General features: G+C 36.4%; 1 protein-coding gene across 1 annotated transcript; it reads left to right on the top strand.

The window, feature by feature from the left end:
- The first annotated feature begins 51410 nt into the window (after positions 1 to 51410).
- Positions 51411 to 143870, top strand: LOC122400511. Its single transcript, XM_043402033.1, has 3 exons — positions 51411 to 51510; positions 61312 to 61415; positions 142467 to 143870. The coding sequence occupies exons 1-3, from the start codon at positions 51411 to 51413 to the stop codon at positions 143868 to 143870; spliced, it is 1608 nt and encodes a 535-aa protein (XP_043257968.1).
- The last annotated feature ends 309 nt before the right edge of the window (positions 143871 to 144179 follow it).

The following is a 144179-nucleotide window of genomic DNA, read 5'->3' as shown; positions in this document are numbered from 1 at the left end:
TCTTTATATTTTTATTACACGTTTCGTTGCATTTTTGTGAAAAAATTATGACTCGTATTTAATTTTATTCAAAATTATACGATTCTAATAGTGTTTTTCAATTTCTTTGCAGGTACGTATACGCCAATTTTTTAAGTATCGATAATTCTCTGCTGGGCAACAATGGGTAAGTGTTTTTGCCATTATTATAGGGGAAAAGAATTAGCAACGAATGAAGGTGGAGGTAAATAATTGATAGTGACGACCATAGGTAATTTTGCTACGTAAGTGGAGCTCCTTGTTGTTAAATCGGCTACTTTAAAACTGTGTGAATTTTTAAACACAAAATCAAGAGGACGTGGTAGTCTGGAGATTGATATTTCTTTGAACTTGTTAACATATTCTGTTTTGGATATTTTCTCGGTCAGAGTTACCATGAAAAGAGATTGTCATCGATAACCTTAACGCCCGGTCCGAACGACCCTAACGGTCGAACATAAATTATGCTAGACATTGAATGTCGAAGGATTTTTTTACTGCCTATCGAATGAGACAACCCCTCTAGCAAAAAAGATAGATAATTACGGATAGTAATTGAATAATTATTTACGCAATATAACTTGGGGCTGATAAAATATCAATAAACGTCGCATAATAAAAACATTTATGTGTGCATTTAAAAGTAGGGGTTCGATGGTTAAAAATACAAACTATTCTCGTCATCGATATCGAACATGACGTCTGAACATTGTAGGAATAATTTCTATACCAACAAATATGCATTGAAAATTTGTACGTTTCGATTGCGTACAATTTCACGAAATAAAAATTCTATCTATATGTTTATTCGAAATACACATGAAATCTAACCCGGACCAGACATCTCGCCATTTGTCTTCGAGATTACGTCAAATGACATGATATGTCGTCATTGGGTCCAATCAGATCATTAGGCTGCTACTTTTAAAATTTTACTTGCAAGTTTTTTTATTATTTATTATTATTAATGACCATTTTTACATACTTATATAAGTATAACAAACACGCGAATGCAAATGGTAAGTATATATATATATATGTAATAGTAAAAGTGTCGGTAATGCAGTAAGTACACTTACCTTTTAACAAAGTCTAAAATAAACTCTAAATAATTAATATTCACGGTAGACGATTTACATTGAGAGTCAGTCAAGTAAATTGCCAATATAAGATTGCACGTAATAATTATCGACCACTTATCGTCTTTCTCCTGAATTGTACCAATTGGCAAACGCGTGCGTTCGACATCGCGTGCAATTAAGAATGTAGGAGAAGATGCGCTCGGTAAAAGGAAAAAATAAACTGGTTTTCGTTACAAACACACAAATTGATCCCTCTTTGTCAACCGTTGGGATTTAATTAAGACGTTTGACGTAAAAGTAAGTAATTAGGCTCGCTAATAAGTTCCAGCATCTTATCAAGCCGATAAGGTAGCTCGTCGGTCGAAAATGATCGCAACCGCCGTTAAGGAGTCAGGTAGATTTGTTCGTTCGTCGGAGATACGCGGGCAACCGACGTGTGTTCACAAGCTTCGCAGCCAATTAGGACAAAAACGTCTAACGCGGAACACGGTTAGAAAGGAGCGTTCATTGACATCGAATTTTATCTGTGTCGGAGTTAGTTCAGTGATAACGGCTCATCTACATTACAAACGGTGAAATTCCGCGGTGATAATGACGCGATACCCGAGTGAAAAAATTAAATAATTCATTCGGGATTATTGCCGGTATACAACCTTATTAGGACCCGTTTTCTTTGTCCAATCAAAGTTTCGACGCGTCACGGGACGCCATGAATATTCCTTTGTAGACGCCACCGTCTCCATTTGCATCGTTAACGATTAACATACTCCCTTATTTCGATCATTGATTCTGGAATGGGACCTTATCAAACCCTTCCAACGGCGAGGAAGCTATAAATTCCAGTTTCTTCGTTTCCGTTTACCTGTAACACCAGAAAAGATTCAGTATTTTTCCACTAATTTACTTCGGTTTTAATAGTTTGTATTTTTATAATTCTTTCTGATGTATAGAGTTATCATTTTTGATATAATAATTCTTTTTTGTTATATTTTAGACATTTAATCATTAGGCATTAAAAATTTATATAGTCTGTGTAATTCAATTATGTTAGACGACTCTTTTATTTTTAAATAATTTATAATTCCAGTTTAGAGTTTCTAAACAAATCGACTAGAATCTTATTTATGATCCATAAACTGTGGCAATTTTATTATAATTTTAACTCAAGTTTTTCACGTTCGATTTAAATAATACTACTTAAAAAATTACAAATTTGATTTACTATCGTATTTATTTTCGTTCAATAAATAATTTTTTCACACGATTTATAATATTTCAATCCGACATTCTGGGATTTCCTAATCTAATTTAAGTCTATTAATATAATCTTATTATCTGTGTTATCTGTATAAATTACAAAAACCAAACTTGCACATAAAATTGCACATTCTTAAATAGATATCAATATTTCCATTATACAAAATGAACAATGTTGAGCCGTTCATAATCTCGCGGCAATAAGCACGCGGCCAAATGGCGACACCTATAATAAGGTTGAAGATCGTGCGGGGATTTCTGTAGCTTTTGCAAGTCGAGTCGTTTGTTCGAGCCGCATGGTCGGCATTACTGCAATTTATTTTATGTTAAACTATGTAGTATTTAAAGAATAATTAAAGTGGTTGTGTTTAATAAATAAATATTGTCTATATATATTTATTTAATCAGTTTCTATGCAAGGGGACCTGATATTTTTCAACAAACAAAACTACAGAAATTAATTTTACCGAAGCTTAAAAAAAGTAAACAAAATAAATCAGTCGTACAAAATGGTAGCACAAGTAGAATATATTTACTCCTCTTTTTTTTTTAATTAATTATTTTTGTACCCTAGAATGGTCCTAGAAAAGACCTATCAAAATTCAATACGAATTGTATGAAACCTTCACGAATTGTTCGAAGAAATGAAATTAAAAATAAAGTAAATTTGTAGTATCTTTTCGTCGTGGACTGTAGGCTAATAATATTTCGAGACTCTTAAAACGAACGGTACCGTTACACGCGCTTAATTCCTCGATCGTAGCAGAGAACTTGCGCTCTGTCGCAAGGCGGTCAAGGTCACGAAGGTCTCTGACGTAAGGGCAAATTTCATGGACATACGGCTGATTAAAAGATTCCTTCGCCCACGCGTTTCTCCTGTCGGCACGATGCAGTGTATCATAAGTATTCTGCTCGTAATTTTATAGAATTATACAGCGTAATGTCCCGTCGTTGTAAAACTATTAAATTTGAGCGACTATCGAGTCAAATTTACTGGAATCGCATCGCACCTATTAAGATAATCGTTTACGTGGTGGAGGTTTGAACATTAAGGGAACGTTAAACGTGGTTCGTGAATCGGTAACATCTCTCGGTACATTATCGTAGATAAGTGTGCTAAAATTCATAATAAATTCTCAATTCCTTCGGTTTTACTTTTCGAACGACCAGATAAAAGAAAACGTGTAACATGATTCATAGATTTACTAAAATTTAATTACGGTAATAGATAGGCAGAAACGGATCGATCAGGGGAGCGTCAATTGGCTGTAAAACGATTATCACTCTCGTGACGAAATTATACTGACTTTTATCGGTGGAAGTATTTTAATATACAGAGTGTTCGGCCACCTCTAGCAAAAATTTTAATGAGCGATAGTAGAGGCCAAAATAAGACAAAAATCAAGAATACTAATTTGTTGGTGGAAGCTTCGTTAAAAAGTTATTAACGTTTAACGTGCCGCTCTTACTGAATTTTTTTCTCGAAAATGCGCAAGATTTCGGGGGTATGTCTATTCACCAAAAATGACTGTAATTGAACCCTACAATCGAAAATAATTTTTCCACAACGATTTGCAATTTTTTAATTTTCTCGAATAATTTCACACCTTCTCTATTTTTTTTCTCGAAAGTGGGTAGGATTTCGTGGGTATGTCTAATGACAAAAACTGATTGTAATAGACCCCCGCAACCGAAAATAATTTTTCCACAACGATTTGCAATTTTTTTTCTCCGTTGAAAAATTTAGGCACCTAATTGGATTTTCAGTAAGGAATTTTTTTCTCGAAAGTGCGTACGATTTCGGAGGTATGTGTAATGATAAAAAATGATTGTAATTGATCCCCGCAACCGAAAATAATTTTTTTAAAATGATTTGAAAAATTTTTTTTCGCCGAAAAATTTCAGCACCTACTTGATTTTTTTTCTCGAAAGTAGATAGGATTTCGGAGGTATGTGTACTCACCAAAAATGATTGTAGTTGACCCCCGCAACCGAAAATAATTTTTCCACAACGATTTGAAATTTTTGAATTTAATTGTTAATAACTATTTAACGAAGCTTCCATCAACAAATTAGTATTCTTGATTTTCGTCTTATTTTGGCCTCTACTATCGCTCATTCAAATTTTTGCTAGAGGTGGCCGAACACCCTGTATATGCCGCGTGTGTGAAAATTAACATTTACATTTTAGTCGTATTATTCTAATACGAAAGTCTAAAATAACTCTGGGCAAAACAAATATTATCCGACTAGTGATATTACGTAATTTATATTGCATCGATCAACGTTTTTGCAGTTGCAACGACGAACCGCTACGAGACACCCTATCTCAACAATTTCTTGTAATCCGCGTCGCAAGCAGGAAGCCAATGAAGTTGTTTGACTGAGCTTAACTGGTAGCCTCGTTGAAAAATATTTCTAATTAATACCGGATGCCCCTCGTAACAGAACCTCTTATTTACTCTAGTAATTCCACGCAATAGACGTACTCGTCAAATCAGATTTCTAAACGGTGATAGCCTGTGACGGCCATTATAATCAGAATTTAATCACCTGTACGCCACACTTTAATTGCATACCCACGGAACTTGAACTTACAATTCGTGCTCACATTCCAACTTATTTGCACTCGTGTCTTCGAATGCATTCCGGTGAAAGCTGCCGCGGAACGATATATATCGATAACTCGAATCGATCGATCCTAGCAGTAGTAAACAAATATCGTCGATACATTACACGGTACGGATAAGTTTAAACAAAATTAAATAATACAAGTTTGAAAAATTACTTGTGATTAAAAACATTACCAGGGGTTCTCAACCATCACTGACAGGACTTTCTTAGACTATTGAATCGTATTATTGGCCATATTGCAATCGAGCGAAAACTGTTGGTTGTTCGGTTACCGGCTCTTATCTGGTTCTTTGTACTTTACTTTGGGTTCTTTTAAGATTTATCTCGCGCAAACACCACTACAGAGAATTGAGACAAAGTGGGCGTAGAATAAAAATCGACGTAAGTAAAACTACTCGTTAAAACGAAAAGTTGAAGATAATTCTGTATTATCTGATGTTTCGAATGCTCGAAAAATAGATTCGCACAATTTCTTCTTTAACAAACCTTACAGATACTGTACAAAACGTGTTGAGAATGATTGCAGCATTATTCTTCTCAAGTATTCACGTCAAGTTCGTTACCGCGAATCATAAAACGCGGCACGAAGTGAACGTTATGTCTCGTAAACCCTAAATTGCACCAACTTACGTCATCAGAAAGAGCATCGAACAAAGTACAATTGAGATATCGTTTCGTAAAAACCCTTTCGACGTGCAATTTTTTCCACGTCGATTAGTGAGGATAGTTTGCGGTCGGTGAAAATAAATCACGTCCACCGAAGAAAACGTCTGAAATCAGTGATTTTTTACTATTCTCTAACCCATACGCGTCCAAATCATCTTTAATCGTTCAAAAATTATACGTTTGTTTTGATTTTCGTTATGAAGTAAATTCACTGGGGTGAATTTCTGTCTATGTCCCGCAGTATAAATATATGTATCGTGGACGAGTTCCGAGCTTATATAGAGAAAATACTGTAGATATTTTTGTAATTCAGTCACGCGACTCAGTGATATCTCTCGACTTTCGACTCGCTCGTCAAATCGTATTTATAAATGCTCGCGGGGTATAGCTGTCCACCGTAATGACTATTATAATTGGAGGACTTAATCATGCGCGGCGCGTACACGCGCACGTCCATCGTGCACGTCGACCGCGCACGCGTACACGTGGAACGACAACGACGATATGGCACGTAAGAATAACCTGTTGCTTGTCCGTAACTGACAAGAGATACTTCTACGGTGGTTTCGTGGTCGTGGAGGAAACGCTTTCCGTGAAACGCCTTTGCGAGGGCAAACTACGTGATTCCGATCGCCACGCGATCCCCCCGGCTTTATAATCATCGCGGGAACTGTATGTTCGCCGCCGCGTGGTGGATTGGCATGGGGCAGGGCGAGGGCGTTCGTTTCTTCGTGGCTTTTCGAACTTAATTCAACACGATCCAGAAGATCTCAATTTAGTCACGGTACACAGTGTACGACTCTACGTTTTTTCTGCATCTATTAGCGACGAAATACTATTTATTGCTAAATAATAACCGGGTACTTCTTAACACGTTTCACTCCCAGATCAAAACCGTATAATATTTTGTAAAAGTAAAATTTCGATTTTAGATCATTGTAAACTAGATAACCTAAAATTTGTTTCGGTACTTATTTTCGTAACCTTGTTAAAATTCTCAAATTCTATCCAAATTTATTTCCCTCGACGTCTTAACTTGAGAATTAATTTTTCTAGCATCATAATGGTAAATCCTGTCACCCATATATGGGTAACGTGGCAGTCAAAGTATTACGGGGAGGTTCCGATCTAGAATGCTTGAAAAAGGTCATTTTTTAAGATTATTTTTTGTAACAAACTAAACAAAACAGCAATCTGTGGTTTTGTCATTTTATTATGTATCCTTTTTACATATAAAAAGTTATAAAATTTGTTATTTTATATAAACATTCAAACTAAACAAACCGCGTTTCATCGTAGTCCTTGATAAATTCTTGTTGACTTGCGGGCGTTCTAGCTCCTAGACTGTAAATCTAAAACAAAAAAGTCGAACATATTCTTAAACTGCATGAAATTTCCGAAACAGTGAACCTTTAAAAGTGGAAAAAATAATTGTTTTTTATTGTTTTCTGCCACCTTAAAGTTAGAAATCATTCTTATACCATTTTTTTCACAATGCTGCATTTTGTAAAAGTTAGTAAGTTTAAAAAAACTCAAGATATTAGAGGTTCACTACCTGCGGAAAAGTATACTCTATAATATAAAAAAAGATTCATTCAAAATGATCAATTAGTTTTTGAGATATTTATAACGCGTTTAAAGTTTTACATGGTGAAAAATCTAATTAAAAAAGTATTTACCTTTAATTGGTAATTCCAGGTCTATAGATTGAGATTAGTCCTTCAGTTTCTTGATAAAACTCATTAAGAGTGCTTGAGTCTTCTTTTTTGGTCAATTTTCGCTGTTGGAATACCGTAGAAGCCTGTTCTTCAGCGGTGATAATTCGCTATCTGTCCATACGCTCAACAAACAATTTCCTGTGCGGGCCAACAATAATTCCTAATATATTCATCATTTTTGGTAGTGGCATATATCCATTGTTAAAGATGCAAGCAGCCAGGAATGCAGCAATCTCAATAGTTTTTGCGCCATAGTGCAAATGTTTTGGTGCCAAAGTCCATACACAAGAGTTAAAACTTTCATTATTATTTTGCGTGTGTCCTACATCCTTCCAGCAGATCATGAGATGTTAACTGTTCATGTACCGGACGAATTGCTTTCATAACGTTGTCGTTTAACGGAGGAGGACGACTAAATGATTCAAGTTTATCCTTTGCTTCCGCACATCACCATTTGCAGGAACTCTCTTCTCCCTCAGGATAGTTGTGATGAAATGGATTATTATCAGTAGAAGACATATGATAAAATGCTGCCCACGCTGCTTTTTTCATGTCCTCTATTGAATTAGGGTTTCTTCTAATGGCTAAACCATAATAACTGGTCAATGTGGCAATGACTCGATCAGTCAATTTATCAGATCCTTTTCCTCCGATGCCATTATGAGCTTTCTTTGTAGCTTGCAGATGAGTGCCCATTCTTCTTTGGACATGGCCTACACATTCTTAAACAAAACTGACGCTTGTTCGGATATTACAAAATCCGATAATTAACAATCGTAGTACGGTCAGACTACACTCCGCGAGAGTAAAATCCATGCGATGGACGCCACATAGAAGCCTCTAATTTCATTAATTTTTAGAATTTTGAAATTTCCTTTTAACTACACATTCTTCAACCATTAAAGAAGTAAAAAATGTAAAGAAAAAGGATTTTATGAAAGTCCTAGACCGGAACCTCTCCTTAATCTATTCAAAGAACGAACGTATAGTACTTAACCTGGTTTTTTCACTAGTAGAGGAGTCCCAATTGGGAGAAAAGTCGATTCACGTCTTTTAGCGGTACGAAATCGAAGGTAATATTAAATGAAAAACATATTGTTTTTAGAAATAAATTTTGTTTATGTTCAATTTTGTACTAGTGATCTGCACTTCAAACTTACAACATGGTGGAAAATCACTTTCAATAGGAGATAATATAACGATACTACCATTGAGTAGTAAAATAAGAAGTATGCCATTGAACTATCGAATATTTTTATTTTTCCCATTATTATTTAAACAAATGTTGTTGCATCTTACTTTAACCTAAAATAACCATCGAAAAGATTGCGGACAAAAATCACCATTTTGTGAAATGGAGAGTATTTAATACGCCATAAAAGGAATCTCTGATCTTTAATCGTGCTAACCGATCAAAAAGCGGGAGAGACTCCCATGAGATCTAACATCGTACTTGGAGAGATCTCGACGTGATTAATGGCATCAAAGCGCGGCAGATTTATCGCGATTAATTACCGTTGACACGGTCGGCGTTTCACGAAATCGTGGGCAATTCGTCAAGCTTAGATACTCTTTATTCGATGCCTTAATTAAAAGTGTGCATCATATTCCGTAAGATTATGTCACTGGTACCGAAAGATTAATGAACCGGTGAATTGATAAACGGTACACGTTGCTAACACGGGTAGAAATTTCTCGAAAACTACGAAAAAGAATTCGTGTACTAACCTCTGTCCGAACACCGTGAGAAAATGTCGGAGAAATTGTAAATCTCGGTTTATCCATGTTCGTAGACGCCATTTGTAATATACTCGGTAAAGATCGATTAACATGTTCGAGTGTCGAGATAAAATCGTTCGAAAGTATTGTTTGGAAAGTGGTGGGCAGTAGTAATTGAGAAACGATTTATCACTTTTTGTGTTGATTTTGGTAAAAAAAATCCTCTTGCTCTTGTGAGATGAATTAATGTATTAAGTTACAAAATGCAGTAATTTATAAAATGAAAATATTAACGAAAATTTAGATTTCAATTTTTATATTGAAATATTCAATTTCATTTTTTTTATAAAATTGAAATACCCTATCCAAAACATTTAATTATTCATCCTGTTATATAATATATTGTATCATTTCTATATTACCTATGTACAAAATATATTACAAAAAATTTTTTAAATTTCAAGTTTGCATATATAGAGTGCTCGGCCACTCCTGGGAAAAATTTTAATGGGAGATTCTAGAGGCCTAAATAAGACGAAAATCAAGAATATCAATTTCTTGATTGAGGCTTCGTTAAAAAGTTATTCGAAAATTATATTCAAAAATTTTAAATCGTTTTACAAAAATTATTTTCGGTTGCGAGGGTCAATTACAATAATTTTTGGTCAATAGATATATCCTCAAAATCCTAACCATTTTCGAGAAAAAAATTCATTACCGAAAATATAATTTCAGGTCAGAAATGTCTCTCCAAAATTTCATGCGATTTTTTAAAATGTCATAACTTCTGAACGGATTGGACGATTTTAATGTTTCAAAATTCAAACCACGCATATTTTGATGCAGAATATGTAGACATTCCAAGAATATTCGAAAAGTTGTTCTTTAACCTCGTAAAGTGACAAAAAACCCATAAAAATGGTCAAATTTGTAAACGGCCATAACTTCTAGAATAATCAATATATTGCATTGAAATTTCGGGAGGAAGTAGAGTTCATGGATACCTTCAAAGAAGTATTGAACAACTTTTCTGTAGAGCGTCAAACAAAATTACTAAAAATCAAAAACGAAAGAAAAATCGACAAGTGCCTAAGTTTTTCGACGAAAAAAAAGAATTTTAAATCGTTCTGGAAAAATTATTTTCGGTTGCGGGGGTCAATTACAATCATTTTTGGTAAATACACATACCCCCGAAATTCTACGTACTTTCGAGAAAAAAATTCTTTACCGAAAATATACTGTGTGGCCGGAAATATTTCTATAACTTTTTAACGAAGCCTCAATCAACAAATTAGTATGTTTCATTTTCGTCGTATTCTTTCTATTTTTCCTTAATCTGTGACATATTAACTTTAATCTAAATAAAAAATTTCGATTAAAACCAACTTGGTCTATGCGATGTGATCATTTTGTTTCTCTATCGAATACCTTTAGAAGTTCAAAGAGTAGAAACCCACATCTGTCGTAGACAGTCGAAAAATTGCTCGACAAAGAGCGTGCAACAATTGGCCATTTTTCGTCGATAGGAAAACTGATATCCGTGAAACGAGAATAATATGAGGGACGGATGGTTTTTCGGACCATTTGTGAATTAATTCGCCGTGTTTTTCGGCAGTTTGTCGGCTCCGTTTCGCCCATTGTCTCTCCGGTTAACGATCGTTTATACAATCGACGATTCGACGGATTGGTCGTCCATTGTTTGCGGTTTTTCTGGCGGTTCTGCCTTCGTATTATTGTTGGTGCCACATCTGCTGCCGCGAAATCGTTCACTGTACAGCTGGGGCCATTCTCGAGCTTCCCATTTTGCGCGTTTACGCAGTGATGCGAAACAGCCACGGCCGCGGAAAACAGACCGCGAATCGAGAAAACGTCAACGATGACGTAGATAAAATTATTTTACGGTTTAAGGTTTCGTATTTCCACTTTGAACCTTCGAACAGTCGCGTAGAATTCTGGCGGTTAATAGTTAGACTATAGACAAAAGAATAATATTTTATATTATGTTCTTACACGCGAATTAAAATTTTTATTTATTATTTGTGAAGTTATTTATTTTATTTGGGAGACTCGAACGCGAAACTTTGTCATTATCGTGTATCTGAATAAATCTCTTTGTGTTTAATAATACTGTAGAAAAAGAACCTTGGTTTGCGTTCCTTTTTTCGACGATTCCAATGTCAGGATTTTCGGCGCAGGTGATGCAAAGGGAGCGCCACAAACGCATTCTCCGATCACGTATCTCGTTAAGAAGCGTACTTTTTTTCTCAGAGCGTGGAATCACTTTCGACTTGTTATAAAGTAACAATTCTTAATTCTTTTGTTGCGGTTCTTGACAACAGCCAGCGAATCCCCTATTCGCCGGGAACCGCGAGAGACCGGTTTTGTTTTTGATTACGTGGACACCGGAGGGTGAAATTGCAATAATCGGTTTCGTTTGAGAAACGACGGTGCCCTAATTGATTCCTAATGACCAGATAAATACGAAATAATATGTTAATTTAGAATTCAGCTTGGTCCACCGCGATCGTCGAACATGGAAACACGCATCGAAATTGAAACGTCATCCCATTCGTTGGATGGTAAATTGCAGATTAATTCGTAAATTTATTTCTACGTTCATTCATAAATTTTTTTATAAATTAGAAAGCCCCGAACGAACAAATTTTATTTTCTGCTTTTCATTCGTATCACCAATACTGGATCACCCTGTACGGGACGTGTAAAATGTAGATTTTTTCATTTTAATTACACGAAATATTTAAACATATCAAATTCGAAGAATATACCAAATGGATTTTCTCAAAAATGAAGTCCCGAACGAAGAAGTTTAATTTTCTATTTCCCATTCGTATCGTCAATATTGGATCACACTATACGGGACGTGTGAAACATACATTTTTTAATTTTAATTGTAAGAAATATTTAAACATATCGAACTCGAAGAATATAAAAAAAAAAGCCCCAAACGAACAATTTTCTATTTTCCATTCGTATCACTGATACTGGATCACCTTGTACGGGACGTGTGAACCGTAGATTTTTTAATTTTGATTATTGAAACATATTTTGTAGAATCGGAGACTGATAGACTTATGGTAGAAGTTAATGTTAGGTTGCGCGACATGTTCTATCGGCGGCGGTCGCCGAAAAAACAAAAGAGCTTCGTTTCAAACCTAATAAATCAGTCCCACGGCGGAGCTGGTTTCCGTAATCGCGTGTAACTTCGTTAACGCTACGATCCACGAAACGAGAGGGAACTAATCAGCAGTTTGCTCGGATCAAAAACGATTACCGGCGTCCATTGATCACCCGGTCGCGACAGAGGGACAAATCCGTGGCAATTAACGGTCGATTAACGGGGCATCGCGACGATTAATAAATATTCGAGCGTCGAGTTAACCGTCCGACAAATTACAACACGGCGATCATTTCGACGTACGAACATCAAAGTGGGCCGACGGTCGCGTACGTTTGCATCTTTTCCCGCTAAAAACGTGCGCGACGCTCGACGATTCTAGCATAAATCAACCGTCTACCCTTGGCGGTTAACTAATCGCGACCCTACTGGCCGTCGGTTTAATTTAATTGGCTATACGCGGCCTGATTAACCATTCGCAAAAAATCCAACCGCGCAAATTGTGATTAAACGAACGTTGTCACCCAGCCCTCCCAACCCTCTTGCCTTTGTCGCGTGTTCCACTCGGCAATGCGCGATTGTTAATTGCCGCGTGGAAGTTCATTATCGATCGCGATTTGCATCCGACTGATTTATCGAGAGACGAGTTACATACCGATGGTCGCTCTCGGTTTGCGCACGGCTGACGTTGGTAAGCCTGTACCGGTGTAGGTCCAAACTGTACGCCAGTGGTTCTTAATTTAACCTTTTCGCTTCACCGACACGCAAGTAATACATAACCTGTCATTCTTTCAGTCTCAACTAGCACGCATAACCTCACTCGTTCGACAAAAACAATCTCACATTCTCAGTATAGAAACACACGTAGTTCTAATTTGAAGCATATTGGCGTGACACTACAATTTGAATGCTTGTATTGTAGTAAATACTTAATGAATTCACTGAAGGAATACAAAACAAGAATTTTGCAATCAGAACTCTAAGCATGGAATATCGTCACGTGTTTCCTCCTTTTTTCTGCACATGTGCAATACATCCTCTTTCGTTTTCTTCTGCGCATACGCAAAATAATACCCTCACAAGGTGGCAACAGTGACTCTATAAGATGGGAATAAGAGTTTTTGAAATTTTCATGAGTTTTCCAATCGAATAATAATAAAAATGTTCCTCGAATAGTTGTATTTAGATACGTGAATTCAGAAAGTTCGTCGAATAGTGTCCCAGGAAAGGTGTAAACTCGAAGCGAACGAAGCAGATGCTTAATTGTGTACCTAGTCGGCTTTCCGTGAACGAAAGACAAAAGGAAGATAAAGAAATGTCTCTATCGAGGCAGTTGCCTTTTGTATGCATCGCTATTTCAATGTCATTATTGCTTCGAACTTGTTCCTCCGTTTTTATACCCGAAGACCACCTTACCTAAGCAATAGCTCGTTCCTTCTGGTTTTATGAGACGAAGGATGACTATCGACCTTTTCCCTATATGGGGTGCGCCGCCAGAAACAGGACACCTAATTGTCTCCTTTATTTTTCTCGACACGGTTAAATGTTTCAGGCCTAATTTGAATGGTTCCAACGAATTCCAGACAAATACGACGCAAGACAAATTCTTACAGAGTTTTCAAGGTCACATGTACTATTTATCCACGCTAAAGCAAATACTTGTTTTTCTGGTGCATACACCGTGACCTTCGATTAACCTTGACCTTCTAAGCCTGAATCGAGACAACAAACTTGGCCCCTTCGTAGGTTTAGGATTTTAATTATTCAAAATTTCTAGTTAAAAATTTATACAACAGTTTTAGTTATGGTAACGCAAACGATACAAACCTGTAGTTTGGAAAGCAGTACCGCTAAATTTGTGTGAAGGGTTATTATTTTATTAATCTATGAAATATTTGTTTACCATATACGGTAGAAATGAAGATGATTGGTGTTCTATGAGACACCCTGTATACCTGAACCTGTCCACGAATATATGCCTCGGAACAAGCACGCTCAATACCTCGCGGTCGACCGATTATCGTCACTTTATCTTCGTGCGCCATTGTTCCGGCATTCTTGCATCACTAAATCGCTTGAAATCCTCCCAATCGGCTGACAATTGTCAAAGCTTCGTATTTTATAGGTTTCGTATATCACGTCACATAGTTGTCTTCGTTAGTTCTGTTTAACGAGGGTTCGATCGATTAGGTGGGGGAAAAAGCGCAGGAAGATGGTAACAATTCCTGATTTTATCGCTAGCAATTAAAGTCTTCGTTACCGATGGTTACAAATGGATGTTCATTTCTAAAAATCTTGAAGTCTCTTATCATTTTGTCTACTAGTATACAGGGCGTTCGGCCACCTCTGGGAAAAATTTGAATGGGAGATTCTAGAGGCCAAAATATGATGAAGATCAAGAATACCAATTTGTTGATGGAGTCAGGAAAATATTTCGGGAAAAAAAAATTTCAAATCGTTCTGGAAAAAATATTTTTGACTGTTCCATTCAGTTTTGAGAAAAAAATTCAGGAAGGTAGATATATAACTTTTTAACAAAGCTTCAATCGACAAATTGGTATTTTTGATTTTCGTTTTATTTTGGCCTCTAGAATCTCTCATTAAAATTTTACCCAAGTGTGACTGCACACCCCATATATTGGATTACAGACCTGGGCACTTCTAAAATAACATTATTTCAAATAAATAAGTTCGAATGAATAAATTAGAAATATTATTGAAGACAACTATATTAAAATAAACAAATTTGAATTATTATTTAAGACAACTGAATTCAAATAAGGCAATTTGTAATATTATTTAAAACAACTTAGTTCGAATAAATAAATTTGAAATATTATTTGAAATCACATTGTCGCGCAGTGTGTTGTTTTTTGAACGTTATGTGGCGCTAACCAGGCAACGTGCAAAACTCGCGCCTATCAGTTTCACAATTTTCTCGATCGATTGTATGCCGATGGGAGCAAAAAGACCCGAGACAAGCGCGTTCGTTGTCGGGCCTTTATTGTTCCCGCGCTTGAAAGGCGCGCGCAGAATATAATATAATAGTCTTCATTGCCCGTGGGAGAAGCGTTTCGTCGCACAACACGGGGATATTTATTGTTATCGTCGAAGTTCAAAACGCTTGTTACTGTGACGCATCGTAAACCACGTGCCCACGTGTATGACTTGCTGACAGTTTACAATAGCAGCTGAATTGCTCGACGGCGCCCCAACACGGAGGAGAACAGTTAGGGCGTGTTGAGTACGCCTCCCGCGTTCCTCTGGTTGATGTCTTTGTTAGATCGCACCGATCGTCGTGGTTAACGGTTTCTATCCGCCCCGGAGAAAGATCTACGTAAATCTGCATCCTGCTAACTGATAGATAAACTTGCTCGCTGATCGTCTATGAAACGCTGCAGCTGAATGCATTTGATTATGCTCCGAGCGACCTAACCGTACGCAAATGCGTTGGACGGTACGCTTAGAAACCATATAAATAATCATCAATAGTCGTTTGTTGTTGGAACCTAACCTAGACCTCGACAAATTTCGTTTGAAATAAAAATAAAACATCACTATCAAATGATAGCTAAAATAATAGTGATTTTAAATAATGAAATACTTCATTCAATACTTGTCAACGGTCGTGGTACGTTGGGGACACTGGTTTTCGTGTTTCCAAAAACAGGTTTTCAATGCATTTTTCCTGTAAGCAAAGATACTCCTTCAATAGAAAATATATATTTTTAGATATCACACTGTGATAACATTAAAAGAAAAAGAGATACTATAGCTACACTGTTCCAAAATGAAAGGTAGAGCTACAAAGAGAGGTACAGACTTTTAAACATCAGATATGTGAAAAGACTGTATAAGGTTGACTTAGGTTAAGTCTATACATGTACAACTGGAAATTTGTATTGGAATATTGTTAATAAATCGTTGTCGAAAAATCGTTGTCCGGTACTTTGGGATAGGTGACCGCTTGGAGGAAATATTGTCCATTATTAACATTATTATTGTATTATATTGTTTATAATTATGCCTCTTTATCGGTTTTATAATTGGGCATTACTATAGCCCGTTAATATTAAAAAAAACTACTTCGTAAATAAAAGTAACACATGAATTAAACAAATGAGGGAGAAAATTCACAAAAAAACAAGTTTCTTTGCATTATACCATTGTAGTGTACGAATACGAGTGAGGGGAATAAGTGTAGATAAAATATTTATAATTACATTATATATGTATACTATAATTTAAAAGTAAAGTATATTCTGTATCTTAATAACATTGGGAAGAAAATACAACGTATTGTTCATTTTTATTTTGTTTATATTATTATACCTCTCTAGCAGTTGTAATTGGGTGTTATTTGTCCGTTAATATTGAAAAAGAACTATTTTGTATATAGGAGTAAGACAGTGTAATGGACACCAGAAATTCTCTTGCGATCACCAAAGTGCAGCTACATACTGCGAGGTCGAATCCAGTTCTTTGGGATGGGGGTGACCGCTCGAGAAAAATCATCGTGTATTGTCGATTTCTATGCTGTTTATATATTATATCTCTCCATCGGTTTTGTAATTATGTATTATTTACCGGTGTTAATATTACAAAATAAACAAACAAAAAAATACTTTGATAAATAGAAATAACACACAGTTGTAATAAACAAATTTACTAAAAATAAATAGGAGAAAGAATTCATAAGAAACAAGGTTCTACGTAAACAAATAGAAAATATAAATATATTATCTTTCCATCAGTTTTATAATTGGGCATCACTTAACCGTCAATATTAAAAAAAATATAATAAAATGACTGTGATGAAATTTAATGAAACTTTTTCAGAGCATATAAGAAATTGTGCTGTTAAGATTGTAGAGTTTCAGGAACTCTCTAACGTTGATGAACAGTATGAAGTACTCTAATATTTAGTCTAACAATGTATGAATAGGTACTAACATAATTGGTTACCATTCGTTAGAAAAATCTTCGAGTTTCCTCCGTGTAATGAATCGAAAGAAACAACAAAGATTGCGTATCAAATTTCGTGTTTAAAATGAAGAAATCGGTGCTGTATTTCCAGATGCTGAGAACTGCTTTCGAGTAATAATGCGCCTTTCTGAGGCATCATGTGGTTTACCAATTGGGTTTGAGCGAGATTTAAAGAGGGTCGAGAATCCTTCAAAGATCATTCACGCCCAGGTCGACCTTCGGTGGTTCGTAAAGAAGAAACAGTTACTCAAGTTCGTGTAAAAATCCTCGCTGATCGTAGTGTAATCAGTCGAGATGATCGCCGTTGAAACGAACATCTTCTTCCATTCGTGCTGAGAAATTGTAACCGTGTTGCTCTTTCGATCGAGGGATTACCGACACTATTGTAAGATAAGATCTTCTTTGTTCCTTCGGGGATCTTGCTTCCTCGCTACTTTCCTATTTTCAAGATTTAAAACGTACGCAATGTTGACTCAAAGACACTATATATTCCGTTAGTACGGTGACGTCGAGAATGTTCATTCTGAAATTAAACCATCATTGGACCTTTGCTAACTTTGAATAGAAACGCAATCCCAATATTCAAGTGGAACGCATAACTTTGCACGAAGTAACTTGTACGGTAGTCAAGATGATATAAATTTGTACCTTCGAATACCTAATAACTTTTGTTACTTGCTTGTACGGCCATCATCAGTTTCACGAATAATTTGGAGATGAAATTTCCATCCGTCATATTGGTTATGAAAAATTTCTTCTTAAAGTAAAATCTAAAAAATTGATGAAAAGAATACATACGGTATATCTCACAAGCTCTGTCCATTCAAATATTTCATTCATTCAATTCACACATACAAATTTGAAAAATTTGGATTATATGTTAGTTTTTTCTAACCCAAATTTATAAGTTTTCTATAAGCTTTAATTTTTGTTTACTGTGAAATAGAAAAAAGGGCAAAGTTGCAATTATTTTTAGAGAAAATACGTATTAATTTAAATAAATATCTAGAAAAATACTCTTTTAAAGTGTTATTGCATTCCACTGACTTGTCCAGGTTCGACTGTTCCAATTAGTCTGCTAAATGGAGGTTTCGTCGCACTCTCTAATTTCGCGGGCCACGCAATCCGAGATACTGTGTCACGAAAAATGGTCCCGGGAGAAATTTGTCGAAACGAGTTCCGCCCACGCGTGTAATTAGGCACGCGCGAATTAAACCCGAACTCGAGTCCCGGACGACGAAAAATAATGTATCGAGTGGTAAGTGGGAAACGCGTGTGGTCGTGCATAAAATAAAGAAGAAATCCCGGGAACGGGCGCACGGTGAGGGCCCAGCTTGTCTCGTTGGGCCCACGAACGGCCCCCATACATCATTTTTCAAAATCTCTGCGCGAAACGTGGCTGGTAGAGACTCGCGTACGAGCCGGATAAAAGCGTACGTGTGCGTTTTATTCATAAATTAAGGGGGCCCCCACAAAAGATCGCCCGCCGTCGGCGTAACCACGGCAAATCGTGACCATCGATTATCCCGATAATGTCATAATCCAAGCGAGATCAAAGTATTTCGTACGGTGAGAATATTTCGGGCCAGTATCGTCTTGGAATTCATTATTCTTCGTCTCGTTTGAAGAGAACTTGACCCTTCACCACTGTCTAATGACTTTCATATGCTGCAATCGTATGGTGAATCCTCTGTAAGTGTCGCTGGCTGGCGTAGACTGCGACACTTGCACAGTGATTCAATCTATTGCTTGATTAATGTGTTTTTGTACAATGATAGTAGATTGATCTATGTAAAGTATTATATTAGGCATAGATATACGACAGTTTATAAAATATGAATAATTAAACTGGGGCAATTATAAGTTCTGTATAAACTCGTCGACTATATGCAGGATGTCTTGTGAAATTTAATACTTATTCTGTTCATAAGTTTTTGTGTATATTGTGCTACAGATTGAATTGTTTCGTATGTGTCGCGTAGTCTACATCAGATTGCGTCACTTACAGAGGATTCAGTATGTGATCGTAGTATGTGAGTATCATTAGACTCTGGTGAAAGACCATATTTACTTCCGACATAAAAATATACTGAAACTCATGAACCGAATTAGAATAATAATCGGTTCAAGATAACTTATAATTGCCTCACTTTAATTATTTATATCTTGAAATCTATAGAATATCTATACCTAATATTTTGCATACGCCAAAAGAATTCATTCTGCTGTCATTTGTCCAAAAGCACATTAAAATCCAAGTTGAACAGTTCGTGAGCTCAATTGTCCCACTTTAATTATTTATATCTCAAAAAGTATGGAGTATCTACACCTATTATTTTACACACGTCAAAAGGGACCGCTCTACTGTCATCCTGCAAGAGCACATTAAAATCCAAGTTGAACAGTTCGTAAGCTTCCCTTGCCAGGGCGTGAAAATGCTTGTTAGACACGGTTCTGCGAACGTAACGTGTAACCGAAAGTCGTGGCTAGTTGCGCGTCGATCGACGAAATCGATACGATTTTGCAAATTGCAGGCCATTTCGCGGTTTTTGATCGTTTTTCAAGGTGATGCTCGTCAGACGATCTAGAAAAACGTGGCCAAAGGAGTCACGCAAACATTGCCGGTGTTGATTATATTCTCCGAGAGCAGGTCCGTCTAAAAATAATATGCGAGCCAATAGTCGATCGACTCGGTTACCATCTCGACGTCGTTTACGATCCAGTTTTTCCGCGATCGCGATTTATACGATCGGGCGTCTGTCAAGTTGCACTTCTGCCAGCGTCGGTGAAACATTCCTGTCTAATGTGAACCACGAATACAGTTAATCGTAAATGACTTCTCGGTAGAGCCGATAAACAGCTAGCGAGCGTACCGTGCACGCTTATTAAACGTTTTTAATAAACACGACCGTTAAGTAAATTGTAAATAATTGCATCGACGCGGTCGGCAATGTCTTATTTTGACGGGCATTAATCTACGATCGTGTCTTGACGCGTTTACTGTCGCTACGGAGACGTTGGGCCTTTAAAAACCTGGGTTTACGATACGGTCACCTGGTACGCGCTATTTTCACGAACCAGCTGCCGGAAATATTGATGTTATGATCGCCCAAGGGCCCATGCATGTTGTTCAATAGAGAATTTTGCTATGAAATGTTAGAGAATCTCTAGTGGACGCAGCACCGAGAATTTCTGATAGAATTAATGTCGTAGAGTCTAATCTATGGTTGATATTATGCCCTGGAATGCTGACTTTGAGGAGTTGCACCACTTTTACGGGCTCAAAATGACTGGTATTTTTTCGGTGCGATACTGGCACTATCGACTTCGTAGTAAATTCTCTATTTTCTTTTTCTACTCGTCTTCTACCTGTTTCCTGTTCCTTACTCCAGTTATTCCCCTCCTTTCTACTCTTTTAACTTCTTCTCCTCCCCCTCATCATCTCCTTTTCCCCTTCTTAACCCTCCCGCAACCCTAACCTCGCCTTCAGCCGACTCTTACAACTAAAATTAAAGTTAACCTTAACCTATTACAAAAGACAATAAAACTAAAATAACACTACTTAATTACTAAATATCACTACCCCATTAGGAACATGCTCCTCTCCCTCCTCTTCCTCCTAACTTTCACCGCCTATCGCGACCCGTCTCCTCCATCCATCTTCTTCTCTTTTTTCACAAATCCTTCTCTATCTTATCAAAAAAACCCTTCATTATCCTATATACCCTAGTCCTATTCATCGCCAATAATCCTACCACGTCTTCCCCTGCCTTCGCTATTTCCTTCCTCAACCTCCCTCGCATCTCCTCTCTTTCCAGGTTATACAATCCACACTGAAACATTACATATTCCACATTCTCCTCCCCCTGCCCACACTCACACATTCCGTCTCTAATTATCCCTTTCCTTTCCAATGACCCTCTTAAATTATAATGAACGAATTTTTTATAGAAACTGTGTGCGTTGTATCGAAATGATTTTTTTGGTATGTGTGAAACATTTCTTGAAATTCCGAAAACAATTTTTTTTTTAATTTCTATGTTTGTTTATAACAGAGAAAATGGCGTCATTCCAAACCACGTATGAAGATTCATTCTACATTTTCTTATTACTCAAATTTTTTTTTTCCATTTAACATTATTAGTAAAGTTAAGTAGTGCCCAAGTTCTTATATTTGCAAGTATTTACTTTAATTTTTGACTCGTCTATTATTATGATGAATATTGAATAGTACTCAAATTAGTATTTACCTTTCTTATTTATTTATTTCAATTTCTCACCATAGTTGTATTTTAAATATATGTTATAATTATTCTTTTTTATTATCAGTTCTTCGTCCACAATATTTCTAACGAATTCTAGAGATTTTTAACTGGAAGTTTAAGAAACTATTTTATAATACTCCTGAAAAATATTTATTTGCCTATTAGAAATATAAAAAAAAAAGAAAGCCACTATAAGAAGCACCACGCGTTTCTGAGAAAGTAAAAATTAGTTAAAATTACTATCTTCGAGAACATCTCCAGACTGCCCTAACTTCCTCGCGTGGCAATTTGGCATGAATCAGTGCGAGAAGTGGCTCGAGTGGTCCGCGATCGCGGAGGTAAATTGAGAGATCCCAGGACCTCGCGTATAGTTCTTCCCGAAACGCCCACGCAGTTCGTGCGAATGTGCCATAAGTGTTAACGACATGATAACGCCATACGATCGAAACAAATTAGAGTCGTAGTTTGTCCTAATAATGGATCGAGACTGAATTTGATCACGAGTAAAAACGATTATGCTATTTGCAAAACGAAAATTGGAAATATTATAAAATGCAAAATTGAAAATAGTTTTTTTTAACCCTCACACTTAGACTCATCGATCCTTCTACTTTATATGAAGATCTTGCAACCTCCTTATAAAAGTTAATTATATCTAGTCCAAGTCAATTAACTTGTTCGACTTGGTTAGTCAAATACGATTGACACTGATCAATCCAGTTAATCTGAAATTTAGAAATCTCTAAATGGACCGAGTATTTATATTTCCTGCGTTTAACGTGCTTGTTCTTGGCTCGGTGGATCCGTAGATAGAATCTCCGTGGACTCAGGATTAGGATACGACCAATCAAAGCGCTCGTGTTCAATTATCAGTGCGATACCGGGTTGTAAGCTTCACAGTAATTGGTGCTGGGTAGATTTTCTAAATCTTTACTGTCTTTTGCACGAGTTTATTAATCGCGACTGGCGCTAGAAGTTGAAACTCTACTCCGCGACGTAGGACAACCGCTGCCAACTACTATAGGCGTTATCAGATAGATCATGGAACTAGGTACTAATAACCGAGCCAAAGTCTCGAAAGGTACTACTATTCAACAATCTATTCATTCGACTCCCACGATAGCGTTTGAATTACGACGAAACATCCGCGACACCAGTGAATTTATGCCATCTTTAAAATTGATAAATTATCGTGAGTAATCGAGGTATGAGGTCTTAGAAATCTATATTAGCTTATATTCTAGTGAGAAGACGCACGATCAAATGTGTAGGGTCACTTTTTACCTTTTAAGGATTGCTGTGCAGACACATTTTTTCGGTTCATTTTATGATTTTTTTTCTAATGATATGTATGCTATTTGCATCGAGACTTTCCAGACATGTTTACTTATCTTAAAAGTACGTACAGTATTTTTTGCATCCAAAAATATTAAAAATTGTGATTCCTATAGTGAGTCAAACCGCTGATGTGAAAGCATTCCGTTTTCGATTGCACACTTTAAGAAAATAAAAATCGTTCTTTTAAACTGTGCAAAAATGCATAACTCGGAAACTAGAATATGTAGACCATTTCATAGGTTTCTTTATTTATTTTACTATATAAATTTACTTATTTCCTAAAGTATATGCATGCATATTGGCTTATCCTGTAAATTCTGACTTACACGTCTCTTTGTGGTAGGACTTTCCAGTTTGATTCGTTCGTACGATAGAATAGCAGTGATTTCTGGTACCAGACTGAATTAAATCAGCGTGGCGAGCTCGTCGAAAATGGACCAAGTCGCGTAATAAATACAGATTTGTATAGGGGACGTGCGAGAAATTACCAAAGCACAGCTGACAAGAAACGACGTCGTTTACACAGAGTCCTGTTCCTGAAGGTAAACGAGTTGCGTTATCACGGGTGCCCGGCCGTGAAACTGAAGACAAGCAATTACTCCGGCCAAGGCTTGTCTCGCTAATTAATGAAGAAGCGTAAGGGACGCGGCTAATCGCTGTAGTCAATTCATCAAATCGTTTTGCACGTAAGATTACCATCGGTTGGAATCGATCCTTTCTTTCTTTCTATGCACGAAGGCAACGGAATATTTATTATCTGCATCAGTTAGACCACAGTTGGATAGTTTATGTGTATAGTTAATATAAATTTTTAAATAATGACAGTGTGCTTAGAAATCTTGCTATCGAATATTTCTATTTTCCACGCTAAAATTTGAACGAACGTCTTCCATTTAATTTTAGGATATATAGTTTGCAATGGTCTAGAATCATGATTTTAGTCTTGCAGAATATTATATACAGTTTTCATCTGGCAGTGATTGTGCTTTGTGACGTCATTTGAAATACGCCAACGTCATCGTGCGAGTGCAACGATTATACTTTTGACAAATCGATACGCCGACCATTAAAATCAATACATCAAATCCGTTCGAAAGTACAAGTGACGAAGCCTATAATCGAACGATTACTATCGTCTCGAATCTCTCGAGACTCCGATCGCGTCCCATCGCCCGGGAAATATAAACTACAATCTTTATTTTCTGTTTTGTTTTGTTCCCGTGGATCGGTTAACAGGAGTAAGATTTATCACAGAAGCGAAACGAGTTATTCCTGGGCACGAACGAGGGAAATGGGGGTGAAGATTCCGAAGACGAATGGGCGTTCAACGATCTTTAGCAAACTCCCAAGGCTCCTCGGAATGATTTCTGCCCCTAGTTTTTCAGTAGTAGACGCGAAACTTAATTAACACTTTGGCTGCTTGCGGATGAAGTTATAACACTAAACGCACATAGTATGTACTTATTATACATGCTTCGGTTCGTACGTGATTCTCGAGCAGCATCGACAACGTATACGTTATCGGTGCCCCATATTTCAAGTACTGCGTTCTTTCGTTTTACGCAAAATACGCTTTGCAAGCGACTTGGGGCACGAATGGTTTTCGTAAATCATCGTTCAAACATTGGCCACTTTGATTCTTGCTTTTGTTTTCTGATTAAATTTTAATCGAATCAGGGAGATCGAGAAGCGTGGTTCGTCTTTAATAAATGACATTTATTAAATTGGCAGACTTTTTTTTTACTAAATCGAGTGGAAATTTATTGTTGGTAATATTCTATCGGACGTTAAAATATTACGCTCGAAGATGGAGGCGATCAATTTCCTGGGAGATGTTTACCATTTAACCATTGCCGATCGAAGGTGTAACAACTTGTATTGTAAAAATATTTTACGCGTGATTAACGGTCGTGCTTTCGAAGATATTTATTTGACGCGAAGGACAATGTACTAAAATCTCAAAATAGTTAGACTTGAACGAACTATCGAGCATTGAAGATGGAAACTAATTTGTTTTGATTAATTTAGTAACATCTTGATCTAATATACCGACTTTACCCATACAGGGTATTCAGCCATCCCTACGAAAAATTTTAATGGGATATTCTAGAGGCCAAAATAGGACGAAAATCAAGAATACGAATTTGTTGATGGAGGCTTCGTTAAAAAGTTATTAACGTTTAAAGTTCCGTCCGTATTGAATTTTCTTTTCGAAAATACGCAGGATTTCGGGGATATCTCTATTGACCAAAAATGATTGTAATTGAGCCCCACAACCGAAAATAATTTCCCAGAACGATTTGAAACTTTTTTTTTCGTCGAATTTAAGCAACTGTCGATTTTTCTTAAAAATTCGTTTTTGATTTTTAGTAATTTTGTTTGACACTCTACAGAAAAGTTGTCTAATACTTTTTTGGAGATACCCATGAGCACTACTTCAGAACAAAATTTTAATGGGATGCCTTTACTATTGTAGGAGTTATGGCCGTTTGAAAACTGGACCAGTTTTAGGGGGTTTTTCTCACTTTACGGTGTCAAGGAACAACTTTTTCAATATTGTTAGAATTCCTACATATTCTTCACCAAAATACACGTTGTTTGCCGTTTGAGACATTAAAATCCCACAATCCGATCAGAAGTTACGACATTTTAAAGATACGCATGAAATTTTAAGGTAGCATTTCTGTCCTCAGATTAGATTTTCGGTAAGGAATTTTTTTTTTCGAAAATGCGTAGAATTTTGAGAGTATGTGTAATGACCAAAAGTGACTGTAATCGACCCCTGCAACCGAAAATAATTTTTTTGGAACGATTTGAAATTTTTTAATTTAATTTTTGAATAATGAAGCCTTAGTCAAGATATTGGTCTTCTTGATTTTCGTCTTATTTTGGCTTCTAGAATTTCCCATTAAAATTTTTCCCAAGGGCGGCCGAACACCCCGTATGTAGGCATATATGCGCGTGGACTAGAAAAGAATTTAATTTCTTCGCAAAAATACCCAAAAAAAATGATTTTTATTTTGCACCGAATTAAGAAAATCGGCCATCACCGTTGGTGCTACTTTAATGGACTAATCGGTGTTGATGAACGACGATCTTTTAGCAGGCGCTATGTAGCAGATGCAAGTAAAACATGGAGGGAGGCAGTTTATGTAAATTGGAGATTGGAGGTTCGAAAGGGGTCGTAGGACTCACGGGGGAAATATTGTACTGTAGGGAGCACCTTGGACGAGAGAATCTATAAAAATTCCAAACATCTTATTCCTTTCCTTGAAACGTGAATTTACGGTCCCGAAAGCCTGCAGGCGGTCTTGACGCCCGGTTAAAATTAATACACCGAAAAGACAAAAAGATCGATCGCGCCGTTGCTCGTTGTCGAGGGAAGACCAGCAGGGGAAATAAAGATACCGAAATTAGAATTCGAAGTCTTCGTTGAAACAACCGGGCGAGGATTAATCGGTGGGCCCTTTCACGCGAATGCTGCTGGGTAACCTGTTGAGAAACGTCCCGTGAATTAAATTTCGTCTTGTAATCTTTCTCCTTTCTCCTAACTTTCCAAAACGTTGTCCTTTTTGCAAGGTATTAGTTTATTTCACGATCCACGGTCACAGATACTATTGTTGGACATATTTCTTCTCCAATGTTTGCTTCAAAACGAAAAGTGATTGTGAAATAAGTTTTTTAATCAAACTGTGTCGTTGATGGTGTTTCCAAGGGGTTTGGAACCACCCCTTCATTTCTGAATTCTTATCAAACAACTTGTTGAAATAGCTCTGACGTTAGGCCACTTTTGACCCATAAAGTATCTCTCGTATTAGTTACAATATTTTATATTAAAGTGATTGTGAAATAATTTTTTTAATCAACCTGTGTCGTTGGAGGTGTTTCTAAGGGTTAAAATCACCCTTTTAAATTGATTTCTGAATTCTTATCAAACAATTTGTTGAAATAGCTCTGACATTGGGTCACTTTTGACCGGTAAACTTTCTCTCGTAACAGTTTCAAAACTTTTACATTACGTTGAAAACATATTTGACACTGAGATTAATACTATATGATTTTATTTTGCATCGCTTTATAGCAAGCTTGTGTGGGAACATTTATTTTATAATTTTACTGTTAAAACACCTTGTATAACAATCTTCAGTTTTTCTAATGGATCCTCAGGATCTGAAGCCATCTCCTGCACTTAGATACTTTGGATACAATTTTGGTACGATATTTTCGAAATTCCATGCCTTTGAAATATCCGTTTAACGAAATAAAATTTTAGAAGAATCGGCAAAGTCTCCATTTAATGGGAAGTTTGGTTCTCGAGGTGGTTTCCGTCGGGCTTCGGGTGCTTCCGGATATATTATACGACTGCCGAACTCCTCGGAGCATCGAATTTACATAAAAAGGTACCCGTGTTCCACGGTGTCGTTGTTCCTACAGGCGCCTTCCCAAAGAGTTATGCTAGCCGGTGGCCACTTAGCGGCACAAATTACTCGAGCAAAACGAACAAGGACGGCGATTTATCACCGAGCGGGTCTCTATCGTGTACCGCGTACCGTATCTCTTTCGGCTTTGAATTTTGAATAGTTACGATCGCGCCACCCTTTGACTTTGCGTTAGGTATCGTTCGCGAATCGAACTCGTGCGTGTCGCAAAGCGCTAAAAACCTGGCAAATATTCAATTTTTTCGAAGCAACCGATAGGGTTAGAATTAGCGATTGTATCGACGTTTTTATTTACCGGTAAGTCGGTAAACTTGTCGATAAAAAACGGTTTACCGATAATTTATCGACATTATTTAAGGTATTAAATATATGTGCAAGAGTAAATATCGTGAAAAGAACACTTTATTACATCATAATAAAGAATTATAAGACATGCGTACAAACAAAACGTTACGAGGAGGATATAAAATGCATGTACCCGCTCTATTATTATATTTAATTGCCAGTAAAAAAAAAGAGTCGAATTACCGGTATATTTTTGAAGCTAGTTTTTTTAGATTTAAAACATGAATTTATTTTAATTTTTATCGACTTAAGTGGCTTCGCGAGTACGTAATGTCATTCTTTCGATATTACATTTATTCTTTATACTTAATAAATGTCTTTTTATCAGCAACAGATCGTTGAAGTATCTTTTCTGATATTACGTCTATATGCAGAGTTTGAATCGTTGCTGGTTGTCCTCGTAAAAATTATATGCCCCTATAACGTCATATAATCCAACTTTACGCGCTGTATATTCTACTGCTATTACAAACATAATTTAGTAGCAACTTTGTATCTTATACCTCTGTTTCAAGTTTCACGCTCGTCGGTCGACAGTTTTAGGAAGATCGTTCGAACTTCCAGCACGAAGATTCCAATTAGTTCCGGCGAATTGATCGCTGGCGTCGTTCCAACTTTCGTTTAGTTCCGTCTTCCGAAATCTCGACGAAAGGGGTCTTTATCCAATTTGGAAGCTCAGGCATGCACCTGGAAGCCCGATATTCTGGTAACGCGGTTTATTTTTATTCTTTTCGCATCACCGCGATTTAACTTCGTGATAAATGTTTCGTCAGAAAGCGTACCCAAAGTATTCGGTACTCGCGTCTACCTTTTTCTTTCGCACCTTCCTTTAAATAATTTTATATATTTAAACGCGCCCGGAGAATAAATATAGGGCGTTGCAATTTTTTCTGTTCCCTGTTCGATTGGTCGTATGTTCAATTTTCAATATTTTTTCAACGGTTTTTACTTTATTTTATTTTAATTATTTTATAATTCCCTGTTAGTCGTTGCATTAATCATTTCCATCTTTACGAATATTAATTCGAATAAAATATTAACGCTTTTTCTTATACGTATAGGTATGTTAAATCAAACTTTGTAAAAGTGCTTACTATACTGTTTGTTTTCTGTTACTATAGGGTAATTAAATCTAACAACATTTTTTGTTTTCATGACAATCGATTACTAGACTACCGGTCGGTAATTATTGGCGATAAAAAGTTGATTAACAGGTTACCGGTCGGTAAAGTAAAAAAAAAATGGCTACCATTTCTACCAGAATAACACATAAAAATATAATTCTGAAAGTCAGAATATTTCCAGAATCTTCTAAAAGAAATAAACGTATTGATAGTGAACGAATAAAAAGTTAACTGAATAACACGAGTCCGTATAATTTAGCCAAAGTAACCGACGTAGAATACAAATTGAGCCAATGTAAGTGCTGTAAAGACGATCGAAGCCGTGAACCGGAAATAAGAATGTGCTTCTGGCGAGTTTGGGGGCGGAGGGAGCACGTTAAAGGGGTTAAACGGCGACACGTAAAGAGGGATGGTTTATTGTAGTACTCGACAGCGTCAACAGGCTTCTATTAATATTTTCGGACGCCGACCAACGTACAACGAGACTCCTCCTCGTGACATAACCTCGGGTTAGTGGCCTCCTCGTGACACTCGTAACTCATTCGCCCGCATCGCGAAACGTATCCAGAGAATTTATTTCGATGCAGCAAGTGCACTCGCCTCTTACAACCGATTTTCTCCGTTTCTGAAACTCCCGTTGTTCGATTTATGCTCGCGGGAGTCCAACAAGTGGAATTTTGAGGCCCAAATAGTCTCCATTTCTAAATTGACATAAGTTTTCTGGCATTCGAACAATTGATCCAATTGCAAATTTAGTTTATATTAAATTTTTCAAATTACTCCCAATTGTGGAATCTGAATATTTCTAATTTGAAACTCTCGAAACCTAGGTAATTTTTTATAAATAATTTACAAAAATTTATTCTCTATAATTTTAGTTCTAGTTGTCACGGTTTCACAAATCCATAAAAACTTAATTTTTTGTAAATTAAAAATATACATCCGTATCTAATCTAGTAATTAAATTTTCTGAGAAAAGATTTTGGTAATATTCCTGATAAAATATTTTTGAAAATAGAATTCTGTTTGGAGAATTTCCATTATGGATATTCTGGACCACCGTGGTTAAGTTTGCATAGATAAAGGATTAACAATTTTGATAATTTATCTCTCCGTATTGACTCGTCCATGTTTGACTGTGGATGAAGTTCATAGCGCTTTGGAACACGGTATGCGAGGGCGTTTAAATATTTGTGGTTTTAATATGTCCGACCAGATGCAAATGATATCTCGTATTCTTCCTCGGTGCATTCCGTCAATAAACTGCGCTGCATCGAAAATAAACGAGCGTCGTCAGCAGCGCGGATATTTCGGATGATTTTGCACCTGTTCCGACTTCCTTCTTCATCGCTTGTACTTCCTTCTGTATATTATTTCACGGCGATGCTCTATCAGCCTTTGTCGACTTCGTACTCCAAACTGTGTTTTCTTTACAAACAGAAATGCACGAATAATTTATGAAATTACTGGTTTACCGGAATATCGTAAAACGCGGAGTAACAAACAAAAATGTTTGAGTTCCAAGAAGATTAAGGTTTCTATGAAAATAGATCTTAAAGGAAAATGATCAAAGAAAGTTTGTTTACAAATCTATGAAATACGCCATCTTCATTTTGCGTTTAGGAAACATTTAACATTTCCTGTAAATTCAACAACAAAGGATTAGTACTTTTATAGAATCTTTTTATAATTCCATTTGCTAAGTTTAAAATATCAAAGTAATTTGTAATTCTAAATTAACGCGAAAGTAACTTATTCTTCGAGTTTTGATAAATAAAATAAGTTTGGTCGATTAGAAGTATCAATTTATTCTCAGAAATCGAAAATAAAAATTCGAAGATTCGACTGTTTTAAATGAACATTTAATTTTTAAGATAACAAATGAACAATGAACATAAATTGCTTAAATACGCGTGAGAATATAATTGGAATTATTTTGTTCCTCTTTACTCAATACCCTTGTAATTTTTAATAATTTTCGTTGTCGTTAATGCGACTAGTCTTATCATGTTTTAGTCGTTCACAATCATTAAAATATCTACCGCGTTGAACGTTGAACAAAATTGCGAATATTCCCTTCGTTTTCACATATTCTTTAGGAAATACAAGATTGTAAAATACTAAACATAATAGAACGTTAATTATCTGAACTAGTTAGAGAACAGGATGTTTGTATAATCGATTACTTCCGATAGTCGAACGACCACGTCCTACGGCAAAGAAAGGCTATTTATTATAGAATATGGACGTCTTCATTTTCCATTCTATTTGCATTTAGCAAAATGCCCGGCCATCTGTACTGCTACATCGCACATTTTTCAACGAAGTTGTTTTCTTTCGGTATATCAGATTATCCAATTAAACCACCGATTACCTCGAGACCGACATGGAAATATTATTTAGCTTTTAATCCATTTTTTCGCCTTAGTTATAGCTTTCCTTGCTCGTTTCAATTTTGTTGTTAGCAACAAAAACACAATGGCAAATGTAGTTACTATTCTTATCAAACAGATGAATTAACGTATTCTCTAGAAATGTTTAAAATCGATATCCCAGATCTTGTTTTTCTAGAATAAAAACTTATTTCAGCAGAAGTATATTTTATTCTAAAACGAACGTTTCAGAATAATCGAATAAGAATCTATTGTATTTTATGAATTGTGTTTGAATAATACCGTACCAATCGATCCAATCAGTTTATCCAATATGGCGTCGTATTCCTATAAACTAGTCTATTGAAACAATTTGTTGAATTAGAATATAAGATAGATACTAATAGGATCTCACTTACCATTATTATACATATGATGTTAGGTTAAAAGATTCTTTTCTTTTCGACTTTTCGTACCAACATTACATTCCAAATTACTTTCATACAATTTTTACAAACTTATTCCATTCTTACCAACCTGTATGCTCGCGCAACTAATACACAACCTATACCTAAAACTGGCACGCATAACCTCACTAATTCAGTTAAACCAATCTCAGACAATTTCCTTTAATTAGAAAGAAAGCGACATTCGAGTAATTCTGTATTTCCGACCGATTTATAATGGCGTCATTTAATCCGTTTGGATAGCAGGAATGCTCGATCGGTAAAGTCCGAGGATTTAACGCGACGAGATGAGTAACGCGACTAGCCGCTATGCATCAACCTTCCAGTTATTTGTCCTCGTTAAAGTTTTTAGTTTCCGTTTAACTTGGGCCAAGATCGGCGCTAATTTGCCCGGAGATATTCCTCACGATTTAAGCACGCGCGACGTTTGGAATTTAATCAGATGGACATAAATTTCATGGGGCAACGCTATAAATCCCACGATTCGTTCTTTCATCGGTACCGATCTCTGGGGCTCCCCGAGCCACTAAGAAGAGGCGCGAGCTGCACGCTGGAGTCCGAAACATGAGCAACCTGAACTCCTGTTTCCATTTCCTCGGCCTAATCGGATACGGTAACCCCGATCGTTGTGTATTTCTTTTTCTCTTTGACCCCAATCGAGAAACATTTTTTCCCTGAAATGCGATTTTTACCCCCAGAAATCTCAGACTGAAATTAATATTTTTTCTTTGTGTGGAAATGTTTAAAAAAATCATAACTCTTAAACAAAGAGGAGGATTTGAATGTTTCAAAATGTAAACAACGTGTATTTTCTTGAAGAAAGTTTAGAAATTTTAAGAACGCGTGGGAAAGAATCGAAATCAAAGATTTAAAATAATTTCTTGGAACCACTGATTTTAGTGTTCCAATTAAGATCAGTATTCTGAAATAGTTTATTTGAATGAATTGTAAATTCTTAATGAAAATTTCTTTCTTACAAACGAGTTCAAATAGATGCAATTATGTAAAACGTATGTATGTGTAACGTAGGATAATTGCTTAACATTTTACCAACCGGTTGACCCTAGATTATCGCGTGAGAATACATGCGCTTTTTTTATACCTATAGAAATGTTAAATGAAACTTAGTAAAAGTGCTTCTTACTATATTGTCGCATTCTGTTATTGTAAAGTAATTAAATCTAATAAAATTTTTTTATTTTCATGGCAATCGATTGATAGGTTACCAGTCCGTAAAAAATCTATTAATAGGTCGGTAAAGTATTGAGTAAAAAAAAATTATACGTCGGTAAAGATGCTCGGTAGAATCAGGATGAGAATAAGAATAATCGGAATAAGGAAACGATCGTACGTGCAACGCGACGTTCGACGAGTCATCGTAATGAAATTAATTCGGCCATGACGCACGCGTCACGGATTAAAATTCACGGCAACGACCGCGATAATTTCACATCAAGCGGGAATCTTCTCTCGTCCTTCGCTCGAACGTCCGTAGAGCAGTCGCTCGGTGTGAATTGGTCGATCGAAAGTCCCCGGCAAGGTCGTTTCGCCGCACAATGTCACGTAACGTTCCTCTATCTGTCTCGAATGGTACGTGAATCGAGTCACGCATCGCCTCGCCTCTAAACGAATAACAAATAGAACGACAGGTCAAGATTTGAACCACGTTTCTCGCGTATCGTTTGAACTTAACCTTCGCCGCGACGTTCGTTAAATATTGATTACAATAAACGATAGTTCGATGGAGAATTTTTCGGCAGAATTATTCTAACAATGGCGGATGGAATCGACGCAGCTTTCGAACGATATCGAGATTCTATCATTTCGTATCGATACGAAACAGACAATGTAGTCAATACAAAATTTTATTAACGAGTATATTTTATATATTATCGGCTTATAATATTCTGTTTATCAATATGTGATTATAATCTGGTTTATTGTAATTCTCGTGTACGAGAATAAATATATGTGTACACGCACACAAGATACTTTTTTTTAAATTTTTCTGTTATCCAAATTAGTAAGCCGACACTTTATTTTATCGACACAACTATGGTTTTTTTTTTTTTAATTTTTTGACACTAATGGCACGTAATTATTGTTTTTTTTTATTATCGAACATTACGAAATTAGTTCTTCGTGGTACGTATAATAACAGTAAACCAGATAATGTACTTAATGAGAGCAGAATATAATTCAACTCGTGTTTCTGAGTCCTCATGAATACTAAGTATTCATTACTGGATTTAATCTCTGAAATAAAGTATGCAAAATATCACGAAATAAGAGAAAAAAAATAAGTCAGAAATGTATTCTGAATAAACATTGTGAAATCGAACTTACGCACGAAGGACACAAAATAATTTATAAATCGAGATTTAATTTAATTATAATCCTTCGTTAACGTTAATTTAGAGCAATTAGAACTTATTGGTGAATAAAGAAAGGATGATTTGAATTGTTTACAAGTTTTGTAATATTTTCTTACTTTTTTTCATACGATCAACTTGTTTAATAAGTAATAATTAATACTAACAAACGTTTAATGAATCAATTTAGTGTAAACATATATATTTGTGACTATAGAGTATAACATTTTTCTGTTTTTTCTTTCTTATTTCATTTTTTGCCTGTTCACCGCTAATTGAGCAATCGAATTACATTTTCGCGACAAAATACACGAAATATTATCGTGACTGGAGAGTAACAATTTTGCTAAGTCATATCTTTTTTGCACGCAAATTTAAAAAATGAAGTTTCCTGAATCGTCATATCTCGTGCACAATATCGTGTAAATATGTGTTCGTGCAAAAGTAGATAACGCTTCCGTAAATACAGGAAAAATGTGCGAACATACTTTACTTTATCGTAAAGTTTGTATGCCCGGAGCAAACGAACTACCACCACTATAATAATAATAATAATAATAATAATAATAATAATAATAATAATAATAATAATAACAACAACAACGGTAATATTAATTTCTATAAAATATTTATACATTTAATTCACTTATTCGTGAAATCAAAATTTACATTTATTTAAAATTAATTTCTCGATACATATTTGCTTTTCTGTAAAATAAAATATTATACATTTAGAAAAAAGCCTGATTTTAACAAACGAGATACTTTTACGATGTTGGTTTTATCGCGGGTCACGCTTAAAATTCTAAAATGTGAGACTGTTTCGATAGTCATTAATAATTTATAGTTCAAAGAACTTATACTGTTTAACCTTTTTAATTCTAGAATAAATCATTACTGAATTATTCAAATAGGAAATATAGTACTATTTTTTAATTAAAAATTATTCTTTATTATTTTTTATTTATTAATTTCTGGATTGAACTTAAAAAATAATTGCAACGATATCGGAAATGAAACTGATAAATAAATCGTAATAGTTATTATAAAAATAATTCGTTTAAATGCTTGTTCGATACAAGGTAATGTAAATGCCAGCCATGACACTGTTGTGATTTTTTAATTATTTAGTTTGTAAGGTGGTTTCCCTGTAGAGCGGCAAAACGTTTACTACAAGTGGTCTGGGTTACATTGTAATCTTCTGTAATATTATCGACATTGAACGATAACTAATAAACATTTATAGCCAGAGAATTAAAAATTATACCGTGTAGCGAACGAAACGGGTATCGTGTATGCAAATATTTCAGCAAGAACACTTGTGAGGCGAAAAGTTACTTCAATTAACGTTTCTTGTAAAATGTAGAGAAAACATAAACAAACAAAGAAACGAAATCGCTCGATTTAGCCATTTCTGCGTAATAAGTCAGCGTAATAGCCGAGGCGAAAGTAATTCAACCTTGATTTGTATATAATTTTTCTTTTGCGTTCATCTTGATTACCATTATCTTAAACTCCATGCTCGATGTTCGAATATTTCCTTTACGCATTAACATTACGATAAATTATTTGTACGTCCAGGATTCTGTATTTTTTATTGTACCTATATTCCTTGTCATATTTTCTTGATTACCTTTATCTTAAATTCCATGCCTGATGCACATTTCACTCTACTAACGCGATAAATTACTCGATTATCTCTGGACTTCTTATTTTACAATATATATTGATGTACGTAATTATTTGACCGTGACATATTACATACTGTTTCGTATTTTAACGTGTGCAATTTACTGCAAATATATCGCTTGTTAATATTCAATGTTACAAAATTTCTACTTTTTAACATTATGAGATGTTTAGAACTTGAATATGTAATGTTATATACAGTCAAATTAGGAATATAGAAAGTTATTTTAAAATTTATTTGTAAACTTTTATTAGAAATAATTTAACTAGAATAATTTAGTTAGTATAATATTTATATTTTTATCACATTTGATATAAGGTTTAATAAAATTTACCTCAGCGAGAATTCAATTCAGAGGTTTCGGAATTGGGAAATTTTTTATTTGTATATATAAACCAGTATAAACCAGTGATTTGTGTCGTAATTTATTTTAATACGTAAATTATCTTGATTATCATAAAACGTAAATATTTTAAATCTGTTCCTGATTAACTTAATGAAAAAACTTCGAAAGGAGTTATTTTTCAAAACTGTCCGGAAGCGTTCTCCAATTATCTTTGCATTTTCTGTTTTTATTTTTGTCTTGCCCCCAAAGGCTACATTGCGCATTAACGCCAATTTATCAAGAAAGCACGCAATATTCTCGATTGAATGCAACGTGGAGACGAAATGCGATATCACGCATCTGCAAAAAAATATGGAGCAAAATCTGCATCTCGTAAAAGTTCCACGTTTCCAATTAACGCTATTATATTCTGTTACACGATTAAAATCTAGATATCATTCGCGTGTGGGAGGTGGTCAAAACATTTAGCTGGATAGAGATTTCCAATAACGAATAAGAAACAAATCGTTGATCCGTTATTCGTTAAATGAAAAATAAAAATTTCAATTGAAACGTTAAATTTTTTAAATTGCTAGATTTTATTGGTTGTCTATTATTCTTTTATTGTACACACAAGGGAAATTATTTTCATACTTATTCTGTTTATATACTAGAATAAATATCTAAAAATCTAGCATCAGATATAGAGAACGGTATTAAAAATGATATCTAAGAACATTGGGCCAAAGAATAGTTCTACTACTAGCACCACCAGCGGAAAAGCAGTAATGTTGCAATGTTTTCCCGCTGGTAGCGCTAGTAGTGCAACATTTTGGCACAGTGGATCGAAACACTTTGAAGAAAAATTATTAACTCTCATAATAACTATCTCCTATAAACCTGGAATTTCTATTCTGTCATTGTGTCTAAATAATTTACCGAACTTACTGCTTTATCGCAGTTATTGCGGACCAAGTATCTATCTAAAAAGGCTCGGAAATACTCGATGCAACGTGGAATCGAAACGCGATATTATTAAGAAGCCAAGCGCAGCAAAAAATTTTTGAAGAAAAAAAAATGGAAGAAGCCGCGTGTCGTAAAAGTCCAACGAATGCTACCGGGATAGAGAAAAAAGTCTCGAAGGAGAAGCCCCCGAGAGTATGGGAGAAGCGGCGTTGCGTAAAGTGCGCACGAGGTTTCAGAGAAAAGGAAAAGAAGAGACGTCTATCGAGTAACGATCGATTCGTCGTGCGTTGATACAGTTACGGTCGCGCCACGCGGTGTTCGTAATTTACCGATACGCCATCAACGGGAGGTTTATGTTCCAAGCTTCATTAGTAATTACCAGCGGCTCTCGGTACCTCCTATGATCGTCGATGAATATTGCATGAAAGGAATTTCGCGCGCGTTTTGTCGCCGCGGACGTGGACGGCGCTTAAGTTACGTTACGACGCATAACCGTTTCACCGAGATTGCTTCGTACATAAGAGAAATCGACCTATCAGTTAACGATTAGGACGTTTCTGTAGCTTGTTGCGCGAGCCGCTGTATCGAACGGGTATCGCTTGACGAGAACCAACAGCGAACCAAGAACAGCAAAACGACCTTGCTGGCACAAACTACGACTCTAAGCCGGATGTTAGGAATCCGAAATCTCTGAAAACTCATTCTTTTAAATTATTTTATTACCACGGCCTACCTTCACCAGCGACATTTTCACGAATCTTTTATTGGAAATTTTTGTATTATATGTTTATTTATAACGAAGAAAATGTACTTAATTTTTGAACACTCGAAGGTCCTTTCAAGGTTATGTAATACGTACATATTCGAGCGTATTTTTATATCAGCATAAATAATCTTGTAAACTCGAAGAAAAAATATTGTTTGCAATACAATAGTTTTTTCAAACCCCTCACAATTAGAGGAGTTGTTTAGGTGGACCCTGTATGATGATTCTATCTATCTACATATTACTGTTTCTGGCGACAGTTCCTATGCTAGCCACCAGAGGGCTACGCTCTTGTCTCTCTCACAAGCACTCGATCTACTATCTATCCTTATACATAGCGACCTAAAAATTCAGAGGTGACTTTTAGCGTTCTCTTCTCATGGAAGGCGATTAGTTAAAAAACTATTCACTGAATTAGTATTGATGGGCAGATAGCTGTAGTGTGTGTAAATACGTGTGAGTTGACTATAGGAGGGATTGAAAAAGGCAATCCAGGATTATCAAACGGCAGACTGATGCCTGAAAGAAACTGCCCCTCCACTTGCACACACTAATGCATAGTCACACTGTATATGTGTTCTGACACTTCGCACAGCTTTGGGGATCCCAGAAAGATTCTTGATGATTATCTACAGTCATGAATGTATTTCATTAAAATTTATTTATGAAGTAGAACTCATGCATGCCTACGAAAAAGTATTAAGTAACATTTCTGTAGCGCGTCAAACAAATGTATTAAAAATTAAAATTAAAATTTTAAGAAAAATCGACAGGGTAGGTGGAGAAATTATTCGGAAAAATTAAAAAATTTCAAATCATTTTGAAAAAATTACTTTTGATTGCGGGAGTCAATTACAATCATTTTTTATGAATACACATACACCCGAAATTCTACCCACTTTCTAGAAAAAAATTCGAGGTGTGAAATTTTTCGACGGAAAAAAAAATTTCAAATCGTTTTGGAAAAATTATTTCCGGTTGCGGGTGTCAATTACAATCAATTTTGGTGTATAGATATACCCCCGAAATCTTGCGCATTTTCGGGGGAAAAATTCAGTACAGGCGGAACTTTAAACGTTAATAACTTTTTAACGAAGCCTCCATCAACAAATTGGTATTCTTGATTTTCGTCTTATTTTGGCCTCTAGAATCCCCCATTAAAATTTTTCCCAGGGGTGGCCGAACACCCTGTATACGCTCTTCGACTGATTTCTTTACCGACGAGTTCCACTAGTAGGCTCACAAATGGCGTATAAAATATGACCCAAGGTTTTGGTACTAAAAAGTGTTTGAACAAGAATTTAATGATACTATCATGCCCCATATTGGGAGTCAGACAGTTTTTCCATGTTGTCGGACTCGATGTAGCGAGTACGAAACGAGGAAGAGCGTCTCGCCTGCCTTCGTTTCGCGATGTCGTGTCTCCGATAATCGTCACGAAGTCGAGGCTGGCGTCAGTTGCTTGCGAATCGTCTCACCGAAGTGCGAGTGAATCGATGCAGGGAATCAATTAGAGCGTTGTCGTTCATTAACGCTGCAGGTCATTAACTGGTTGTTTGCCGAGCAACGGGACGCGTGACTAATCCCTTTGCACGGCAAAGAAACGTCGTTGTCCACAGGTGAGACTTTGTATTTCGTTCGGTTAGCTCGTCCTGAAGGAATTGAGCAATTAAAAATAGATTTTCTGCTCGACACGTTCCCAGTGCCCAGTGAATTTTTCTCGTATTTTTATTCATTCAATATTTATTCGAATTATTATCTCAATGTTGTAAACATTCGATATAATGGGCTTTAACTTCTACTCCCTTTCATTTAATATCCTATTTAATGTTACATTCTTAATAATTTAATAATTTATCTTGATTTTGTTATAATATTGTTTTTCGAAAAATCCATTTCTTTTATATCCATACAATTGACATCAACGTGTATGATAAAACTGTTTTCTTGTAAAACCATCAGTAACAATTTTGAGGAAATTGAACGACCAAGTAGGAAATGGGAAAGCTTCCAGAAAACGGGTGGATCTTGTATCAAATCGACTTCCTATAAACTTTCGTTTGTAAAGCAGTGTTTAGCCAATGGAAATCTCGAAGATCAATATCCGAGCTCTTCCCAAAGATCATATACGAGCACAAAGGATGCCAAGTTTGTTACGATAGAAAAGATGAAAGCAAATACGACGGGGCTTGTAAACACTCTGACGGAACACGATATGCATTGGTTCGAACGTGCAGCTGTGCGACGATCGAGGAAGCTAATTGGAGTTTGTAAAACTGAGCATACAGATATCTTTTCGACGTTAAAAAATTAATTTCTTTCGTTATCCCGACATATTCTATTATCTATCGCGTGACACTTCCCGCGCTCGCCACCAGAGGGCTGCGTTCTTAACTCTCTCGCAAGTGCTGGATCGATCGCCTATTCGTCCTCGACTAATCATTGAATGTTCTTGCGTTTCTCCCTTTTAGTTTCCTTTTCTTTCCTCCTGCTATCTCGCTTATATTTCTTCTTACGATTCTACGAATCTACGATTACGTAAAATCGTTGAAAATAAACGTATGAGAAAGTCGAAGAAAAAAGATAGCTTGAACTGGAGATATAAAAGATCAAGATCAATCGATTTATGATGGCCAGATACGACACGTGATTATCACCTTTTAATTGAGCGGCGTGAGACGCTTGTAATTACGCCGGAATCTCACGCTCTCCGGTCCTTCAGAAATCGAAGTCTTTAATCTATGATACTTTGTCCGCGCCGCGAGAGAGAAACTTTAGAAAAAAATCCCTTACGATTTCCATACGAGAATTTACTTACTTAATCCGTGGAATTTCATTTACTTTGCTACCTTCCTCGTAATCCCCTGGTTTCGCCTAATTAAGCGATTCCTGCACAGAAGGGGATAATTAGAATTTATAGGTTTTTAGAGAGCTTGGCCTATAATCGATTCCGAGAAAAATATTATTTCGTAGTTAGCCGGATATTGCTATCGGCGACATTTCAAATCTATATAAAATAGAATTAAATAAATTTGTATAATATTGTTAGAATTTTTCAATTTTTCACCGTCGAAGATTTGCAGATCAAAGTACATTTATTTTATAACTTTATGGTCTTAATTAGGTACCAGCTAGATAAGAAACTTCGATTAAAGCTTATGTGGAAGTTACTTATATACATTGTTGCTTAAAATATACTAAGTGCACTAAATCAATCAGACTCGATGGTAGCAAATTAAAAGATGTGACAACTTCAACGACTCCGAACGTAGCCAAACAAAAAGATGCAATACTACATGATACAGTGGCTTCCGACTGAAACGATCTAGAAATAATATACTAAGTCGATAATTTCCAACGATAGGAAATTAAAAGACGACACGACTCCAACGACTCTCAACTTGACCAAATAAAATGATTTAATGTGTCAGGGATTTCTACGCACTAAGCCAACCACACCTTACGATAGGAAATTAAAAGAGGAGACACAACGTCAAACAACATGTTCGACTATTACAAACTACAAGACTCAATGACATGTGAAAAATGTCGAATCGCAATAAACTGAAAAAGGCATTGGCTCGTTAACGTTTCAAGTATTTAAAAGACCCGCGAGACGGCGTAGAACATCGATTTCTATCGTTAATAAATCAAACAGAGGGTTATTTTATCCATCGCGGAACTGTTAAACCATGTTAAAAGAAGGAAAAATACGCCGTTCGACGATTTTTAATAATTCACCGTTCCCGTGTGCTCCACCCTCTCTTATCTCCCGCATCAAATTACATTTCGTATAATTATCGAAGGCGCGAGTAAAATGTTGTTCCTCGAGAATGAATGGCGGCAGAGCAGTTTCCGGCAGCGGCGGCATGTAGGTCGCTGTCGTGAAAAACGACCGTCTCACGATAAAGGTGTACTGTTAACCCGCGACGCCCGTCGGAGAAAGCGCCCCGATGCGAGAAAAACGCTAATCGTTGACGTATGGCATTGCTATGCCGCTGTCCTAAGCCAAAAAGGCGTATCTCGATTACTCGTTTCTTTAGATGCTGCGTTTAAATCGTCCAGGTTCTCTCTTCAATTTTTTATACACGCCATGAATTCACGAGCAAAGTACTTCGTAATTAAAATCAGAGATGCAATCTAACGATTAATAATTATAAATGCGATTGGACAACTGTAATACAAATGTAATTGAAAGGGATTATAATTATAATTATGATTATTAAAAATTGGGAAATTGAATTTCGAAAGTAAATTGTAAATTTAGAATTTCTTGTAAATTTTTGATAACTTTTCAAAACGATTAATAATTTTAAATGTGACTGCACAACTGCAATGCAAATATAATTGGAATTGACTATAATTATAATTACTATTATAAAATGTTGAAAATTTCTAGTCTATAGGTGAAGTTTATGAATTTGGGATTCGGTGCAAATTTTGGATAACTTTATAAAACGATTAATAATTTTAAATGTGACTGGACAATTATAATCATGATTATAAAATGTTTAAAATTTGAAGTTTAAAAGTGAAATTTGTGAATTTGGAATTTATAAAACCACATTTGTATCGCTTTTCCATGCAATTGTTATAGAGCTTCTAAAATGTATTAAAAGGTTTTCTAATTTTTGTTTACAATTTGTTTGTGTATGTTTAAAAACCTGTTTTTGTAATAAATTTGATATAAATTTGTAAATTTATTGAATTCATAACAAGTGTTTAAAATATATATAAATACATGTGTATTTTAAAAGTTTATGATATATAAAATGCTATAAATGTACTCCATAAATTTTTAGAATATTTATAATAAATGATGAACTTCATTTGATCAAATCACATCAAATGATGAAAAATTTTCCAAAAATTGATATTATGTAAAATGTATTATCTTATTTATAAAGTTTTTGTTCGTTAGAAGAAATTCATAATGAATTGAAAGAGCAAACGTGAAATTTGGTATGGTGAATTCTGTATATGTGACATTGGTGCTACGAAATTTTTGGAAAGAAAATATCTCTTCCAAAATTCTGTATGCACGAGTATGACTATATTAACTTCTGTTTTACTTAGTATCTTAAGAGTGGTTTATCAAAAAATCATTTTACTATGGTAACTCTCATATATAAATCATTGACAGCATTAAATTTTTGAGAAGAATAGAGAATTACATTAAGGGGAAAATAAATGTAGTAACAAGACATGAACTTTCTTCTGTGGTCTTTCTATCCATTCTGACTAAACATTTTTTATAACACTGATTTTTAACACACTTTGAAAGAAGAGTTACTTAAATCACTAGAAAGTAACAGGAACTCACAATTATGAGGGAGTTACATTCAAGACAATGACACTCGTTTAATTTTCAGAATAAACCCGTTTACTGAATCATCGATGAAGCTTTATCGTTTCATTTGATATATCGATATATCAGATCGAAAGGGATATCGAACGAAAAGGTAAATAAAAGCGTACTCCATCGCGATGTACCGTGCGAGCAGCCGCAGCGATGACAGTCGCGCGTCTCGAAAAAAGCACGCACAGTTTCTCTCATGCAATATTCATTAATGCTATTATTGGCACGAGAAGTGCCGATGATTACTAACGAACCGCAGGAACGTAACGTTAATCGTTAACTATCGTTGGAACGTTTTTCTCACAACACGTGCCAGCGAGTACTCGTTCGTTGGTGGCTGTTCCCCGACGCTTGTTCGAATTGAAATTGATGAACGGACTATTCCCTGTGTTTTATCTTCATTATTTATTGCCGTTTTGTAGCAACTTTGCCTACTGGCGTAATTAATCACGCGATCGTTTGCCGTGGTACGCGGATAAACGATAAGAGGACAAAGTTTAGAGAGATCGATCGGAGGTCGTAGGTGCGCTTCGGTCTAGACTTCGTGTTCTGACGTTGTTAGTATACTCTTCGACTCTTATGGGTTATCTACGTTGCGGAGAAATTCACCTGAAACACTTAGGTTACCATTAACGGTGTATTACTATTCCGTTTGCTGGTTATTAATGTTCGCAATCTGAGCCAGCTTCGGTCTAATGGAGTCTGACCTTTATGGAGGCTTCAAATCCGACGACTCTAACAGTTCTTGATACTTGCAGAAATTATTCTTGACAACATTATTGTTAACAGTATATTTAATTGTCGATCTTTGTCTTTCCAAACAATTTATTATATTTCGATTTGGTTCGGTTTGATCTGAGCTGTGTGTGGAAATAGAAGCTTCAAAGTGTCACTAACGAGTCTTACTGCCCCTTTTCTAGCAAAAATTCATCTCAAATACCATCGTTATCGTTTTGCATTTTTATTTCTTTTTCAACAATAGTATTGTCAACAGTATATTTAATAGTATATTTTTGCATCTCGAAACGATTTATAATATTTTTATTCTGGGTATGTTTCGACTTGATTGCGTTTGTTTCGATTTGATTTGAGCTATGTGTGGAAATGGAAGCTTCAAAGTGTTACTGACGAGTCTCGTTGCTCCTATTTCTAAAAAAAGTTCATTTTAAACGATTCTTAATACTAGAAATCGTTAGTTTTTAAAATCAGAAAACTTTCACAGAATAAAAAAATATTTACGAACCCGAAAAGGTTAATTAGCGATCCATTTACAGAGACCCATGACTTAATTATCTAATTTCTGCACGGTTGGCCACCGTTTCCCGTGCTGCTTTTATTTCACCCATCCAACTTTGCATCGCGTGAACTTGTTCGCGGTGCATGTAGTCCCGACAGTTGTTGATTTATTGGCTCTTAAAATTTGTTAACTGCGAACCCCGATCTGCGCGAAACGGTTGTTTGGGAATAAAACGATACCCAGCATAGAAGTTTAACCAAACAGAAAGTAATCTAGATCGTATTGCTGAACACCAAGTTTCGATCCAGAATTTTTATATAGGTTTGAATACCACTATTTTATTTTATTATTTTTTTTTATAACAATTTCAAGATAATCGACTCTGGGAATTACATTCTTCTGTAGTTGATTTTACTTAATTGAGAAAGTTCCTATGTTTATTCCTGGTTCGTTCTTCCTTATGCATGAAAAGTGCTCATAAATACAAAGTATTCATCCATTTCGTTGATCGCATGAGCAAACCAGTTGATCGAATCCCAAGTATTCTAATAATATTCTAAATGGGTGTTACTGCTTTCGAATTGAAACGAGAATTTAACTAATACTATTCAATAGTTTGCATCATACTAACGGTACTCGGTACTTTTTCGTTTTAGGCGAGTGGTCAGCCTGGGTAATTTTCATATCGATACGATGATAGTGAGCCTCATCCTTTGTGCGTGGGTCTGGCTACTTCTGAACTTTCCCATTTTGTTAATACGGATAGAGTATATACTATAAGTAGTAGTTTTAAACAGTAAAGTCGAGGGAATTATTTTTGTTTATAACATTAACGAACAAATATAAATTCGATAGAGAGCTATAATATGAACAGTATATAAATAATATCGACAGTATTACATTTGAAAATAATGCACTTGATATGAACAGTATATAAGTAATATCGGCAGTATTACATTTGAAAATAATGCAATTTTATAATTAACAAATTTCTTCTCGGAGCGGTCACCCCCATCCTGTAATGCACGCCACCCAATTATGCTTTACTTCACTGATCGCACAAGAACCTCTCTTTTCTCTCTTAAGTTTGTTTATTTACACAAATAACAGTTATTACAAAAATATATATAACTAGATAACAAGTTTGCAATAAATTCTCGTGTACAGTCTTTAGTAGTCCCTACTTACAAGAAGCTTAACCTACTCGATTGCATTCCTTACTCCTACTAATGCTACACTATACTATACATACAATAACTAGCATCACAATAGAGTGTTTACATATACGGTATTAATACATTTTTCTGTTGAGGGTATCAAAGATATCTGTTTTTCACTTGTAGGAAAAATATGTAATAAAAAACCTATTTTTAAATAATGCAGGTATAGCGCAGGAACCTGGATTTATGTCTATAACTCTTCTATTATTTTAATCTATATTAACATCTGCTATAATATCCTGAAACGGAAATTTGTACTTTACTCTCTTAGTTGCTACATAGTCTAAGTAATCTTTAATGATATTCTTGGTAATTTTGCTTATATTTAATTGTGTGTTATAAAATTTTATAGAGTTTTGCTTGATATGCTCATCTATGTACTCTATGTTTGCAAGATTATGCATCTCTACTATTCTAGCATATCTATCTAAGCTTAAGATTAATCTAAGGCACTTATTTTGGAATCTTTGGACTGGTATTAGATTACTAGCGGCTGCGATTCTCTATACTGGTGTCACGTATAACAATATGGGTCTGATTAACATTTTGTAGATCATCTTTTTGTTATGGCAGCTTAACTTTGAATTTTGTACCAGCATTGAATAAAGATTTTTACAGGCCGCGTACCCTTTTTTAATTATTGCCTTAATGTGTAGTCTAAATGTCAGCTTTAAGTCCAATGTTACACCTAGATACTTAACTGAGTGTTTTTCATCTATATTACTGCCGAATACCTTAATTGGCAGTATAATTTTTGTACCCACACATTTGCTTGTAGAAACTATTGCTTCGGTTTTGCCAGTGTTAATTGAAATCTTCCACTTCTTGTAGAATGATTCCATCATGCTTACGTGTATTTGTACCTGCTTTGCCGCTACTATTGCATTGAACGAATGTGCGTAGATAGCCGTGTATCTGCATACATTGCTAGCTGGGTTTTCTGGAACTTTAGAATGTCATTCAGATAGATATTGAATAATACCGGACCCAGGATTGATCCCTGCGGAACGCCTGCTGCTATCTGCTTTAGTGCTGATTTTTTATTATTAACTGTTACCCTAAAATTTCTGTTCTTCAGGTATGAGCAAATGAGTTTGATAATTGAACAAGGATACTGGTGCTGTATAAGTTTGTATATTAATCCATCAATCCAAACCTTATCAAAGGCCTTCTCTATGTCCAGCAAGAGCATTACCGTTACTTTGTCGTTGTTGTAATTTGTGATGATGTCGTTAGTGATTCTGAGAACCTGCTGCGTGGTGTTATGTTTTTAACTAAATCCAAATTGTTCGTCTATTGTTAACCTATTATTTCTTTCGTGTTTCTTCATTCTTATCAGTATTACTTTTTCTGTGAGTTTTGCTATTGATGGCAGCAGGCTTATGGGTCTGTAACTGCTTGGACTTGCTCCACTTTTACCAGGTTTTTGTATAGATATTATGTCTGCATTTATCCACATGGAGGGGAAATAACTGAGCTTAAACATTGCGTTCATAATATACATAAGTTGAACAATAGCCTTGGTGCTTAAGTTTCTCAGAACTATATTTTGAATGCCATCGTACCCCGGAACTTTTAGCGGCGGAAGTTGCTTGATTATTTTCCTGATTTCTTTTGGTGTGGTTATTACGCTTTTGTAGTCATCGCTTTCTACGTTGTTCTCTCAGCTGTAATCAATGACCTGTTCTATAATGTTCTCTTGTTCATATGCGTTAGTTGTGACATCTATTTTGTGTAACTCCTCGAACTGTGCAGCGAGCATTTCTGCTTTATCCTTATCAACGAACGCGACGCTACTGCCACATGTGAGCGTTGGTATTGGGTTGTACTTTTTCTTCAGTGTTTTTGTCATTTTCCACAACGTGTTATCCGTGACTTTCAAGCTATTAAGTTTATCATTCCATCTTTTGTTGACATGTTTATTTATCTCTGCGCGTATTAGCCTTGTTTTGGCTGTGAATTGTAGTTTGTATTCCCGTTGTCTTGTACGTTGCCAGATTCTGCGAATTCTATTTCTTTCCTTGATGAGGTTTAGGATTTCAGTGGGTAGTTCTTCTTTAATTGAGTTTAATTTATTCCTTTTTAGTACTTTGTCCGTGCATTTCTTAATATTATTAGTATAGGCTTCTACGTTTTCTTCTAGCTCTGCAGGGGTAGTTATTTTACTATTGATTTGGGTCGTGATATTCATTATCCTGCGAAATTCCTTCCAGTTGGCTTTTCTATATGCATATACTGATTTGCTTGCCTGTTCACGTGAGATGTCACCGACTCTTAGCTAAACTGGCCTGTGATCTGAATTCAGCTCATTGCTCACTCTTATCTGGGATATGTTCTGTATATTTTTGACTATTGCAATATCTATGGTTGTGGGCATCACATTATTTATTGGGTAATGTGTCGGCTCATCTGGATACAGAAGGATGCAATTATTATCCTGAATGTATTTATGGAGTGTCCTACCATTGGTGTTATTGACATGGCAGTTCCACGCGTTATGCCTAGCATTTAGATCTCCCATTAGTATTACTTTATTATTGCTTAATAACCTAGTGAGATCACTATCCTTAAAATTATATTTGGGGCTATTATACACCGCTAACACGTCAATGTTATTAGCCAATGAGATACGAATGTGCTGAATAAAGACCCCTGCTATCGAGTTTACTTTAAACGGCACGTTGTTCTTAATGAGCATAGCCACGCCCCGTGGCATTTTGCCTGCACTTCTTTAACACAGTATACTTCCTAACCTTCAGACTATCTGTTTCCTTAATCCTAATTTCACTAAGGAGCATTATATCTACCTTATATTTGTCTGGATAGTGAATCAGTTCTCCTGTTTTGCCTCTGATTCCATTGGCGTTCCAGCTGCAAATTTTTAACGACACCATTAGTTAATTTGTTGACAGAATAGGACAAACTGTTCAAATTTTTCCATGCCCGTATGACAGTTTGCTAATTTTATATTAAGCTGCTTGACTGCACTTAGCATTTCTATAATATTTATTGTTTCATTCAGTTTATTTATCTCTTCTGTTAGTTGTGGTATATGATCCTGGCTTCCAACTGACGTTTGATGTTTAACACTATGCGTCTCAATGGGTTTCCATGGGTTCTGCATGGCTACCTTGCCCTTGCTATCACTTTCCCTGTGCCCCCTCAGTTCTGGAAATTGTTCGTTACTCCTTATGTCTATTGTCTACGCGTTTCCTCTTGTGCATGCCTGCCTTATTTTTGTCAAGCCATGCTAGCCTGTTTTGGTATGCAACGCAAATGGTTGCATTCGCAGGATGGTCTCCATCGCAGTTGATGCACCTAGCTGGTTCGGTTTTTGGTTTAGCACAAGAACCAGTGTTGGTCCATTACACTGTGTTACTTCTATTTACAAATTAGATTTTTTTCAATATTAACGGACAAGTAATACCCAATTAGAAACCCATAGAGAGGTATAATAATATAAACAGTATAAAATTCAATAATACATGGCATTTTCAGTGTTTCCAACGTGGCTAACGGTACTACTTGCTAACAGTATGTAACAATTTAAAACAAAATACATTTTACATTTTTAAGTGACACACTTTATTTTATTCTGAATATTGAAATTTAATTTAAATATAGAATATTAGTCGAGATGGGGACGATTCTACGTGAAAAAGTAGTTAAAAAAGTAGAATAAATTTTTTCTATACGACACTTCGTTTCTGAGATAAATCAATTTCGTTGGCGCACCCGACCACCATTGACTCTTTGAGCACCATTTTGTCGAAAACGGAATTCTCGAACAAAAAAATGTCATTCTTCTTTTTCGACCCAATTTTATACCTACAATAGGGTGGCTGCAAGCAAGTTTTTATTTTTTTTTAATTTTTTGTTTCATTCTAAGAAATTTTTTCACTCGTTTAAAGAAATCGAAAGTTCATATAGAAATTCAGAACTGTGACGTCAGTTTTATCACTACATTTTCTGCGCAAACCACGTTCGGAGAGAAAGAATCTACACGAGTAAATGAACGTTTTTAAACGAATTGAGAAAAAAATGACATAGAAATTGGAACGACAAAGCCTCGAATAGGATCGTTTTCGGAAATATGAAAACGTGAGTTTGGAATTTTCCTCGACGGCTCGTAGCTCGGACTTTGTAGTGTTAATATCGCGGTAAATACAGAAACAGAATCAAAAGACCGTAATTCCATATTTTCCGACGTATAATGATCCCTCGCGTAAAAAGGGGAAGCCCGCTTCGGTGGTCGTCGTGTAACATTACGAATAAGATGTTAAGTGATAGGTTTTGTCGCATTCCGGCGGTGGGAATTAATCATCATCATGTCAGTTTTTACAATATATGTAGTGATAGAATCGGGACGAAATTGAATTAATCGAGGGAACACCGTGCACACTCCACGCCGATGTCGCGACTCGCTTAATTCTTATTGGTTTCGTTAAAACGTTTCTACGCAAAAAAGAAAAAAAAAAGAAATGGTTGTCACAAGTTTCCCGGATGCAAACACCGTACGAACGTTTTTCCGTCGCGGAATAAATAACTGTAGCGCGCATTATATACGTCGAAGGCTAGATACGATTATTTATACGACATCTTTGACACTTTAATATTACTCTCTATCGGGAACGGAAGCGAGCCGCCATCTCTCCGGTACGTTCAGGGTGAAAATTTCGTAAAAATCGCGAACGCTGGCCGCACTGTAATTTCAGTAATAACAGTACTTTAGTTCAATAGGAGGCATCACAATTTTCAACCGCCGTGCCGTGTAATATAAACAATATAGAAAAATCGATTTTGTTTGAAGATGTGTGCGACGGAACAAAGTTGGCCATTTTACGAACGATGGAAGAAAATAAAGTTGATCGTTACGTGTCGTTTAAAACTTTGATTTTTAATCTGCTTCGTCGTACAGGATGATTCCAGAATTATGGACACCTTGCATCAATTTTCTAAAATCACAATGTCTTTAAATTTAAAATATTTGTCCTGTCTTTGGTAAAAATAAAGAAATCTTTCGTTGCTTTGATGATAAATAAACAAGTCTTTCGAGCAAGTTCCAGACATTTCCTGTTGCATTTACAGTTGGAAAAATATTATGCATTTTTCTTTTACGTAAATCGATTCTTCTCGTCATTTTGCATATAAAAGGCTTCGGTCACGAACATTGAAAACGCAATAGTTTATGAGATCTTTCATATTTTATGTTAGGATATTAATTTATCCCAGCAGGTGTTCGAACGTTCCATTATGAACGATTAAACGTTTTATTGCTGGCTTCCTTTTATCTTCCATTACATTCTTAAGTTGAGTAGTAGATAGAATCGTGCAATTAATTTTAATTTTAACTTTCCTGTTATTGATTCGAACAAAAGACTGCAAATTGTTTTAAAAAGATTACCAAAAGAAAAAAACGAGTTGATTCAAAATTATATCTTGCAAATGTTTAATAATAGGTTACCAAGACCATGCGAGAATTGAGAATTATTATTACTTTCATATTGTATTATCTGTAAAATAAAAGTTTTTATTTTTAGTAATACTAATTTTTTAAGTCCCATAGATACGTTTCAAAGAAAACATTTCAAAAATTTAGTTTCAAATTAGAAAGCTACTATTTCAATACTAAAATCATTGTTATATTCGATTTTAATTGGAATGAAATTCCGGCATCGTTAACTTTTCTTTGCTCGACAAAAGTGTTAATTAGCTATTGGAATGTTGGTTTGACTAGTTCTTTGTATAATTCTTGAATAAACAGCTTTACAATTCTTAGTCGACGTTTGCAATTAAAAGATTTAATTATCCAATGTTCTAAATAAACCTATCGAATATTTACGTATAATAGATATTTTAAAAAAAACAGTCGATTTTCAGAATCATGTTAAATCAGAATATTGTATTGAATGGAAATTGAGTGTGACTACAAAGATATTCTTGATACAATTTCTGATGCAAATGATGCTCGAAATGTTGTCCATTACGCTCAGTGCGCGAGCATAATCGGTGAGTGAGAGTGATACACGTGGAAGTGCTTCTGTAGTTATAGTATTACATGCTATAATGATACGTTCTCGAATATCGTCTGCAGAAAGACTTGAACGCGTGTCACTCTCACTCATTAACCGATTATGCACTTAGGTAGGCTATAATGAACAACATTTCAAGCATCATTTGCATATTATATTAAGAATATCTTAATAGTTGTTCACTTTCGTTTAGTCACGAAGCATTCGATACTTTTCCGAATTTCAATATAAAAATGAAAGTAAAATTAACAGTCTACAATAACGTTTTTAAATATTGTTCGTATCAATCTTTTTTAACCAGTGTTGAAACTCCTTATATCTTTTTTCATAGAAATTTTTTAAACACATTTGTTAGATTCTTTTGATTAAAACAAAACCAAATATTATATCATTTTTATTATATTTACATACTTATTTAACAAGCACGCAGGTATATTATTAATAAGAAATTAAATATAATCACATTACTCATCTTTTATTTGTTACATATGTTCCAAATTGTGTCACGTTTGGTTTAATTTCGATCAGAAAAGCTTTTACCAACAAAAATTCGATAAGAGTTTTGTAACTGGAAAAATTTAATTTAATAGTTTGCGACTGGTTATCAAGGATTGTAGATAACGTCGAGTGTCTGGCTCGAACCATCGGTATTAGAGGGCTGGGTGAGGGGGATAGATCGTGGTCATACAAGCGGATAAATAAGATTGCCATATATCGAGACACCACTGTACTATCAGTGTGCAAAATCGCATTAAAATCCAAGCGATCGATCGCGGAGTCCTTCCCTCGTTAGAACAGAATTATAGCCCGATCCAGTTACGGGGACTCACCCTGTATAATCCACCACTGGCGGATATATCAATTATTGGCCGATATTGCCTCACAATTCACGGCATGCATCTACTTTGGCTCCTTCTTAAAACACTTTTGCTCGAGACAGGCACCTGCAGATAAGTCGCATTCCGGGGAAAAGACTCTCGTTTAGCTTATCCATCCGTCAGAATGCTAATAGATAATACTGGTTCGAAAACGAGTCGATTCCTCGAGGTGACGAGCAACGCAACTTTTACGTTAATTTATATCCCCGGCGGGATTGTATTTAATTGCCTGGCCAAGTAGTGCAGAATGTTGCAACAGTGTGCCCAGGAGTCTAACAACGGGCAGCTGTTTCAAATTGCAATGCGAAACGAGTTTGCAAATACACGGTATCGCATCGGTAGCTTGTAAGATGAAGGAAATATTCGTTGGATAAAGATGGAAGGAAAGGGGGCTTCCATGGTACACGGGTAAGAAAAAATGCATAACTGCAGATTAGTAATTTATAGGTGGCACGGAATTCATGATCCGCCGCTAGATCCGCGCGCTGAAGCAACGAGGGTTGTAATCTGCACAGTTTGAAGTCTTACGTGTGTGTAACGTATTGAAGTTTTTAGCCCCGCCGCTGGGGGAAATTACGGTTCTCTGGTTAATTAAGGATTAATTCGATCGGGTTCGGTCCAGTCGTCCCTCTATCGCGATTATGATTATTAAGACGAAAAAATCCATATAATAATCTCTTATATAAGAAAAGATATTGACTCTTTATGCTAATTAAATCTTACAAGGTAATCTGAACGGTGATTCATAACGTAACGACATGGAAAGATCAAATATGCACGAAATAGGAAGACAAGTATGTAATTTTATTAATTACTTTCATCACTTTTATAATAAGACGAGATGTGGCACCTTTACTGTTGAAGAATTTCTGCAACAACAGGCATTTTGTTTGTGTTGAAAAATATCAAGTCCTCTTGTATAGGAACTGATTGGATAAATATACATATATAGACAATATTAAAATGTTAAACACAACCACATTAATTATTCTTTACATATTACATAGGTTAATATAAATAAATTGCAGTAATGCCGACCATGCGGCTCGAACAAACGACTCGACTCGAACAAAAACCACGGGAATCCCGGCACGATCTTCAACCTTATTGCAAGTGTCGCCAGTTAGCCGCGTGCTTATTGCCTCGAGATTATGAACGGCTCAACAGATTGTTCCGTGTCCTTCCCGTAAATCAATGTTAACTTTCCGAACATTTCTTTTGATGATTAACAATTTAAAATGTACATCTGTGGTTTTCTATCGATCGACATGATTATTGTTTGCTGGGTCTTAGCATCGGTCAGTTCCCATTCTTGTTACTTTGCATCAGTCCAATCTTCTTTCAGTACATTCTTCCCGATTACTGTATCATACGCTTTCATTGCTTTAAACAATATCATAATTTGAAATCTCCAAATTTAGAAGTTAGTCTCGTCCTTTAATTTCTTATTTTCACAACCACGTGCTACTAACTCGACAAAGATACCTTTAATTTAATTTATATCTGTTTTAAGTGTTGGGATGTTAAATAATGTCACTTGCACACATAACTCAATACATGCATGCATACATACATACATACATAGTAGGTACATTTGTCTCAAGACAATAGATGTCACGCGTCTGTTTACCTGCGTACATTTATAATTTCATTAAAAAATATCAGTCGACAACTTTGGTATAAGATGATACAAGTGCATCCAAATCTAACGCAAAATCATGAAAATTTAAAAATTCTAATTTAAATGCGGCACGTGTTTCTGTTGTCTAATTTCGCTGAAATTTTTCACAGAACTTTCTCTGGGAGGGGGGAAAGGGGGAGGGGGGGTCGTCAAAAAGTAGACACGTTACGATGATAATTAACACTTTGACTGCTATGTCATCCATATATGGTTGACAGGATTTTTTACTATGGAACTAGAATAATTAATTCTCAGGATGAAATGTTAAAGTTGAAATTTGAATAGGATTCATGAATTTTAGTGAGGTTATAAAAATAAATGGTAAGGCAAATTTTAAGTTATGTAGCTTACAATTGTCTAAAATCAAAGTTTTGGTCCCGCAAAGAATTGTATAGTTGTGGTCTGGCAGTCAATGTGTTAAGAGAGTGTCAAGAGCACGTGTAACGAAGCTCCATAATCTCGAAAGAGCCTCTATCCACGAGGCATCGATTGGTCTAGAAGAAATCGATGCGCGCGCACGTCATCCATGCGCAGATGACAATAATTGGACCCAGGATACAATTCCGTTCGATGCACTCATAGGTTAATGTGAGTCATAGTTAGTCGCATCGGAACTGTTTGTGAGAGTGGTGCTGCCATTCTAAGTAATTATTTCTCCAACATTCTATTATCGCCTCTTTGTTTGGATCATCAATTTCAGCGTCTCCTGTAGATAAAGCAACGCCTATTAAAAATTGTGCAATTCTCTCGTAAGTGCATCTAATTGAAAAGAATTTTTGTTTATCGTTCAATAGCAGTAGAATATTGTGTGTAGTTGTTTTTACTGATTATAGTTGGTAGCGTTGGAACGAAGATATGAGGGGGAATCCCGTGGTAGAGTGCCCGGTAGTGTGTAATGGCGTTGTGAGGGAACATGTGTAGAAATACCTATGTACGTTCACTGTTAAAATAGAAATAAATATGTTGAAATAATAATGAGTTGTTTAGAATTGTCTAGAATGAACCAGACACAATGCCAACATATTGAAGAAACGTTGGATGTAAGATTGTTTCTCATTCATAGAAGAGTTTATATAACTATTTTTGTTTGAATATTACACTAATTTGAACCATCGTTGTCGTACAAAATCAAAAATGGAAGTATTCAAGATAAACGACTGTTAGATGTAATGAAGGACATAAATGTCCTGGGAGGTTAGAACAGTCTTAAACATCGTATCACTTGCAACACCGGGAAGTCGAACACGAACGTATATTTACGTAATTTTGCATCAGGAACCGCCACATAATTCTTCGCGAGTGACACATCCCCGAAGCAAAAGTATTGATATATTAGTGAAGATACGTCGACGAAACGAGAAAATTGTGGGTTTTATGTTCTGACACTTTTGCAGGGGGAGTGCAAAGTGTCGGTGTTATAGTGATAAATTGCTACCTGTGACGACATTTCCTTGCCTTTTAGTGGGTATCTGTTGCTCCAGGAATTTATTAAATTCATACCATATTCGCTGGCCAATCTATTGGTCATACTTTGTATTCGGTAATACTAGTTTTTAAGCACGTTTTGTACATCGAACTCGACTCTACCATTGATTATATTTATTCAGAACGATTAACAGGCTACAGAAATTTAATTTCATCCTCCAACGAAAATTAAAATTTATTAGTAATAATTCGGATTAATTTTTATTATATACGCGTGAAAGTTGTTCAATAATACTGTGCTGATTTAATTTTATTGAATTTTAAATGTAACTTGCGTCTGGCCATGCATGGTTTCATACCACTTAAAATTTAATTCAGGGTATAAGTGGCGTATTAAATTGTGATAATATTTTAATATAATGTAAAAAACTATTATTCGTTAACAGATGTTTGTTTATACATTTGTATGATTTTTAATAAGAAATAAAGATTTTAAAATAGGAGAATTTTAATTGTCTGGAATTTATGTTCTATCAAACTCGAGTTCGATTTGTCGATAGTATCTGTGGAATAAAAAAAATGTTATTTGTTTAAATACATAAACGATCGTATAATACATATAATTGTGGAAAAAAATTTAAGGACGCGCTAGAAACGATCAAATTAATTATAAATTTGTTTTCGAGCTGCTTCGGAGTAATAGTATATGTATATCGCAAAGGATTATTATCTGCTAACACTAATTGGTTATAAAACGTATTATAATCTTTAAATTTCTTGATTTTTAATTCGTAATATAACATGGTAGTTTACATACTAATAGTTCTTATTAAATGTAAAGTAAACCGGAAAACGCGTAGGATTAGTCGAGAAACCAGAAGTCGTACTTTTAGCTCCAATCAAATGTCATATCGAAGCAATTTTCACATTTTAATTTATCGTGTCTCAAATTCTATATTTTATGCTAGCCATTTGTTTGTATAATTAAATTATAAATAAATAGGAAGAAGCAATTCCAAGATGTAGAATAAAAATATGATATTTAATTTTAAATTAAACTATATTACGCTCAGAAATTTTTATTTGCACTAAATAAAATATAAATTTGTGAGGCGAGATAGTAGTAATCTTATAACAAAACTTGATAGTGGAAAATGTTGCTTCGATGCTTAAAATTGAAAAAAAAGAAAAAGAAAAGAAAATTAAATTTCTACTAAAATCGCCTTCCGGTGTTACTATAGAAAATCACCACGTATGCTTTAAATATTTTTATATTTAAACCTTGCAATATAATAAAAATTGAATTATTTTCATTTTATCGAGACTAGAAATAAAGTCATCGTTGCAAATGATAAATATAAAATTAACAAATCTATTATTTTCTCTCAAACATTTTTTGATAACTCTTTAGGATATCCCGAATTGCATGTAATTGGAATTATTTGTTGAACATTGTCCTATGTTTGTATAAATGAATGGCTGCCAGTAGGAAGATTACGATCGCCCATGATAGCTCGCATCGCGGTAACTGTGTTTACATGTTCAGCGAGATTTACATCAAACAGGTGTCACGATCTGGTTCACGCTTCACGGTTTCGATCGCGCCTCTAATCGCAACGACAGCAACGCGTCCAGCTTGGGCGAGAGTTAAGATAAGAGAGAACGCTTAGAAACGTTAGTGATAAAAGAGAATTCATGTACTCTCGATTCGTTAACGGCGAAGAAAAAGCATAGCCAGTATCCAGTCACGATATCGTTTGAGGAGATATGTTTATACCTAAACTGCTAGGCTATGTTCGCCAGAAGTCCTATCGAGGGAACAGTCGTGCGTAACGTGTAAATAAAGTATACGATCAGTCATACGAGACTGCTCTTACACCCCACGCGATACGAGAAACAAAAATAAATTAGAATGCACGACGTTGGACAGTTTATCTTTACAATGGTGGCAAGCGGTTTGTCCGGCCACGGTTCTGATTCGCTGGTTGACAAAATGAGTCGTTTTTACGAACGTGTGTTCTCGAAACAAATTATCACAAGAAAAAACATTCAAACTTGGCATCGTGATTTACAGCGACGCTTGGATTACTGCGAGTCGTTTTCGATTGGATAAGTGAACGGTAGTCATCCCTATCGCATCAATTTGATCTGAGCTCGAATGTCAGTGAAACAACACATAATGCAAAGATGAAACTTTTTTATTTTTTGTCTTTTTTTACATGAAACTTTTACCAATATATTGGTGAGAGTTTTTTGAGTAACATAAGACCAAACACGATATAATTTGTTTTTAACCTACTCCTGATAGAGTACAAAATGTTGTTAAATACGCAAATATCCAAATTATCGTGTATGGTCCTGTTTTAATCAGAAAAGCCTGACGAATATATTAGTAAAGGTTTAATAAACAAAAAATAAATGAATAAATTTCACATTATCGTTTCGTAAAAAGTTTTAAATTAAACCGGAACCATAACAGATTCTACTGGACGTTATCAGAAATTGTTAGTAACGCCATTTATAGTCAGGGAAGTGCGATGGTCGCTCGGTTATAGACGATACGACTCTTGGTGAAATACGTGACATTATAACGGAATATTTTTCGAACATCTGCTAGGAAAAAGTTTCCTTATATAGGTAGTCGTACAACAAATAGCGCAGCCACTATATTACCACCTGTAAAATACTCGAAGAATTTAATTTATGGCCCCGGTTGCTTCACAAGGATATGGATAAAACTCACGGGCTGGTCACTGCAACCGTGTTACGTGCTGGTAGAAGCTTTCAAAAAAGTGTCAAGTACTCTGAGGAATCGTAACATATTGCCGCGATTGTACGAAGTGTCTCATGTAGCAAAAAGTCAGACATTCCCACTCAAAATCGATCTGAATAATTTCCAAAAATTTGTTAACCTTTAGGCCAAGGAACAACAAGTTCATACGTACGTTCATGTACCTCTTCAAGCTAATTGGGAGCCATTAAGGAATTAAGTAGACTTTTGAATAGGTAAATATCAGATGACACTTACAGAGGAGAGCACACAGTGACCTATTTGGATTTTAATGTGCTTTTGCAGGAAATATTCAATGTAGATACTCGATTTTGGGTGTTTTTGTATTGGAAGAAAATATGTACCAAATAGGAGTAGGATTATACAGAACTTATAATTATTTATATTTTAAAAATTATTGAGTATCTATACCTAATATTTCACATGGACCAACAGAGACCACTCTGCTATTATTCTGCAAAAGCACATTAAAATCGATGTCAGTCAGTTCGTGCCCTCCTCTTATCAATGTCTTTTTTGAAACGTTGGCAATAATAAAAATTTCGAAACTAGCTTCATAGGTAAACGAAGGTCAGCTTGAGTTTTTTTTTTGGTTGGGATCACATTTTGAGAATTTTACTTTTAGACAGTGTAAATCTTTCAACAGGCAGATTGGTATTTTTAATTTTTAATATTATGTGTTTCTTTTTTCTTTTATTATTAGTTGATCTGTTGCAAAAAAGTCATTTGGAACTTCAGTTTGCACGAAGTAAAAAATCACATTTTTGTTAATAAAATATACAAGAAAAAGTGTTGCAAAAAGCTTATTGCAGCGCACCCTTCAATTACAGACATTTCTTAATACGTATACCTTCTTCGCATCTTCCGACTCGACGAACTTCGCAACACGCGATGAATTCGATTGTGAAAAATCGCGAGTCGAAGAACAAAAACTTATTTACGACACGTCTCGGTGATGTTATCGATAACTGTCGGATTTTATCGTGGTTTTTATGCAAGGCGTGCGTTCGATTGCTCGTCCTTTAGCGCAATTCGATTCCCATAATCGATACCTTGGAGTAGCGGCGCGCTGGAAAATTGTGAAGAACGTTCCCAATGTATACTTTGTATTTTCATGGGGCGAAAAATACGAATGATTACACCGCGATCGAGTCAGAACGAGTCGAAGCAAGCTACATCCGGCCCCTCGAGGATAAATGGGCTCCCTTGGTTATTAGCATCTGGAAAATTTCGAACAAAAACGATCGTTCTTGGTGGTCTTTTAATAAATACCTTAGACTAATTCGCGAATAGTCAGGAAGCTAACCCTAAACCATTTTGGTTTCCGTTTGCTCGAATAAATGATTTGTTGAGATACTTGCAATTTATAATAAATCTAATTCAAGGATAAATAAACGATCCACTGTGGGCGTTCTTAGCTAGCGATTTATAGGTTTCCAACGAAAGAAGCGAGGAATACTTTAGATAAAGTTTTAACCAACCTATCGGACCAGTTTTTTCCACTTCACTTAACTACACTTACGACTCTTAAAATCATCCAGTTCCAACATTTCTTGCATTTGATGGTTGGTTTAATACCGCGAAAAATAAATACATTGCGATATTTGAAGCAAATTTTTTGTTAGATATTCTATTATTATTAATAAAACTTAGCAAAACATTTTTTTTATACATCAGTTGATGTATATTTTTATACTCTATAAAAAAGTATTAGAGTTCTTGGGTCGAAAATTGATCAGTGTAGAAGTTATGGCTTTCATTCCAAATTCCCATATATGCGATACACTATGCCACGTGATGATTGTAATATCGGTAAAACAGTTTATTGATTTGTCGGTAAATGTAAACAATTAGACTCAAAGATTTGTCGGTAATTCACCTCTTTTTTACCGACAATATTATGTATTCCTATAGTTTGCTATGATGGTACTTGCAATATTTTTAAAAATATTCTCACTGCTATTATTGAAGTTTTCAAAACATAGAGTCCTTGTAGCGGAAATGACTCGATCGTATCATGAGCATTGTAATTAGCTTCATCAGCAGATCAAAGACTCACTGATTTTGATGAATCATGCTCCTACGGAACTCATCAACTGTTTACGTTTTATACAGTTAATTTCTCTGCTATAAAAGTAACTGGAATTCACATTCTTTATAAAAATGACCTTTGACGAAAATATCACGATTTAAAGATTTGAAAACAGCTAACTTAATTTCCAAACGCAAATCGTTAAAGTACAATTGCAAAATTTGTACCGAAATAAGTAACGAACTTTTGTAACATTCATAGGTGCACGCAAAAGTTCGAATCCCTCCAAAAATAATTTTTAGTAATATTGATAAATTAACACGCAAAATAACAATTTTATATCAGGAGTTAATTAAAACTAAGGAGTTAATGAAAAACTATGTCAACAATTTCATGTTACCAATTTGCATATTCTAGATAAATCTATAATGTTTTATAGTTTACAAAAATCGTGAAAAACCATGGAAACAGCTTTTCGTCCCTTGATCGTCGAATTAGTTTTATTTATCGTGAGATTTTATCGTATTATATTCTCCAAACACCAACAAACATTTCGAAACATTCTCTGTTGCATATATAAATAAATTCAATCGCCTCGATTAGATTTATGTTTTCTTTTTTTATTTTTATATATGTTACCAGCAGTGCTACACTATTACACGAGGAAATATTTCATTTAAAATTTATTCAACTGGATATCTTAATAAAATTCTAATATTTGGAGCAGGTGTCGTGTTTGTAATTATTCCTGTTAGAAATTTTAAATACTTGCTCAATTTTGGTTATGTGAAACGTGAATGATTAATAATTTTATTATAACTAATTGAGTGTGTATTTAACAGATTCTCATACTACTTCAAACGCACTCAAACGTATTCTAAAATCTTGAGTGTGTAATGTTTTATAGTTTACAAAAACCGTGAACGAGTCTGCGAATCATTGTTGTAATTTAGTATTATTTCTGTTTTTAGCGATATTTCAAAGAACATCGGTGTCCAGAGGTCAGTTGAGGATCCAAGGTGTCGCGACCTGCCTGTACCTGTGCATGGATTCCTGTGGTCTTCTTTACGGCTCGGTAAGTCAGGCTACTCATGGGAAAAAGTTGCTCTTCCTTTCGATAAAATGGCCTCGTAGCACGCCTCCGACATACGGCGCGCGCATTCCTGAAGAAGAAAATCGAGCGGCTGAGTGCCACGCGACTTCGACCACGTCTCCGCCTCTTTCTATTCCGTAATACGCTATCGCGGCATCTAAATTACAGAAACGCAACGGGGGAAAAAGGAAATGGCCACGCAAACGTTGCTCCGTGTACACCGGGGGATCGAATCTTCGATATTTTGTTTGAGGAACAATTTTATTTTCATCCCCCATTATCGTGCGCTTAGAATCGTCGTAATCGAATCAACATACACTACGAAACAAAAAGTTAGCACGCGTCTTAATATATCGACGCGTGTTAATTTCTCGGGTTAATTTATCGACGTTTCCGTTTATCGGTAAGTCGGTAAAACTATCGGTCGAAACCGGTTTGCCGATAATTTGCCGACATTTTTGAAAATATTGAAAATATAAAAATAAATATTGCATTTAAAAAACAGTTTATTTCATTCTAATCAAGAATTATAAAGTATGGACTTCAACTTTAACGTTGCCGTTAACTCGTCTTCGTCTGCATTTGAGTTTTTTAATTACATACATTGTTTAATAAATCTGGCAACTATTTCGTTTCTCCATCACGAACCTTGCAAGTCCAACTTTCATTGTATTCTTTTTATACGTGAGAAATATAAAATATTGCTATATTCGATTTATTTAATTGTCGGTAAAAAAGAGGCGAATTACCGGTAAATCTTTGTGACTCATTTTTTACATTTACCGACACATCAATAAACTGATTTATCGATATTACAATCATCGCGTCGCACAGTGTATCGCGTATATGGGAATTCGAAATAGTTCTTCTAGACTGATCAATTTTCGACCCAGGAATTCTAATACTTTTTTAAAGAGTATACAAAGATACATCAACTGGTGTATAGAAAAAATGTTCTCTTAAATTTTACAACTACAATTTTTGACAACTGATTATTAACTTTTGTTCGAAAAATTTTGGTAATGATTTAATTTGAGTATTAAATGACGTATTGAAACAAACAAAAATGCAGTTATTCAGTATTTCCAAGAAACACCTTAGCTCAGACACTTCGGACAACCGGTAGACAAAGTATTGTGATTCGATCTCTTCGACTGGAACAGTCGCCCGACATTAAGTTGTCTTACAACATTCGCATCGTTGTACTTTGCCATAAACGGGATTTACAACTTCGTGAAGTTCCAGTCGCGACATACACGTCCTGAATCACGAGCTGTTTTCAGGATTAGTAAAACATCGGGTTTACGATGCAGGATGATTCCTTTGATATTTTCTATAGTAAAGGTTTTTGTAACCATTTTGAAATTTAGAATATTAAATTAAATTGAACAATTTTGGCATATATATTTTATTATTTCGTTTCAATAAATTTTCATGAATATTCCCTACAACCACTTCTTTATTGTGTATTCTTTTTCTTTTATTTTTGTGTATACAGGGTGGGGCAATAACTATGCCCACCTTGAATATCTCCGTTATTTATAATAATATTAAAAAATTTTATATACAAAACTTGCACGGTACAGAGGGGGGCACATTGTGATATAAACATTTTTCGTGTGGGTGGATGCATAGAGGAGATTTCAAGGTCACCTCCATTTTTTAAATGAGATCATCCTTTTTGAAACACCTACAATGATAGTCCCTTTCATTAGGAAGTCAGTGACTATAATTATTCAAGGTCATTCAAGGTCATTCAAGGTCATTCAAGGTCACGGTCAGAGAAAATGTATAAAATTTAAAATATGAAAGCAGAATATCTGTGTTTCATAAATGTGCAAAATGATGGCCATTTTCGTTGATACATTGCTGTAAACGAGCTCTGAAGGAATGTTGAACTCTGACAAGTACATCCGAAGTGATAGTCGCACATGCTGTGATGATCTGCTGATGCATATCTTCAACTGCTGTTGAACTGCATTCGTGTATACGGTCTTTTTTAGCAGACCCCACAAAAAGAAATCCAGTGGATTTAAATCAGGCGAATGTGCTGGCCATGAGACAGTACCACCTCGTCCAATCTATCGTTTTGGAAACCTAGAGTTCAATGTTTATCTCACTACTCGTGCATAATGGGCCGGACAGCCATCGTGTTGGTACCACATATCATAACGGTTTTGTAGAGGGATATCTTTCAACAAAATTGGCAGATCTTCTTGCCAAAATTGAGAATATGTTTGCCCTGTTATCGTTCCGGTAACGAAGTATGGTGCGATTACTTTATCGTTCAAAATACCACATCACACATTTACGCTCCATTGTCGTTGGTGATCAACTCTTCGAAGCCACTGCGGATTATCAACAGACCAATGATGGACGTTCCGTAAACAAGACATTAGAAAAAAATGAATGATTTTGATGTAATCCCCATTGACAAAAATTAATTCGACATTGAAGGACCTTAGTATGTTTACTACAAGTCTCACTTGCGATAAACGTATTTTGCTTCCATAGTTTGCATCTTATACATTTTCTTCGACCGTGACTTTGAATGACCTTGAATAGTTATAGTCACTGAATTCCTAATGAAAGGGACTATCTTTGTAGGTGTTTCAAAAAGGGTGATCTCATTTAAAAAAAATGAAGGTGACCTTGAAATCTCCTCTATGCATCCACCCACACGAAAAATGTTTATATCACAATGTGTCCCCCTCAGTACCGTACAAGTTTTGTATATAAAATTTTTTAATATTATTACAAATAACGGAGATATTCAAGGTGGACATAGTTATTGCCCCACCCTGTACAGTATATGTATATAATACAAGATTATATATACAAAAATAAAAATAATAAAAATAAAAGAATATCCATAAAAACTTATTAGAATCAAAATATAAAGTATATATAACAGAAATTCTTAAATTTAATTTAATGACCAATGGATTGTAAATTTGCATTATTTGCGCAACGACCGGCGGGGTCATTTTAGACCCAGGTGTAAGTTATATTGGTTGTTTTGAGAAATTTGATTTCGCTGCGTTTTTGCGGAATTGTCGCGACTGGAAGTACCCACCGCGCCACCGACGTCGCAAGATCGCGCGTAGGAAATCCATCCACAGGATTTCGAGCGCGACAGAACAAATCGGTGGTGCACGTACGATCAATTTCATCGACGTTTTCGAGACTTAATTAAAACCGATGACGTTTGATCGAAACAGGATTCGATACAGGAGCAGCTGTGCGAGCCTGAGAAACTGGTTTAGCCCTTAACTACTATCGTTCTCTGTTTCGTTCCTCTTTTTTTAACCCCGCGTCGCTGTAACTAGTACCGAACAAAAGGAACGCGTTTCCTAGGGGTTGATACACTCTTGACTGTGTACCATTTCGCAGGAGGATGCGTTTAATGGCCGATTGATCTTGTGCGCTTTTGCGATTTTTCCGAAATTCCCGCGGTCGTGACGAGGAAATTGGAATTTGATTTGCAGCGAATTTTTGAAAAATAATAATATCTTGGATTTTGACGAAGATTTTTCGTGGCCGGTAATTACATGAACGTGAGCTGAAGAATGCAAATAAATTGCGATTTGAGAAGTACATACATTGAAGAAATATTGAATTATGCCTAACAAGTGTCATACTTCGATTTTGATGAAACTTGGTATACTGATAGAGTATTGAAAAATATTGGACACGTATTTTTCTCAGCCGCAGATATTCATATCTAGGGGGTGTTTTGCATCCCTTAAGTTGGGGGTGGAAAACACATTTTCTTAAATATCTTGGAAACTAACGAAGGTAGAAAAAAATGTTTAACATAAGAAATATATGATTTCTCATGAGCAATAAAATGGTATAAATATAAATGTCACTGACAAGGAACCATCGCGAACGGTCCGGCTTCGATTTTGATGAAACTTTGTACACTTATAAAGCAGCCAAAAATAATCGACACGTATTTTTTTTTAGCTGCAGTAACTCGAGTTTAAGGGGTGAAACCACCCCTTGAAGTTTTGGCTCGAAACGGCTATCTCGAAAACGGAAAGAGATACAAAAAAATTGTTAATGGGCGAGGTTAATGGTTTCCTATGTACAATAACATGGTGTTAAAAAATTTAAAAAAATACAATTTGTTTATAACAAAAAAAATTTATTAACTTAATTTTTCATTTTATTAAAATTTTCATAATGACAAAAAATGACGAGCATTTTATTCCAAATCCATTGGTATGCGATTTTTTAAAATTGCCTCTTACAGTTTTGCAGATTTTGATGATTTACATCTTGCGCGCACATTCATTATGGTAGTAGCCGTTCTAACTTTGATTTTAATGAAGCACTGTAGGCTTGCACTAAATTATACAGTAATAAGTAGCGAGTAATAATAACAGTAACAAGTTTCTTAACAGCAACGAAAGGATTAATTATTTTTATTGCCCACCTATGACATCGTGGCAAAGGTGGAGCGATTTATAAATTATAAATATATGCAGTGTGTATAACAATTATTCTATATAGTTCCGACAATAGTGGTACTCGTCGAGAAAATGTTTGAAACATAAAGATTTCTTACACCATGCGCATTTAATTATTGCCACGTCACCGCAAATATGACATGTTGGCTCATTTTCAACAGAGTAGCAGTACTCAACAGGATTCTGGAATGCATTTGGCTTTTCATCTATACATATATCCGGATTTATACCAGGAGTATTTAATAAAATTTTGGAACCTTGGCGATCAAAATTGATTGTGAACCAGAGATTGAAGTTTAATTATATTATTCCTAGCGTGGAGATTAATGTCGTGATTTAAAACGAGAACTATATCGGAAAATCGGCGGACGAAATTTTTCCAAGTGCGGAAACCGTAAACATCCAATGGTTGAACATACTTTGTTCCACCTTTTGGTATTATAAAAAGTTTTACATTTTTACCCTCGGGAGTAACTTCGTTCGCCGTCTTCTTACAGTGACCACTCCAGGAATCAAGAATTAGAACTGTTACGGCCCCAGTATTTGCAAAGTAAATCTCTCTTAACCAGGTCTTGAAATGGTCCGTAGTTAATTTGCCTGACTTTGAAGCTACAAGATATACATTGTCAGGGCGAAATAAATGTTGTTCCACAATCGGCCCGAAATGTCCTGTACTCTCTTTCAGTACAATAAATAATGGTGACAGTAATTGTCCATCAGCTGAAATGGTTGGCTGGATGGTGTAACTATGAGTGGTGGATGACACTGATTGAACACCTCCTTCTACGATTTTTATACCTTCTTCAGCCAGAGTGCGCCCTGAATGTAATTCCAAATTAAAACCACTTTAATCGGAATTGTAAACATTGTGTGGTTCATTTCGGGCTATATATGATTTTACTTCATTCACGAATGCGCTGCATTGCAAATGAATATCGTCTTCTCGATTTACCATATTTGTGGTTACAAATCTGGTAATTTTTCTGGACACTAATCTAAACATCTTTTTAAAAGTATATAGCCAAGTATATCCGGCTTTAAATGTTTGTAAATTTTCTATGTCCCTCGCTTGTAAAGCCCATCGCCGTAGATCTACTTCATGCACAATTACTCTTAACTGCCGAGCTTCCATAAATTTATTAAATGTATACTCTGCAATACGTTTTATCTTTTCCTTTTTTGTGCCACCCTGTTCAACTTGTAAAGCCCATTTACGAAGCATTCTTTCGGATTTCACGTGACGGAATTTGGAACGTACGGTGTCTAATTTTAATCGCTTCGACTTCCCGCTGTTCCAGTACGCCTGATTTTCTTGGTTGATAGGCGTCCCGTCCATTTCAACACACGTTTCATGTTCAACCAGGAATGCCGTGTCTTCGACACTTCTTACAATTAAATCGAATAATACATCCCTTAAATTTTCTTCTGCGCTATTAATTGGCGTGGGCCCCTGGTTCCACTCAACAAACGCAGCAGACAGTAAAGTTATTACATTAATAGGATTAATATTTACCATCTTTCCGAATACAGTAAAAGCTGGATATATGCAACAAAAGATTGGCTGGATAAGTGCAACGTTTAAATGCCCAGAATCGGCACCTCGGCTGTATGGATAACCAACAATGTTCTACACACTTATAAAGAGCTAATTGCAATATATATATATCGAAGTTCTCCCACTTATCTACCAACAAATATTATTTTCACATGACAAGGGCAATCAATTTAATTAACTTTACGATATGTCACGTTATCAAAAGGTATAATACAAACTCCATTTCAATATACCCATTTTATCATGTTTATTACAAAAACCGTCTCGATTTTAAAGAATGTTAATAACAACAGAGATACAGATGCACATACTAATCTCATTTGACACGTATTTTTATTATACAAATTACACAGAATGCTTTCACAACAGTGAAGATTTAGATAACGTGCGTAAACTGCATGATAGGCGAGCCGCAGAAATGACAATATTTATTTATTCAATTTGTATTTTAAAGCAAGTACATCATGAGAATAATAAGTGTATCTTTATCTCCTGGTATACACACTGTATGTATTTATAATTTATAAATCGCTCCCCCTTTGCCACAATGTCATAGGTGGGCATAAAAAAAAATCTTTTCATTGCTGTTAAGAAACTTGTTACTGTTATTGTTACTTGTTACTTGTTACTGTATAATTTAGTGCAAGCCTACAATGCTTCATTAAAATCAAAGTTAGAACGGCTACTACCATAATGGATGTGCGCGCAAGATGTAAATCATCAAAATCTGCAAAACTGTAGGAGGCAATTTTAAAAAATCGCATACCAATGGATTTGGAATAAAATGCTCGTCATTTTTTATCATTATGAAAATTTCAATAAAATGAAAAATTAAGTTAATAAATTTTTTTTTGTTATAAACAAATTGTATTTTTTTAAATTTTTTAACACCATGTTATTGTACATAAGAAACCATCAACCTCGCCCATTAACAATTTTTTTGTATGTCTTTCCGTTTTCGAGATAGCCGTTTCGAGCCAAAACTTCAAGGGGTGGTTTCACCCCTTAAACTCGAGTAACCGCAGCTAAAAAAAAATACGTGTCGATTATTTTTGGCTGCTTTATAAGTGTACAAAGTTTCATCAAAATCGAAGCCGGATCGTTCGCGATGGTTCCTTGTGAGTCATAAGTGGCGCCACTATTTACGAAAGGTCCGGTTATTGACACAAAAATAACCATAATTCGAAGAGTAGCAGGTAAATGCAACGGAAGATTATTTAATAAACTTGAAAATATTTTTTAAAACAAAAATTAATTGATCTCGATTAATAAACAATTATTTATGTCAACGTACCAGAATTTTTATTATTATTTTTGAAAACACCTTGTAGCTGTGTTTTAGTGACTTAATAAGTTAGAATTGTTACAATTTTTTATTGAAAAAAATGAGTTCTTTATAAAAAGAATGACTTAGAAAATCAGAAGAACCCTTTAATAAATTGCGAAAAGCAATTTTCATTAATTTTTTTTAAGTGAATGCTACGTACGTTACAATTCTTTTTTGTAGTTTATCTAACTACATTCATCCATTTACATTTTTTTTACAGTTTTAAGTAATTGTTTTTTCTCGTTATCTTACTCGCAATAAACGTATATTTAAATATCACTAGCGTAAATGATTGGATCTCTCAGGGTGAAGTAAAACCGACAAACTAGAAAGATTCGTGATTAGTATGTTTATCGTTATTGCCCGTGCCAAAATAAACAATATATATCGAAAATTGGCAAAATGGGGGATCCTGAAAGTGGAAATCCCAGAATTTCGTATCTTTTTCAACAATTTTTTAATAACAAAAACTATAATTCACCATCAAAATATAAGTCTGGTACGAGAACTAGCAATGCCTGGAATAACCTGTACTTAGAAAATATCGATTTATAATTATTTTGTATGTGATACACCTCCACAGAAAATCTCAAAAAATTATATATTTATAACAATAACAAGTTATTAAAATTGTAACAATACGAACATGGTCACATAAAAAATTAAGGTAAAAATACAAGCAAATGTCGGTTTTTGATTTTTCCAACATCGTTCCCCCACTTCTAAACATCTGAAAAAATTACAGAATTATAATCATAACAAGACACTAACACTGTAAAAATACAAATAATTTCTACTAAAAAAAAATATTTTTAAGCTTTTCGAATTTTTTAAAAATCCATTTTGCGGTGAAAAATTCTGAAAAAATTCACAAACACGTACGCCGTAGAGCCAAATAGCCCCAATTTTGTTAAAAAATCTTTGATATGATGCAACAAAAGATGTAAAGCTTAAACTGAAAATTCCGTTACGCTCTCTAACTACTCTCCCAGTACGGGTATCGGGTTGATACTTGACACAAATGGTTTTCTCTGAACGGTCTATTAACTGATATGCTCACTGATCAATTTGGCTCAAGGGCACTTTTGACCATCTTATCCGCCCATACTCTTTCAGAGCAATCGGCCATATAGGTTTCGAAATTTCGAAACTCGTTTTATACTAAAATTAAGTATAGTCCGGGCTATGATATAGTGAGGTCGTGAACTAAATTCTTGAGGGTTGGGATCGACTACCGCTGCGTCACTTAGGACCGTACATGACATCTTGCTTGAGGGTGCCTTTCTGAATCTCTTTCTGTACTCGAAACTGCACTATCTTTTTTCATTTTCTACATGCACATATTATAAGGAGGTAAATTAAGATATTAAAGACTTGAGTAAGACCTTCACCTGTTATGATACCTCTAAAAATGGCGACACTGGATAAAACATTTCTTCGTGCGGCCCTGACTATGGTCTAAGGCCCTTAGCTGCACGTATGTCTGCCAATTCACTTGTTTCAGGAGCTAAAACGTGTAAACTTTGACACCTATTTGAGTTTACGACCTCGCTATATCGTGGCCCGGACTATATTAAATTTTTGGGAACACAACTTAAGATTTTTCTTTAAAAATTTGACGGTGCATCCCAAAAAATGAAAAGAGGAATTACCCCTCGAATCAGTTTCGAATCGAAACTTAGCGGGCGAAACCGCAAACTCGAGCGTGGCGAGCATATCCGTATGCGTTTCTCGATTTGTCAAACGGTCCTCAACCGCACGAATAAACCAACAAATAAATTGATATTAACGTCAAGTGTTTCTCGAGTAATCTCCGAGCGTTCCGCGGGCAACCGTGCCGATAAAACAAGCAGATACGCGGTAAGAAACAGAGGCGAACACGATCAAAAATAGTCTCGCGTACCGCACCAACGAGACTCCGCAAACCAACGAAAGCCAACGAACGTCGCGGACTCCAAAGTGACTTCCAATGCTCTCCGATTAGACGGGCCGATAGAACAAGAAGAGATTGAAATGAAGACGTGGTAAACGTCCAGTTGGAAACTAGTCTTGTTAAGAGACGCGTGCATTTCATTAGAGTTGTCCGGTACGCTTCAAACCGCATCCAAGAGTAGAAACATCGCATCGACTCGTATCGTACATCTAACTTGGTCCGCTCAGAATCTGCTCGACGGATCTTCGAGTTAATAAAGATTGTCCTCGTATCTGCATGCCGTTCGTCTTCGGTCGTGTTCCCGCGGATTTGTTTCGTGAGTCCTTTTCCCATTTATCGTACGCCTCCCCATCGCTTCGAACCAGGCTACTCCATTATTCATACAATTAGGAGCCTCTTGACGCGAATACGACGTTTCTAATTAATTCTCGGTCGCTTGCGGCGAACTTTTAATCGCGTCGCAGATAGCATCGCGATTCTATTTTAGTTATCAATACAGTCGCGTCGGTATTTATGTTGACGCTGTTGTATTTCTGGTATTGACGATATTGTTCCATAATTTAAACACTTGTACACGTCCTTCCGTACATTCTGACATTGTTTACATTATGTACAAGAAATGCCTCAGTATACCAGTGAGTGTCAAAGCGAAAACACCGCGTACAATCAAATAACAGTCAATCTGTAAAAATACTTCCTAAATTTGGTTCGCCGGAAAGTAAGTTGACGTAATCAAGTTTTTATTTCATTAATAAAATTTTGCTATTAAACGCGCATTTAATAATTTGATAATGTATTTAGTCTCTTATATAATGTTTTTTTTTTGTTATGTATTGTTATTGTTAAGAATTGGTTACTTGTAGCATGCCGAAAATACGGGAATTACACGAGTCTGAAAGATTATTAATTTATAAAAGAAGGAGAGAAGGCCAATGTTTGCAACAGATTGCCACAGATTTTGGGATATCAAAGGAAGGGGTGCGAAAAATTTATAAAAAGATAGAGACTACTGGGAAACCTGAAAATTTAGTTAGAACGGGAAGAAAAAGAAAAACAACTCCCCGTCAGGATCGAGAAATTGTTAAAATAACAAAAAAGGAACCATTTATTACTGCCAAACAGATCAAAGAAGATTTAAATTTGCCAATAGGGACCACTCAAATAAAATCCCGTTTATACGAAGCTGGGTTGCATGGTCGAATATCTAGGAAGAAGCCACACATTTCCGAAACAAATGCTCGCAAACGTTTAAATTTTGCAAAAGAGCATTTTAATAAACCGACTGCATTCTGGGAATCCATAATTTGGAGTGATGAGTCAAAATTTGAATTACAATCAAACAAACGAAGGAAATATGTGTGGAGAAAAAAAGGAGAAGCTTTTAAACAAAATGTTATCACCTCCACCGTGAAACACGGTGGAGGGTCTATAATGTTATGGGGCTGCTTCAACAATGAAAATGTAGGAAAATTAACAGTTATTGATGGTATATTAACAGCAGCGAAATACATCGATATTCTAAAAGAAAATTGTTTCCATCAATTCAAAAATTTGGGCCAGATACAGGATACATATTCCAACACGACAACGATCCGAAACATACTGCAAAGATCGTTAAAAAATTTATCGACGAAAACAATATATTGCTGTTTTCTTGGCCACCGCAGAGCCCTGATTTAAATCCGATTGAGCACTTATGGGACGAACTCGATCGAAAAATACCAAAATCGGACCGCTATACAAAACCAAAATTGATAGCCGCACTAAAAAAGGCATGGGATGAAATACAGCCCAAAACGTTAAAAAAATTAATACACAGTATGCCAAATCGTTTACTGGAAGTAATTAAAGCCAAAAGGTATCAAACTGCTTATTAAATATTTTTTTTATTGTTATTTATAGAATTATAATTTACTTTATAACCATTGTCAACTTACTTTCCGATAGACGTTCATTAGAAAATATTTGTTAATGCTATTGTTACTCAAATGAACATAATTAATAAGGTGACATTATTTACTTAAGACACGAATAAATTTATTTTTGTAAACATTTCGTATTTTATTTATTTTTATTGTATCCTTTTACGGCTATTTTATAAAAATGATAAGTGTCAACTTAAATACCGACGCGACTGTATGTATACAGAACCGCCGGGACGCGAAATAGATGATGGATGCGCCTGGCGATGTGCCCTTTGCTCTGTGACAGTTTAATGGTCGGTGGTTGTATGTTTGAATGCAATGGCCGCGACAGGTAATTCTTATCTAGCTAACGAATTTCGAACAACGAATAGAAACAACTTTTCGTCCCTTGACCGTCGAATTAGTTTTATTTGTGATTTTATTGTATTACATTCTCCAAACACCAACAAACATTTCGAAACATTCTCTGTTGTGTATATAAATAAATTCAGTCTCCTCTGTGTCGATTAGGTTTATGGTTCTTTTTATTTTTTGTATGTTACTAGCAATACACACAAGTAAATGTTTCATTTAATGTTTGGAAACATCGTCAAGCATATATAGGGTTTTCCAATAAGGGCGGGTCGATGTTGAAATGGAGTAAAACAAGCTCTGTGTGTGAGATATTAAACTTTATTTTTTATTTGAAAGGCCCATGTATGCCATTATGTATGGAATATGATATCGTTCAAATGTCTGCCGCGGCTTCGCATGGTGGCACAGATCCGCGAGGTCCAATTTTTAGTGACTCTGCCACATAGATCCGGCTGTATTTGAGCGCCGGCTCAAAATCGGTACCAAACGGCAATTTTGCTTGTTAACGTAGCCATTCATCCAAGAACGCAGCTCGTCGCTAAAGACGATTTTTCGACTAAAATTGGGATCCTCTTCCAAACGCTGCGAAGCTCAGTCATCGAACAAACGGCGTTATCTATGGTCATTAATTTTGAGCTCCGCGGTCGATTGGATCTTGTACGGGCGCAGGCCCAAGTCCAGACGCAAAATTCGCCAAGTTGAAGTCTGCGAAAGGCCAACTTCTTGTGCACGCCGAGGAATTGATTGCATCGTGTTCTCCTGCACACTTTCACGGACAGCGGCGATGTTCTCGGCCGATCTGACATTCCTTTGACGTACGGCTGCCGTAAAATATGCGCAAGGCTTGTACTAACGAACACTTATTTCGATAATAAAATTTTATCATTTGGATGTGCTACTCAATCGTCAAACTTGCCATGGTGATTTGGCATTACTGATTGAATTACAAACAACAGATATGACAGACGCCACTAAAACAACATGGTCATCACAGACTACCAACATCGACCTGTCTCTATTGGAAAACCCTATATTTTCGAAACATTCTCTGATGCATATAAAGGGTATTCGGCCACCCCTGGGAAAAATTTGAATGGAAGATTCTAGAGGCCAAAATAAAACGAAAATAAAAAATACCAAATTGTTGATCGAGACTTCGTTAAAAAGTTATTAACGTTTAACGTTCCGCCTGTAGAACGGCAATCTGCGAAGAGCTGCGTACGCGTGATAGTGGTTCTCACTCAGAAAACTGTAAGGCTGTCGATACGTCACTAAGTAGAGTTTCTCATGCTGAGTGAGAACCACTATCGCCCGCACACAGCTGTATGCAGGTTGCCTATCTACAGGTGGAAATTTAAACGTTAATAACTTTTTAACGAAGCCTCGATCAACAAATTGGTATCCTTGATTTTCGCCTTATTTTGGCCTCTAGAATCTCCCATTAAAATTTTTCCCAGGATGGCCGTACACCCTGTGTAAATAAATTCAGTCTCCTCTACGTTGATTAGGTTTATGGATCTTTTTATTTTTTGTATGTTACTAGCAGTGCTTACGAGTAAATTATTCATTTAACGTTTACAAACATCGTCAAACATATATTTTCGAAACATTCTCTGTTGCGTGTGTAAATAAATTCAGTGTCCTCTGCATCGATTAGATTTATGTTTTTTTTTTTTATTTTTATGTTACCAGCAGTGCTACACTGTTACACGAGTAAATATTTCATTTAAAATTTATTTAACTGGATGTCTTAATAAAATTCTCATATTTGGAGTAGGTTTCGTATTTGCAATTATTCCCGTTAGACATTTTAAATTGCTGCTCAATTTTGGTTATGTGAATCGAAAATGATTAATAATTTTACTTTAACTAATTGAGTCTGTATTTGATAGTTCTGTTACTACTTCAAACGCATTCGTATTCGAATAAGGGTAGACTTATATCACAAAAGGATGTCAGAATTAAGCTGCAATTAAAACATATTTTGAAACGTCAAACATAAAATTTGAAAATTGTCTCAAGATTTTTTAACGCGAATTATTGATAAATTTTTTAGCGTTTTCAACGCTGATCAAAAGTTTTGAATTCCTTTAAGTTAGAGTCAAGATGAATCGAAAAGAAATGAAAAGTAATGAATACTGTAAGGAAACGGCGTTCTACAGGTGTCTACGCGTAGTCAACAAACGTGATTAATTACTCTGGACGCGCACAAAGTAAATCTTTGCGCTTCCTGTTACACGTAAGAAAACATGTTCCCAAGAAAACCAACAACAGGCAGCGAAGTCCTCCCCATTACACGTGACAAATTAAGTAAATTTACTATATCTTCGACTTAAACAGGTGGGCAATCACAACCATCATTTTCATCAGGACTATGTATAAATCTTCTGCTACTTTGTCCTCTATTATGCCCCGAAGCTAACAGGTACGAGAGTCACAGGTGTTCGAAGGAATAATCATGTTTGTATTGCATTCCTCGTGCATACAGGGTGTTCTGAAATTGTTTGTCGAATTTTACTAACGTATTCCACCAACGTACACTCGTTAAAACAATATGATGTACTCGGGATTGCATCGCTGAAATCACAAAATAATTTCTATTTTTTACAAGACAAATCTCTTGCACGTGAATCACGATTTTCTTCTTCTGTAAAATTTTCTCCTTCGATATTAATGTAGATATATTCAGAAATCATTTCCATGCAAAACCAGCATGCGTACCCGCGTTTGAAAATTAATGAACAACGCATGTTCTTAAAGAGGATCAGAAAAATAATATTAATGCTATTATCTTATTATGGAATTATAGAAGTATCATTTTCAAAAAAAAAAGTGTTTCAAAATGTACATATTAGAAGTAGACTCGATTCTCATTATGTCTGAAATTGTTTGAATGAATAAAAGTTGGACTAATGTTATTGTCTCATTATACAATTATAAAAATATCATTTTCAATAAAAAAATGTGTTCCAAAATGTACACATTAGAAGCAGACTCGATTCTCAGTATGTTTAAAATCGTTTGGATGAATAAAAATAATAGTAATACTATTGTCTGATCATGCAATTACACAAGTATCATTTTCAACAAGAAATGTGTTCTAAAGGGTACATATTAAAAACAGACTCAATTCTTATTATGTTTGAAACTGTTTGAATGAATAAAAATTGACGTAAAACTACGTTAATTTTTATGATTTCGTATATCATGAACTATTAACTAACGGTGTAGCAACTCGTATAAACAATATTCGTTTGAAAAATGCAATTTTGCACACTGTACGATTAGCCAGCGAGTTAATTGAATGTTGTTGTGTTCGGTTGGGTATCATAATGAAGAAATCATGTAGCCAGCGATAAATTCGCGGATGTCCAATCTACATTCTGAGCAAGACTGTTAGAAAGATCGAATAGAGCGCCGAAGTTCTTACAGGAACTCGAGACCAGTGTATCTGATAGCTAATCTACATAACACGAACAGCTAGGCAAACATTACGTTGCTGCTGTGATGCAGCGGACAACAGATTAATATTCTGTTGGGTTTCTTGTCGGGTAAATCAAGCACAGTGCTACGTAATTCCTACACTAGTTCGATTACGCTACTATTTTCAATCGTTCGAAAGCTACACGGAAACGAAGATTGAGTCCAATCAAGTATCGAGAACGAACTACCACTTTCGTACGCGACGACAAGCACGGAAGCGTTTATCAGGAAATTATTAATTGGGGTGCAGAAACGGGGAGATAAATGAACCGTATGGGCTTATCGTAATTAACAAACGGTAATTCGTACGCTAGACATTCCTCGGCTACAACGCCAAATCGAATATGATCGCAAGAGAAAACACGCTAATATATAACCCTTTCATTCCCTCTGAACATGCACCAGTTTCTTTTCTTTATCGTTGCATGCATAGGTCGTCCAATAAGCGGAGAATTTCTTTTGTATAAAATTTTCATGAAAAATCAGTAGAGCATCGACGAATAAAATGCTATTAAATATTCTCCATTATTAAAACATGGTACGAACTTACTAAATTAATTGGAACAAACAAATTATCAAGATTTAAATATTTTAATTTACTATGGAGGGAAACGTCGATAAAAAATTATATAAAATTTTAACAAAGATTGCAAGTACATTCACTAGGCACGGTATTAATTAAATGAGAAAAGAAAGACTAGAAATCCGTTCAAGGTAGAAGATTAAATTTTGTTACAACATCTATCTTTTTATGAAAACCATTGATTTCGTTTTGTTCGCCTCGTACATTAGAAATTACATTCTGTTTAAATATAATTTATTACTATCTTCCAACGAGGAAACTAAAATTGTAGAAAACGTGAAATACTTCAATGCCTAATTAAACGCTGTGAAAAAGTTCTTAATACACTGTCGGACATCTAAATCATAAATCGTGGTAAAAACCAAACCAATTTCCTTTACTGAACAAGTCGTACATTCGAGAATAATTATACATACAGCATGTACGTGCGTTAGCGTTTCGAAACGAGATATTCTAGGGCAATTTTTTCGCGAATGACGATACGCAACAAAATTCAGTGCGATAAGATCTGATAAATAAAAAATAAAGTAGAATCAATCTTGATCGAGATACCTGTAGCGACCGGTAAAAAAAAAAGCTGTAAACAAGACGGCGAAACAACATTCCTTCTTGTTGTGTACAAATGGCGGATAAAATTCTTGACAGAGAATGATTCACAAATAATATAATAATTAATTTCTCTTATCTCGTTTCAAGCTTATTGTTTCCGGATTCAGAAATTTCCTTTTTCGTTGGGGGCGGGGGGAGTTTTTCAAAAAATTTTTAAGCGATTTGTTTAGCAAGATATAATACTCGAAAGATCATCTTTTGTAATCTGCACTTGAACGTCGAATTATTCGCTTTTCCGAATCGGTGAGGGATCGCGTAATAATCACAGGTCTGATGCCTCATAATTTCATGATAATAAGCCCACGAAAGCTGGCCGCCATATTGGTCCGATCAACCGTGAAACTCTAACTTAATTACAAACATTGCGCGCTGTTGTACGCCCTAACCTCTGCTCGAGCAGAATCAATTGATGATAAAAGAAAAAACGATCGTGGCATCGGTAAAAATCGTGAATTATAGTTATTAAGAAATGTCGGGAGCCAAAAGCCGGTTAAAGGAAGCTCGCGTTAAATCGGCGGGATCGAGGAGCTCAATTATGAATATATAGACTTTACGGTGAATCGTCGGGCACATTGACTGCTGGAAGCGTTGATTTTGACGTTCGTTCCCCGTTTCATTAGTGAAAAATTACTTTCGCGAACGATGGATCCTCCTTTTTAACGCGTTCACCGTTTAATTGTTTTCTACGAAGATAATTTCCACTAGAGACGAGCTCAACATTGATTCAAAATATGTTTTGTAACACGTGAGTTCAAAATACTGGTCACCAGTAGTCGCCATGACAGTCAACGTTTTCGATACGAACAGAGTCGAGGAAGGAATTAAAGAGGAACGTCACTTTCTAGAAAGTGCAAGTTACATATGCAAGAATCAGCATACAGCGTGCCACTTGTACAGATATTGCTTTTTCTGAACTTTGTACCTTTTGTCACCGGTATCGTGGATCGTTTTTATCGAATAAGTGAGGTTATGTATTAGTTGCGAGAGTATGTAGGTTGGCAAGAATGTATGGAAGGTATGCAAAGTGGCAAGAGTGCGTTGAATAAGTTGGTAACAATGATATAGAAGTAATTTGGAATGTAATGTTGGTACTAAGAGGAGTGAGAGATTTATGAACCTAATATCATATGTTTTTCTAATTAAATACGTACATATAATAACAGCGAGTGAGACGATTTAAGTAAGGATTTTGACAACAATTTTTGCAATCAATCATTTGTTTACAACTTGTCTTTACACCTTAATTGCAATTTGGATAACCTGTGTTCGCGTCTTCTCGATCTGCTTGTTGTTGCATTCGATTTAATTTGACACTAAATCGACGTAGTAAATACTACATCGTACTCATTTTTATGCGAAATTATAAGACAGGGTAATTTGTCTTTGGAAATTAACAAAAAGAAGAGCTAAATAGTCCGTTTTTGTGTTTCGTTTTTATTGCATTCTTCTCAAACGGTAGGATATATGAAACAATTTATAGAGGAAAATTACTGTCTTTAAGCAGACATGTTTCACTAAAGGATGCCATTTATGTGGCTACAAAAAATTTATATATGTTCCAAGTTAGTAAAATATATTAGCTTGGTTTTGTGATACTATCTTCATAATTAATGTTCAGGAAACATCTTTCGATACATTAATCCGTATATTATTACTGTTGATGTTACTACCTATGCTCGTTAATTTCGTCTCAATGTCCAGAAACAACCCTGTACATAAAAGAATTAAACGTGAACTTGAAACATTCATGATATAAAAATTTTAATCGACCAACTACCAGAATTGGGTTGGACAAGTTATATCAATCGCTTCGTGCAACATATTTTATGGTCCCAAATATATTAACATTTTCAGAACTATCACTGAAACCGAAGCGGTTATAAATAGATGTTTTTGCAAATTCATATAACTATTTTAATATATACAATCGATCTTAAAATAATAATTGTTGGAGAAATAATTGTTTTCAAGTTCACTTACGATATTAACAAGAATTGCGCTTTGGATCTAATTATTGTCATCTGCGCATGGATGACATCCGCGCGCATCGATTTCCGCTAAAACAATCGATGCCTCGTGTTGGGCCAATTTTCACGGTCAGTGACTCTCGCGACGCCATGAAACTATAGTCGTTTCACGTGCTTATTTTTTAAGAATTAATCTCATTGTGTTTAATCAATGTGATATATTAATCTCAGTGACTCTCAATTGAAATTAATGCAAAATAATTATCATCATAACGTGTACAATCATAATTACTTTATAATTAATGTAATTGTAAAGGAATTATATGCCAGAGGCAGATCACCATGTGGCAATCGACCATATCTCGTCTTATTATAAAAGTGAAGAAGGTAATCAATAAAATTACTTATCTCCCTATTCCATATAATTATATAAAGTGACTCATTTTAATTAAGGTAGTTTTAATAAATTGATTAACATTTTACACGGTATTGTGCGTTCGTTTAACAATTTCATAGCCAATTCAATGAATTTTTATTTAATTCTCAAACAATAATTTATATGTACAAAGTGTATGATAAATATTGAAACTTGATGAGCTAGAAATCGATATTAAATGTGTTTCAAACCGCATTCTTAAGAACCCACTAAAACGATGCTTTCCCAACTTGCGGTCTTAAAATATGAAATTATAGTTCGGATCGCGTTGCTCGAAATCCTATAAATAATAATTATGCGTTCGTGCACGTAAATTGCTTAATTAAAGTGAAACCGAGGACAAGGACACGTACGACACAAATAATGATTACACAATCCCGGATAGAAATTGTTACGCGCTAATCCTCGAAGCAGTTTCGGAGAAACGGAACAAAAGTATGGGTTCGAGGGGGCTCGAGCGTGAAATTCTGCCGTAATTACAAACGGCTCTCCCACAGAAAACACGGAATTATACTTTGGAGATTTCGTGATGGCGATGAGGAGAACATCCTGACGCCGCCTCCAAATCACACGCTCGCAGACGCCTCGAACGCTCGTTGGGATTCAGCCTGGCGGCCGTATTAGCGTGGAAATTATTGTTTGCACTTCTACGACCGTATAACTATAATGTAACGTTTACACCAATGTTTTCGAAAGAGGTGTACGTGAGAGAAAATTTTTTTCGTATCATTTTTAACCATTTAGGGGTAAACGGTACAGCCGTTGACCACCTACTGATTGGCCCTATTTTATAACATCTTCTATAATTACATTCGAATTCGTTCTACTGTTTTAAGGTATTAAATTGTCATAATTCAGATTGCAAATAAATAAAATGACTTATTGCGACTCTTTCAATTTGAAGTTCGCTGGAAGATATTTTAGTGTATTTAATATGTGGTGTCACCTACTGCAGTCACCAACAGAGGGCTACGCTCTCTCACAAGTGCTCGAAAAACTGTCGGTTCTTACAATATAGGATCTTCGACCACCCCTGGGAAAAATTTTATTATTTATTTTTAAAGTTTCTTACCATTTTTTTATATTAAAAAACATTCTACAGCTGTAATATAAATATCTCTGATAGAAGCTGCATACAATACCTGTTTAATATTAAGCGAACGTTACAATTCTTAGTTTCCAATTCTTCTCTGAAGGACCAATCACTATGATAGAGTTTTATATAGAGGGTGTTCGACCATCCCAGGGAAAAATTTTAATGGGAGATTCTAGAGGCCAAAATAAGGCGAAAATCAAGAGTACCATTTTGTTAATTGAGGCTTCGTTAAAAAGTTATTAACATTTAAAGTTCCGCCTGTAGAACGTGCGCGTGATAGTGGTTCTCACTCAGCATGAGAGACTCTACTCACTGATGTATTGACAGCCTTACAGTTTTCTGAGTGAGAGCCACTATCGCGCGTATGCAGCTGTTCGCAGGTTGTCGTGCTACAGGCGGAACTTTAAACGTTAATAACTTGTTTACGAAGCCTCGATCAACAAATTGGTATTCTTGATTTTCGTCTTATTTTGGCCTCTAGAATCTTCCATTAAAATTTTTCCCATGGTAGTCGAACACCCTGTATATGCTCCTCGACTGGTCATTGACTGTCCCGATGTTTTAAGACAGGATTTGCTAGTACTGTTAAAAGTTCATTTGCAATAAAAATAAATGAATTTTGTTGGTATTCTTTGATCGTTTATTTCTAAAATTCATGTACAAATAGTGTCTACTCTGTAAATTTGATTAACAACAGATCAATAACGGGTATAGGATAGAAGAGAAAAAATATCAAAGAGGCACTAGTTGAAACTTGCTTATGCAACAAATTTGTTCCCCAGTACTCGTACAAATAATTGCACGAAAAATCGTCCTTACGACTGGTTACCACACACTGTACCAATTACCATAGAAACAGCCTCATCGACGATAGTTGTACAAATTATTATAGACAAAATAGTTAGACCCGTGGTCCCTATATGAGTTCAATTCGATGTCCATTGCGACCGATAAAGATTTTGCTATCGCGAGAACGTTTAACTAATCCCACGTAGAATGACGATCCATATAATATCATTAAGTACTGATGCCCTGAAGGAACTGTGGACATAAACACGCGTTAACCTGTTCCTACGAGCTATCGCTACCTTATAATTAGAGTACCTATATCTATCGTTCCATCCAAGCCAGCTGGCCGGTAATTAAAACAAACGAACAAATCGACCATCGCCGCCGCCGCCAGTCTACACAGTCTTATAATTATTACTTTGCACCTATCTTCTAATTTATATGTATTCCTGACACGAGCAGCGCTCATTAATCAAAGTCGGATGTGGCCAGGGCCACGCGTAAAAATCACTGACGTGAGCTGGACGCGAAAGTTGGCCATTCGATGCATACTGAGCATCGATCGAAACAAAATCGAATCGAATCCTTTCTCTCTCGAAACGCGTCGAGAATAATTAAGCTCGATCAGCTTCTTGGATTTCATATTTCGCGCGATTCGATCGCCATTTTGCGCAGAAAAATTTCTCGAACCACCACCGTCGACAAAACAGACGTCAAACTTGCCACGCTTCTTCGCACTGACATCATACTTGCAAGTAATACAAGACTCGTCAAATAAGAAGAACTCGACTTTCACTCTCGAGTGTTCCGTTCTATTAAGTATAATACATATATCTGTAGTTAAAAATCAGTTACAGGAAATATAATTAATCCTAAACTGGCAGGCGCAGTAAACAAACTGTCGTATCCGATTGGTTATGGCAATCACTTGCGCGAAATATTTATCATAAACTCTTCAGTTTGTCGTTAAGGGTTGATCGATCGAATTTCGACAGCATTTTACACTAGATGGTTTATGTATTTATTAGACTTAATCTTTTGTTGGATATTATGGAACTGTGTACCTCCTTGCATTTATATTTTTGTAATATCTATCAAAGGTTCTTTTAAATTAGGATAATAACATAAACCTTTTGTAAGGAATTTTATTAATTTGGAGTTAACAAAATCTTAAACGTTGCCTGGTTCACGCGGACTCGTAATGGTTTCAATTTATGGTAAGACTAAATAGTTAAAAAAATGCATTGTGTTTAATTGGTTGAGGCGATGTCATCCAGCAGATATCCCCAAGAATTTACACGGACCGCGGAAGTTGTTCGCGACACCTACAGATGGTCTCGCAAATTATAAACTCGTAAACGTAAAGCACATGAATCTGTGAGATCTGCAGGTTAAGATAGGCAGTCGCTGGTTAATTACACGTCCTTACAGCATGGAGCTATAAACGAAGTTTTTAATTTCCCGAAGCATGAATGGCTACATTCTCGACGTTATGAATTTTAGTATCGAGCTGCAACAGGTACTATTACCACGCATTGAAATCACCCGAGCAGCGTCTGGGAATAGCGTTACCACGTCCACAGTTTATGGTGATCTTTTATTATAGAATGCCAAAATTTCGAGTCCACTATTTTTCTTAAATTTAATCTTTTTTTTTGCATCCTTTCAAATCATCGAATTTAAATTGTTCATTAGGGGCAGAAATAATTTAATTTTAACTATACTATGACCAATAGTTTGTGCAATTTTGTTTCTATCGAATTTGACTAGTGTTTATATCTTAATTTTTTTAAAAATGCGTTTTAAATGTGAATAGAAATATGTGTAATAAACGTCAACAACGAGATTATTTATGAATACCGACAAAGTCAGAGATTAAACCCTTACAAAGTTAATAGAATGGAATAATTCAAGCTCGAAATGTGCAAGAACAGCGAATTCAATCACATAGGGTTACTCTTGCAGATAAAAGTTAAGGGGTGAATTAAGATCTCATTCGTATCTCACGTTTATAGCTTCTTTATCGCCATCATTCTACCGCGATCGTGCATTATTTTATTCTTTACTGCAACAACCTTTATCGCGAGGCGATTATCCTCTGAATTTAAAAGGACCCTGGTTAAAATTATCACGCGTAGTCATTTAATCCTGCAAGGCCGAGGCTGCGCCTTCCAACGCTATAAATCTTCGTATTTAATAGTGCGTCTCTCTGGAAAGACATGAAACGCAAACGACAGCTAGTCGCGTTATACCTTCTGCAGATTTTTCTACGGTTGGTCCTGTCGGCTTCCAATAAATCCAATTCCCGACACGTTTCCTCTGTCACTTTATTAGTAATTACGGAACAGTCGCGTATGCGTCGTATAGTTGAAACTATATTATTACGAAAGAGCGAGAAAAACGAACGGGATGCGTTTGACATATGGCAGTATGATATCCCCAGCGAGTGATATTCACCTGAGACTTTTCTTTCCTCTCTTTTGGCAGTGATTCGCGCGATCTGCATCGCCAGTGGGACGGATTACGGGGATCTGATCGATCGAACGGTCGCGAGCTCTCTAAAAATAAAACGGATTTAAGTTCTTAACATTGAACAACGTCGGTGCACGATTCCAGAGATAATATTTATTTACATATTTATTTCGTTTGTGAACGGCGTAAATCCTGTTGTACAACGTTTTAATGTATTTCTTTTTGTAGTTCAGAGATGCCCCAGAGAAGAGTGAAACGAGTCAGGGTGTTTCTATTCGTCTTACGAAATTATTCTTCGTAATTCGTGTGGTCCAAATAGAGTATTTTTCTTGAAAGCCAACGAATAAATAATATTTTATTTATTCATTTTGTTTTGTGATACTAACGTTAATTAGAAATCTCTGAAATATTCCTTCTTCGTATTTAAATGCAAATCAGTGTTGGGCAAAATGTAATCTAATTACATTTGCCATGATACTATTAGATGTAATCGGACTGTAATTGTACCGATATCGAGCAGCAATTACACAATTATCAAACAGTTATTACACGCTTTAAAGATTGTAGGGTTATGATTCCACCACAACTAGGTGGTAATTGGCGTGCAATTACAGCGTGATTACATGTAATCGAATACACGACTCCGGTGCGGATTTAGTCAAAACCTTTCAATTTCGACGTTTCTAACGACGTTAGAAGCGAAAAGTAATTGAAAATATGACGACGATAAACGATTTAAAATTAATAAAGAAATTTCAAGAAATAATTGTGTATCATTATAACTAATAACTTGAAGTATATTGTCATATACAATTATTAATTCAAATTTATGTACATCGTTAATATTTACCATCGTTGTATTTTCAATAAATACTAGGCGTATTCATTTATTCTTAATCACTCTTCATTTTGATAATCTCGTGAAAAATAACACTTGATATTGCAAAATTCATCGAACGTGTTTGCAATTTTGCTGGCACGCTGCTTCGAAGCGTGATCACTTTATGGAATCAGACTCGAAGATCAGATTTCGTAACGTACAATTTATATTCGTTGTGGCTATTAACCAAAAGTGAGTAAATTAAACTCGAACGGCGATAATTGCAAATAATTTCAAGCAGGTGCCGGATAAGATCCGCAAGTAGTCGTTAAATAGCAACAAAATGTGTTTACTATTGAGGGTCACGGTAATATTGGCACTTTAATCGCAGTTAAAATTACTGATAATATCACTTAATTTCACCTTCTCGTAGAAACGAAAGGGATCTCAGAAGCGAAATTAGCGATCGCGTTAGCGTGAGTCCGTTTAACTATTTTTAAAATGAAATTATTCCTTTTGTAATTCACGGTTTATGAAATTCTGATCTGTAGATATTGGAGCATTTCTTTAGATAGCTATCTAATAGGTTTTATAATCACTTTTAAAATTTTTATCTCTCTATACACGTGTTTCATAATCAGGCAGAAATTCAGATCATCTCTTGATCGAAAACATTATGCACTGGTTTCGACTTAAAATTATTAATACATTGGTATACGTAGCCATTCGTTGTCTTTTGCACCTTACGGAAATATTATTTTATTCTGGTTTAAATTTTCCCCGCCATATACGTGTAGCGCATGCGCAGAGCAAAGGAGAAAAAAAAGGAAGATGTGACGAGATTCTATGTCACGTGCAGAGTTCGTTTCTTATTACGAATTGTAACGCTACCAGTAATTATTGTTCATTGATCATTTCTGATTATTCTTTGCACCTTATAGAGACATTATTTTACTCTGGTTGTCATTTTTTCCGCCATATGCATGTAGAGCATGCGCAGAACAAAAGGAAGAGAATGTGTAGCAGATGCGCAGAAAGAAGAAAGAAGCGTGCGACGTGATTCTACGCCACGTATAGTTTTGAGTGCAAGATTGTTGTTCTGTTTTCTTTTACCGAATTCATTCAGTATTTACTATAATACAAGCTATAAAATTGTAGTGTCACGCCAGTATACATATATCAAATTAGAACTATATATGTTTCTATATTGAAAATGTGAGTGTTTTTGTTGAGTGAGTGAGGTTATGCGTGCTAGTTCGAGACCGAAAGAATGATAGATGTAGGTTATGTATCAATTGCGAGAATTGTAAGGTAAGAATTATATGGAAGATTTATTAATCTAATGTCATATGTTCTTTCTAATTAAATATGTACATATAATAACGGTGAGTGAAATGTTATTAATATCCATCTTCTATTCTATTCCAGTCTAAAATGTCTAAAAATATATATTATGTAACAAACATGACTTTCTACATTTATTTCACAAATAGTACCGAATCTCATTCAGATTGTACACGTCCAATAGAAGCTCTAAAATTGCAATGACTTCAAGTAATTAACTGTGCATGTTGCATTTATTACTATTCTTAGTGTATTATTTACTTGGGAATAGAAACCGTCCCCGAAGGGTCTGTAAAACAATTGGAATGGCCATGCTGTAAAGAGTTAAGAGACGATTAAGATGTTCGAAACGATTTGAGTAGGTCTGACGCATTAACGGTTCGGGTTTATTCGCATAAATTCAGCCCTGAAAATGAAATATCGTGACTGAGATTAAAACAAACGACACGCGGCACGTCCCGACCTTTCCCTCTCCGCGAGATACAATCAATTGGTTTGAAAACACGAGGCGGCCAGTGGACAGCTGCTTTCCTCGGATATTGCCGCATTAATCGGCCGTGCATGGGATGCAGCCAGCGTATCGATGCAACGAAGGAAAATGCTCCGGAATGCAATACGCTAGTCGGCTTAATCAGAAGAGCATGAGCGACGACGGGAGCAAGAAAGCGAACCGTCTGATTATCGGTCTGCCTAGTTTACCGCATGCAAATGGAACACTTAGATACGGGAGGAAGTCTTGGGAGCAGGTATTGCGTTACGTCGAGAATAGATCTGAAGGCCGTTTGAATGCCGGCTGCATCCTGTGCAACGCGGCGGTTCCCTCGAATGACTTTAGGCCGACAGTATTTCTTCTTGTTGCGTATTCGTATTCCATGCACCACCGACCACACCGCGACGTCCTTTAACCCTGGCTGATGTCTCACCAAAAGTGACCACGTGGGAAAACAACGTATTTATATTAATTATTTATACTTTTCTATCGGTTTTATAATTGTGCATTGATTGCTTGTTAATATTAAACAAACAATAATGATAATAATTTATCCGTCCTTTAACCCTTGGACGTTAACGAACCTTGGCTGATGGCTGTCAATTGTCAAAAGTCTTCCATTTTTGGGAAGGATCAGGAAATACTAATGGGTGACCACTTGGGAAAACACCAAATATTTATATTAATTATTTATTCCTCTCTATCGGTTTTATAATTGGGCATTACTTGCTCGTTAATATTAAACGAAAAATAATTATTTGATGAATTGATACTCTGTCCTTTGTTTACGTTTAAAAAGACAACTTTAAAGGAAGGAGAAATTTACATTGTATACATTGTTTATAACATATTCGGGAGATATAATTCAAGTTAATGGTGCGAGTGGTTAATTTATTTTAAACTTATAATCACGATGAAACTTGGAACATGTTCTAATGTAACATATCGCTCTGTAATTGGATTTTTATAGACCAAACATGTGTCCTGTCATCATCTCGAAGACGTCTCTGAATATCGACAACTATGAAGAAAAGTAGCATTTAATTATAAATTCTAGATATGTATAATAGTTGTATAAGTTGGAATTTTAAACAATTGCTTCCTCTCGCGCTATTCTTTAGTTTCTCTTATGCTGTAGTTACTATTATTTGTACAAGACATTGTTATTAACAAACTTATAATTGTTAAATATATATTTACGTAAATAAAACATACAAATGCAGTCTATTTGAAGCATGTTCCTTATTTATACATCCTCCCTCTGCCTCCAGAAGCATTTCCTTGAGTTACAATATTCCTGTTACCTCTGCTTGCCTCCATTGTTCTCGGCTTGCCTCTACTGGGCTCTGTTATACGTTGTCAGAAGTATCAGGAGTGGTAAGAAGTGGTTAGCAGAGGCAGGCAGAAACCCGCACATGCTGGCAGAGGCCAGCAAAGACAAACAGTAACCAGTAGTAATCGTTATATATTGCCAGATATATCAGAAGTGGTCAGCAGTGGACAGTAAAGGCCAGCAGAGGCAAGCAGTAGCAAGTAGTAATCTTTTTACGTTGTTAGAAGTATTAGAAGTGGTAAGCAGTGGTCAGCAGAGGTCAGCAGAAGCCAGGTAGAGACCAGCAGAGACCAGCAGAGGTAAGCACAGATCAGCACATGCAGGCAGAGATCAGCAGAGGCCAGCAGAGACCAGTAGAGGCTGGTAGAGGCTGGCAGTAGTCAGTAGTAATGGTTATACGTTGTCAGAAGTATTAGCAGTGGATAGCAATGGTTAGTAGAGGCCTGTAGGAAAATTCAAAAGTACATGCTACTTTATGATGGACTATATCGCTATCGACGGCCAGAATACCCAAGCTTGTCGAAAAGTATTTCGTTCCATATAGCGATAGATGACGTAGCAAATATAATAGATCGAAAAAGTGTTAGTTTCATTCAACTTTTTCATATGATTGCTATGTACGTTACGAGAAGACAAATGTGAGCCTTTCTCTCTCGACCCCTACGAGACGGTCTGAAATTACTTCGAGCAGCTTCGGAGAATCGAAAAAGAGGGCGTGCGTCAGTTTGCCTTTGTCGACTCTTCGAAACTCTATGTGCTCACGTACGCGTGATCCAGCATAGTGTGAGAAAGTGGAATGAGGTGTCCCCGGTGCACCCGGAGCTCCGTCTGGCATCTTTGGTGTGTGGGTGTCGCAGTACCAGTATACCATATATTATTACAATAACATATTATAATGTTCGTGTGAGATGTTGTTCCTAGGGATTGTTAAAGTAGTTTAAACTGAAGAAATATCGATAATAAGAGGGGAATAGCAGTATTGACGTGTATAGGCGCCGTAGTGAATACAGCAAATTTTCGAATCAAAAATAGATTATATCAGAATACAGTTTCTGGGTAAGCAAAATATGTTGAGTAGAATACTATTATTTGAATTTATATTTAGTCCAAAGTGCGTTGGAGGATGATGTGACTTGAAACGCTTGAGAATTGGAACATCCATTTTGTATCCATCGATGGACTTTACAGTGTAATTAAAAAGGAAATAATAATGATAATTCTCTATTTGATTTAATTCTCTCGTCCACACATTTAAAAAGAAAATTTTAAAAACGGAAAATATTGGATTAATTTATTTTAAGCAAAAAATAAATCCAATTGTTTATGAAATTTATTTATATGAATTATAGTGATATTTGTACAAGTATAGTAGGTAGTATTGTGAGCCTCTTGACGGATAAAAATATTGTGATTATTAGAAATTGTTCTATTTAATAGATTGTACAAAGATGAAAGCTCAAGAAATATTATTTGTATTTTATACAAGTTAAGTGGCCATAAATATAGTCTTTTAGCGATGGTTGAATAGTACCATGGGTGTTCCCATATGATGGGCAGTTAATTATAGAAACCTATGCTGAACTTTTCCGCCGGCGTATAATTGTTGCAATCGAAAGAGACGAGTTTTAATAACCGATCTATCGATCTTTCCAATGTTTTCTTAATCGGCAGACGCCCTTTGCGGAAACGATTTGCATATAAACATTTCGCTTCGACTGAATTACATTTGGCGAGTACATACGTTAAACGCGTGTCTACCGTTTCCTGGTTTGGGTACCTATTCATTATCGCTTCCAACACCCAACAAGTTACAGAAATATCAAATGCTCGTAACAAGAGAATGGGCTGACTTATGGAGCAGGAAGCCAACAAGATTGAGAGCTATCAAGAAGTTATCGAGCATTGTATACAAACTGCTTAGCAGAACCAGTTACACTCAGATTGCAATTACCAATTGTCACAGTACAAATATAGCTGTAACTTCGGAATAGTGTCAAATAAAGAACAATTTAGTTAGATCTTTTCTCGTTTGTATTTGTTTGATGCGTCGCTGAAAGTGTTACGATATACTTTGGTTAAAATTTTCTTTCTCTCCATACTGTCTATATTTTTCAAATCTGCTTTGACCTGGTATAATCCACGAACAATCTCCCTATAAAAGAATATCGATAGAAAACACAAAATTAAGCAGACATAATACTATTTCTTTCGACTGTCTATATTTTTCAAATCTGGTTTGATCTGATATGACTTGATATAATTTACGAACAATCTATTTATAAAAGTACATCGATAGAAAACACGAAATTAAACAAATGTGACACACTTTGTTTCGACAATTCTTATAACTTTTGAAGAAAACTATAAAATGAATAGATGAAAAATGTCAAAAAACGAGAGGCACTAAAAATGAGTATTTAGTAGATTCAGAGTTAATTGCTCGTTAGGGTTAATAATCGTTCCAGATCATAAATTCAGCTCTTCCTTCGTTTATATTTCTAGCGATCGTGTCCGTCGCAGTTTCGAGTAATAAACGGTTAACAGCGGCGCGGTTTCGAAACAAATTTTCCAAGGTTTATACGCGTGTTAATGACGGAACCGTGGATCGTAGCGTTCGAGTTTCGCGTACAAGACGGAACTACCGATTTTTGCTTCTTTTCGCGAGTTCTATTAGCCACTTAACTTCACGCCTATAGTTCCAAAGCATCCGGAATATTTAATTGTTGACGCAGTGATAATACGGTAACTGGAAATGGACGTGTTAAGATGATCCTCGTCATCAATTTGAACGTAGACGGAGACGTTTGGCTGGTCCAATCAGGTTCGAGAGACCGTGATACCTGGCCTGCGACCTCCCGGTGGAAAGATAAACAAATCAGAGGGTAGATCTAGAGCATATACGCGGAATAAATTCGAGTACTGTTCGCGTGTCATGAGCGACGCGTACCAGTAGAACTTGTCCCGTCGCGTGTTCGGGAATCTGGTTTTTATAACAGTATCCACACCATTCGTGTACGTTTATCAGTGATTGCTTACTCAATTAAGGTACGCCTAGTACTTTGTTACCACCTGGAACCATTAATGCCGGCCGGCTACGGTCGTTCCCGCCACGTGGTCCAAGCCGTTTCTCCAACCTATGCACGACGACCGAACTCTCTCAGAGGAATACTAGTATTATTTTTCATCAATAAAGAGACGCTGCTGTTTTTTTAACGTTTAGGGTCTTTGGGTTCTAAACTTAGCACAGTACTTACTACAGAAGGTATTTGAGGTGTCTGCAACTATAACAGCAATAATTGTTACAATTTTGTTTTATTTTAGTTGTTAGGGTTCCTAACTAAAATAGGAGTATAAAACGGACGGAACCTTTGCAATAATGCCTTGACACGCTACCTTATCAGCGAAACCGGTTACACTTCGTTTATTGATCTCTTTAAAATGTATTTTTCATAATTTTTCGCCTTTTTACTACGATACCGGACCACTTATCCGGGTTCCAGAGAACCGGAATTACCAGAAAATCGGCTATTTATGAATCTGTTAAGCTTTTTTGACAACCGAGTGTGGAATAGAGCAAGCATGAACCACGGTAATCGATCACCCGTTAGTTTCGGTACGACAGCTGTTGTGTGGGCTCGTGCAAATTTGCATTTATTGAATTTCAGTATCGTTATAAATCATTAAAATTCGATTGTGCAGAGTGAAAGTTTTTCGCGAAAATTTCGGAAACTATCGAATACCCGAAGCTAAAATTTTGTAATTAGGATCTACTCCTTCTGCCCACTTCTTCACCAAAATGTAGTGCCAATCGGCCAGTGGGACTTTTCAGAAGTACCGTCCTTCCATGAGATGAAGGCACAGCGTGTTTACATCCCCACTATCGCTGCAGTCCGCTGATTGGCTGTCACTGATCTTCATTACCGTTTTCGACCAATACCTGTGAGTCAGCGAACTGCAACAGGAGTGGGGATATAAACACGCTGTGCCTTCTTCTTGTGGAAGGACGATACATCCCTGTTGTAAAGAGGCATCCACCGCCTCACAGTGGTGCATTTTTCTGAAAACGTAGACAAAATTCATATCTTTATTAGTTATACGTTATTTATTTCAAGTAGGTTAATATTAGGGGGTTTTTGACCCGTAGAATCTGATGTTGGCGTTATTTTTTTCATAGGAGGGAAAACAACCCTTGTAGAGGGCATTTCGTCCTAAAGATACACAGTCTTCTCAATTGATTTAGAATGTGATTACAGCATGTAATGTCATATAAAAATGTTTTTGGAATTCAAGAGATAGTATATTATTGTCAATAAATCTTACAGATTTAACGTGATTTTAATATCAGGGAATCGTAAAGGACCTTTTCTCTTTTCTAAATCTTTTTCAAAACATCTTTATTGACTTACGACATTTTGTGTAAGCCTCCATTTAGTTAGATTATACATTTAAGAATCCACAATCAAAATTTCACAGACTTTTAAAGAATTTGAAAATTTAAATTTCATTCGGATTTTGAGGGTAACACCAGTTATTTAAATGTTTGTATTATTTTTTACGTTAAATATTGTATTTCTAATTACAATCACAATTGCAAGTATTACAAATACAAGCAAATTTGAAAAAAAAAAACAAAATATTAATCTACTCATCAATTTCATCGGACGAAGAATCTTACGTTACAACGTAACAATTATTCACTATTATTTATCTCGAAATTTATGATACACATCGTGGTATCACAGCGAAAAATGTCGCTCTCGTGCATCGAACTCTACTCTGCGACACCGCCGCGGGTCACAATACATACAAATAGAGATAACTCGAGAAGTCGCAAAAACTCGCAGCTAATTCTCATTGTAACTTCATTAGTAAGGTTTAAGCTTCACAGAAAGAATCAATGCTTGATCTCGATTGATAACAAACGTTTTGCCTCAAGGTGTACAAAAAATATGTATTTCAATTTTCTTGTCTAGTAAAAGCTATAAAAGTGTTCTAATTTTAAGTAAATTATAACTTACACGATACTTTCTTAGAATATATAATCCTTGCTTTGATAGACAAACATGGTAATTTGTACATCAGCTTCAAAATTACTTCCTAAATCATGGTGACCCATTTTGAATTGGAATATCTTCAAAGACTTTAGGGTTGCCACTAAAACATTAAAACTAACGGTAAAATATGCACAGATACCTTATTTGTTAATAGCATTAATTTGATTTCATGAACTACAAACTTCTTTCTTTAAATTTTGTCCACGTTTTCGGGAAGTGAACCCACTGTGCGCCGTGCAAGACGAAGATAGACGCATTGGGGTATCGCGTGGCGTTATCGCGCGGCAGCATTATCGAGTAATTGAACGGGGGAGCCCGTAGGCCTTACGAACGTAACGATGACCCTGCACGTGCAAAGTGCAACGTGGAAACCTGCTTTTACGCGAAAAAAGTCGGCCGCTTTAACGCTCGAGGGAGAGACGTGAAAAAAGGGAAAGTAAGCCCTCGTCCGTCTTTCTCTCGCCAAACGGGAACACGGACGGCGAAAGGCCGAGAGAAACATGGGAAGACAGTGGGAAGGAAAGAAGAGACGATACGGTCGCTAATTCTTCGCTACCGCCGCGAAAGAACGCGGAGGATGGCTGGTAACAGGCGGACGTTTACGGTTCAACGCCGCGGCCCGTCATCAAACGCACCGACGCGTCCCTCTAAATCGGGATTTTCGTCGTCGGAGTTCGTTTAACTTTCAAATTGACCCCGATTTAAACCAGAAAGAGAAACCGACGAGAGCAGCGCGCAACGACGGAAGCCCGCAGACGCGTCGTCTGCCATCGGCGTCGTCTCATCACTTCCTGACTAATATGGGAAAAAGGGTTTTCGAAAATAAAAAATCCAACGTAACACTAGTGGCTGTCATATTTGATAAAAAAGGTTCACCAGTTTGTCGGTAAATCGTAAAAAATAGCCTCGAAGCGATCGTCGTATCGATAAAAAAAACTTACCGGTCTGTCGGTAAGTCTAAAAAAATAGCCTTTACCGGTAATTGGTCTCTTTTTTACCAACGATTAAAGAAATTATATGTAGCGATAGAACTACGATATGGTCACTCGAGCATTTCGACTATCTCAGCCACAGCATCGACGAGTGTGTATAATGTTGATACTCCAGTCGCGTAAGATTAACTGTTCTGCTACGAATGACGATTACAGCGAACTACTAACCGTGTTTAATAGTTGTGTGGGTAAAATATGGCCGGATTAATAATTATGATTACCGTGTAATCAAGCTAGTGATTAATGATTATGATCGCTGAGTGCTGAATAATTATGATTAATGAATAACACAAATAGTCAAAGCGAATAAATTATCCGGCATGGTTAACTCGTTAATCGTTAATCATAAAACGATTACACTTATAATTAAATCAATATGTTAACGATAAAGTAACTAAGAAAAACTAATAAAATTTCAAGTAACCTTTCGTTGAATGAGTACAGATTAATCTCAGCGATGATTCGCTTGATTAATGATTACTATTATCGTCATTACTGTTATTATTAATCCATAAGAAAAAGTAATCAGAAAATTAACAATTACTAATCTACTAAATGATCGGCCATTATATTGTACGTGTACTGAGGCTACAAACAATTACTATAGCGGACAATGTTGACTTTTAATATGAAATTTTTGTTAATATATTATAATTTTGTTATTTTGTTTAATATCAAATATTTCTTTGAATTATAATATGCCAAATAGAAGTATTCGACAATTCCGTGACGCGCTTGTCATTTTATTCTCGATGATAGGTTATCTAATAACGAACACGTATCAAGGTTTACTCGCTGTATGTTTCAAAAAACAATCCAAGTTCGACGCGTCCGCCATTGGCGACCAGAGTTGGGTTAATGAATAAGAAATAATCGATGCAATTAAAACGAAAATTTATATTTTTGAAATTAAATTAAACACTTAGGAGGGACAATCTTCTCTTTCGTTCCGCTTCGATCGATCCGGTTTCTAGTTTGGTAACGTTTCATTTTCAAAACTTTTTCGCGCAACGTAGCCCGAAAGGACTGCACACGTCGCGGCGTGTTAAAACAAATGCGACGACTCGCCGTAAAACCGGAGTCGCCACGATTCGTTACACACCACTGCTCCGACGAACCGGAATTAACACCGTAGTAAACCCCTAGGGACGTTTACCGCGGAACCGGTGCGGGGACGTTTTTCATCCCTCGGGCGCAAACCGCGTAGCTGTTTGCAATGATTTTCTTCTTCCTTTTTTTTCTTTTTTGTTCGCGGTAGCTCGCGTGTCTCGCACATTCCGCATCCGGAATCATGCAGGAATTCGTATCCATTCGGCGAGCAACGATTTCGCGGAGACGCATTAGCATGCTTTTCCCGGGAATCCCGTGTCTCGAACGCGTTCTCGACCGAACGCATTCGTAACTATCGATATAGGAACACACGGCGGGGCTCGTTTAGATGCGGTCAGCGAGCTTTAACCGATGATTTTCGATTTACCCGTCCGATACCCGCCACTGGAGGATGAAAACGACGCGAACGAGGGACTTGGTAGACCAGAAGGGTACTTTCAATAGACGGAGTCCCCGTGCGTTCAAACGGTGACCGCCCGGGATGGTTTGCTTTCTCGTGCTCGTAATCTGCTGGGAATATACTCACTAACATACCACTTCAACACCAATACTCCTTTTAAAGCAGCCGCGGAATGGCCACCGGGTATGGGCACTCGAGTCGGCGGTGTAAACACTTGATACGACATATCATTAAAGAAAACAGGAGGAGATACACACAGAAGGGTTTGTGTACTTCAAAAATGCCACCGGGGTTTTTGCGCGTCTGAGATTATGTATGGGGGCTTCGTGGAATGAATATTTATGAGTATCAGTTTCTACCTCTTCGAAGCCATCGAAAATCTTTTTCCATTTAGGGAGTTTTGCGACAGACAGACCAGAAATATGTGATGATGGCTTGCTTTTGTAGAAAAGCGTTTTGTCCTGTGCCTACCTCAGACGCCGCTATATTCAATAGTATACAGGGTATTCGACCATCCCTGGGAAAAATTTTAATGGGAGATTCTAAAGGCCAAAATAAGACGAAAATTAAGAATACCAATTTGTTGATTGAGGCTTCGTTAAAAAGTTATTAACGTTTAAAGCTTCTGGCGAGGTATACGAGTAGACCTTACATTCAATGTATTTTTTCGGCCCGTTTTTTCTGGGGCTCTAGAGCTCCATTAATACGCATTATGCATTTTGAAACATTAAAGCATCATAACTTCTGGGCGTATTGAACGATTTTAAACATACGCATATTTCTGGCCACACAGTATATTTTCGGTAAAGAATTTTTTTCTCGAAAGTGCGTAGGATTTCGCGGGTACGTCTAGTCACCAAAAATAACTTTTCCAGAACGATTTGAAATTTTTTAATTTCGCCGAAAAATTTCAGCACCTACCTGAAGTTGTTTCTCGAAAGTACGTAGGTTTTCGGGGGTATATTTATTCACCAAAAATTTTTGTAAGTGACCCCTGGAACCAAATATAAATTTTTCAGAATGATTTGAAATTTTTGAATTTAATTGTTAATAACTTTCTAACGAAGCCTCAATCAAGAAATTAATATTTTTTATTTTTGTCTTACTTTGGTGTCTAGAATCTTTCATTAAAATTTTTCCCGGGCGTAACCGAACACCCTGTATACATATACAAATCGGTGGTCGGTCGGGCACTGTGAGAAAGCTTTGAGGCGTAGCCCTCTGATGGCGAGCACTGGGATACAAAAATATATTATCCATACATATATCACAGTAATCGTAGTTCAATCGAAATGTAAATGATTGTTCGTGCAAAAATAAGTAAAAAATGTGGAACGAAATTTTTTTCTATGGCCTTCCATTATTGAGAAAATTATCTTTGAAAAACCGTGAGATATGGGGTTCGTGACGAATCGCAAATCTTTAGCAACGTTGTACCATTTTGGCCAATTTTTTACTAGAATTAACTTTGAAAAGAGACTGTCATATTTATATGCAAAAACGCACATTTTTCTCAGAAACTAAATATAATTTTGGTTATAGAGAATTAACTTTTATTTTCTTTATGTCTTGCAGAAGAACTACTATTTATTACAGTTTTTCGACGAAAGAAGTCCATTTGTTCTTTCAAACAATCCAAAGCATATTATTATTAACGTAATACTTAATTTTCACAAAATATCTCGCCGTAGACGCGTCTTATTTTTCATTTTCAGGGAAGGAAAAATCATTAACGCGTTTCAACCGTTCCAACATCGTCGCCTATAATTTCCCTTAAACGCAGCAGAGTCCAAGCATAACTACGTTGTAACAACGTCGTGTTGCAGCAAATTATCACGCGTCTACTTATACTTCGAGCTACTTAGTTACATGTTTAGCTGCCGTTAGTAGCGCTAGACAACTTAGATTCTGTTGAAAAACAGTTAATAAAACAAAGTTTACCATCGTCGTCCTGTTAAAACGTCCTGATTACTACTTTTATATTTTTCCCATGACTTCTCTTCGCTAGTCCCACCCCAAGATTTCACATATTTGTTATGCAATCCTTGTGTATTATTAAACACGGCTATACGCGTCTACCTAGGCCTAGTTACTCGTAGTATTTTAATGCTTCGGTCAGAAATGTCAGATATTAATGGCTGCAAGTAAGTGATTCCCAGTCAATGATTGCAATTTAGTAGTGGATATACGTAACTCTAAATAGAATACCTACTCCAATAACTCACAATTACCTTTTTATTTTTAGTTATTCAAGCTGAGACTTTTATTTATCTTTTCCCAGTAACTTTAACACCAATCGTACCACAATGTGACTCTGAGTCACATTTGAACTTAAATTTTTTGATTATTTCATATTGCATTTCCAAAAATTTTGTTGGATTTTCACTTTAAATTAACAATTAACACTAAATCAATAAGTATTTATAAATTCGGAGTTAGTCATGATATCAAAATTAACCTTTTTCGCAAAATGTGTATTATTATACCACGATGTGATTCACAGTCACATAGTTACATTATTACGTTATGGAATATGCACATTATAAATTAATCTTTATGCGAATCATATTTGTCGAGACATGTTCTAACTTGCATTCAATCATATGAGAATTTGTTATAGTATTTGCCACTGCACGTACACCACAGAAAGTACAGTTATGTTGTTTCATACAGACAATGTCAATACATTCAATTAGTTTAGTTGATATTCGTTGTGCTAATAAATTGGATCTTTATCTATCGATTTATTTAGTTTTCCGTGTTTATTGTGCCTTATAAAAAAATTAATCAAAATGGCTAAACTTTTATAAAAATGACTAAACGAAAGAATATTTTTTTGACTGAGGAAGAAATTCGTCGTGCTATGTGTCGCGACGCGAATTTCATTTATCATTTTGAAGCCCACTAAGAAGGGACTTAATCCTTAAATCCTTTTATACAGGGTGTTCGGCCAACCCTTGGAAAAATTTTAATGGGAAATTCTAGAGACCAAAATAAAACAAAAATCAAGAATACCAATCTGTTGATTCAGGTTTCGTTAAAAAGGTATTAACGTTTAAAGTTCTACTTTGCATGCTGTTCGCAGATTGCCATTCTACAAGATGAAACTTTAAACATTAATAACTTTTTAACGAAACTTGAATCAACAAATTGATATTCTTGATTTTCGTCTTACTTTGGCCCCTAGAATTCTCCATTAAAATTTTTCCCAGGGGTGGCCAAGCACCCTGTATAATTCGAAATCAAAAAATATATGGCCTGTGTATAATATTTTATGTTCATATATAGCTTTCATAAATAAATGGATTTAAACTATAAACAAAAACAATAACATTTTAATTATTCCTATGATTCTCGTAAGTGATTGAGAGTTACATCGTGGTATCATTTGTTATAAAAACACGCAGTACGATTAAGGTTAAACAAATTATTTTTTTGTTTTAATTAACTTTAAACTCGTTTCTTATAAATATTTCCCATTTACTTTTATCAAATACTTATTGTAACTGTGGTACTTTCTATTTAGAAAGTAGTTTTTAAACATTTTTTTTTAAATATTATTGCAATAGAGAGGTATAATTACAAATTCGATAGGGAGGTATAATATAAAGAATATACAGTAATAATAATGCTAATAATACGTGATGTTCCCCGAGCGATTACCCATCTTCACTTCGATGATTGAACCAGAACCAGTGTTGTCCATTGCACTGTACAAGTTCTATTTACAAACTAGTTTTTTTTTAATATTAACGTACAAGTAATGCACAATTACAAAATCAATGGAGAGATACTGTATAAAAAACTACAATAATGTCAATAATAAAGGGATACAATAAACCTAAACGTACATACAAATGACTACTCCATAATTAGGAATACGATTTAGACTAATGGCTCAACATAAAGTGTAGTCTTAACATTAGAGAATGTCTCTTAATGCTATTCACAAGATTTAAGAATAATTACTCATACCAGGGGTAAATTTAATATTTTGTATAGAAAAATGGCATAAAAAAAACTATGCAAAGTATAATTAAATCAAGTTACATCTAGAGAGGGAGGTCATTTAGGAGTAAGACAAATTATGTTGCAGTGTACATTTTTAGGATACTGCATGGAAGTTTGAAGTTTTCTGTCGTATTTACCAGGTCTGTAAATATGAAACCGGAATTTCCCCATACGTGGCGCAAGCTGTTAATGTTGTTACCTTCAGACCGTTTCATTGACGCCATTCTTTTGTTTTGACATGTAATAAGGATTTGCAACTCACAACAATGCAAGTTTCATACAAAGCATAGTTTTTAATAGCGTTGAACATGTCGAATTTTGTGCCTGGAAACTACGATTTGCGGACAGCATTGATTTTCTGTTATCATTTGAAGAAAACCGCTGCAGAATCGCATCGAATGCTTGTCGAAGCTTACAGTGTGCATGCTCTTGGCAAATCACAGTGCTTTGCGTGGTTTAAAAAATTAAAAAATGGCGATTTTTACGTGAGAAACGAAGAACGTGGAAGACCACCGAAAAAGATTGAAGACAGCGAGTTGCAATCATTGTTGGATGAGGATGATGCTCAAACGCAACAACAACTCGCGAATCAATTAAACGTGACGCGAGAAGCCGTCTCCATACGTTTGAAAGCCATGGGAAAGATCCAGAAGATGGGAAAATGGGTTCCACATGAACTGAATGAAAGACAGCAGGAAAACTGAAAAACCACTAGCGAAATGCTACTCGCCAGGTACAAAAGAAAGTCATTTCTCCATCGAATTGTGACTGGCGATGAAAAGTGGATATATTTCGAGAATCCTAAGCGTAAAAGATCATGGGTAACTCCAGACGAACCATGGGCATCGACTGCAATGCTAAATCGCTATGGGCGCAAGACAATGCTCTGTGTTTGGTGGGATCAGAAAGGTGTGTTCTATTATGAGTTGCTAAAACCTGGCGAAACCGTTGATACCAAACGCTACCAACAACAAATGATCGATTTGAATCAAGCTTTGCGTGAAAATCGACCAGAATATCAAAAAAAGGCAACATAAAATGATTTTACTTCATGATGATGCCCCATCACATACTGCAAAACTGGTGAAAGAAACGATTGAGGCGTTTAGTTGGGAAATACTTTCGCACGCGACTTACTCACCAGACTTGGCTCCATCTGATTATTACTTATTTGCATCGATGGGACACGCACTAGCCAAGCAGCACTTCACATCTTACGAAAATGTACGACAATGACTCGATGACTGGATTGCCTCAAAAGAGGAACAGTTTTTTTGGCATGGCATCCACAAATTGTCAGAGAGATGGGGAAAATGTATTGCTAGCGATGGGCAATACTTCGAATAAAGTATTTTTTACCATTTTTATACAATAAACGTGTATTTTCTGTACAAAAATTCCGGTTTCATATTTACATACCTGGTAAATGCAGGAGATGTTTTGGATTGTTAATTTTCTTTGATATCAAAAATCTGTCATTTTAAAAAAAATTGTTTCTATTGTTTATTTACTGTTATCGTGAATTTCTATTGGGAGTGACCTCGAATGTTTGCTATTATTGTTACTATTATGTGCTGGTATCGTTACTTCGTCAAATATTTTTGGCTTGTTTTTGGAATCGTGGTTTTATGGTGGTTTCCATTGAGGGATATACGTGCTTTAGCGATGACGTTGATTGGGTTTTTCCATCCTTTGCCTCTATAGCTGCGTTTGGACCATTCTTCCTCTTTGTTGGGGCCTTACACCAGACGCCATTGCTGACGTCATAGGGGTAGTGTTGGTGACGTCACCAGTTTTGGTGTACCTTTCTTTGGCTCCGTTTGCTTTAATGGCGGCCATTAGCTTTCCTCTTCTGGTTTGCTGGCATTTCTTTCTTCTTTTACTTAGGTTAAAAGATCTTCTATTGTTTTAATTAAGTTGTTAATTATTTGAATTAGGTCGTCATAGCTGGGCTTGCTAGTGTTTGACAAATTTTGTTTTTAATTTATTTAGTAATATTGTATAACAAATGGACTATACTAGTTTCAAAAGCAACGTTTTAATAAGAAACAAGTTTCTTTTATTTATAGTGAATTACCAAAGTTTAAGTATATTTTTCTTTAATATTTTACAGGTGCCTTCCAACAAATTTAGCAATTGCGAACGAATAGACGTTTAGTTTGGTTTATTTTCGACGTACGAAGACGCACAATTCCGTAATTGTTTATAGCAACGGGCGTATAACGTTGTTATTCATAGTCTGGTGCGTCTGGTGGCAGTCAACGCGCGAGCTTCATCATTTTCTTGCACACCTATTTCTGTTTTTTCAGTAAAAGCGATAGCATGGCTAATCGGTGTAGCGAAGAAGATTCGCGCGGCACGGAAGAATGTAGTTTGTTTTCATCAATCTATTACATACTAAGCAAGATGAAATTGTCGAGCTCAACAAAGATCGTGGAAAAATCTTTTACGACCAGACTACTTAAGGGCTGCCAGAGTGGCCGTGTTATGGCTACTAAATATAGCATCGTAAATGTTGCTTTGTACCTTAATTTATAGTTACTAAATACAGTGCTAGTCGGTGGTTGTGTTGCTATCGCGTTATGCCTACACTGCGACGTTTAATGGCGCGTTTAAGCCTCTCTATGGGAAATGCAACTAACACCGTTTACGCGTTCTTAATCGAGGATCTGTGGTAAATTAAGTCAAGGATGTACGATGTACTTTCCGCAAGCTACGATTTCCTCGCTGTCGTCCTCAGCGTGGCTCGCCAAACGGCAGCTGGAAGAGTAACATCGAAAAAGTAACAAAAGTAGCAAAAGCATTCGTTCGTAGCACTGGTTCCACGGATAGTACCCTACGTGGAATTTTATAATCGACCACTTAACGCTCTAACACAACCAAACTACGATCCTTACGCGAGATATTAAAAGAAAATGTCTAAGACTTTTAGGGCTCCCAACTATCCGCCACGAGCAACAAATTATGCATCGATACTTTTTATGTAAAGTCTATTTTAACGCTTACGCCCCTTCGATTTCGTGGGCCTTTTTGCAACATCCAACATAACCGCAAAAATTGGTTTTAAAGTACGTTAATTCAAGTCTGTGCAATAGTGTACATTTTCTGCTCGTTGCTCTGTAAGATGATAAATTAATCACAACTCTTCAATGTTATTGAGGTACAATTCAGATAGTTGAAATTCAATTATATTGTACTTTAATTACACTGTATTTCAATTAGAATAGTTAGGAATTGAATTAGCTGAGAATTATGCAAGTCAATTACAATGTGATTGAATTAGCACAACCCTGCTTTCAGGCCTATTCTATGTTTTAGAGGAATGAAAAAGTTTCCGTTCCCCAGTGATATCGTTGCGATCAGATTAAGCGCGCCAGAAAGTAGCCCCAGTACTCGAAATAATTGGCATCCATGGAATCTCCCTAATTCTGTTCGAGGACGCAATTTCGGTGACAGTTTCGCGGGGGACACGAAACGACGGGACGACTCTTGGAAAAGTCTCGGATTTCTCGGGTACAAATTAAGCATTTAAGATAATTAGCTTCGGGCCGTGGCTGGTCGTTTCGTCCGTGGAAGGGAACCGAAGATCTTTATCACGAACCCGGCCTTCTTTTTGGCTCCTTGATTTACGTGGACGCGCGAGGAAACACCGGACACCGCCCCGTCATTATTTTTATCTCTTGCTGCGACTAAACAATTGCTGTTCTCCCCAGCCTCGCTCCTGAGGTCCCAGGATAACGCCACATAACCGACCGTAGCATCCCCGCGGCGCGTCACGGTGCGACGTTTCGCGCATGTAGCTAGTCTTCGTTCAACACGAGCCGCGTGGACGAGTTAAATCGTCGGCTTTTACGCGTCGTTACACGCAACCTGTCGGGGCCTTGCAGTATAATGTCGACACCGGACCCCGCAAACTGTACCGGTGAAAGGGAAGAGCTTCTTTTCTACACTCTTCGCCGAAGTTGCTCCGCAATTATGACAGCGGAAGTGAACGAGATTGTAGCAAGAGATTTCTTCGTCCTTCTAGTGGACCCGTTACTACATGGAACTATTAAGAATTATAGAGAAAGTATCAATACTTTTATTTTACAAGACATATCATTCTTCCAAACAGTCTTTGCAGCGACTGAGATACTGGAGTGTTTGATAGTGGGAGGAGCGTGCATATAGGAATAGGTCAGTCGAATTACTTATGAGAGAGGTAAGTTGAGCGTGTCCCTCTGGTGGCGAGTGCGGGAACTGTCGCCACGTGGACGGGACGCTGCGAATCTAACCTTTAATTTCGCAATTTGCACGAACAAAAGTAGCCAGTATATCAATGGAAATTAATCAAAATAGTACTGTTGTGGGTATTACCACTTACGGAATTAATTATGTTACACAATTGCACGTGGCTGTTAACGCAACAATTATAACGCTAGAGACTTTGACTACGCGGAAGTAAGAATGTCGCTGCTCTTTGCCTAGTTTTCTAGCTGACAGATGAAATTATTAGTTACGGTATCCTATTGAGTTACTGCTAATTATTCTTGTAGTATAAATAATTTACTTGTTACGTACCTATTAAGTTCCTACATTTTCATTGCTACACAACTAAATTGCGTTTAACGACTAATGCAAACAATCGTAAACGAATAATAAATATACGAGAATTAAAAGTCGTATCTTGTTGAAATATCCTACAATTCTGTCGCTACTTTGTAACACAGTTTCTTCATTTTCAATTTATTCATATCTGAAACCACAGACGAGGTACAGTTACTCACAAAATTGAGCGTACACCTATGTAGTTAATAAAAACTTGTGGGAAAATGAACATAAACAGACATACTTAAAAGTAAAAACGCATTATACATTTTACTTGTACATTTCGGCAGATAATGCGTGAAGAAATTTTTATACAATATTGATAGTTCATCTATGTTTAACAAAAACTTCAAAAGTATGCTTATTTTATCGTCACAAAATTGAGCGTACAGTTTATTAGTGACTAGAAAACTAACTTTTGTAAAACTTCTCATGGTTTACAATTCATTCGATTGTATCTAGTTAACATAGTTCCGTTGCTATGATACGTTTGATTTTCATTTGTCATTGTTTATTAGGGAAAATTTGCACTATGGCTTCACAAAGATCAGAAATTGATATTTCTGTGCGAAAATTAGTTGTTAAATTGTATTGCCAAGGTAAATCTCTAAGGCAAATTGGCAAAATGATAGCTAGAGCCCACTCTACTGTACAAAAAATTATTAACAATTACAAATACAATGGTACACTGCATAATCAGCCAGGACGCGGAAGGAAAAAAATTCTGACTGGAACCGACGAGCGGTACATAATACGATAAATTAAAATTAATCCAAAAAGTAGTGTACCAAATTTAACAACAGATGTTTCATCGAGGATTAGAAAATCGATATCGACAGAAACTGTTCGTAGGGTGCTACACGATAAAGGCTATCACGGTAGGGTAGCAAGGAAGAAGCCTTATATTTCTACGGTGAATAGAATCAAGCGTTTGAAACTTGCAAAAAAATATGTAAGTTGTGATATAAAGTTTTGGAAGAACGTAATATTTTCCGACAAAGTTAAAATTAATTTATTTAATTCGGATGGAAAAATAATAGTATGGAGACAACCGAATTCAGAGTTCGATCAAAAGAATACGGTTCCTACTGTAAAACACGGCGGAGGTTCAATAATGCTGTGGGGATGTATGACAGCAAGTGGAGTTGGTAATAGCGAATTTATTGAAACAACTATGGACAAACTAAGATATCTTGATATTTTGAAAAAAAATTTGAAATCGTCAGCTCTAAAATTAAACATGCCAGCCATATATTATTTCCAACAGGACAATGATCCTAAACATACATCGTATATTGTTAAAGAGTGGCTGCTATATAACGTGCCAAAATTATTACACACTTCACCACAATCGCCGGATATTAATCCCATTGAGAATTTGTGGAGAGAATTAAAATTAAAATTAAATAATTGTAGTGTTAGTAATAAAACAGACGCTAAACGCAAAATTGTAGAAATATGGAATAGTATTCCGTGTTCGACTACAAAAAAGTTAGTCGAGTCTATGCCAAAACGTTTGAGAGCAGTTATAGATGCAAAAGGATTTGCAACAAAATATTAAAATAAAATCTGTTAGTTATTTTTGTTTAATTTGATCTGCTGTATGCTCAATTTTGTGACAGTAAAACAAGAACAGTTTTGTTGCTTTTGCTAAATAGAAATGAATAATTAATTTTATTTAAGACTTTTTCCACTAATTGTCCGTCAAAATATATGAACAAAATAAATATTATGTTTTTACTTTTAAATATGTCCGTTTATGTTCATTTTCCCACCAGTTTTTATTAACTACATAGGTGTACGCTCAATTTTGTGAGTAACTGTATATGAGTTGACCTTTTACCTTATGGACTTTCGTGGCCCAATCTGACTGCCATGCCGACCTGAAAATTAGCGGCCACTTCTCATGGTTGGCGGTCAGTTGAAAAACTATTCACTAAATTAGTATTGATGGGCAGACAGCTATAGTGTGTGCGCAAATGCATATGAATTGACTATGGGAGGGATTGAAAAAGGCAATTTTATTTTTCAATAAGAAGTTCTATTTTTATAAACTGTTTTATTTTTATAATATGAACAGAACAGAAGAATCAATTTTTACAGAAATTAATTAATAGTGATTTTCCGTGATATGTTTTGAGATAACTAACTAACCTTCTGCTGGTCTCTACATGCCTCTACTGATCTCTGCTTGTCTCTGCTGGCCTCCACTGGCATCTGTTGACCGTTACTGCCCACTCCTGATACTTCTAACAACATATAAAGGTAATGACTGGCTACTGCCAGCCTCTCCCAGCCTCTGCTGACCGCTACTGATCACTTCTGATACTTCTAGCAATGTATAACGATTACTACTGGCTACTGTCAGCCTCTCCCAGCATCTGCCGGCTTCTGCTGGCCTCTGCAGACAGCTGCTGACCACTCCTGATACTTCTGACAGCCTATGAGGATTAATACTTGCTATTGCTTGTCCCTACTGGCTTCCGCTGACCACTCCCGATATTACTGACAGCGTATAATAATTACTACTGGCTTCTTCTTGCTTCTGTCAACCTCTGCTGGCCCCTGCTGACCACTGCAGATCTTTGTTGACAATTTCTGACATGATATATATATATTGAAGACTTGTATAACTATGACAATAAATGATATAATTTCAAAGAATTCTATGTGTTCTCATCATTTTTTACCTTTCTTTTCCTCCCCAAATCATTCGCTTAATTATAAGATACGTGCCACCTCTTTGCAAGGCCGCCAACATTTTGGAAAAATTCCCGACACTTTGGAAATCCGGATTTGGTCATGACTCAATTTTGAAAGTGGGTCAAGATTAAGGTCAAGGCCATTCGAATTTTAGACAAATTCCGGTCGCTTTGGAAATCCGGATGGCCTTGGCCCAATTTCGAAAGTGGGTCAAGGCCAAGGTCAAGGCCATTCGAATTTTAGTCAAATTCCGGACACTTTGGAAAATCGGGTGGCCTTGACTCAATTTCGAAAGTGGATCAAGGTCACAGGTATTTCAGGAAACGTTCTGGGCACTTTGGGAATCCGGATTTGGCCTTGACCCAGTTTCAAAAGTGGGTCAAGATCACCAGTATTTTGGAAATGTTCTGGGCACTTTGGGATTCCAGTTTTAAATGGGAAAACGGTTTCTTATAACTAAGGGAATGATTTGGAGAGGAAAAGAAAGGTAAAAATGATGAGAACACATAGAATTCTTTGAAATTATATCATGTATTATAGATTTACATTATACAAAGCTTTAATACATATATATCATGTCAGAAGTTGTCAGTAACGGTCAGCAGTGGTCAACAGAGAGAAGCTGACGTCAGGAGATACTGACAGAGGCCAGTTGAGGCCAGCAAAAGCCAGCAGAAGACAGCAGAGGTTGGGAGAGGCTGGCAGAAGGCAGTAGTAGTAATCGTTATCCGTTATCAGAAATACATATAAGCGGTGGTCAGCAGAGGCCAGCAGAAGGCAGCAAAAGCCAGCAAAGGCAGAGAGAGGCTGGCAGTAGCCAGTCGTAACCGTTATACGTTATCAGAAGTATCAGGAATGGTCACCAGCAATCAGCAGAGGCCATCGGAGGCCTGTAAGAAAAGTATATGTAGTCGTACCTTGAACTTCGTTTATATTTTATACTTCAGATAAAAAGGGGTATAGCTGGGTAAAACAGTTTTATGACATTACCTGCTAACTCAAGTTGGCCACCAGTAGAGGCATGTAGAGACCAGCAGTGGTCAGCAGAGGTCAGCGGAAATTGACAGAAGTCAGTCGTAATCGTTATATGTTGTCAGAAATATAACTGTCCGAAATTACTTCGAGCAGCTCCGAAGAATCGAAAAAGAGGGCATGTGTCAGTTTGCCTTTGCCGACTCTCCGAAACTCTACGAGCTCACGTACCCGTGATCTGGCATAGTGTGAGAAAGTGGAATAAGGTGTCCCCGGTGCACCCGGGGTTCCGTCTGGCATCTCTGCCTGCTTTCGAGAAATATAAGCGCACGTCAGCGATGCAAGAGCGGGAAAGAAAGCGAATATCAGGCTGTTCTTCTCGGTTCTTCCGAAACTCTACGAGTTCACCTACACGCAAGTGGGCATAGTGTGCGAAAGTGGAATGAGGAGTTCCTGGGGCCCCCGATGCATGGTCTGATAATACTGATTTCGAGTCGAAAATACGTTTTTGCCGAGTTATTTTTTAAATAAATGATGTATTACAATTTAAAATAATAAATAGAGAATTTGCGGTGTACGCAAAAATGAGATCCATCCTTAGGTATTTTAATAACCTTGAAATTTTTAAATAATCTTAATCAGAAAAATGGGCTGAAAAAATACATTAGGTGAAAGGTCTATTCGTATACCTCATCTGTATCTGAAACTGTCTTGTGATCGATACACCTTGTCCCTATGGGCCACCTTGTACGCTAGACGATAACGCAGGTATTCGATTTGGACGAGAGTTATTGGACCACCCTTATGTCGCTCGATTCTACCGTAACGACTAGGTGTCCCGTTGATCGATATTCGTCAGTAGGTATTTGAAGTCGATAGCATCGCCAGCTGTCGCGATAACTTTCGTCCCGGAATCTCGAGACTCCGCGGACGTTCGAAGAAGGGACCTCGAGATCCGTCCAGACGATTCCACCCACGCGATCGACGTATCGAGCGCTGGCCCGATGACGAGACGTGACTCTCGAAATGAAACTCACTTATCGCGGTTAGGAAGTAGACTCGTATAAATTAACACGAGGTGGGAGCGAGCGAAGAAGGTAGATAGGAAGGCCGCAGTTATGGCGGTCGGAAGAACACCGAGAAGAACTTAATGCTTGGTCGCGAGACTCGCAGGATACCCGTTGGTCAATAAAACGGAATGCATGGAATAAATATCGCTCGCCCCGATAAACCTCGTCGACGGTGAAATAGTCGCGTTTCTTTTATCCACGAGTTTCCGTTCCTGGTAACCTCTTCATCAAGAGACCTTAGGCCCTTCTTTCGTCTGAACATTTTTCGCTCCCAGGGTGCTTCAACGAGAACAATTTTGTATAAAGTGTGTACCGTAGTTTTGTGTAATATTTTTTTAGTTTATTCGCTGCCATTGATTATTTTTAAACTGAATTTGATTATAATATTAACAACACCAGTTGCAGTGTCACCAACTGAAAGGCATTCCTCAAAGAATCATTTAAAAATGATATTTTCTATATTACGCGTTTTATAAAATGTCCACTTATAAATTTTCCATTAATCATATATCGAAATAAATAAAATTTATTTATATAAGAATAGTACTATTTTGATTAATTTTCTATTATTTGTCCAATTACTTTTAAGTTTGAAAATTTCGGAGTCGAGCAAGATGGCATCGGTTTAGGTGGCAAAAGGGCTTAACAAAGACCGCGACGGAACCTAGGGGCGCGATAAAAACGCTATAATAGGTGTAACGCACCTGCAGGATCTTCGTGGTCGAGTCCCATTCGAAGATAAAGGCCAGGTTCGCGGCAATGTCGCGAGAGGCCCAAGCATAATGGCCCCTTAATGCCACCGACGCCATGTTTCGGATGAAAATCGCGGGACATCCGGATAACCTTATCGTGTTCGCTGAAGAGGAACGACACTTTGTCGAAGAAGGCCGTTGTTATTCGCGGTTTCGCGACGTGTTTCTCCCGGTTTATTTCCTGTTCCATCGTCGATTCGGCGTTAAGATTCTTTATAGAAAAGGCATTCGCAGCGAGCATGGTTTCGATCTTTTGTCCTTTCAACGGAGGCTACTTTTAGATCCCGTTTACTATTTTGTAAGGGTCTACCGGTTTTTTGCTTGCTCGCTCGTTTCGAGGCGAATTGCTCTCTCGTGATGTTGTTTCCCCAACCAAACGATAAGACGCAATACAAGATTCTCGAATTTATTGCAGTCGATCGAATCAATATATGTAAGTAAAGTTTAGAGATTTTTTTATCAGGAATAGCAGGAGGAAAGAAGTGGAAAGGAGAAGAGAGCCTCAGACGCCGGGACATTGAATGCTCAGTCGAGGAGTGTATACAGGGTGTCCCACGCAACTGGAACAGGCTATACCTCCTAAACGATTGGGAATAGAAAAATATATTATAAGTCAAAGTTAAATGGTATCAGACGATGCGTAATATGCAACTAATTTTATACACTTTTGTGCATTCATGCATCAGAAAAATGCAACTGCACCTTTTTTTTAAATGGAAACCTACATTTTGGACTACACCAGTCGATGTAGTTTCTTATGCTCTACATAAAAATACTAACATACTTATGCCGTAAACTTATTCGTTAGGAAGTTATCGAAGATAAAAGTTCTCTGAATTATTTTGGTCTCTCAGCAAGCGTTCCGGAGTACTTACGTTACAAGAAGTGTTCGAATGGTCCTCTATTGCAGTCCAAGCATCTTTCCATCCGTTTCTTGACGTTGCGCAATGCATTCCTGATGGATCTTTCCGTAATTTTTGACATTTCTTGTCGAAAGTATCTTATGTTTTGCCGTACACTTAGAGAAATCTCTGTATCGTGGAAGAGAACTAGTAGGTCAGATTCCAGAAAGTTTAGGTACCTTTGACCAGTCAATGTTCACTTAAAGAAATGTTGACCGATAATCCATTTGTCAAAAATTCCACACCAAACATTTACACTGTACCGTATTTGATTTTTAGTGTTCCTTCTGAGTCGTGGATTTTCAACGGACCATGTATGTTCATTATGTCGATTGAACATCCCATTGTTTGTAAATGTCGCTTCGTCTGTCCACAGAATTTGAAATACAAAATTTTCATTTTCCTGAATACGCCGTAAGAAATATCGACAACAGTTCATTCTTTGGATTTCGTCTTCAGGCCGCAATGTTTGTCCAACGGAAACCCGATAGGGATAAAAGTTCTGTGTTCTTAGAATGCGTTGAATCGAGAATATTGAAATTCCACATTCTCTAGCCAGATCTCTCATAGACGCATGTGGATTTAATTCGACGTTCGCCAGCACTACTGTCACACTACCTTCATTTTTAACAACTGGATTGGGCACGTCGCTTTTTGGTCTGCGGAAAGACCCGTATTGACGTAAATTGGACTCCAGTATGTAAAAATATAAACGCGAGGGCTGTTGCCGATTGGGATACGTTTCTCGATACAGCCTTGCGGCCTCGGTACCATTTTGATTGCATTTACTAAACAAAATGAACATATTAACTGCTTCACTATACATAAATGCCATAATTTCAAAACACTGGGACAGCAAACGATCGCACACGACTAGTAAATGGTTACTGAAGGAAATCTTAATTTTACAGTGACTAGTATTAGCAGCCGCGAAACATTGTAAGGCAGCACAAACATTGTTAAGCAACAGAAACATTGTAATGGATTCGGAGAACTTTTATCTTCGATAATTGCCAAACGAATAAGTTTAGAGCATAAGTATGTTGGCACTTTTATGAAGAGCATAAAAAACTACATCGACTGGTGCAGTCAAAAATGTAGGTATCCATTTAAAAAAAAGATGCAGTTGAATTTTTCTGAGGCACCAATGCACAAAAGTGCATAAAATTAGTTGCATATTACGCATCGTCTGATATTATTTAACTTTGACTTATAACATATTTTTCTATTCCCAACCGTTTAGGAGGTATAATCTGTTTCAGTTGCGTCGGACATCCTGTATACATATAGGAATAGGTGGGCGGTCGTAGTACTTGTGAGAGGGAAAGGTTGAGCGTAGCCCTCTGGTGATGAGCGCGGGAGGCGCGCCACATCAATTTCTATATTGTTAAACATTGCAACATAATAGTCTGTATGCTCGATACCTAAAGACTTTTATATTAACTCTGTCGTCTATGACAAATAATTTAGTCTGCCTCTCTAAGAAATTACAACTTGTACAATTTTTCAGATGAATCAAACCTTTCCATAAATTGTAAAATGTAATCAAGAATTTTTCTGAACTTGTGAGATACAATGTGATATTATTTAAACATTTGAAATCGTTTCTTCCTTTATTTAGACTGTTTCAAATATCTTATTCGTGATGTAAGCCTTGTAAAATATTTTTATGTTTTACTGCTAGAAACTTTTCGTTGTTTGGCGAACGATTACTTCTAAATTGCTTGACATATGCGAGGGAAACCCTCAGAGCTTTACGGCGTTAAACTCTAAAAAAAGCGGTCTCCGCAACAAGACTTGAAGTCCCAAAGGATCGTCTTCTGACTGGAACATCGCAGGGGCGTGGTGAGAGGGAGAGAAAAGGCCGCGAGTGAAATGTTGACAGACATCAGCGGCTCGATTCGGTGATCGAAACCGCGTCAAACGGCAGCGAGGGGTTGTTTCGTCCAAGTTTCGGTCTCCTGTTAAGTTTAATTGGCCGTTGCCCTTATCGACTGTGGTGTCACATAAATACGTTCAGGCCATCTTTCAACCCCCGCGTCCGAGGATACTGGAACGGTCCCCGAATTTTGTCCCCGAGCCTGGAAGAACCTCATCTTCGAGCACATGTGAATTTCCCATGGGAAGAGTCCGATGGAAAACCTGTGTCCTTCGAAACGTGGATAAAATTCGAACGACATATCGGTGCGTTTAGCTAATTAATCTTAAAATACTACGAGGTTCCAAGATTAATAATAAAAGGAGAATTCGTATGTAACGATAAATAAAAAGGTTACTAGGAAAGGACACGCTAATTGTCTAACTTTGATGTGTGTAAAATATTAGTCGTAGATACTGGACAATTTTTAAAATATAAATAATAAAACGTGGTATATACAGTGACATCTACAGCGAATGACAAGTCTGCACGACGACGAACATATACTCGCTTTCTTTTTTCTTTTTTATGGGAATATTCTCCCCCGTTTCTTCTTTTTCCCGTATCATGGACGACCAGAACATGGAAAAGGAGGATGCTGCACCATTGTATCGGTTATCGGTTCGACTTTCGGTCATCTTGAGTTACAGGGACGTTAACGTCGTGCGTGGAGATTAACATTAACGCTACGACGATATATAGTCAATAAACTAGGGTATTTGAATGAAGCTGTTTCAGGCGACTGGATAAGCCGCCCTCGAGAATGGCAGTAGTTATCCTGCAAAGGATAAGGGGATAAGGAGAAAACTTTCTGAAATAGGCTAGGCCTCTAAAATTGCGCCTTTATCGAGCCTTTATGGAGAGAATAGGCGCGCACACCGAGTGTGTCGTATCTCTTTTTGTCATTTTTATAATCTTGGTTGACGATAAGAATGTCCAGCGTGTCGCAGGTTCGGCGAAAGTTACTGCACATTGTTAAGTTAACCTTAAAATGTACAGCAATAAACAAAGATAGTTGTTCAAAATAGTTAAACGGAGTTATACAAACTATTGATACTAAATGTTTGTATGGGAAAGAAATTATCAACATTAATCTCTTTATTTATTAACAAATAAAAATGTTATTTTATACAATATCATTTATTATTTCCGTAATAATTCGAACAATATCCAACGATTAAAAGTATCGAAATCGTTGAAACTACTTTGCATCATTTCAGTCGGTAACAACTCAGAGTTTGGTCGGTAAAAACCGAAAAGGAAATGCTTCTTCGAACTAAGGAAATTTCGCTTACACGTTTCTCGATATTTTCGTTAAAAATTAATTACCCGGAACGCACGATCGCGTTTACTAATGGGTGAAGTCCACATTATGATTTCCTCTCGCTAATCTTAACCTATGCGGTGTCGACGCGCTCATCATTCACCGCTCGGTATCCATCTTAATTACGAGAATTAATGAAATACCATCGAGAAATATTAATTCCCGCCTAGGCCAACGGTCAGATTCGGATTAACCCCGACCAACGATAGTTTATCAGAATCTAATCTGGCTGGATTCTCGTTAAAGTCGGACACGGCGCTTGCTCGTTCGACCCCTCGTACATCAGCCTCGTACTTACACAGAGTCCCCTGGTTCATCTCTTTGCCCCTTTTTCTCTACTCGTCGCGCTTGCACGTACGGAACAAAGCTGAGCGAGCCAACGCGATCGTCCCCTCCCTCCACTCGTTCCTTGACTACTCGTTACAACATAATTCAAACCGCCGACACGGTCACAAATGTTATGATGAACGGTTCTCGTGCGTCGGAACCTGCGCTCCCGACTGAGATTCGAAAATCGACGACCGAAAATTCTGGCATTCCTTCGGACTTTCGCGGTGTCTTGTTCCAACCGTGTGGCGTCTTCGTTTTCTGTTAACCCTTTGACAGGTTAATGCGTCTGGGAGACTCTCGCGACGACGATGGTTAATATAGCATTATGAGGTTAACTTTTAATATTTTAACTCTATTTTTGTTTTAATTACTAAACATATTACAAATTTTGGTATTTTTATGGAAATTGTAATCGTTTGTTTATAAATAGTCAAATTATATTTCGAGTGCATTTATATATTTGTAATTCCCTCTCTAAAAAGATGGTGGTTTTCCACAAAACATGGCCGACAATGTCTTCCTCAACGTGTGACGCATGTGAAAGTGGGAGGAGGCGTAAAAAATGTTCTGTAAACGTCAACAGAGGGAATATTAGTTGTAAAATGTTCTATCCCCCTCAAGATTAATTTAAAAAATTGCTTTCATTATTGAATTCTTTGCTTTCGTTTCTGATAGAGTCGCATTTGGCGCCACTATGCGCGAAGTCGATAATTCGATAGTTCGATAGTCGATAATAATTGATCACTAGTGACCACCAAGCAGTCGAGGCGTTAATCCCTGGTACCAAACGATGTATCCCCTCGATAAACAAAGAAATAAAGAAAGATCGATTTTTTACGAGATTCGACGAGAATCCCTGCAACGTTCCAATAAAAATTCGACAACGTGGGTACTGGATGCGCGCACGGGGCTCGACTAATCTGTCTTGGGAGTCGAAAATCGAGAGTCTCGAGTCCCAACGAGAGAGTCACTCCTGTCCCATTTTGTCTTGTTTAGCGGTGTCTCGAAGGGACGAAGTTAGGGGCTCCTCTGATCTCGTGGTGGCGTTTCGTGGCTCGTGGGTAACCAGTGGGCGTGCGAGGAATGCCCCTAAATAATCCTGAAGGAGGATCCTTCTCTCGAGCCACGTATAAGCAACGTTTATCCTTTTTGGGGTTCTCAAATTTTCGTCCGGATTCCCCATGGGAAAATGATAGGGAAACGTGGTTGGACAGTGACGTTTCAATTTAAGAAACCTTCCGCAGGAGATTTATAAGGACCTGCTTCCTTCGTTCTTTTTTGTTTTTTCTTTTTTTAGACGAAGTTTAACGACATCTTTGGGGTACCGTTAATTCGTCTTTCATAGAATCTTGAGCTGATTGTAATTCATGGAAGCTTTTATTACGTCGTACGATAAGTTCGTTTCTAAATTGATAACAATTTTGGACTAATTTTGTTACTCTGATTTTTGAGAGGGTGATACACTGCTTTTACTTAATAACGTTCCTGTTTTTGAAATTACTGGATAAATTTCAGATCTAATTTGTTATAGTATTATCAAATCTTTGCTGGTTGCTCTTTATTTTCGATAAAAAGTTTGAACGTGCTTGGAATTTAATAAATCTATTTTTTAGTAACTACGAACGTTTATCATCGAATATAATTGTGATAAACTGTGCCAGAGTAGCCAAAGCTAAGAACCACTGAAAGTCGCGAGCAATGTGTCTTCTTGCGTGGAAGACACTGACATCGTATTTCGTTTGGTTTACGGGCGCGGTTTCTTTTGACATGGTAACGCGAAAATACCCGATGCGGTACTAGTTTAACCTTAGGCGCGGCTAAGAACGTAATTCTGGCCAATCTTATGATTTACGCGGACAAGTTCGCGACGCACATTGTGCAAAAATGGCGAATGAAATCGTTCTTCGTTTTCTTCGATAATTTAGGGTTTCGGTAAATACTAAAATTATGTACGAGTCGTTACGAAATATTCGTAAAGATTTTAAGAATTCTTTCATATAATTTATGTATTATGTTTGATATTAATATTAACAATACTACAACAAAACTTTTCATCGTGACTTTTCTAACGGGGAATTACTAATATTAAATGTTTGAGGTTAGGTGGGTTATAAATATTAAAATTATTTACAAGTCAATACGAAATTTTCGAAAAGAATATAAAGATTCTTTCATATAATTTGTGTATTATGTTTGATATTAATATTAACAATAATAGAACGAAACTTTTCTAATGCGAATTACTAATATTAACTCATTGAGGTTAGGTGAATTAACACGTGTCTCACTTAATTTCAAAGAATTAGTATCAGTAAGCGTTAGAACACTTACGATGAAAAGTGTTGTTCTAATATTGCCAATATCAATATTAACCATAATTATGTTAAATAATTGATTATTAATTTTTTTATATTAAAAAACATTCTAATTGTTTACAGCTGTAATATAATATCTCAGATAGAAGCTGCATACAATACCTGTTTAATATTAAGCGAACGTTACAATTCTTAGTTTCCAGTTATTCACTGAAGAACCAATCAATATGGTAGCTTTATATGCAGGGTATTCGGCCACCTCTGGAAAAAATTTTAATGGGAGATTCTAGAAATTAAAATAAAACGAAAATCAAGAATATCAATTTCTTGATTGGGGCTTCGCTAAAAAGTTATTAAAAAATTGAATTAAAAAATTTCAAATCATTCTGAAAAAATTATTTTTGTTTGCGGTGGACAATTATAGTCATCTTTGGTAAATAGACACAACCCCGAATTTCTACGAAAAAATTCGAGTAGCTGGAGAAATTTTTCGACAAAATTCAAAAATTTCAAATCGTTCTGAAAAAATTATTTTTTACTGAGAAAGTCAATTACAATCATTTTTGGTCAATACACAAACGCCGAAATTCTACACATTTTCAAGAAAAAAATTCTTTACCGTAAATATAATGTCTGAACAGAAATATGTGCCCGAAATTTCATACGAATCTTTAAAACATCATAACTCCTGAACGGATTGGACAATTGTAATGTTTCAAAATGCAAACGACGTATATTATCGTGAAGAATATGTAGAAATTCCAAAAATATTCGCAAAGTTGTTCCTTAACCCCGTATGGTGACAAAAACCCCATAAAAATGGCCCAATTTTCAAGCGGTCATAACTCCTATAATAGTGAACATATTTAAATGAAACTTTTTTCTAAAGTAGAGCGCATGGGTACTTACAAAAAAGTATTATACAACGTTTCTGTAGGGCGTCAAACAAAATTATTAAAAATCAAAAACGAATTTTTAAAAAAATTCGAGAGGGGTAGCTGCTGAAATATTTCGGCAAAAAAAGAAAATTTCAAATCATCCTGGAAATATTATTTTTAGCTGCAGTGGTCACTTATAATCATTTTTGGTGTATAGACACACCCCGAAATTTTATTTACTTTCGAGAAAAAAATTCAGTAGGTGCCTAAATTTTTCGGCGAAATTAAAAAATTTCAAATCGTTTTGGAAAAATTATTTTTGGTTGCGGGGGTTAATTGCAATCATTTTTTAAGGATTTTAATTAATTGATTGAAAAATTTTAATGATACAAAATTCAAACAATACGTATTAATGGAGCTCTAAAGTCCCACAATATTGGGCCGAAAAAATACATTGAATGTAAGGTCTACTCGTATACCTCGTCTGTGGTGAAAACTATTATCGCACACGCGCATCTGTTCGCAGATTGCCGTTCTACAGGCGAAACTTTAAATGTTAATAACTTTTTAACGAAGCCTCAGTCAACTAATTGCTATTCTTGATTTTCGTCTTATTTTAGCCTCTAGCATCACACATTAAAATTAAAAAAAAAAATTCCTTCGCTTTAAACGAAAGTAATAAATCGTGTGCGGAAGTCGAATCAACAAAACGACACACGACGCGTGCAATTTGTCAACAATGCAATAACAAAAATGAATAAAATAAGAATAACATGGTGATTGACCAGACGACCGTTGACGAACATTCTTAACTGCCCCGACCGGACGGCTGTGAGTGCCAATGGGTTAAACGACAGTCGCTATAAGCAACAAGTAATAAAAATTTTTTATTCGCCAACGTTTCTTCGTCGAAACGGTTTATGTCAAAACCAACATTGAAACAAACAAGAGGGGAAACTTCTTCTGTTTGCTTCGAAACGGCGTGTCACCGACCTCGTCGAATTATAAAAGAAGAATTCAAACTCGTCGGTTTAAATTCCCTAAAATACACGATCAACGGTGTCACACCTATTAAACGATTAACACCTCGGAATTAGCGGGCGGCGATAAACCGGCCAGCCGAAAGAAAAAAAGGGAGACGACAAATCGACGCGCGTGGGTCGTTCTTGTACGTTAAAAGGAGGGCCCAAAGGAATCGGCATTCAAAATTCAATCCGATGATTTACGATTATTGGCATGCGCGCCTATACAGGCTGGTCCCTAGCGGCGTCTAATAACGCAATTAATTCGCTAATTCGATTAGCTGTTCTCGGCCTCTTCGTCGAGTTCTACAAATTACCGTGCCGCGATCGAGGTACCGTAAATCTTCTTCGTTTCGAGCCATTGACTATACTGTGCGCGCCTGTAGTGAATCGACTCTTACGCAAGTCAATCGTTGTGCTCATTTTATTCTTTACTGTAACATATTTTTTATCCCGTCAGGCCACAAGCATGGTTAAAAACATACTTTCGAAATTCATAATTACGAGAAACAGTTACTTGAGGTTAGATGGGACAATTTGTATTGATATAACTCTTTGAGGTTAGGTGGGTTACAAGCATTAAAATTATTTACAAGTCAATACGAAATATTGATCGTTACGAGAAACATTAACTATTTGAGGTTACGTGAGCAATTTTTACTGATATTAACTCTTTGAGGTTAGGTGGGTTACAAGCATTAAAATTATGTACAAGTCAATACGAAATATTGATCGTTACGAGAAACATTAACTATTTGAGATTACATGGGTTAGTTTTTACTGATATTAACTCATTGAGGTTAGGTGGATTACAAGTATTAAAATTATTTATAAGTCAATACGAAATTTTCGAAAATAATGTAAGGATTCTTTCACATCATTTTTGTATTATGTTTAATATTATATTAACAGTACTAGAACAAAACTTTTCTAACGCGATTTACTGATATCAACTCTTTGAGGTTATGTCTGGGTTAAAAATTGGGTCCCACCTAACCTGTAAGTAATACTAGAACAGAAGTTTTCATTGTAACTTTTCTAACGCAAATTACTGATATTAACTCTTTGTAACGCCCCTAACCTCAAAGGATTAATATCAGTAATTCACGTTAGAAAAGTTACAACGAAAAGTTTTGTTGTAGCGTTGCTTTGAAGTTAGGTGGGACAGTTTTTAACCCAGATCTAACCTCAAAGAATTAATATCAGTAATTCACGTTAGAAAAGTTTCGTTCTGACTAATATTAATATTATAATATTGAACAAACCCTACTTTTGTACGCGTATCTATTTATAAAATATCTAGAATAGCCATAGAACATTTCATAGCATTCGTATGATAAAAATAAGATGATTTTAATTTTAATTTAACTCAGACCCTTAACAACTCGAGGCACGCGAAGAATATTTATTTGGGCCAAAGAAAGAGAAGTGAAATTTTTCTCTTAGAGAATAAAGTATAACAAGTAAAAGTGTTAATTGGAACCAAGACATACGGACTCACGTCGAATTAAGGACGTAAAACGGTGTTTAGTTTCGCTTTCGTGCGTGAAACGTATTATAGAACATATGTTACTGTCACGCGTTTCTAATCGCGATCATCAAGAGAATTGCACTTTGTTAATTGCACAAGGGGAACGTCGCCCAGGGGCCAACGATAGAAATGACAGAAGAAATAAATGAGACTAAGGGATATCGTCTGTTAGCAGGGTGTCAATTACTCTCGAACGAGAATTAATTAACCATTTCTGTCAATTCTGTCGCTGAATTCCTTACGGTAATTAGAACGTATGCTTGACTAATGGGAAAAATTCTCATTAACCACCTGTCTAGTAAGTTTCGTTACTACAACGCTATGAACGATATGATTCGGTTATGCAAAACCAGATCTTCCTACTGCTCATTTAATTTTATCGTGTTCCGGTTAGGCGTTCATCTTGAATGTAAATCAAGTACCCTCCTAAAAAAAGCGTCTGAGTCAAGTGGATTTAAAACGATCCAAGAGAAATATGGCCCTGCAATTGTTAAACTTTCATTATTGTATTAGTAGAAATTGATGTTCAAATTAATAACGTTTTTGTAAGTTAGAAATTAATTTTTGTGCTCTTTTTTCTCCCAAAGGTCGCTCCATCATTTTGATGACGACTGATTTGATGAATTTATTATATTTTTATTTTTGTATTATTATTATTTATTTATTCACGAGAGAATCCTTCGATACAAAAAGTAAGAAATGATATGTAAGGAAAAACAAAATAAAAATTATACAAAAGAAAATTTTATCGAGTAATAAATTTTGTATTAGAAAAGAGAATCTTAATCACGCGATTGAATTGTTAAATCGAATGTAATTAACGTGTGGGAATGTATAAATTTCTAAACAGAGTGAAATTAATCATTAGGGTAAAATTATTTTGATTTTAAACATTCTATATAAATACAAGTTAATGTTCAACTTTTACTTACTAAAAAATTAATATATTCTCTTTTCTCCAATTCTTTCTTCATTTACGAGACTACCACTATACAAATTTTTTTTTTTAATGGACCAAGTACTCTACTTTAATTAATAATAATAATAATAATAAGTTTATTATAAATTTTTCTCAGGCTTATAACTATAGAATACTACGTTAGTAGAATAAATGTGATGTCTCTAAATCACTCAACAATTACAAGTTAATTAATACCTTCTAATAGGTTTGCTTTACCGATCGATGATATCAATTTAATTGCTCGATCGTTAAAAATTTGTTTAGAAATCTACAATATCTGCAATACATATGTAGGTAATTATGGTCTCTTTTTAGGGTTGATCGCTGACATTTTGATGAATGAAATTTCGCTTTGGTTGAAACGAGATGCCCACGAAACCATTAATTTTGGCTTTAAACGTCCCGATCGCGCTGTTTTGACAATTCGTGGACAAAGCACGGAAGAATGAAGAAGACTCTGCGGACAAACTATCGTCTTCTATTTCAAACGATGATAGACCGCATTCCACTCTATCTTAGGCTCGCGTGTGTCGTGTCCTCGTTGTCTTAGCCCGATGCTGACGAAACTTTTTATCGTAAATTTTATGTGTCATTGATACATTAACAGATAACCAGTTCCACGTTTAAATCAGCAGAACTTAGCTCGTTAGGAACGCGACGCTTTCTGGAGCAAATTATTGCCTCGAAGAGAATCCACCATTGTCGGTTAACCCTAATCGACTTTGGGTCGCATACCACAGTTTGTGTAATTGTAGAGTCTGTAAATTAATTTATATACGCGTTTTATGTATTTTTCAATTTAATTTTAAATGTATTCTGTAGCTGAATAACAAATGTTATGACTTCGGTCGTACATAAAATTCCAACTCGTTTTATGTGCATTCTACAAGAAGATGTATTTACTTTTACTGTTTTCTCAATTGTGCATGTTTTTAAATAATTTTTCTATTTTCTCCATTGTAAATATACATAACTTTACTTGTTGGTTACTTGTACATATTTCAAAATAATTTCACTATTTTTTCAACAGGATATATTTTAAAATAATTTTACTATTTTCGCAACTATGCATATTTTTAAATAATTTTACTGTTTTCTGAATTGTACTTATTTTAAAATAATTTTATCTATTTTTCTAAAACTGTGCAACTATTTCAAAATAATTTTACTGTTTTCTCAATTGTACATATTTTTAAATAATTTTACTATTATCTCAACTGTGCATATTTCAAAATAATTTTACTGTTTTCTCAGTTGTACTTATTTTAAAATAATTTTATCTATTTTTCTCAACTGTGAGTATTTCAAAATATTAAATTAATTAAAATTTATTTTTATTAAATATTATTCTTTAATAAAATAATAATTGAAAAGTTTTATATTTATGGATTTTAAATAAGATTAATAACTTTTAATTTTTTTATTATTTAATAACTTTTTTTTGTCAAATAAGATATTTCACAATAATTTCATTGTACTTGATCATAAACTAATATTCAAATTAATTCTCTAATAATTTTACTATTTTCTCAATTGTACATATTTCAAAATAAGTATGATAGTTAATTTTTACAAAAAACAATTAAGAATGTGTTCCAAGTCAAGAATGTGGAGTTCAAGTTTGGGACTATATTGAAAATAAAATATGCCAAGTAACTTACCATCCTAAACATATTTCAAGTAAACCAAAAACACGTATCACGAGCAACAAATAATGAACATTTTCAATTTCTCTCTCAAGTAATTTACAGACAACATCATCAATTGATGAAAGAAATTGAAAAAAAGTGTTGTTTATATTTTTGAAATTTATACAGTTAACAACAAAAGGACAAAAGTAACGTTTCTCGTTCTACTTAAATTACCTTTGAGAACGTACGAACAATCGAATGAGAGGATAAAGACAGAAAGATGAGACGAAGACAACGATGGTCTATTCAATTATTAGAGTCACAGACGCGTGTAGAAATCGCCGACTCGGAGAGACTAGAATAGAACGAATAGAACCCGCAAAATTCTCGGGGACGTATGCAATTGTGGGGTTGGTGTTTAATTTCAAATGAAGAAGACATTGTTAGTAGTTTGAACATGATATTACGTTACAGTTATTTCTCAAGAGAAGATCAGACTACACCTGTTGGAAATTGGAATACCTGAGCAGTTAGTCACGTGGCCCTACGAAATTTGCTATTCCTGAGACTAGATAGAAGATGTTAGGTAACAGCTGAGACATTCTAGCGATTCAAACTTCTCTCAAACGTTATAATATTCTGATAGTTTTTCAAAACTTCACTGAACTTCAAATATTTACAGGACCTTTGTCAGGATTTTGCATCAATATTTTCATAAAATTTACTTTTTTAATGTATGGATCTTGTCACAAAATTGCAGGTTTAAGATACATCCACTTACTGAACATAATCCACCAAGTGATCAAGTTTAATATTTTTGAGATTAGTTGGAGACAGTAACATTTTAGGTCACATTCTAGCGATTCAAACTTCTCTCAAACGTTATAATTAAACTCTGGATCTTTATGCAAATTTATATTTTTATTAACAGTATTAATGAAATGAGAGCTTTGTAGAGGATTGTTTCGACCCTTAAATATAATAATGCATATCTTATCTTAAATATTTCTTAAATTTCTGCATATTTCTGTAGTTTTTTGAGAATTAAAATTCCCAATAAATGCATAAATATCTTTGAGTCATTGTTTGGGAGATCACATCTGATACAAATGGTCAATTATAGGAAGAAATAGAAGTTTTGATCATAGTTGACTCTGTACAATTTGTCTGTTATGAGATCGATATGAAATTATCTTTTGGTACTATCGACAGAGGGAAAAGTTATGTCACGTACCAATGATCAGAAGTAGAAACATATATTTTACTCTGAATCGCGTATCGCAAATTATAGGTCTCGACGAGCACGTTCGAGAAATATTCAATGTTCGGACAGTGACTATTTGCTTTTATGATGAATGTAGTTAGAGGTTAAAATTTATAATTAATAATACCGCTGGTGCTCACGAATCCGCAGAGCACTAAATCACCCGCTAGCTAATCCACTACGCGTCCATTAAGGTTCTTAATAACTCTGCAATACTACACCTATTCGTAGTGTCGTTAACGCTATATTTACCGGAAGACTGTATATCTTAGATGCGAGAATAAGTAAAAGTAGAATTTAAACGGTTGAATAATATCATTTTATTAACGTGAAAGTACTATCGACCGAACAATCTAAACAATTATCTATTTTGCAATCTGTTATAAACACACCACAGTTTATAATTATTCAAATCCACTAGAAAGCCAGTGACTTGTGAGAAAGTCTACTAAAAATACGCAAACACCTAGATACGAATTTTCCAATAAACTTTGCAACCACTATGGACGAGTTCCGTACGCCTGAAGTCGCGGATTCTTTTTCGAGACGCATTCAAGACTAATTCGAAAAGAAAAAAGGGAGCAACGAACAAGTTCAAGTTCGTGTTTCCTTGTTCTGTGTGCTACCAGTCGCATTTTTTACTAAATTAGCAACGAGCAAAGCCAATAAAGTACGACCAGACACAACAAGTCGAATGCTGCTCGCAAATAACAAAGTCTGAACTCCAGAAATCTCTCGAATCCGCCATTGAACGTACGTACAAGCTACATAAACTCTTTGAAGCTCTTTCGACTGGTCGTTCCCAACGATTTTCTTGCCCATGGACAGAAACATCATAATCGGTACTATCGCTATTTGCACGACTGGTATGCCAGATGCAAGACTCGAATGTATACTAAAATTGGATTGACCAGAAATCACGGTAATCGTAAACGTCTAAACGCCGTTAACGATGGAATAACAGCGACGAATGACGCGTTAAATTCGCATCTCTATACGACCAGTGTGCATATAAACTGTTCAAAGAAACGCTAAAAATGTTATTTGTTCCATAGCAGGTGAAATCGAAAGGTATAAACGACACGTTATTTCGTACGATATGCTCGAATTTCGAAATTCTAGCAAGATATTCAATAAAAGTTACTACCATGATTCGAAAGCAAGTGTTAATGAGTCGATAAATTAACAATTCGAAGTATGGAAAGTTTATACGCGCGATATATCGTTCAACGTGTGCCTATCGCGTAAACGGGTCTGCTGTAAATCAGCAGGAAAAATTTACCAACTTCGAGGATAGTGGCAGCGACAGTTTTCATCAACATTGTCAGTTTATCCCTGTTTCCACGATCATTTCCTGGAAGTTTACGTCGTAATTTACTACTTCAGAATTGTGTTCGTTAACGCTAGATTTACGGAACTCGTCAATTCGACGGGTGGCAAATATTATTTATTAGCAATTTATTGCTTAACACTTCATTTACAGTTATCCGATTAATCGACTTTCGGGTGTTATCGACCGTTAGCTGATTAATCGACCTTTTGTTCTCAACAGTTACCGACCGCTGGCCAATTAATCGGCTTTCGAATGGCAACAGATATCAACCGATTTTCATTTTGACAAAATGAATATTAAATAATATTTTAACAATTATAAATCAAGATCACAGTGCTTTGAAATAATTATTTTATAGCGCCAATGGAGAATCTAAATGGAATTGATTGTGTGAATGTAAATATTATGCGCGTCTGGTGTCCGAGGCAACCTAGGCGAGGAACTGTAGCCGCGTTTGTACGCGGTACACACCGTGGACAAACTTATGGTAATAATAAATCTCTTATCCGCGGGCAACGAGCGGTTGGGTCGTAAAGTTTTCTCACCTAGGTATAAAACAGCGTGCAGGGGCGGTCCCTGACGCTGGTGGCAACGCAAAATTACGCCCTCCTTTAAGTAGTTTCTTTCTAACGAGACCATTATTTACGATAAGTTCGCTGTGAATGACGATATCCCGGTAAATGCACCTGCAGGCGGGCGTCGCGACACGGAAACGCTTACGTTCCACGCGTACGATGAAAATAACAAGAGGGATCGGTCACTCCTGGCGCCATGGTTCGCGTATTCATTATATAACTACGCTAAGACACGATGGTGTCGGCGGAAAACGCTCACAAGCGAGGCCCCCATTAGAAAATTTGGTCCCCAGGGCATCGGATGGAACAGAGCGTCCATCATTCATTCCCTTTACGGGAGATTTACGCCACGTGACACTCGATTAATATTTTTCCTGCAACGCTCGTTACTGAACTACAAATTAACATACATTCGTCATTACACTGTGGATAATGACGAGAACGTTGACACTTTACCGACCGCCAGCCGATTAATCGATTTTTTATTGCCGACGGTTATCGACCGCTAGCCGATTAATCGACGTTTTTATTTTGACAAAATTGAATATTAAATAATATTTTAACAGCTATAAATCACGATGAAATTATTCATTTGACAAATATGTAACTGCGGATTTCACTGATAGATGATTTTAGTTGAATTATTACGTATTTGTATGTATTCAAAACGTCAAACCGATATTGCTGTCAGATCATCATTTATATTTCGTTCTTTGCAAAACTTCTTGAATAGTAAAAATTTCAATAATGATGATTATATAAAATCGCACTTAGTTTAATTTTTTGACAATAAAAACCAGAACTTTTATGAAAATGGAATTATTGTCTGAAAGATGGCAAAAGGTCATTGTTAAAAATGGACCATATATTACTAAATAAAATTATTTCGTTCCATGAAAAAATTGTGCAATTATTTAGTTGCCAAACCAATATAGTGCTATGAACTTTACTTTTTGTTCCTAACTCTAAATTCCTAGTTTTAATTTTGTTCCTCCCAAAGCATGAATCACCGTCATTTTACTTTGTACACAAAGTTTCATTAAAATCGAAGTGTATTACTTAAGTGATGTTCCTCGTAACCTTGCGTCTTGTCTTACATTAAATAAACGTAGATATCTTGTTCGTGTAACGTGTGCACATTTCAACAGTGTATGCGGGACACAAAAAGAAGCGACGAAAGTTTATATACGAACATGCGGCCTTATTAAAGATTTCCAGTCTCAGCCACGAGACGCTCCGAAAGTGACTCGGAAAATTTGTGATTAAGAGTAATGATGCCCCATCGGTCAGAAATGGTCCCGTGTGATATGATCTTGCTCTCGAGTTATAACCGTGTTGTATTACGGTAATTCTTGATGACAAATTGAGCTGGCATAACAGAATCCATTAAACTGTATACAATGCCTAATAACTCGTTGATATCTCTCGAGGAAGAAATCCCCACTTGACGCTACACGTTGCGCCTAGTTAATAAACGATAGTGCACTGTCACATTTTAGTAGCCAGACAATGTCTGAACGAACCATTTCCTATAAAACGTTACCCCGGCAGGATCTATCGTCTGACCTGTACGTTTCCCACGTTCGAACCTACTTACCAGTTTTATTATTCTTCGAAATACCTGGAAACAGAACTGTTTTAAGTGTTGAAATACATCGCCAAAGCTACAAATGGATCTGAGACAAATATAGGGGCATCCCCAGAAAATATTTCGCGTTTCAAAACTGGAATTTATTGAGCGATGACTACGAGAAAGCATAATAACGTTTATGCGTCGAGAGCATGTCTGATAAATGATCATTCTGGAAACAATATTTTTACTGGGGTTCTTCTGTTGCAAGAATTTTGCAACCTGACGTGTCGTCATCATTGTTGAAACTTGTGCTCGAAACGCAGATACCTGCGGTGCATACCGACCGTGACCTTGACTGACCTTGAATAATTATAGTCACTGAATTCCTAATCAGAGGGACTATCATTGTAGGTGTTTCAGAAAGGTGACCTTCATTTCTTTAAAAGAAATGACATAGAAACAAAAATATTTTTGGCATCGGGTGAGCCCCATTATACCATTCAATTTTGTCCTCAAAAAATTTGACGTGTCTTTAAAAACAACAAAAATATTTGAGGTGTAAATGTTAGGTGACTCACCCTGTATAGGAATAGGTGGGCGGTCGAGTACTTGCGAGAGAGCGTATTCCTCTGTTGGCGAATGCAGGAGGTGTCGCCACAAACTAAACACTCGAGATTAGAATTTGTTTGTAACCCCATTTATCGGACAATGACGTTGTTAGAAACCTTACTTAACTCTTTACCAACCGGTAGCGGTTGACCCTAGGTCATCGCGCGGAAATATTTGCGCTTTTCCTTACATCTATGGAAACGTTAAATCAAAGTGAAAGTGCTTACTACACTATTTATTTTCTGTTATTGTAGGGTAATTAAATGTAAATTCTTTATTTTCATGACAGTCGATTAATAGGTTACCGGTCGGTAAGCGTTAACAACCTTTGTACCATAGGTAGGGAATACAGTAAAAAAGGCTCTAATGATTTTCTTCTCGATCGATCGTTTCTACAAAATGGCGAACTTTTTACAATTCCCAGTGACCTATTCTACATGAAAGAGCGTAGAATTTTGTTTTCCTCTGTAACGAACAAATGAATCGACATCAAAATGTAAGCGTCAACGGATTAATGTAACAGATTCCGGAACGAGACGGGGCTTAATCACTGGACATAAACGGTCAGCCGTCGTCCGAGACACGAAACGTATGATACGTTCGTGGACGTTGTTGCACGCGTGTTCGTCGCGCACACGCAGGAAATATGCATCGCGTTCGACGGTTCATGCGGGGTCAAAGTCAACTGGTTCCTACCCCATATTTAGCGAGCAACGAATGCCCATGCGCAATTGCGTCACCGTTTCATCCGCGTGATCCCGCGCGACCGCCAATAAATTATCTATCGTCTCGTTCATGGCGCGAACAACCGTGTGGCAAACGTAACATGCCTGTCTCACGGGCGAGATTATCAGTTTTACATGCTCCACTTCTTAACGGGCGTCGATTCTTTTCCCCCTCCGCCCCGCGGAATTCCATGCAGAATTCTGTCACGAATGTCTGGTCCACGTGGTATCTGGGTTGGAACGTCGCGTGTTTTTACCCGTTACCAGTACGGAAAATCGAATTACAGATAAATTGATTTACGACAACCGCGTCGAGCAGCCATAACGACTCGGCGAGTCACAGTCGAAATCGTATAAAGTCACCTCTGGCGTGACAAAACTATTTTTCCCTAAAACTCTTAAGTCATCTCTGGCGTGACATTTCATATAGTTAATAAAACAAATTAGTGGGAAACAGTTTTATTTAAAAAATGCTTTGAAATTATGTGTATGTACATAAAAGTCTTGTATCATACACTTCTCAGCATAATAATATTAGTATTCCTTATTAAATTGTTCAAATGCAATCGCACTGAATTGCGTATAAAACTGTCTATGAATATATTGTCTATCAATATGTCTATGAGCATCCTAGTTGTTTGATAAAATCAGTTATATGTGCAATTCAATTATTGTTAGTATTGAGTTTATTCTCGTCCGTGAAGGTTGTACACATTTGATAGAGTTATTTTATGAAATTTTTAGCCATCAAAATGGAAGAAAAAAATAACGCTTGTAGCGATATTGAGGATAGCCCTTGTTAGACGTAGGAGATTGTTTTAAAAAGTACCATACTTAAAAAAAATATAAATAACAATAAACTAAATATTCGTATTTTGATATTATACATTTTTTTTTTAACAATCGCTTTGTTAGTATAACATTAAACTTTAAATAACTACAAGCAATTCATACCTGACATGTGATATCAAAACCACCAAAATTAAATCAGATTTGGCCGAGAACAAACTAGGAAAACAATTATAGTGCAAAGGGTTAATACAAACACAAATGAATCTTCGTATGAAAAAAATAAAATCGCTACGATTCAGGCTGGAAAATATGAAGCGTTTTATTCCGGACTGAATTCGAATAACTTTATTGTTTTACCTATTGTTTGCTCTTCACAAACAACTTTAAACAACTTCAAATATCTTCAAACAATTTCCAACATTTTCAAACATCTTCGAACATCTTCGAGACATTTAAAGAGGCATTCCAACAGCTTAGAAACGTTCGTAATATATAAAACTTTGACGACCTTTAATAAATTATCGGTTTTACATGGTTGCTGGAAAACTCTGGCACGCCATGTCTGGTCCTCGAGGTATCTGGGTTGGAAAGTCGCGTGTTATTACGCGTTACCGGTTGGAAAATCGAATAGCAGATAAATTAATTTATGACAGTTATGGAAAGTAGTTTGAGTGATATATCGTTTTCCAACTTCCCGACTTTCCAAACCTTTAAAAACTTTCAAAAATCTCAAGTTATTTAAAAGTTTCTGGATATTCCACGCGTTAAAAATATTGGAAACGTTTAAAGACGTCTTCGGGGCATTTGGAGACTTTTATAATACTTGAAACTTTCATGACCTTCGATGAATTATCGATGTTCAGGAGGTATCTGGGTTAGTACGTCGCGTGTTTGTTTGCATTCCCAGCTTGGAAATTTATCGAATAACAGATAAATTGATTTATGACGGATAAAGCAAGCAATTCGAACGATATATCGTTTACATTTTACGAGTTCAGTTTTTGTCTTTCTATTTTCTAAAACCTTCGAAGTACTAAACACTTAAAGACATTCAGAGATTTCACAAATTTTGAAACTTTTAAGGAACGCAGGGAATTACTTTTGTCCTTTCACAATTGTTTGCATTGCTCGAATAAAAACGAAAATATTTCTTTGAATTCCTTATCAAACGTACCATAATGAATAAAGTTTACTTGTGTAATAATAGCACTATTTTAGTTAATCTATAAATTAATTATGTTAATTATTCTACGTTATTGATAAAAATAGAATTGTAATGCGCGCTGCCATCGACAGTGGCGCGCAAGCTAATTGATAAGTAATTGAAAAATAATGAGGGTGAAGGAGAGGTAGCGCCGCGTCAAAAGCGGAATAAAAACAGAATGGCGGCTCTATTTGTGCCGTTGATTTCTTTCCGTTGCCCGAAGGGAGGGACGCGTTTTGTGAAATAATCATTTGTCCCGATAACAGTAATTACGGTCGCTTTAAAATCTTACGAGTTTGTTGATACCTATAAATACACGTAAACGTGCGATTTGATTTCTGTAGTTACCACTTAAACACGAAGTGCGTCTCGTGTGCCAAAGGAAAAGGCTCGTTACGAAGTTACGTGATCGGCTCTTTAACTTCGCCTAGCGTACGCGTATGTACTCAACGCAATTGCATACTCGTGTCCCGCTTTTAAGTCACTGGAATTACTTGTAAAGGATCGGCTGTCAAAGCACCTTCTTCTTCTTTTTGCCCCCGGTGAAGCGCCTGGGCAAAGATTGACCGTTTACGCGATTTGTCCTTCGTCGATTGCCTAACCCAGCATCTGAAATTCTGCCCCAGGTATCCGCGGAATCCGCTAAAAAACGTCACGCCGATCAAAGAATACGATTATTATTCATGTATTCCGACTTTCTAATGGTATTCTTCGGTACGTTCTTTGCAACGTTCCTTTGGCTCTATTTTTCCCGTCCACCGTCGATCGATTCAATATTTCGAGCACTGATCCTATTATACAGGCTGGTCTATCGAGAACGGAATAATGCTTGTTACGATCTAACTTTCTTTCGTTATCTGTTTATTACAATAGTATGCTTTATTCCAAAATAGGTTAGAATTTTCTCCTCGCATTTTCTATACAGGGTGTTCGGCCACCTCTAGCAAAAATTTTAATGAGCGATAGTAGAGGCCAAAATAAGACGAAAATCAAGAATACTAATTTGTTGATGGAGGCTTCGTTGCAAAGTTATTAACATTTAAAGTTCCGCCTGTAGAATGACAATCCGCTAAACAGCTGGTTCGCGCAGACGGTTGCGGCAGGCGAGTGCTAGTGGTTCTCACGCAGCATGAAAAATTCTGCTTACCGACATTATCGACAGCCTTAGATTTTTGTCCACTTATGGGAATGCGAACACCTTACGTTGAATAAGATTCAACCTGTCTTATGAAAATCCAGAAGGGCATATCAAAACTCGTCCGACGAGATTTTCACAGAGAAAGGGTGAATGCCAGTTCCAATACACAATGTTGTGAACAAAAATCACCCACATGCGATTATACACGCCCCACGATTGTCCACAGTGTCCACAAGTATCCACAAATAATCCTTTCAGGCACTAACCACTATGCAATTAAGTAAACACGTACCGCGATTATGTTATTCGTGAATGTCTACGTGTACGTGTATCACGATTCTTCCGAGTTACTTACGAATAAAACTGTTATTAATTTTTCAAATACACTTCAATTTAAAAATGTAAACAGGAATTTAATAAGTATTCGCTGATTGTTTATATCACTGTATTTCTTACATGCTACTTAATACATAACTGAAATGTGTCGCGTGAACTAGCTTGACTGATACTGTTTTACGACTGACTAGCTGGCCGAACACGTGCCGATGCTGCCCTTTGTCTCCGCTGTGTGTGAGAGAGATAAGCGAGGCGAGTGACGTAGAATCGGGGCCTGTTCGGCATATGTTTCTCTGAACCTCGTCGATCGATGGCACAGTCAGCTGCTAGTATTGTTACATTCTTCGCCGTGAACGTAAATCGATGCGAAAATTTCATTTATCCTGCGATTCCTTTTTACATTTTTAAATTGAAGTGTATTTGAAAAATTAATAACAGTTTTATTCGTAAGTAACTCGGAAGAATCGTGATACACGTACACGTAGACATTCACGAATAACATAATCGCGGTACGTGTTTACTTAATTGCATAGTGGTTAGTGCCTGAAAGGATTATTTGTGGATACTTGTGGACACTGTGGACAATCGTGGGGCGTGTATAATCGCATGTGGGTGATTTTTGTTCACAACATTGTGTATTGGAACTGGCATTCACCCTTTCTCTGTGAAAATCTCGTCGGACGAGTTTTGATATGCCCTTCTGGATTTTCATAAGACAGGTTGAATCTTATTCAACGTAAGGTGTTCGCATTCCCATAAGTGGACAAAAATCTAAGGCTGTCGATAATGTCGGTAAGCAGAATTTTTCATGCTGCGTGAGAACCACTAGCACTCGCCTGCCGCAACCGTCCGCGCGAACCAGCTGTTTAGCGGATTGTCATTCTACAGGCGGAACTTTAAATGTTAATAACTTTGCAACGAAGCCTCCATCAACAAATTAGTATTCTTGATTTTCGTCTTATTTTGGCCTCTACTATCGCTCATTAAAATTTTTGCTAGAGGTGGCCGAACACCCTGTATATACAGGATGAATCACTATACATTGCCACCTAGATTTAGATTGAATATCTATAATTTCCTTGTAAGTGAACGTCCAGAGGATATATTAAGATCATTGATGTTTCTTTAAATAAAACCATATAGTTTTAATAGCGTCGTGATAGTTCTTCTAAAAAAGTATCAAACCTATTTATAATAAAAAATCCTTAATTTAGGAGATATTTTAATTTCAATATAGTTAGAAAATCAGGGCTCCTTTGTTAATATTGTATAAAATTAAAATAACTATTGATATTTTGACATAAACAGCAATAGAAAAATGTATGATTTCATTTAAAGAAACGTCAATGACCTTCGCATGCTCTCTGCACGTCCTCCTGCAAGAAAAATCAAAAATCATCAAAGTGTGCCATATCCATACATAACAAATATTGAGATATTTCAGGTAGCAGTTGTTACTAACTCACCCTGTGTAACAGATACTATAAGATCGAAGGTTGATTTATCGATGCACCATTCAAAACTCCATCAATCGTTGATCGTTGTGTAACGGTACTACTGCAACTTTACGATATATCACCTCGTATTTGGCACAGTTTGACGTAGATGTATTTTACTGCACTCCAGATTTATCACACTTGAGCATGGAAGCATGTAAATTACACACACGCATCGTCTAAATATTGTACTTAACATAATCTCAACAACGCCGTTTCTTCCTATTAATATGATATTTCATAGTCAATTATTTCCTGTACATGGTAAACCTAGTTCTACCACTTTAAATCTCAATTTAACCACTGCATAGAAAATTCTTTTGCACAAACGATTTATACGAGACATCTATGATTTTTTTTAAACAAAATTCTTCTCATTCCATCTCAAAATACTGATAAACCAAATTCTGTACATTTGTGAAAGTATTAAGTCGTCCCATAAGTTCGTGCCGTTCGATATTCTGAACTTGACGAGGATAAAATGTATAATTTAATAGAAAATAAAGAAAATTTCTCAATTCAGGGGGTTCCAAAAATTTTAAACATCAACGATTCGTACAAATTTGAAACAAATAGATATTGTATCAAAGCACGAAGTTCCACACTGGCTCACGGAACGAAATTTTCTTGATCGTACTTGAGCTTGTTTGCATGAATATTTTTGTTAGCATATAAGAAAACCGAACCTTATAAGAAATCAAATACAACAGTCTCCAGGTTTATTACTGGGCAAACAATTTGAAAATGTCAATGGTTTAATAAAAAGCGTTGAATTACATTTTAATACAAAATCAAACAAATTTTGTAACAACGATACAATGGCTTTGTGAAAGGAAGAGGGGGGAGTTGTCCAACGAGAAGAGGTTTACTGTTTTTCATAAAATTCCGTTATATATTTAAAATATTGCTTTAAGTTGTAGTACAAAACTTGTCATAAACATATGGGACGACCTAATATTAATTAATATACAGGGTGTTCGGCCACCCCTGGGAAAAATTTTAATGTAAGATTCTTGGGGGCAAAATAAGACGAAAATCAAGAATACCAATTTGTTGATTGAGGCTTCGTTTAAAAGTTATTAACGTTTACTAACGCAACTGTTCGCAGATTGCCGTTCTACAGACGGAACTTTAAACGTTAGTAACTTTTTAACGAAACCTCAATCAACAAATTGGTATTCTTGATTTTCGTCTTATTTTGGCCGCCAGAATCTCCCATTAAAATTTTTCCCATGGGTGTTACGATATGTTCGAAATTACTACGAGAGGAAGAAACTTGTAAAAAATCCAGGATTCGTCGAAAGGGTTGATTCGATTTTAATTTTTCTTTTTTTTTTTTATAATTCACTTTGGGTAAACTGTTTGTCGCGCTTGCTTTCTTTGCTATTTTCATAGCGGAAAAATTGGTCGTTAAGAAAATATCTGTGCGAACTTTTTGAACACATCTTTTCGCGTGATTTACAACCGATTCGTTGCCTCGTTAATTCCCGTGCCGGTGGAAAGAAATCCTGGGGTGTCTGGCGAATCCTCGTTTATAGCGGCGATAAATGTGAGCTACCGCGAAAGAGCAATTTCATTGAGCAGCATATGCGTAGCGTGATTGCAGAAACGATAGCATTGACCCTCGAATAATGCAATTTATCTCGCCAGATATATTTGCGGGATTCTTAGAGGGCGTGGACAGGAATAGTCATCCACTATTTATGCACCTTTCGGCGGAAACGTATTTTCTCTTTCGCTCGAATACACGGGAATTATTAGCCCTTAAACCAACCGATTCTATTCAAAGAATATCTTCTAAAATTCTTTCAGAACTTTTCCCCTGTTCTGAATAACAGGGAATTTCCCTCTAAGTATCGATAATTCTCGATCAAGAAATTTCCACAAGTGTGGCATTTTTTTTTAGTCTAGTATTAAATTACTTTGATCGAAGAAGAGGGAAACCTCTTTTAAAAACTCGCACATCGAATTTAATTAAATGTTTTCGAGAGAAAAAACGTATCAATATATCCCATACCAGGATTGAACTCGCGGACCTCTGGATTAGAAGTCCAACGCGCTATCCTCTGCGCCAAAGGAACTACAACTCTTGTTTCACTTTTATGAAATAAAGTCTTTAACGACTTTGTCCTACACAGAGTAAAAGCAGTGGAGTTATTTTTATTATTGTTGAGAATAAGCATTTCATGCATGTTTTTTTAATGAAAATTTGTGTATCCATTGGTGCAATTCCCTCCCTTGCAAAGGTCAGTACTACCTGAGGAGAACACTCGTTTATTGCACCCCCTGAGCGTCTCATTTCTTTTTTTCCGAACCTCAAGTTCAGTTAGCAGAAAACCGTCAAGCTAAGAATAGCATTTTCGTTTTGTAAAACTACATTAATTAAATACATACTTAAGTCGAAACTCTGTTGTATTTATTAGGAAATAAATATTCAACAATTACATTTTCACTTTTATAGTCTTTGAAATTCATTTTAAAACTGTCGATTTTTCTTTTCGTGACTAACATTGAAATATGACATTATTAAAAATTGTTCAGAAACTCGCAACTTTCTTACAAACATTTTAAATAAATATACTCAGTTACTGCTCGGAGACTAGTTCGACTCGAGCCCATAAATAACCAAGAAATAATTTTGCAGAAAATAAAATTACGTTCGTGAAACTGAGGTTCGAATTAACAATCCCGAATTTCGATCGATCGTAAAACTATTTCTACTCGATCGCGGGGGCAGTTTCGCGCAGGAGCTCTTTATAGCTCGATAAATACGGAATACCGCGAAAAATGCGTTTCATTGAACGGCACATGCTGCGTCGCGATCGTTCGGGGTCTATTGGATTCGCCGCTGAGAGCGGGAAAAACGGCCAGTAATGCATCAAATGCAGAGCCTAAACAAACCTTTGTGTTTTTGCTGGAAAATTTACGAGCACGACGAAACGAGGGACTGCACGGTCGATCCGTCTTGCCGTCGACAGCTTCAATGAAGAATGTGCGGACGAAATTATCGAAATCAACGCTTTTCCCGCCGTCTTTGTGAACCGGCCAAGATACGCTGCGACATGTGGTCCTTGTTAACTCCGCCGGCACCGACGAAACTCATACTCGACGACAAAGGAATCTGTTTACCCACTGACCGTCAAAATGTCAACTTTGATCTTTCGAATTATCCGGGGTTTCTATGTTTCGCTAGCACTCTGGAGCTAAATGCGAATCTAGCTAATCGAAATTAATAATCTTCGTCGTTTCTTACTGCTTAATTTTCTGTTTAAGTTTTGTAAATGTGTATGTAAACGTTGAAATGAAATTCCATTTAACTATGAAAATTTTTTAAGTAATATGTGTACAGAAATGGAGGGAATCCATGGTTATCCCTGTTCTCAAACCTAACAAAGATCCTAGCAAAGCTGAGGACTATAGACCTATAGCCCTTACCTTCACTCAATGTAAACTCATGGAAAAAAAGTAATAAATAAACGACTTCTTTGACTGTTGAATAACAAAGGTTTCTTAACTCCACATCAGTATGGTTTCAGAAAATATAGAAATACAACAGATTATCCTGTAAACATGGAAACATTAATCTGTAATGCTTTTATTACTAAGCAACACTTAATCGCTATTAGTTTAGATATAAAAAAGGCATATGACATGGTTTGGAAAGATAGAGTTATCAAAATCCTGGCCGACAACAGGGTGGATGGAGAAATGTTACATTTCATAGCTAATTTTATAAGCAATAGATTAATTCAAGTTAAGGCGAACGGTGTATTATCTGAAAAATTGGAAATACAATATGGCAATGGCATGAATCTTTTGTTATATTACATTTTAGTCTTATTTTTACTTGTAGAACGCACTGCTGAAGTGTGTACGGAAAAATGTGAAACACTCTGTATATCTGAATACGAACTATATAAACTAAAAAATGTTCTATGTTTGAGGAACGCTAAATTAAAGTAAGATTTCCTTAAATGTTCGACAGACGAAAGAAGGTTTGACCACCTCAAGTGCTTATAATTGAAGATTCTGATCGTTTGTCAGTAACTGATCCACAACATTTCTAAACTCGCTGTAATCACATCTTGTTCCGGAAGATTACCTATCTCGCGTGTATCCTAATTACACGCCTTGTGTAAACCTGTTCTCCACAAATTTGCATCGTCTAAGAACTGCAACGTTTCCAGCACGATGGGGATTTTTATAATGGCGGAAATTTTGCTTCTTGGAAGATCATTCACATCCGTGGAGCAGTTTACGGAAACGCTTCTTCTTTCTCTACTTCTGCTTTTCATTTTCGTTTCGACATTACGTTCGAGATTAAAACTACTGGTTCCATCAATTTTCGATCAAAGAGAAATAAAATATTTCACTCTACGTTAAACCTTAATTACACACGTACATTGTACAATAAATCTGACAACTATTTCGTTCTTCCATGTTTTAATTGTGTAAGGAAAATATAAAACGCATATACGAACTCTATTCCTAAATGTAACCCATTTGATTGTCGATAAAAAAGAGACGAATTGCCGGTAAGTCTTTAAATCTATTTATTTAGAATTACCGACAGACCGATTTGCCGGTAATACAATCACTGGCTCAAAGGGTTACCGACCGAACTTCCTATAATTGTGTCCGCATTCTCGAAGTAAACATCGTCGATTAATGTAAATTCTGCGAACGTAGCATCCTAATGAATACTAATACTACATTAACCCCGTATACGTAGATACGTTCTCTGCCTAATTGAATTTTGGTCCGGCTCACATGAGTACCTTCAATTAAAAATAATATCGTTCAAAACTTTAATTTATTTTTCAAGTAACGTCGAAGTCGTTTACGCATAAACCTCTTGGCGTTCCCACCTGTTTACTGCCCCTCTATTAGCACTCTGAGTCCCCGACACGCCTTCTGGGAGTTCCACAAGCCCGCATACAGTCTTTTCTTTTTAACAAACAATAAAACTCATCGTTTCGATATTCGTTTGGAAAATAAGTGACAATTCGGTCGAAGAATAAGAAAACGCACGTTACAAGTTTTTCATTCCATACGCATGAAAAGCTACGGGTTCAGGTTTCGGCATCGTAAAGGCGGTTTTTCATTTCGCCGCGTATCTTTTACGCTTCGCGTCTTTCGCGTTCGTCGGGGTATTTTTCAGCGTTCAGTGGATGCGTTTAAACGCTGTAATTAGAGCCGATGAAGACCGCGGCCGCTTCCGTTCGTCTAGAAACGAGTTACCATAAAGCGGACAGCGAAATCATAGCGCGGCGCGGCGCGACGCAACGCTAGCGAAAGCATAATGCTCGGTGTTGCAGACTCCGCCGGTCGGGCCGGGGCTGGTTTCGCGTTATGCTTAATGCTCGAAGCTTCCATCGGGGAAGTGTCGTTAATATTTTGCGGCGGCAGGTTAGCCCCGTTTCGCGTGCCTCCCAGCGAAACAGAATTGCGTGTTAAACAGGGAAACAGACGCTGCTCTGCCTCGCCGGCCAACGGGCTTAGCCGTGCAATTACAACGTGATAATGACGAATAATAGGCGCGCGGAATTGATAACGATCGCTGAATCCTTGGTAGCTTCTCGGAATTTTCTCGAGATATCCTTCCATTATGCCGAATGACGCGCGATTTCGAACGCGTTACTCTCGTTTTCGGGCTTTTTATTAGGTTGCTTGTTTGCCGGCGTTATGGAGTTTCTTTTATGGAACTGTGGGCTTCGAAAGCATCTGGGATCTTCTGGATGTGTATGTTAGGTCCAAAGTGTCATATATTCAATGACCAGGGTCCATAGTCCATCCAAATAGGAAGGAACAAGTTTAAACAGTTCACTTATTTATTATTTTATTGCAACACCCACTCTAATATCAGTTTATCGTCTGTACACAATCCAGAGTGCTCTTATTGCACTTTAAAACAGCAGATTCGTCCTTTTCAGCATACGGTGTATGTATTACTGGTTTGCGGAATGAGCTCCCCTTTTTCCCTTTTGGAAACGGTAATCCGCTACATACGTGCCTGGAGTTATCTGCCATTCTTCAGGCGATAAATCGTCCGTGAATCTTGGACAACCCCTCCACTTGTATCCAAACACTATGGTGATCCACTATAAATGAAAAGAAACGTGTCATTTCATACCGAATTTCCATTTATTTTTACCAAATGTTGTTCATTACATTGTGTTACTTCTATTTACGAAGTAGGTTTTTTTTAGTTTCTTTAATATTAAGGAACATGTAATACCTAGTTACGAAAGCAATACAGAGGTATAGATAATATAAACAGTATACGAATCAGTAATACTACACATTCAATTGTCAGTAGATTCTACAGGGCAAAATAAAACGAAAATCAAGGATATCAATTTCTTGATTGAGGCTTCGTTAAAAAGTTATTAAAAAATTAAATTAAAAAATTTCAAAACATTCTGAAAAAATTATTTTGGTTGCGAGAGTCAATTACAATCATTTTTGGTAAATAGACATACCGCGAAATTATACGCACTTTTGAGAAAAAAATTCAGTAGGTGGACAAATTTTTTGACAAAATTAAAAAATTTCAAATTTTTCTAAAACAATTATTTTCGGTTGCAGTCGTCGATTACAATTACTTTTGGTCATTACAGATACCCCTGAAATCCTACGAATTTTGGAGAAAAAAAATTCCATACCGAAAATATAATTTCAGGCCAGAAATGTTTCTCCCGAATTTCATGCGTATGTTTAAAAGATCATAACTTCTGGGCGGATTGAAGGAATTTAATGATTCAAAATTCAAACAATACGTACATATTAATGGAGCTCTGGGGCCCAGAAAAATGGGCCAAAAAAATACATTGAATGTAAGGTCTACTCGTATACCTCGTCTGTGGTGAGAACTAACAAGCAATCATGCAATTTTCTTAAACTGTACGACAGAGTAACTTCAGTTGCGCGTACGGATTTTTAAAAATAATTATTTATTATAAAATAGTCGAACTTTGAAGGAAAAATCTCAAAAAACTGTGACAAAATCAATACTTCTTTTAACACCATGTCGAAACCAATTGTGCAATCGAAAATTTCGTACGTGCAAGTGAAGAGAATAGTATCAGGAATCACCATACAAAATTTTAAATAAATCGGATGGAAATTGACTGAGTTATTGAGTCGCCTAGTTGGAAAAATGTGGTTTTGAGAAAAATGCGTTTAAAGATTTGCACCAAATGATATATGAAATAACGTCGGAGTTTTTAAACTTTCTAAAGGGCATCCATTTTAGAACCCTAAAACGTATCCTATGTAGAAAGATCATCCTCATCTCCTTCATTTATATCTCCTTCTTCCTTTAACGGAACGTCATCCGTTGTTGTTTTGTGTTTTCCCTCAGCAGCGGAAAAGCGAAGCGTGGCCTGTTTGTGTTGTCCAATGTCCAATTTCAATATCGAGGACCTTCATTATTTACAATAATCGTGAATAGCCATCGTTAAATTGGATTACAACTAAATAAGTTGCCAGTTGGAGAACTTTGGTCGTGTATATGTAGACTAAATACTCTTGATTCATATAGTTATTTTAATCAAAACACTTCCCATTCATATGAAACCTTTACCGCAGCAGAAATAATAAAAGAATTTCAAATAAATATCCCGAAGTAAAGAGCAGTTACGAGGGCAGATTGAAAAGTTTCCGGAATGACAATGAAAACGAAATAAATCTGTTTTAAATTATACTTTATTTTTTCAACATAAATATACTAAATGTATATGTATATATATTTCTGTTACAATTTTTCCTTCCAAATGAAAGAATTTGATAACCACTCGAATTTTGGTTCTATCCATTTCGTAAAAAGCGTAAAGTAGCGCGACACAAATACTTGTAAAAGCTAGACTATTTGATAGATTGTTTTAATATTTGGAGTGAATACTCATTAAAGATGTATTAACATAACAACATGAAACCAGCTATAAATAAAGAAACTCCTGATGACTATTCCGGAAACTTTTCAATGCGCCCCCGTAGTTTCAAGCGTTACGCGTATTAGATTTCCTGCATCTACTAAATCTTCTGTAACTTTGTCATTGTTGCGAATTTTACTTTAATATTTTAGGGGATCATTCTTAACCCCTCAAACATTAAAAAGAGATAACAAAAATTTCAATTTTTTCAATCCGTCACAGCAATTTCTCCCCTTAACCCGCGAGGCCTAAAATCGCGTTAGAAAGGATTTGGTACTGTTGACGCTTATGAAAGCTATTGGAATTGGGTGAAAAAGCAATACTCTTTTAGTACGCTTACATCCCCTAAAGGAAAATCTGGCGTCCACTTAAAAAAAGAAAGAAACCATTGCCTGCACCATGTTTATTTCCGTGGCCCTCGACGACAAAATAGACCCAAGCCCCTAGGCCCGATGGTGTCAATACGACCTTCGTATGCAGACAATGGACAGTGTTTCTGACTGTTAGATTCAGTTTTGTAAACGATTATTTATTAATAATCCAACAAAAACCCTAAAAATGAGTGTCGAGAAAGTGACCGGAGTAAATTTTCTGTTGCAGCGCGACTACACAGACGACTGCGTGTTCAACGAGACCCTCGAGCAGCACAACTACAACACGTACAGTTCGGCGAAATGGTCGACGACGAAGAAGACCCTGTACCTCGGTCTGAATCGTCGCGGCCAGCCGAGGAGGGTACAGGCCAAGGGTCACAACCTGGGCAGACTGTCCGCCTACGCGAGAGTGTTGACTCAGGTCGCTCCGTTGGAGCGAGTAGAGTCGCTTCAAAGGCGGATGTTGGGCGCCCATCACAATGTCCGACATCGACACAACAGCCATCGAGGGGACCTGATACAACAGTCGCTCTGCCCCACTCTTCCTGTCCAGGAAAAGGACGGCAGAGACAAGTTCAGGTGTCGCAAACGAAAGAAGAGGAAGAAGAGGAAGCGACGGTGCAAACCGGGCGAGAAGCCCGGACCGCAGTGCCAAATCGTCGAGGAGATAGTGGAGCTCGAGGGGCCCAGAAGCGAGGGTCAGCGCTCGAACGGTACTTCCCCGGAGTCGAAGAGATCCTGCGAGGGCGCGGCGAGCGACGAGGCCTGTCGAAGGGAGGCCCTGTCGGTCCCGTCCAAGAAGCGGAAGCTGCGGGTAGACGAGACGATCGACGGACGGAACGTCACCGGGAGCAACGGTAAGAGCAAACCACCAGCGTCAAATGCAAACAAAGTAAGCGTCGCTGGCAGCATGAGTCAGAGTAAAAAGCCTAATTTGACGGACGGGAAGAAGAAAAAGAAAAAGGGACCGCCGGCGAGGAGGAAGCCAGAGGCTCTGGGCCGCAAGAGGTTCAATGGCAGAACGGACAACACGTATGCGGCGCGCACGGCAACCTCCGTACCGACCTACGCAACGTCATCCTCCTCTTGGTGGTCTCCTGGTGCGTCAACCGGCCCTTCAGGGAGAGGAGCCTCCCCTAAACGCAGGACCAAGCAACCGTCCTCCGCGAGGAACAAGTTCGCCGCCGCGAACAACGCGGCACCTCGCCGAGTAGGGAAATCATTCGCGAGAAATCGTACCAAGACGATAGACCGTGGCTCTGTCGCGAACGCGTACGACACGACGACCATAATCCCCGACCGAACCACTCAACCAGCGACCGTCAAAGTTCCTGAGACCGTTTCCGATCGATCCTCTCGCACCTCCTTCGAGGACGCCTCGAGGTCGTTGTCCGAGTTTTCCTCACCCATCGACGAAGAACCGTCTTCGACACTTTCGAACGAACACGCGACTACCACGATAGATTCGACCTTGGCCACCTCGATCGAAGGCACGTCGACGACGTTCAGGCCGACGGAGGACGAGTCTAGGTCGCTCGAGGACGATCCAGACGACACCGACAGGTTCGATACGCCGGAAACTATACAGCCGACCACCCCGGTGGCCTCGATCGAGGGCCTGGCCATGTGAGAGGCTCCATTCGCTTCCGGTCGCTTCGACCCCTATCCCGGGAATCATTGTAAACTTACGTGTACATAGTATTCATGCTACGTTACGATTTACGACATTACTACACATTCATGAACGACGATTGCGCGGGGAACTTTCGGTGTTCGTTACGCCGGTGCTACGGAAACGAAGGGAATCTAAGATCAATGTTTATTCGACTTTGTAATTGTTCGTGGTTTTCCTATTATGTTGAATAATTTTAATTGGTTTGGAAGCGTTTGAGTCGACGTTGCAGACGCCGGTACCAGAGTTGGGCTGATTTTATTCGCG

The sequence above is a fragment of the Colletes gigas genome, unplaced genomic scaffold (genome assembly GCF_013123115.1).
Source record: "Colletes gigas isolate AHSC1104 unplaced genomic scaffold, ASM1312311v1 Colletes_gigas_Sc00018, whole genome shotgun sequence".
NCBI lineage: Eukaryota > Metazoa > Arthropoda > Insecta > Hymenoptera > Colletidae > Colletes > Colletes gigas.
The sequence above is the reverse complement of the archived record's forward strand: the minus strand, read 5'-3'. Positions and strand labels throughout refer to the sequence as shown.

Coding starts and splice junctions, on each gene's coding strand:
- LOC122400511 (XM_043402033.1), top strand. CDS start 51,411: ATGGAAATTGAGTGTGACTACAAAGATATTCTTGATACAATTTCTGAT. Junction 51,511..61,311: donor TCAGTGCGCGAGCATAATCG/GTGAGTGAGAGT, acceptor TTCTGTTTTTAG/CGATATTTCAAAGAACATCG. Junction 61,416..142,466: donor GTGGTCTTCTTTACGGCTCG/GTAAGTCAGGCT, acceptor TTTCTGTTGCAG/CGCGACTACACAGACGACTG.